The sequence below is a fragment of the Sus scrofa genome, chromosome 17 (assembly GCF_000003025.6).
Source record: "Sus scrofa isolate TJ Tabasco breed Duroc chromosome 17, Sscrofa11.1, whole genome shotgun sequence".
NCBI lineage: Eukaryota > Metazoa > Chordata > Mammalia > Artiodactyla > Suidae > Sus > Sus scrofa.
Window position 1 is genome coordinate 33,158,638 of NC_010459.5, and position 137,020 is coordinate 33,295,657.

The 137,020-nt window shown below is 47.1% G+C and overlaps 1 protein-coding gene across 1 annotated transcript; it reads right to left on the reverse strand.

Moving 5' to 3' along the window:
* Positions 33,264-77,428, reverse strand: TGM3 (transglutaminase 3). The gene is made up of 13 exons (XM_021077597.1): positions 77,248-77,428; positions 62,517-62,690; positions 61,924-62,166; positions 61,214-61,332; positions 59,193-59,321; positions 55,562-55,739; positions 55,319-55,454; positions 46,810-46,913; positions 44,944-45,189; positions 40,583-40,909; positions 37,940-38,097; positions 34,253-34,386; positions 33,264-33,898 (listed from the first exon to the last, which is right to left on the reverse strand). The coding sequence occupies exons 1-13, from the start codon at positions 77,405-77,407 to the stop codon at positions 33,751-33,753; spliced, it is 2,256 nt and encodes a 751-aa protein (XP_020933256.1). The 5' UTR covers positions 77,408-77,428; the 3' UTR covers positions 33,264-33,750.

Sequence of the window (137,020 nt, forward strand, 5' to 3'; positions counted from 1 at the left end):
CTTCCTATGCTGCTGTTGTGGCCCTAAAAAAGACAAAAAAAAAAAAAAAAAAAAAAAAAAGAAAACAAAGACAAAAAAAAGAGAAAGGGAATGTGTATATATGTATGACTGGGTCACTTTGCTGTATAGCAGAAATTGGTACAACATTGTTAATCAACTATATTTTAATAAAAAATAAAACTAGTTTAATTATTTTCCTGCTTGTAAAGATAAACTATACTCATGTAGAAAATCCAAGTAGCACAGAGAAACAAGAAAGCATACATGTGCATTGCTGCAAACATATGTAAATGAATTTACATAAATCCCATTGTACAGAGAAGCCGGTTTGTGACCTGCCTTTTTTTTGCTTAACTGCATACTACGCTCATTTTGTGCTCCCTTTTCAAATCACAGACTGTGGATATGTACTGTTAACAATAGTAGCATCTCAGGTGTGAATTTACATAATTTAGCTAAGCCTTCCCAAATCAATGGAAATTTAGGTCGTTTCCAGTATTTTTGTCTTTATAAAGAAATGTAATGCTATTTTTTTTTTTTTTGGTCATTTTTAGGGCCATACCTGCGGCATATGGAAGTTTCCAGGCTAGGGGTCGAATTGGGGCTGCAACTGCCAGCCTACACCACAGCCACAGCAACTGGGGATCCGAGTCGCGTCTGCAACCTACACCACGGCTCATGGCAACCCCGGATCCTTAACCCACTGATCAAGGTCAGGGATCGAAACTGCATCCTCATGGATACTAGTCGGGTTCGTTAACTGCTGAGCTACGATGGGAACTCCCTGTAGTGCTATTTTGGCCAGTATTTTTGTGTACTTCTTATTTCAGTCTCCTTGACTAAAGAAATCTGGAGGGCTTTGGCCTTTCCCGTCCTCATTCCTGCTCCCCAGCACCAAGCCCTAGATCTGGTGGACTTAGCACATCATGTTTAGTTGCCCTTTGGGTTGGGGGGGATATAGAAAAATAGGGGCCTCTCAATGGGCAGTGGAGGATCGGGTATGGGCTTTCTCCAGAAGGCAAAGCAGTAGAGGTCTGGGCAGGGCTCCTGCCTTTTGAGCAGTAATGGATTATTCACATGCTTAAGAACAGGAAAGTGGAGTTCCCGCTGTGGTGCGGTGGGTTAAGAATCTGACTGCAGGAGTTCCCATTGTGGCGCAGTGGTTAACGAATCCAACTAGGAACCATGAGGTTGCGAGTTCCGTCTCTGCCCTTGCTCAGTGGGTTAACGATCCGGCGTTGCTGTGAGCTGTGGTGTAGGTTGCAGACGCGGCTCGGATCCCGAGTTGCTGTGGCTCTGGCGTAGGCTGGTGGCTACAGCTCCGATTCGACCCCTAGCCTGGGAACCTCCATATGCTGTGGGAGCAGCCCAAGAAATAGCTAAAAAAACAAAAAAACAAAAAAACAAAAAAAAAGAATCTGACTGCAGCGGCTCTGTGGAGGTGTGGGTTTGATCCCTGGCCCGGCAGTGGGCTAAAGGGTTCTGGCATAGATCACAGCTGTGGCTTGGATTCAGTCTCTGGCCCAGAAACTTCCATATGCTGCAGGTATGGCCATTAAAGAAAAAAAAAAAAAAAAATATATATATATATATATATATATATATATATATGAGCAGGAGAATGTAAGCACCAAAAATAATTTTTAAAAAATTAAAAAAAAATCAAAGTGATTACCCTGGGAAAAATAAGAACTTTGTTGGATTTGTTTAATTTCAAATTTTAATTATAGGAATGGGGAGGGCAATGACTTTTTCAGGACTCAGAGTGTTGATCTGGCCCTGCCTCCGAGAGTGTCAGAGCAGAGCTGTGAATTCCTGAGAATGGTCTGTAGACTCCTTGGCCCCACCCCAGAACCCCTGAACCAGAATCTACATTGTAACAGTTCCCTGGGTGATTTGCATGCATATAAAAATTAGGGAAGCTCTATTCAGAGCAGCTGTTCTTGAAGGAAGGCCTAGGTCCCCAAGCCTCTTGTGGAGGTCTGTGAAAACTATTTTCATAATATTATTAAAGCTTTTTGGTGGCCTAGTTCACTCTCATTCTCTTATGAGTATACAGTAGAGTTTTCCAGATGCTACATGATATTGCAAAAAGTTGCAAAAAATTGAATGCAAAAGCAGATCCAAGAATACATCTTTCTATTTAGTTAAAGAGATGTGCAAAAAAAAGTAAAACAGTACTTTTACTAATATGATTTTTGTTTTAGAAATACAAATTTTTTTTCATAAATACATGTTATTTGTGTTAAGATGCAATGGGTTTTATTAGTTTTTTAAATGAGCTAATGAATAAACATTTTGGAAGTTTCTCAGCATAAAATTCCAAATTGGTAACTATCGAGAGAAATCTCCCACATAAGCAAGCATTCTTTGGAATCCTCAATAATTTTTAAGAGTATAAAGACATACAACTCAACAGAAAAAAAAAAAAAAACAAACGACCCAGTCGAAAAATGGGCAGAAGACCTAAAACGTCTATTTAGACATTTCTCCAAAGAAGACATATGGACGATCAACAGACACATGAAAAAATGCCCAGCATCACTAATTATTGGAGAAGTGCAAATCAAAGCTATAATGAGGTACCACCTCATACCAGCCAGAATAAGAATATCAGAATAAGAATAAGAATATACCAGTCAGAATGACTATCATTAATAAGACTACAAATAACAAATGCTGGAGATGGTGTGGAGAAAAGGGGAACCTTCCTACACTGTTGGTGGGAATGTAAATTGGTACAACCACTTTGGAAAACAGTATGGAGGCACCTCAGAAAACTGAAAATAGAATTACCATATGACCCAGCAATCCCACTCCTGGGCATACATTCAGACAAAAGATACATGCACTCCTATGTTCATTGCAGAACAATTCACAATAGCCAAGACATGGAAAAAACATAAATGTCCATTGACAAATGAATGGATTAGGAAGACGTGGCATATGTACACAATGAAATACTACTCAGCAATAGAAAAGGACAAAATAATTCCATTTGTAGCAACGTGGATGCACATGTTCACACTAAGTGAGGTAAGTCCGAAAGAGAAAAACAAATACCATATGATATCACTTAACGTGGAATCTAAAATATGGCACAGGTGAACCTATCTATAGAGCAGACTCACAGACAGGGAGAACAGACATGTGGTTGCCAAAGGGGAGGGGAGAGGGGGTGGGATGTACTGGGAGTTTGGGGTTCATAGATGAAAACTATTCCATTTAGAATGGGTAAGCAATGAGGTCCCGCTGCACAGCACAGGGAGCTTTATCCAATCACTTGTGATAGAATATGATAGAAGATAATATGAGAAAAAAATACATGACTGGGTCACTTTGCTGTACAGCAGAAATTGACAGACATTGTAAACCAACTATAATAAATTTTTTTGAAAAGGATTTCCTTTTGATTCTTTGGAAATGCCCTTAACCTATGGCGATCACAACAGTCCCATGATTATCTTGAAATAAATTGCTTTTTCAATAAAGAGTATAAAACGTTCCTGAGACCAAAATGTTTGAGAATTGCTGATCTAGAAATGATTATTCTCTAGGATTTCAGTTCTGTCCTTCAAGAGAAAACCACAAGCTGACCCAAATCATAGAGGAGGGGTCAGAGGTTGTGGCCTCAAGTAAGATGAGGTGATAGGCCAGAAGAATCCAGGGGCAGCTGTGCTCCGCATGGGGCAGCCCCCAGAGCCCTCTGGTGCTGAAAGCCCTTGTTTGAAGAGCCCTGTGGCCCCAGCAAACACAGGCAGGTGCTGCCCATGGGTGAATCCCAAAGGTTTGAGCAGCCAGCTGGAGATACGATGCCCGGTGTGCTTAGGACAGGAGTTGCCTACTTGTCTTGGGGACTGATCCTCATAGGACAATGAGTCAGAGGGACCCATCAGAGCTAGACCTGGGCTGGTCTGGTGACAGGCTGTCTCCTCCCCTCTCGGGGCTCCTGCCGACCCAGGCTATAAAACGGAAGACATTGCTGCTCCCCTCCCACCACTGGATGAGGTCACTGGGCAACTAATAAAAGACAGTGAAGCTCTAACTCATCACTATATCACCTCATCCTGAGAGTAATAACCACGGTGACATAGACAGCCAGAGGGAGGTGTTTGCCCCCAGCCAGAGGGCAAGTCTCTCTTCTACCATCATCAGCCAACCTTGTTATTGCCCCCTTTGTGTGGGCCAGAAGCTGCAGGGCAAGCCGGGGGGCCAGAGGTGGTCTTACCTGGCCCTCTGTGTCCAGGTGTTACCCTGTGCATCATCTGCCGATCTGTTTAACATCATCGGGACCTAAAAGATGCTATGATGATATATAGCATTCAGAGCTTACTGTGTTCTTACTTTGGGTGCTCATGGTCCACTATGCACTTATACATTCATTTTTCCTTCCAAATTCATTCAACAAATACTTCTTCATTCCCACCAAAGAGAAAATCACTGTGGCACCTACAGAGATGTCAGTGGTTGCTGTACTTTTTCTATCAATGTCTAGATTCTCTGCTTGCTTCCTATTGATTCACTCATACTGCCACGGGGACAGTGTTTTCAGAGTATTTTCAGATGAATCGTCTGTTGCCCTGGGACTCCCCACCCATGGAAGCCAAGGTGGAAGGGGACAAGGACCATGGGCTATTGTCCAGCATTGGCTGCCCGATTGGGTGTTCGGGTTCCTCTTTGTTTTGTCTCTTACAAGGCAATGATCTTTAAAGATAGGCTTTTCCAAAAAAGGGCTTAGTAAACCCTAAACTTCCATAAACTTCCATCAGCAGCCAGGCCTAATGGATTTGACCCTCAAGGTTACTAGAAACCAAGGCCAGGGTCTCTGGATGTACGATTTAAGGGCTGTCCTTTCCATCTGAGAAGGAAAGAAAGCCCACCTCTGCTGATTATGAGAGACGAGGGAGATCAAAGGAGGAGATGCAGGTTGATTTCTCCACCTGACCTCCCCTCTCTAGACCAAACTTCAGAGAGGCATGAAGGTGGGCAGAGAAGTGCTGGTTACTCCTACTTTCAGGGAAAAGGAAAAATTAGAAAGGTTTTTTGCCAACAAATTCCTGGTGGGAAAAGATCAGAACGGTAGTTGCCTTTGGAGGTAAATTGTGGACAGGGTCTATCTGGTAAACTGGGGAAGGGTCATGAAGGAACTTTCTGGTGTGATAGTTTGATTGGAATGGTTGATTGGGTCGTTGGTTGCACAGACATTTTTAAAATTTTCATTCATATACGCTTAAGATTTGTATATTTTGTTTTACATGAATTTAATATCCAAGAGCATAAAGCTGTAAGCAAATTTCAAACTCTAGTTAATAATAACCATGCTGAAGGATTTGGACAGAAGTATATCAATGTGTGCAATTTTTTTTTTTTTTTTTTGCTTTTTAGCGCTGCACCAACAGCATATGGAAGTTCCCAGGCCAGGGATTGAATCAAAGCTACAGCTGCCAGACTATGCCACAGTTAGAGCAATGCAGGATCTGAGCCGTGTCTGTGACCTACACCACAGCTCACAGCAATGCTGGATCCTTGACCCACTGAGCGAGGCCAGGAATTGAACCCATATCCTCATGGAGACTATGTAGTGATCTCAATCCTCTGAACCATACTGGGAACTCCCAAGACTTACCCTTAAAAGAAACTATTTTAGCAGACCCTAACTTACTAGGGTTTTATAAGAACCTAACTGATCTGGGCCAAGGGAAATACCCAACTTGAGCCCCCTGTCCACCCCTACCCCCAGCCACTCTGACCCACCCAAGAGGTGGGGGAGGGATTGAGAAGTGCTGGTGAAAGTCAGCCCAGAGATGCAGGCGGCTAAAAGCCCAAATCTAATCAAAGGATTCTAGAATGCCTCCCCTCACTGTCACCCTTACCACCACATCATTACAGGCCTATTTGCCAGAGCTCCTTTTCAACCGAAAAAAATCGCAAGGCATACTAAAATGCAAAAACACAGAGAAAACGTTATTACCTAGACTTAGATATGGCAAAGATGTTGGAATTATCAGACTGGGAATTTAAAATAACCATGATGTATAGGTTAAGGGCCCTAGCAAGAAAAAGCAGGCGACATGTAAGAACAGATTAGCAATGTAAGCAGAAGGATGGAAATCCTAAGAAAGATCAAAAAGAAATGTTAGAAACCCCAAAACAGGAATGAAGAATACCTTTGAAGGCTCATTACTAGACTGGACATGGCTGAGGGAAGACTCAGTGAGCTTGAGGTTGTGTCAATAGAAACTTCCAAAATGGAAAAGCAAAGACGAGAAAGAAGAGAAAAGAATATTCAAGAATTGTGGCACAACTACAAAAGGTGTAACGTAGGCATAATGGGAACATCAGAATACAAGAAAGAGGAAAAGGAACAGAAGAAATATTTGAACTAATAACGAATGAGAATTTCCCTGAAGTAAGGTCAGACACCTTACATATCTCCGTAGCTTGGAGAGCACAATAGGAAAAGTGAAGGGGCTGATGGAGCTCAGGAGGCTTAGGACTGAGAGCGAGCCTATGGAGAGCTAGAACTTCTCAACTGGAAGCACGTGGCTGGGACCACAGCCACCAGTCCTGGGAGCTGGTCTTATTCTCAGAAGACCAGGTGGGGTCAAGCACCCATCAACAGTCGACAGTCAAGGAGCAGATGAGATAAACCTCTCAATAACAGAGAACTCCTTTACGTAAGCCCCCACTCCAGGACCCCCAGATGCAGTCCTGGAGAGGAACAGGAAGAGAAGAAAGAGACCTGGGGGGCTGAGCATCCCTCTAGCAGGGGCTGAATCATCACTGTAGATCACAGGGCTGGAAGGGTTTAATGTACGATGGACCCAAGTTCAAAATTGTTCCTGGGACCCAGCAGGACCAAGGCTCATAATGATTAGATCAGTGATGGAAAATTTCAAAGCTGTATGTTCTTTACCCTTTTGAGAAATTATAGTAGCCGCCGTTTACTGTGTGCTTCCTGTGTGCCACTGCTCTAATCTGCTTCTTATGGATCATTTGGCACCATTCTTCAGAAGAGGAAACTGAGCTGCAGAAATGACACAAATTTCCCAGAGTCACAAAGTTGAATATTGGTGGAATCAGGATTTGAACCTGTGAAAACTGAATTTAGAGCCTATATTCTTCTTTTTATCTTTGTTTGCTTTTTGTTTTTTGGGTTTGTTTGTTTGTTTGTTTTGTTTCTTTAGGGCCACACCTGAAGCATACGGAGGTTCCCAGGCTAGGGGTTGAATCGGAACCGTAGCTTCTGGCCGACACCACAGCCACAGCAACACCAGATCTGAGCCCCGTCTGCAAGCGACACCACAGCTCACGGCAACACCGGATCCTTAACCCACTGAGCGAGGCCAGGGATCAAACCCGCGTCCTCATCGATGCTAGTCAGATTTGTTTCCACTGAGCCACAATGGGAACTCCCTATGTTCTTTAAAAAAAGTTTTTTTTTGAAATATAGTTGTTTTACAATGTTATGCTAATTTCTGCTGTACAGCAAAGTGACTCAGTTATACACACACACACACACACACACACACATATATATATATATATATATATATACATTCTTTTTCATATTCTTTTCTATTATGGTTTATCACAGGGTATTGAATACAGTTTCCCGTCCTACACAGATGGACCTTATTGTTTATGCACATTCTTATGTTCTTAACTATGGTGTTAGGCAGTGAATTAAATTTCCAGCATCACTACAATTCTCTTGTTTCTTTATTTCTTCAACAAAAAGCTGGTGCTATTTGTTGGGAAAGGAACAGGCATAGCTAGAATACAGCAGGAATACAAGGAGATGGCCATGCTCTTGCCTCTCTGGTCCAGTGACCACTGTTAACGATTCCCCACTTCTTCTTGCAACGAAGGCACTGAACCTGTCCTTGTGCCTATGCTGGGCAAGGCACTGGGAAAGGTTAAGGAGTTAGACCCACTCTTGCCAGCAGGTGTTATCTGGTTCAGAATCCTTCAACTCATTCATTCACTTAATCATGTACAAAAAGCTCCTTAACACCTGCTCCTGGCAAAGGGATAATAAAGGTCTGGGGTGGAGACAAAAATAAGAGTTCGCTGCAGCGCTCTTTACAATAGAGGACATGGAAGCCATCTAAACGTCCATCGACAGACGACTGGATAAAGAAGTGGTACATATACACATTAGAATGCATAAAAAAGAATGAAACGATGCCATTATTTCAGCAACATGGATGGATCTAGAGAGCATCATACTAAGTGGAGTAAGCCGGAAAGAGAAAGACAAATACCATATGATATTGCTTATATGTGGAATCTTAAAAAATATGATACAAATGAACTTATTTACAAAACAGCCTAATGGACACAGAAAACAAACTTACGGCATTACCAATGGGGACAAGGGAGAGAGATAAATTAGGAGTTTGGGATTCATAGAGACTCACTACTATATATAAAATAGACAACCAGAAAGGACCTATTGTATATATAACACAGGAAACTATACTCAATATTTTGTAATAAGCTATAAGGGAAAAGAATCTGAAAAAGTACATGTATACACACACTCACACACATATGTATATATATCAATGTATCGGTTATATCAATATAAGTGTATAACTGAATCGCTTTGCTGTATATCTGAAACGAACACATTGTAAATCAACAATACTTCAATTAAAAACATTTTTGAAAATGGGTGAGACACCGTCTCTAGTCTTAAAGAAACTCAATGTCTGTAAAAAAGAGAAAACGAGTACACAAAATCACTATAACACAGGGTAGAAATAAATGATCTCTAAAAAAATGCTTAAACAGAAAATGTGTTCGCTCAGACCAGAGCTTCATGGGAAACAGAATAAAAGTAATTTCGTTCTGCTGGGAAAATGATGTTCTCTCTGTGACTCCTGAGTGCTTTTTTAAAAATTTAATCTCGAATGGAGCCCGCTGGAAAAAAATACTCTCACACCCAATTTTCACAATTTCCTGTCCCAAAGCACTCTTCAAACTCTCAAGGGAGATGAAAAAGGAAGAAAAAGATGAAACAATCAGGAGGGAGACTCTTCTGGCTCTGCCTGTGTTCAGGCCGGCACACTCAGGATGGTTCTCAGGCCGGTCACTCCAGCAAGTCAGACGTGGAGTCTCCTCGCAGAACCTTATGGAGAACTTTGCAGAAGAGCGGTGTGAGAGGAGGGTTTCCAGGAAGGGATATGAGAGTGAATGAACCTATGCAGTCATTTCCGGAAACCCCGCTAAAAGGGTAGGAAGGAGTTTCTATGCAAAACCCATAAATGCACAAAGCAGGGAGGAGGTAATAGCAGTCAAACTTTGCAACCTGGCTGACAGAGAATGGCAAATTACTAGCAGATCTGGAAAAAAAAAAAAAAAGAAAACCCAAACCAAAAACCTATTTCTTTTTTGCGTTTTAGCGCTAGGGGTCAAATCAGAGCTGTTGGCCTATACCGCAGCCACAGCAACACGGGATCCGAGCCGCATCTGTGACCTACACCACAGCTCACGGCAAAGCAATGCCAGATACTTAACCCACTGAGCTGAGCCAGGGATGGAACCCGCATCCTCATGGATACTAGTCAGTTCGTTACCTCTGAGCCACAGTGGGAACTCCTGATAAAACTATTTGTAACCTGACAACAGAGAAAGCCATTGGGTAGACATCAACCCAGTAGTCATTGCAGGGGGTCCCAAAGCCTCTGCAACTGACACGCCAGACACCTCTGTAAATGCGGATTGGGGCAAAGGCTTACGGTAACGAAATAAGAATTGGCTGAAAGTCTGTTTATGAAGCAGGTAGCCCCAGAGCGCCTCCCCACTTCTGTGACTGAATGACTTCTTCCCTGGCCCAGGAAAGTCTGAGGCTTTCTTCTTTGTTTGTTTAGAATCCACATTTTTCTTGCCTTAAAAAAGAAACAAAATCCCATATAAGGTTTGACTACTTGGGGAGGCATTAGAATATTTCTGCTTGCTCTTTGTGGTAGTTTCTTTTTTCTTTTTTTTCTGCCACTTTCTGCATGTAGTCCATTTACATTATTAATATGTTTGGGCTTAAGTGGAACATTTTGCTTTTTCTTTTCTTTTTTAAAATTATAGTTGATTTACAGTGTTGTGCCAATTTCTGCTGTACAGCAATGTGACCCAGTCATACATATACATATATACACATTCTTTTTCTCATGCTACCTTCCATCGTGTTCTATCCCAAGGGATTGGCTATAGTTCCCTGTGCTGTGCAGCAGGACCTCATTGCTTATCCACTCTAAATGTAAAAGTTTGCATCTACTAGCCCCAAACTCTCAGTCCGTTCCGCTACCCCTCCCCACCCCCACCCCACCACCAGCAACCACAAGTCTTTGTTCTGTGTGTCTGTGAGTCTCTTTCTGGTCTGTAGATAGCTTTATGCCTTGCGGAAGCTCCACAGGGACTGGCACACAGCAAGTGTAGTTGAAGGCTGGGGTCCCTCACTAAAACTAGTGGCACTGAGGGGACGTTTCTATAGGGGATCACTGAGATGCTGGCCCACCCCACCTCTACCTTCTTCTCATACTTCCCACCTATGATGCGGGTGGCTGGGCGGAGACACCTCTCAGGAGGCTGACCAGCTCAAAACAAAGACCTAAACGTACTGAGCTGGAGTTTCCCCAGTGAAACAGCGCCAAACAGCCACCCTGCACAACAATGAGTCCACAAGCTCCACCTGCATCCAACCCCTCCAAAGCCCTAGGAGACTACAAATATGAACATGAAAATAAACATATTTTCTTTTTTTTCTCAGCCATACCTGCGGCATGTGGAAATTCCCAGGCCAGGGATTGCACCCTGACGCAGCGGCTACCCAAGCTGCTGCAGTGACATGCCAGATCCTTAACCTACTTCACTATAAGGGAACTCCAAAAATGAAAGTGAATGTGAACAAAGATGAAAATGAAAAATCTGAGTAAGTGCTAGAAAATAAAGTCGAAGACATTGCTCAGCAAGTAGTGTAAAAAGAAAAACAAGGAAGTAGGCACAAGAGGGAAAAAATAAGGACACTCAAAGGCAGTTCATGAGGTTAAATACCTGACCAATTGGAGTTTCAGAAAGAAAGAGATAGTGATGGAGAGAGAGAGGTTGAGATAAATTATCAGTAAAATATTTAAAGAAACCTTCTCAGGACACAGCTGTTCTAGGCTGAAAGGCCTCATTGAATGCTGAGTAGAATGGTTAATGGGCGAATAATCCAAGTCTTGTGAGGTTGCAGAATACCAGACACAAGGAAGATCTTACAAGCTTCCAGAAGAAAGCAATAGCTCACCTACAAAAACTTGGGAATGGAAGTGGCTTCAATTTTCTCAGTTAAAAACATTGGTATGTAACATTCCAAACTTTGGCAAATGCACCAAAGTCTTGATTTTTTTTAAATTAAGGTAAAACTCACATGCATAAAATTGATCATTTTAACAATTTTATATAGTACAATTCCATGGTGTTTGGTACATTCACGATGTTGTACAACTTTCACCACTATTTAGTTCCAGAACATTTTTGTCCTGTTGTTGCACCCCATTCCTTTTTATGGCCAAATAATATTCCACTGCATGGGTAGACCATATTTTGTTTATCTGTTCATCAAATGATGAATGTTACGTCACTTCTGCTTTGGGACTACGGTAAATATTGCTGATCTGAACATTCATGTACATGTTTTTGTTTGAACCAAAGTCTTTAAATCCAGTCATTTTATACTAAAAGTAAAACTTTAGAATATAGAAAATTCTGAGGGAAGGCGTTTCCGTCATGGCTCAGTGGTTAATGAAAAAATTATGACTTTATACATGTGAAGTAAAACTATCTCCAGAAAAAAATAAATTAAACAAAATGGAGGAGTTATGGTCGTGGCTCAGTGGTTAATGACTCTGACTAGTATCCATGAGGACATGGGTTCGATCCCAGGCCTTGCGCAGTGGGTTAAGGATCCAGTGTCACCGTGAGCTGTGGTGTAAGTCACAGACACATCTTGGATCTGGCATTGCTGTGGCTGTGGTGTAGGCTGGCAGCTACAGCTCTGATTCGACCCCTAGCCTGGGAACCTCCATATGCCATGGGTGTGGCCCTAAAAAGACAAAAGACCAAAAAAAAAAAAAAAAAAAACTGAGAGGGAAAATAATTTCCAGTTTTAGAATTCTCTACTCAGGGAAACCATAAGCCAAATGTGAGTGGAAAACAAAAACATTTTTAGGTATGTTTGTTCTCAAAAAGATTTAGCTCTAGGGCACTTTCTTGGCAAATTGCTAAAGGTATCCACCAATATTAAAGAGGGAGTAAGCTGGAGTTCCTGTCGTGGCTCAGTGTATTGAACCCAACTAGTATCCATGAGGACGTGGGTTCGATTCCTGGCCTTGCTCAGTGGGTTAAGGATCCGGCGTTGCTGTGAGCTCTGGTGTAGATCACAGATGCGGCTTGGATCTGAGTGCTGCTATGGCTGCGACATAGGCAGACGGCTGCAGCTCTGATTCAACCCCTAGCCTGGAAACTTAACATATGCCTTAGGTGCAGCCCTAAAAAGACCAAATAAATAAATAAATAAGTAAATAAAGAGGGAGTAAGCTAGGTAAGAAGAAAATACATGTGATACAGGAAACAAGAGCTCCAGCACAGAAGAGAGGCAAATTCCAGGATAAGCCAGAAGGGAAACCCCAGGACTCCAGCTGGCGTTAGGCATATGGAACAACCGGGCCCAGATACAGAGGTCAGAAGGTGCTGAGAAAAACTTCTTCAACCTGTTAAACTGGACAGAATATCTGTCATGTCTGAAACTCTGGAGAGCCTATTACCACAATTGGCAGAGTGTTTGGGTTTTGAAATTGTGAGGAATACAAAGAAAATGAAGAACATTCGAAGCTTAGACTTTAAATCATGAACTCCAGAGAAAACAGAAGCTTGTGCAGGAAAGGAAAAGAGAGCACGTGTTAACTAGAGAGCACAGGATAATCTACCCCAAATCATGATGTGACCTGGGAAGATGAGGTTGGAAGGCTGTACTCGGGTGTTAGTCATGGAAATTAAGAGGACTTAACCCTCATTTTCCATGGAGGGAAGTCACCAGATGGTTGTCCCTATATTTCTGAAAAATAAAGTGGCAGTGATTAAATTATTCAGAGCACAGTATTTGGAGACATGGATGCAAAATTTTAAAACCACAGTTAAAAAAGGGAAGTGTATTTGTTTTGTAATTCTGCATAATAAATTATCATAAACTTAGTGGCTTAAAACAACATCCATGAAAAACAGCTTGGCAGATCCTTACAGTTAAGGAGAAAATTACCATGTGACCTCACAATTTTACTCCTAGGAATATATTCAAAAGAATTGAAAAGAGATGCTCAGATAGGTACATTATTCATCAAGTTTATGGTGCCAGAATTTACAATGACAAAAGGGGAGGCAACCTAATTGTCCATCAGTGGATGAAGGATGAGCAAACTGTGGGTGGTGCACACAATGGAATATTATTCAGCCATGAAAAGGAATGGAATGTAGATAAACCTTGAAGACACTGTGGTTGCCAGGGGGCAGAGAAGAAGTGGGATGACAGGGAGTTTGGGGTTATTAGATGCAAACACTTATATTTAGAATGGATAAGCAATAATGTCCTACTGTACAGCACAGGGAACTATATCCAGTCTCTTGGGATAGAACATGATGGAAGATAGTCTGAGAAAAAGAGTGTGTCTATATGTGTGACTGGGTCACTTTGCTGTACAGCAGAAATTAACACAACACTGTAAATCAACTATACTCTATAATAAAAATAAAAAATTTTTAAAAAGTGTATTTAAAAAGTCATGCTGGATTTCCCCAATGGCTCAGTGGGTTAAGGATCCTGCATTGTCACTGCTGTGGTTCAGGTAACGGCTATGGTGTGGGTTTGATCCCTGGCCCAGGAAGATCTGCAGGCCATGGGCATGGCCAAAAAAAAAAAAAAAAAAAAGTCACGCTCACAGGAACAGAAAGTAGAAAAGTGGTTTTCAGGGGTTGGGGGTGGAGCAAATTGGGAGAGGCACGTCAAAGTGTACAAATTTTCAGCTATAAGACTCACAAGCTCTGAGGATCTAATATAAAACATGATGGCTATAATTGATAACCCTGTACTGTATTATTGAAATTTGCTAAGAATGCACAACTTAAATGTTCTCACCAGAAAAAGAGAGAGAGAGACAAATGTGTGAGGTGATGGATGTGTTAACTGGGTAGGGGGAATCCTTTCACAATGAATATGTTTATCAAATCACCACCATGTATGCTTTAAATATCTTGTACTATTATTTGTAATAATAAAGTTGAATTATTTATAATAACAAATTATAAATACAAAGAAAAAATAAACACAAAAATATTTTCAGTAAGAGCTGAAAAAAACTGTGTAAAGTTATAAATAGAAGTTCCTTTATTCCACTACCATTAAAGTTTTGCCTTCCATAAATCACCATAGTTACTTTTTATTTATTTATTTATTTATTTATTTTTTTGTCTTTTGTCTTTTGTTGTTGTTGTTGTTATTGTTGCTATTTCTTGGGCCGCTCCCGCGGCATATGGAGGTTCCCAGGCTAGGGGTCCAATCGGAGCTGTAGCCGCCGGCCTACGCCAGAGCCACAGCAACGCGGGATCCGAGCCGCATCTGCAACCTACACCACAGCTCACAGCAACGCCGGATCGTTAACCCACTGAGCAAGGGCAGGGACCGAACCCCCAACCTCATGGTTCCTAGCCGGATTCGTTAACCACTGCGCCACGACGGGAACTCCTACTTTTTATTTATTTATTTAACTTAAATTTTTTTTTTTACGCAATGAATTTTTTTACATTTATAGTTGTACAATGATCATCACAACCCAGTTTTATCGCATTTCCATCCCAAACGCCCAGCCCATCCTCCAACCCCCAACCTGTCTCCTTTGGTGACCAGAAGTTTTTCTAAGTCTGTAAGTCAGTATCTGTTCTGCAAAGAAGTTCACTGCGTCCTTTTTTTAGATTCCACATGTCAGTGATAGCACCTGACGTTGGTGTCTCACTGTCTGACTGACTTCACTTAGCATGATCATTTCTAGGTCCATCCATGTTGCTGCAAATGCTGTTATTTCTTTCCTTTTAATGGCTGAGTAATATTCCATTGTGTGTACCACATCGTCTTTATCCACTCCTCTGTCAATGGACATTTAGGTTTTCTCCACGTCTCGGTTATTGCATATGGTGCCGCAATGAACATTGGAGTACATGTATCTATTCGAGTTGTGGTTTTCTCTGGATAGATGCCCAGGAGTAGGATTGCTGGATAATTCTATTTGTAGTTTTTGGAGGAATCTCCGTGTTGTTATCCACAGTGGTTGTACCAATTTACATTCCCACAACAGTGGAATAGGGTTCCCTTTTCTCCACATCCTCTCCAGCATTTATTGTTTGTAGAATTTTGATGACGGCCATTCTGACCCATGTAAGGTGGTACTTCATAGTAGTTTTGATTTGCATTTCTCTAATTAGTGATGTTGAACATCTTTTCATGTGTTTTTTTGGCCATCTGTATGTCTTCTTTGCATAATTACCTTTTAAAACAGTGATTTTTGCTTCTTTTCTCTTCTAAACAGTTACCATGAGTGATCTCTTCCTTGCTGATGCCTTATTTATTTTTCTTTTTTGGCTGCCCGGTGGCATATGGAGTTCCTGGGCCAGAGATCAGATCTGAGTCCCAGACATGACCTAAGCCATGGCTGCGGCAGCGCCAGATCCTTAACCCAAGGATCAAACCTGCGTCCCAGCTCCCACGTTGCCACCCATCCTTCCATCCTTTTGCACCACAGCAGGAACTCCATGCCCATGACTTTGAATATCACTTATAGTTTGATGTCTTTCAAATCTCTATCCTGGGTTCCAGAAACTGATAACCAAAGTTTCCTAGAAACTACCCACCAGGTTATCCCTCAGGCATCAAAACACACATGTCCAAGATCAGTCTCTTCATCTCCCCTCAGTCTGGCCTCTCTTCCCAGCCTCTAACCCATCAAGAAGCCTGAGGCTCTCTTTCCTCTACTTCTGTTCCTCAATTCCCACTTCTAGTCACCATGGCCTTTTGTGTTCTTGTTTTATGTAAAGAATTTTAAATGTTGTATCAAGTCAATAGCACTGATCTTTTCCTTTGGGCTACCTCTTTCTGAGTCTAGATGGCTTCTTGGAGGTGAAGGGAGCAAGGCCACAGTGGTCAAGAAGCTCAGGATCTAGAGATGCTTAGGGTAGTGGTTGTCACCACACAGAGGAGCCCTGGCAAGTGTCAGGGAGGCATATCGGGGGCTGTGATGACGGGTGTCTTAGTTTTGATTTCCCTGAAAGCAGAACCTAAGTCAAGAGCTTGGGTGCCTAGAGTTGATTGGGGAGGTGATCCAAGGAGGCAGAAGTGAAGGAGCATTAAGAATGGTAAAGAGAAGAATGTCATTGGAGTGTGTTAATAAGTGGATATTCAGTTCATAAAACTGAAAGTCAGTGTCCCATTCCAAATTCATACGTCAAAATCCAAGTCCCTGATGTGATAATATTAGCGGTGGGGCCTCTGCGCAGGCTCCGCCTTCATGATTGGGGGGTTTAGTGTCCTTATAAAAGGGACCCCAGAGAGTTCACTCACTCTTTCCTCCATGTGAGGATGCAATGAGAAGACAGTACTCTGTATCGGGAAGCAGGCTCTTAGCAGAAACTCATTCTGATCTTTTGCTTCAGCCTCTAGTCCTGTGAGAAATGCACGTCTGTTGTTTATAAGCCATCCACTCCATGGCACGTTGTTGCAGCTGCCCAAACAGACTAAGGCCATTACGATGAACAACTGGGGCTTAATCCTGCTGGACACTCTCTGAAGAACTGTAGGGACTACACCTTCAACCCGTCCCTCCAAAAAGATGATAGAGCTGGGAGTCCAGGCTCTGCTGGTGGTGGGCCAGCTCCAGAGGTGTCAATGCCTCACATATCTGGAGTGTGCCTGCACACGGCTGAGCAGCCTTCTGAGACTCATCCGAACGCAGAGCCGAAGACTTGACCATGGCACACGCTTGCTGTGAGAGCCTGGCAATGGTGCACAGGACTCCACCCCGGCTATGCTGAGAGGAAGAGGTGGTCCATCATGAGAACCCACTACAAGAGGGCGTGAACTCAGCTTCTGGCCCCCATGCCCACCAAATCATAGAACTTCCCTGGTTATTTTGTATACATTTGTGTCCCATCAGTTGTTTGGCTTGAAGAAAGTGTTTTGGAGCTGAAATCATGTAAAAGACTATTCTTTTTTCAGTCTGATTTCAATTTCAGCTCTAGTAGGAGAATTTACTAAGTGTTCCCCTTTCCAATATGTGCATGAATGTTTAGTCCAGTTCCCTGTTAGGTGCCTGAAATTCTAGCATTAGAATCTCAATCAGTCCATTTGACTGAATCTATGTTAAGAGGCAAGAGCCCCTGAGAATAACCTCCCTGATTTACTCTCATGCAACTCAGTGTTACTGTGATTGCTGGGGTCTCCTAAAATGGTTTTTATGGGGGAGAAAGAACCTGAGACCCCAGACAAAGGGGAGACCTGGAGGAGAGCCCTCATAAGCTCAACTTGGAGGGTAAAAGTTGAAAGGCAGTTATCTCTGCTTCTTTATGGTATGGTAAGTGCTATGGAGGGGATGGTGACCAGCAGCAGTACAGCTACTCCCACCTGAGCCTCCCTGTGGGATTCTTGGCTGGTATCTTGCCTTGCTAGGTCTGTTTCCCCATCTATGAAATGAGAGTGGCCAGTAAAGGTAGGTGGGAATGTTGGCCTGGCCAAACTCCAAGTCTCTTCCAGCTGGGAACTATGGGGAATTGGGCAGTAGACCTATTGATAAAGGAAGCTTGTATTAGCTGGAGGCAACATTTATTAAGCAAAAATGCAGACCTAGTGTGGCCAGACTTTTCAAGAGACACAGCAAGCGTGAATGTTATGGTCAGTCTCTTGGTTTTTACATATCAGCAGTAAATCCAAACACCTTTAAAACAAAGTATAAGAAGATACATGTACCCCAATGTTCATTGCAGTACTATATAAAATAGCCATGGAAACAACCTAAATGTCCATCGACAGAGGAGTGGATCCAGAAGATGTGGTACATATACACAATGGAACATTACTCAGCCATCAAAAGGAAAGAAATAACAGCATTTGCAGCAACATGGATGGACCTAGAAATGATCATGCTAAGTGAAGTCAGTCAGACAGTGAGACACCAATGTCAGGTGCTGTCACTGACATGTGGAATCTAAAAAAAAGGACACAGTGAACTTCTTTGCCGAACAGATACTGACTTACAGTCTTAGAAAAACTTCTGGTCACCAAAGGAGACAGGTTGAGGGGTGGGGGGATGTGCTGAGTGTTTGGGATGGAAATGCGATAAAACTGGGTTGTGATGATCATTGTACAACTATAAATGTAATAAAATTCATTGAGTAATTAAAAAAAACAACACTGTATAGATCAAATTAAATCCTCCATTGGCTTGCTACAGTCACCAATGATTCTTAAATGTTAGTGTTCAGGAGAATCTTCTTGAGTGAAAGCAAATATACGTATTTCTTGGCTTCATCTACAAAGATCTTGAACCAGGAACATGCATTATGTTGTCTCTAGTGAAAGTTTTTGTCTTAAAAGCTATTTTGTCTGATATCAGTGTAGCCACTCTAACCTCTCTTGGTTACTCTTTGCATGGTATGTATTTTTCCATCCTTTTATTTTACACATGTTTATGTCTTCAAATAGACAGCAGGTAGTTTGGTCATTAAAAAAATACATTCTGAAAACTTCTGCCTTTTAATTGGAGAGTTTAACCCATTTACATTTGATGTAATTATCATTAAGACAGGATTTAGATTTGCCATTTTGCTGTTTGTTTTCTGTCTTCTGCCTTTGCGCCTCTATTTTTGTTTCAAATAGATATTTTCTAGTGTACTATTTTAATTTCCTTGTTGTTTCTTTCACTATACTTTTTAAGTTGTATTCTTAATGATTGCTCTGGGGTTGCAATTAGCATCTTAATGTTAAACAATCTAATTTGAATTAATTTTAACTTAACGTGAATTGCATATAGAAACTTTATTCCAATATAGTTCCATTTCCTCCCTAATCCTTCTTGTACTTATTATTATATAAATTATATCTTTATACATTATAAGTACACCAACATCATTTTATTATTGTTTTATAATGTTTCAAAATTGTTTATTTTTAAATAAATAATTACATATAGAAAAAATATACATAAAGTTTACCATTTTAGCTTGGTTGAAATGGAGCTGTAGCTGCCAGCCTATGCCTGAACCACAGCAACACGGGATCCGAGCCGTGTCTGAAACCTACACCACAGCTCATGGCAATGCCGGATCCTTAACCCACTGAGCAAGGCCAGGGATTGAACCCGCAACCTCATGGTTCAATTAGTTGGATTTGTTAACCACTGAGCCACGATGGGAACTCCCCATTTTAACTATTTTTAAGGGTACATTTCAGTGGATGTTAAGTTGGGTCCTTAGCATAGAAGGCAAGCCATAGCCAGGGGAAGAGAGTCTAACATAAAGGTATGAGGGCAAGTATTGTCAGAAGACAGAGTCAGTTCCTGCAGTAGTAACTGGGACAAGTGACAGGTGAGGCCAAGAGAATTTGGAGTGTCTGATATACATCCATGTTCTACCCCACTCTCTCTATGCCTCCCCCTCTCATGTTGGATTAATGCATCATTATAGCAAGCTCCCCACTCTTTAGGGTGCTAGTTCTCAATCTTGACGGCACATTGAAATCACCTCCTTTCCTGAGTCTGGCATTTGCCAGTTGCTAAATTCTGGAAGCTGGTTCTGGTCTAGGTCTCCCTCTGTTGGTGATGTTTAAAATTGCAGTGAGTTCCCCCCAGTTTCAGCATCCTCAATCTTTCCTTAACAGTCAGGCTGCAGCTCAGCATCTATCCCTACGATTCTCCAAAGAAGGAACTCTCTGCTCTCCTCTGCAAACCCTCAGAGCTCTGAGTTGAGCTTCAGCCTCGATCTCTCCTTGGTGCCACAGGCTCAGCCCTGATTAGACCACTTCTGACCCAAAAGGGAATCAAATCTTGCCTCCTTCAAAAATCCAATGACCTGCAGGCAGAGCAATTGTGTCCTCCCTGGTATTCTCAAAAGCTGGTGCTGTGGGGGTAGGGGTGGGATTCAAGGTAGGGAACTTCTTTGACTCAGACAAATGCCTGACCCTGGCAATAATCATTAAAGTTGACATTTTCTAAACACTAAACTCTCTGCCAACCACTGTTCTAAGTGCTCAACATATTTAACTCACTGATCATCACAATACTATGAGGTGGGTATTATTTTTATCTGCATTGTACAAATGAAGAAACTGAGGCTCAGAGAGTTTATGTGATTTGCCCAAAGTCATACAGTCAATTGAGAGACAGAGCCAGAATCCCCAAGCCGTCTGGTACAAGAAATACTATTCTTTACACTGTTTCTGTGGCCAGGTATTGTTAGCTACTTGGCATTCATTATCACATTTTGTTTTGCAGATGAGAAGTTGGGACTTAGAGAGGAGTAGGAAATGGATGTTGGCAGAATTCTTCAAGTGTGTTCAGTGGACTGCCTACACCAGATGCATCTGGATGCCAAAAAATGCGTTATGTCTCATGATTCTGAGCCAGCAATTTTGGAGGATGGGCTGTGAGAATCTGCAGTTTAGCAGTCACTCCAGTTGATACTGATTTACACAAAAGCTTGAAAAACTTTGCTGTTCTGCCCGCTCCACCCATTAGAACACATCCTACCAGTCACCATAGACAAAAATTAATTCAGCATGTAACTCCTTCCCTCCTATAGTGGTTAAAATGCTTTGATTGCATGTAACAAAATCTCTGACAATGGTGACTTAAATTCTAAAGAACTTTATTATTTATTTAACAAAATGTCCAGAGCTAGAAGGTCTCAAGACTGGGATAGTGGCTCAGCATTGCCATCAAGGACCTAGTTCTTTCAAACTTTCTGTTATGCTTATCCTTGACCATTCTCTCTTCTTCTTTACGCTTTTTGCTTCATAGTCAGAGGAAGGCTGCTGCAGGCCCAGATATCTGGTCCAAAGTTCCAAGTCCTTGTTGCAGCAAGAGGATAGTCACAGGACTTAGGCTTAGCCAAATTTGAATTGTCACCTGGAATTTTTGGAAACTGGTGAAAAGAAGCAGCAGAGACAATGGGGTCTCCATTCTGGGAGACAATGGTGATGATTCTTTTGGCCAAAACAGGCTATAGTGCCATATTATTCTCCGGTCAAGCATTGATGGCCTCAATCTATGGGTTAGTGATGCAAATTTTTATGGAGGTAAAATTAGCATGTGACATTATGTAAATTTCAGGTATATGACATTATGACTTGACCTCATTAAGGGATCATCACCAAAAAGCTTGTAACCATCTTTCACCATACACTTGACCCCTTCACCCATTTCACTCACTTCCCACTCCCCTTCTCCTCTGTAACCACCAATCTGTACTTTGTGTCTATGAGTTTGTTTTTGTTAATTTTTTATTTTTAAAGATGGGTGAAATCACACGGCTTTTGTCTTTCACATTCTCACTCATTCCACTTAATTCCTTCAAGGTCCATTCATGTTTTGCAAAAGGCAAGATTTCGTTCTTTTTTATGGCTGATTAGTATTCCATTGTGTATATATACCACGTCTTCTTTATCCATTCATCCTTCAGTGGACACTTAGGTTGTTTCCATGTAGTAAATAATGTTGCTACAAACATCAAATTAGTGTTTTTGTGTTCTTTGCATAAATATACCCAGAAGTGGAATGGTTGAATCGTATGGTCATTCTATTTGTTACTTTTTGAGAGATCTTTACACAGTTTTTCCATAGTAGCTGCTCTGATTTACATTCCCACCAACAGTGTGCAAAAATTCCCTTTTTTCCACATTCTCTCCAATGCTTGTTCTTGTCTTTTCCATGATAACCTTTCTATGTATGAAGTGATATCTTATTGTGGCTGTGATTTGGATTTCTCTAATAATTAATGGCTTTCATGTGTTAGGTGGCCACCAGCATGTCTTCTTTGGAAGACAGGTGGTAGCCTGCTAAGTTCTGTCTCTCTGCTTGTTTCAGTCCTCTGCGGCCCAGAAATACACCCCCCTCCCCGCCAGCTCCCAGCACCAGTTTTTCAAGCAGCATCCTCTGAGTATGGTGCATGCACCTTCTAGATCTGGTGGGTGGGGCAGGTGTAGATGAGAACGAGGAAGGGACAAACCCATCTGCTGGATCTGGCAGGGCAGGGGCTGTGCTGGATGCATGCTGGACTGGAGTCAGGCCACACTCTAGGTCTCATGGGGTGGAGGCTGTGGAGGGTGAGCACCCGTCTGGACAAGCAGTGCTAGTGAGGGATAGTGAGAGTGCCAAAAATGATGCCTGCTAGCACCGAGCTAACCAGGGAGAAGGAGAGTAAGAAAAAGGGCCCCCACCAGCACCTCTGTCCCTGGAGAGATTGCCAACAGACCCTTGCCCTCCAATATACATCCTAGGACTAGTCAGCGAATCTGCCTCATACATGGTGCTTCTCAAGCTACTGCCTGTGTGTCAGGATTGGGGGTGAGCGAGTCTATGCACAAGCCCTTCCAGAGTGGAGTCTCGGTTTCCTACCACCCTCTAGCTCTCCCAGACATAAACCTCCCTGGACCTCAAAGCCAGTCATTTGGGGCCGGGGGGGGGGCCTCACTTTTCTGGGGCAGGTCCCACAGGCTGAGGTGCCCAATGGGGGGGGGCTGAACTCTTTGCTTCTCAGAGAGGGGCTCTGTGATTGTGACATCCCTCCTGCTTGTGGATCGCCACACTGGGGGTGGGGGTGGTGTCCTGGAAAGACTGCATCTCTGCCTCTCTTACCCATCTGGATGGGCCTTTTGGGGGTCTTTTGTTATGGAAGAGCTGTTCTCCAGGTCTTTTCTGAGAAAACTGTTCTACGTGTAGTTGCCGCTTCGGTGTGTCCGTGGAGGAGGTGAGCTCAGGCTCTTCCTATGTCACGATCTTGAACCTGTTCCCTGTGATGCAGTTTTGACGGTGATGCTGGCTGGGTGGCTGCCCTTTGCTTCTGCTCATTTTCTAGCCCTGGTCCTCCATCTGCTCCACTTAGTTTGAGTTCCCTTCCCTGTGTCCTTTCAATATTTTCCCCTCTCCTTGATCCAGGGTTGGGGTGCTTTGCTTGCAGACAGGTCCACCTTGCTTGGTTCCTTCAGGTCTGAGATGAAACACCTCCTCAGAGAGACCCCCCCCCGGCCACAGGGGAAGTGGCCTATCATGCCCGGGACAATACCTGTGTTTCACAAACTGTTAGTATTTTATTCATTCATTTACCTGCTTCTGCCTGGCTCCTCATTAGGATGTAAACTGCATGAAACTCTGGACCATTGTGTTCTCACGTGTGCAGCACAGTGCCTGACACAGGTAGGTGTTTACGATGGCTGTAATCAAACAGATGCTTAGCTGACTGGTGGATGTGGGGATGGTCAGAGAGGTTGTTTTAGGGTGAGCTGACCTGCGAGGAACCAGATGGGCAGATAAGCCCTTTAGCTCAGGTCACATTCCTTCCTCCGGAGTCACCTTGAGTCTCCAAGTTCTCGTCCTCTGTGATGACCAGGCATGTTGTTGACCACAAGAGAGTATCATGAAGAGAAAACCCTACTCTTTTTTTTTCAGGGCCACACCTGTGGCATATGGAAGTTCCCATCCTAGGGCTGAATTGGAGCTGTAGCCACCAGCCTATACCACAGCTCACAGCAATGCTGGCTCCTTAACCCACTGAGCGAGGCCAAGGATCAAACCCACATCCTCATGGATACTGGTTGAGTTCATTACTGCTGAGCCACAATAGAAACTCCCAGAGAAAACCCTGTTCTTGTCTTTTTGCCTTTTCTAGGGCCGCTCCCATGGCAAATGCAGGTTCCCAGGCTAGGGGTCAAATCGGAGCTGTAGCCGCTGGCCTATGCCAGAGCCACAGCAACGTGGGATCCGAGCCGCGTCTATGACCTACACCACAGCTCACGGCAACGCCAGATCCTTAACCCACTGAGCGAGGCCAGGAATCGAACCTGCAACCTCATGGTTCCTAGACGGATTCGTTAACCACTGAGCCATGACGGGAACTCGGAGAAGACCCTATTCTTAAACCACAAGGATTGTTCCTACCCTGGGTGGGAGTGCCTACCTTCCCAACAAACAGGCACCAGCCAAGTACAATAATTAGATAATATTTAGATAAAAGGCTGTAACTGGCTTAATGCCTGGGCAAATGCCTACTTAGACATTGATAACTATGGAAATAATAGAGACATATTAATGACACTGGGAAATCATTCATCAGGCTGACATGCTTGCTCTAGTTACTACTGATGCATAACAAATTAGCTCCAAACTCCGTGGTGTAAAACATCCATTTATTGTTCTTATGAGTGAGGATTTCAGACGGTGGGGATGCTGTGCCTTTGTGCCATGCTGTCCCGGGTCTTGGCTTGACAGGTCACCAGCTAGACCTTAAAACTTCTTTTCCCTCTGAAACCTGTTCCTCCTTTCAGGACCAGTGTGGAACTCTGAAAACCCAGGACATCAACCAAAGCCCAAGATGCTTTGCGGGCTTCGGCCAGGGTCCCAGCACGGGAGCAAGGAGGTTAGACACAGAGAGGTAGCCACTGGGGGTTCAGAGTGAGCCTGGAGGGGACGTCAAGAGTTTTCCATCTTCAGGTCCTCCAGGGCTCACCTGATGGAGGAAGCACAAGAGAGCTGGGCTCTCTGAGACCTGGAATCACTGAATTGCTCAGGCTAATAGATGGTGTCAGTTACTCACCTCCTTTCTTCACATCCCACGTCTAATCCCTTGAGATGCCTGGCGAGTTCTGCCTTCTGCGACACTTCTCAGCCCACCACCCATGGCCACCATCCATGCAGTAGCATGCAGGACTAATGGAATTGCTGAGTTAACACTCCAATTTCATGGCAGTTTTGCAGATCACAAGCAACTATGCTGTGCAATAATTCAACGTGTTGAACTTATGCAGTGTAACTGAACATATATATTATACCATGGAATCAATACATCATCTTTGTGTACATTTGCCCATGTTTCTACCTTGTAGATTGCTAACTATGGACAGATAAATAAATGATTGCCATAAAGGGCTGTAGGGGGTCATGAAGGTCTGTGAAGGCGAGTTTGAGAGCAAATCATGGAGGGAACTTGCTCTCAGCCCGTTTCCCCAACTGCGGCAAGGCAGGCAAATAATGTTCATCTTTGAAGGTTGCAGGGAGGAGAAATGACGCAATGGCAGGGGAGCCCCGACTACAGGGTAGGCTCCAGCAGATGCTGGTTGAATTTAGCTGTTTGAGGTTGGCTTCTGAGGCAGCTGTGATTAAGGCTGGGAGGAGGAGTGGCCTGGAGCCAAAGGCAGGGCAGGCGAAGAGGCTGCTTCTGGGAGGAGGGACTCTGAACTTCCCTGCTGATGGCACTTTCTCAGCATAGGAAGGAGAGAGCCAGTAACTGGGTAGTTCAGAGAAGTAATCTGGGAGGAGCCATCCAGGAATGCTTCTCCAGGGCTGGGTGCCATGGCAGAGACACTCTTCCTGGAGTTTCTGCATCTTTCACCTCCCTGTCTCTTTGTAAACCTGTGATGGCATTTATCACTGGATACCTTTGCAGAATTTGTGTAGGTGGCACAGCATGACAGAGAGGTTAGCACTAGAGCCATTCTACCTGGGTACCAGCGCTGCCATTTACTCACTCTCCTGTGACCTAATTAACTCTTGACATCTCGGTGCCATCATCAGTAAAATAAAGATAACATTTGTCCTTTCCTCAAAGGATTGCTGGAAAGCTTAAGTAAACAAGCACCTATAAAATGATTAGAACAGGTTTCTGGCTTCCAGTCTGGCGTGTAAGAAGCGTGGACGTTGCCACTCTGTGCTAACACTAAGTCAAAATCTGAACCAAGTGAAAAATCAACAACTCTTCTTAGATGCATAAGGCAAGAGAGGTCACAAGGCAAACGGCTGCCCAGCCTAGAGAGACAGGTGAACAGGGGGAACCCCAACTTATAGAAGCAGAAACCCACGAACAGCAGCATTTGTGGGCACGAGTGCCGAGGTAGGAAAGCCTTAAAGTGTCTTAAGGCGACAGCCTCGAAGAGGCTAAGAAGCTAAGTTTTTTTTTTTTTTACTTTGTTTAAAGATTAATTTAAAAAACTCATCTTAAACAAGGCCATTTTATAGGATTACTCTAAAGACAGTGGCTGTTTATGGAGGCTCAGTGTGTAACATGTTTAAGAGTTAAAAACTCCAGGAGGACCCCGTCTTGGAGGGTCTGCAACACTTCCCTCCAGAAGGCACTTTTTCTCCAGGATCAGAGAAAAATCCTCTCATGTGTCAGGCAGGGGAAGGGGAAAAGGACCAGTTTTAAATACATCTGAGCTTTCTGTTCTTCTTCTCTTTCTTTGTTTTTGTTTGTTTGTTTGTTTGTTTTTTGCCTTTTCTAGAAAGGGCCATTCCTATGGCATATGGAGGTTCCCAGGCTAGGGATCTAATTGGAGCTGTAGCTGCCAGCCTACACCATACCTCATGGCAACACCAGATCCTTAACCCATCGAGCAAGGCCAGGGATTGAACCCGCAAACTCATGGTTCCTAGTCGGATTTGTTAACCACTGAGCCACGAAATCCTTTCTGTTCTTCTTAACAAGGTCTTCTCTCAGGAGAAATTATCTAATCATAGCCCAACTGGCCTGGAAGAAATACCCAAGTTCAGCTTCCCTAGCCTTCCACGTGGGAGAAGGGAAACCAGCTCTGGCACATTCTAACCTTGGTGTCCTACCTATGGCAGAGGAGAAAGGATTGGAAGACGTGTGTAAAGTTCATATGACAGAGGGACAGCCTCACTGAAGAGCAGACTTAATCATAAGACTAGAGAATGCACCCCCCCCAACACACCTTTCCCCCATGTTACTAAAGATTTACTTACAGCAGTACATTTCACCCAGTGTGTCATGTTTGGCTATAAAGAAAAAATTACAAGACATGCTAAAAGACAAAAGACACATTGAAAGAGGGAGAGCAAGCATTGGAATCAGTCTCAGGTATAGCAGGGATGCAGGCATTATCACACCAGGAACTTAAAACAGCTATGATTAATGTGCTAAGGACTTCAATGGATAAGGTGGACAGCATGCAAGAACAGACAGGCAGGAGTTCCTGTTGTGGCTCAGCGGTTAACGAATCCAACTAGGAACCATGAGGTTGCAGGTTCGATCCCTGGCCTTGCTCAGTGGGTTAAGGATCTGGCATTGCCCTGAGCTGTGGTGTAGGTTGCAGATGTGGCTCGGATCCCACGTTGCTGTGGCCCTGGTGTAGGCCGGTGGCTACAGCTCCGATTGGACCCTAGCCTGGGAACCTCCATATGTCACGGGAGCAGCCCTAGAAATGGCAAAAAGACAAAAAAAAAAAAAAAAAAAAAGATGGGTAATATAAGCAGAGGCATAGAAATCCTAAGAGCCAAAAAGAAATGCTAGACATTAAAAAAAAAAAAAAAAAAAAAAGTAGCAGAAATGAAGAACGCTTTTGATGGGCTTATTAGTAGACTGGGCATGGCTAAGGAGAGAGTCTCTGAGCTTGAGCTAGCTCAAGCTCCAAACCTGAAAAGCAAAGAGAAAAAAGACTGGGAAAAAAAAAAGTAGAACAGAACATGCAAGAATTGCGGGGCGACTACAAAAAGTGTACCATCTATGGCGTTCCCGTCGTGGCGCAGTGGTTAACAAATCCGACTAGGAACCATGAGGTTGCGGGTTCGGTCCCTGCCCTTGCTCAGTGGGTTAAGGATCCAGCGTTGCCGTGAGCTGTGGTGTAGGTTGCAGACGCGGCTCGGATCCCGAGTTGCTGTGGCTCTGGCGTAGGCCGGTGGCTACAGCTCCAATTCAACCCCTAGCCTGGGAACCTCCATATGCCACGGGAGCAGCCCAAGAAATAGCAACAACAACAACAACAAAAAAGACAAAAGACAAAAAAAAAAAAAGAAAGAAAGAAAAAGAGAGAGGACACAAGTTACTAATATCAGAAATTAAAGTGAGGACGTCGTTACAGATCCCATGGGCATATAAAAGATAATAAAGGAATATTATGAATAACTCTATGTCCACAAATTTTATAATCTAGATGAAATGGACCAATTCCTCAAAGACACAATTTGCCAAAACTCACAGAAGAATCTGAAAAGGTCTATATCTATCACATTTCTATGAAATAAATTGAATCAATATTGAATAATCTTACAAAATAAAAAGTGCCAGCCCAGGTGGTTTACTAGTGCATTCTACCAAACATTTAAGGGAGAAAAATACCATTTTTCTACAATCTTTAGAGAAGCCTAGAGACTACTTCCTAGTACTTTTCTATGAGGCCAGTATTGCCCTAATACCAAAACCAGGCAAAGACATTATAGGAAAAAAACACTACAGACTAATATCTCTTGTGAACATAGATACAAAAATCCTCAACAGAATATCAGCAATATGAATCCCACATTGTGTAAAAAGAATTATGTACCATAACCAAGCGGAATTTATCCTAGGTAGGAACTGTTGCTTCTACATTAAAAAAAAAAAATTAGTGTAAGCCATTACACTGATAGGCTAAAGAAGGAAAACCATATGATCATATCAATAGATGCAGAAAAGGCATTTGACAATGAGACACTAAATTCAAACCTTCAGTAAACCAGGAATAGAGGGGAACTTCCTCAACTTGACAAAGAACATCTACAAAAAGCCTATAGCTAGCATCAAACTAGAAGCTCTCCTACTAAGAACAAGCATCCCCCAAAGATATCCCCCCTCACCACTCCTTTTCAATATTGTACTGCAAGTCCAAGCTAATGCAACAAGAAAAGGAAACAGAAGGTATTCGGATTGAGAAGGAGGAAATAAAGTTGTCTTTTTTTGTGTGTGTTTTTTTGCCATTTCTAGGACTGCTCCTGCAGCCTGTGGAGGTTCCCAGGCTAGGGGTCTAATCAGAGCTGTAGCCACCAGCCTATGCCAGAGCCACAGCAACGCAGGATCTGAGCTGCATCTGCAACCTACACCACAGCTCACGGCAACGCCGGATCCTTAACCCACTGAGCAAGGCCAGGGATCGAACCCGCAACCTCATGGTTCCTAGTCAGACTCGTTAATCACTGAACCACAATGGGAACTCCGAAATAAAGTTGTCTTTGTTCACCAATGACGTTATCATCTATGCCGAAATCTGAAATAATCAGCAGCAGGAACAGCAACAGCACACTTCTGGAACTGAGAAGCAGTATAGCAAGGTTGCAGGATTTAAGGTTAATACCCCCCCAAAAAATCAATCATCTTCTTACATATTGTTAATGAAAAGCGGAATTTCAAATAAAAAAAAAATAACATCAGTAGCATCACCTCCCCAAAATGAAATGAATGTAATTCTGAGAAACTTTGTACAACATCTATACAAGGAAAACTACAAAACTCTAACAAGTAAGATAATGGACGTGAAACATAGAGCACAGAATCTGGCACCTAATAGCCGCTCAATAAATTAAAAAAAAAATACTTAGAACAGTGACTAACAGATTTTACACTCTTAATAAATGTTAAATGCTACCATTTTTAAAGTTCTTCCACTTTAGTAATCACATTCTTTCATTCACTCATTTATCTACAATTTCATTCACTTCTTTGGTCTTTAGTAAATATTTATGGATCTGGGAGTTCGCTTCGCGGCACAGCGGTTAACGAACCCCACTAGGTTTCATGAAGATACGAGTTTGATCTCCGACTTTGCTGAGGGGGTTAAGGATCCAGCATTGCTGTGAGCTGTGGTGTAGGTCGTAGACGTGGATCGGATCCCGCGTTGCTGTGGCTGTGCTGTAGGCTGGCGGCTGGTTTCAATTCGATCCCTAGCCTGGGAACTTCCAGATGCTGAGAGTGAGGCCCTAAAAAAAAAAGAAAAAAAAGAAGAAAATCTATGGATGCTTACTCTGTACCAGGCACCGTTCAGAGTGGAGGATGTGCAGGGCTCAAGGAAACCTAGCTCTTGTCAGTGACAAATACAGTCTAAGATGGGCAGAGGGATTTACATAAACCCAGATGGCTTTTAACCAGAGTGGTCTGAAAAGCTGTGCACAGGGAAGGGAGTCGTAGAGGAAGGACCCACCAACGGTGCTTGGGATGCAGCAGGGTGGGAGGGATATGGAGAAAATTTCTCAGAAGAGGAAACATTTTCCTGGAGAGTGAATACATGTGTGCATGAAATGGAGACTAATGTATCCGTCACTGCGTGACAAACCACAGGGAAACACAGTGACAAAACACCCACGCATTTGGTAGCGGGTTAAGCTGCTGGTTTCTGCGGGTCTTCACTCCAAATTCAATTTCTTTATGTGAAATTGATACAGTAGCTAGATAGAGGGAATATCTACTTTTCTAGAATAAATTTTGATAGTTGGTGACTTTCAAGAAATTCATTTCCTCTAAGTAGCGGGATTTATTGGCCACAATTGTTCATACTATTCCTTTATTTCCCTTAAATAGCTGCAGGTTCTCTCATTCCTGATACTTGTAATTTGTGTACTGTTTACTTTTTCCCGGCCTGGCTAGAGATAGGCTAGTGTGATTCATTTCAAAGAACCCACTTTCATTTCATTGGCCAATGGGATGTTTGCAAAAGTGAAAGGCACAATTTCAACTTTCAACATTCAGACTGTCCCTTTGGTGGGAAAGAGAGGGCGCATCCATTTGCCTTTTCTTCCTTCCTGCTGGATGGCCTGCGGGTGTTTGCCTTGAGCTGGAACAACCATCTGGAACCAGCAGGTGGAAGCTACGTGTGGAGGTATGGCAGAGTCACAAGACAAGGAAGCTTGCGTCCCTAAACTGCTTTTCTTGGCTCTTCTATGGGAGAAATTCTGCCCATTCTGTTTAGGACTTTGGCAGTTTGTTTCCCTGTTATGAAGCTGAGCATACATCTTAACCAACAGAGCAAGGCCACCTAGCTCTGGGGATCCGCCAGCAGGCCCCCTGGGCCTCACACTTTGCTAGGACCTCTCACTTCAATTCTATCAGAAATAAGTGTGGTGCTGCGGCCTCTGCCTGCTCTTCCTTTTTTTTTCAGAGCTAAAATCCTTCAGACCCCAAACTGAGTGGAGGGGTGTTTAGATACAGTTCTCTCCAGACACTTGTGCTTGGGGTTGGTTAGAAACTCCACAGGTATTTTGTTTGTTTGTTTGTTTGTTTGTTTAAACAGCTCCACCTGTGGTAAATAAAAGTTCTCTGGCTATCAGGGTGGAATTAGAGCTGCAGTTGAGGCCGTATCCACAGCCGCAGCAACACTGCGTCTGTAGCCTATGCCACAGCTTGTGGCAATGCTAGATACTTAACGCACTGAGCAAGGCCAGGGATTGAACCTGCATCCTCATGGAGACTACACTGGGTCCTTAACCCACTGAGCCACCATGGGAACTCAGAAACTCCACGTGGATTTTGAATGTCACACCTTAGGAGACTTCTTCGAGGACAGAAATGCAAAGGCAAGGTTTTGAGACTCTCTGGACAGAGCCTGGCACCAAGCAGGCACTCAGGAAATGCTTGCTGGTGAGGCTGCTCCTGGAGGGAATTAGGTCTGGGGCAGGTCTCCTGTGGATGGGAGGAAATAGAAACCCCTGGATTGCTTTTTTTCTGATAGAAACCAGAGCAGAGGTCAGTCCATTTCACCCTGCCCCGCTGGGGACAGGTGCCCATCTCTGGGCAGAGTCAAGGGACACTTGAGAGCATGGCAAAGCTTCAAGGGGAGGGATGAACTTCTCATTGGGCAGCTGCGGGCCTGCCATCCTGGAGAGAGCAGAACTGGGCCCTGGTGAGAGCTTCTTGATCCTGGTGCTGACTGCCCACCTAAGACACTTGCAGGTGGGAAGCTGAGGCTGGAACAGCTTGAGATGCAGAAGCAGGAGAGGAGGCAGCTTGGGGGTGGGGGGCGAGGCCATGAAAGAGAACTGGGCTTCCGGCACAGTTAGAGGTAGGGGTGAACCTCCGGAGGTAGGGGTGAACCCCCAGAAACTGAGAGATAGGTTTCCCACATGGGGACATGCAGTGCAGAAAGCCTGCACTTTCTTCTAGCGGCACACAGGCTGCCATGGCTATTCTGCTTCTGCACCAGGGAAATTGACCTTTGTCATTTTTCTCCTAACTTCCTCTCTCCCTGCTCCAACTCTGATGGATCAAGTAAGGAGAGGAGGAAGGAAGAGGAGGGAGGGGGCAACGCCTCCTTCTGCAAACCTGGGTCAAGCCTGAGCTGAGCAGAGGCAGAAACTTGGAGCTGGTTGTGAGGTGGACGCTTCTCTTTACACTGGACTGGACTGGTTCCCCCTTTCTTTTTCTTTTCTCTTCCTTTTTTTTTTTTTTTTTAAGGGCTGCACCTGCACTATGTGGAAGTTCCCAGGCTAGGGGTCGAATTGGAGCTGCTGTTGATGCCTAGGCCACAGCCACATCAACACCAGATCCTTAACCTACTGAGAGAGGCCAGGGATCGAACCTACGTCCTCATGGATCCTTAACCCACTGAGCTACAGGGGGAACTCCTGGGCTCGTCCCTTAAATCTGAAGAGTGAGGCATGATCCCAAAATGGGATCATTCAGCCCAAGGGACAGGAAAGCTATGGGATCTGCTTGGGGCTATTTCCAGGGGCAAAGAGTGAGGCATTTTGAGAGTATGTGTGAAGGCAGAGAAGGTTCGGGTTGAGGTAGCGGTTTTGTGGCTGCAAGAAGAGGAGGTGGCCCAAGGAGGGGCAAGCCTGGCGTGAGCAGAGGCTGGGCTACCACCTGCACCTGCTCTGCCACTTTGCCATTCCAGAGTGGACTTTGACGCCCTTCTTGCTCTGATGCCTGTAGAAGGCCCTAGAAGAGTTCGCCTGGCCACAGAGAGAGTGCCTGAGGCCTGGCTGGGCGAGGCGCTCCCTCCCAAGGCAGCCAGTGTATCTTCGGACATCATCTTAGAGAGTTTTCCTGAACCGACCTGAAATGTCTCCCTAGTTTTGCACCACAGACGATCCCACTGCTTTCAGACGTTGAACTTGAGAGCACAGCCTCCCCAAGGCCATTCCTCCTCCAGGACATGGCCCGGCTCCCCCCTCTTTCTCCTCCTCCACCCCTGTAGGCGAAGCAGCAGTCATGTAGGGTCGGTGCGGTGTGATCATGCGCTACGTAACATTTATTTTGAGGGTGCGGATGTGAGTGCCACAGTGGAAGGTGCCCCCCCCACCTCTTCGGCAGCCTGAGGGAGGAGCAGGATTGTCCCAGCTGCAAGCTGGGGATCAGTCCAGGCCCCGTATCCATTTGGAGGGTCGCTGCGTCAGATGCCACTCTGTCCCCACAGTACTGAGGGGGTGAGGGCTGAGCGGGGCTGTGGGGCTCATAGAACGGGTAGCGTCAGCGAGAAGCTCGGGGAATGTGCAAAAATGATCAAATCACGGGCCAGGGTGGCGCTAGCCAGCCCTGCCTGGGAGTGAGGGAGGGGTGTGTGCTGGAGGCTGGAGGGCCGCGTCCGGGCCGCCTTGGGGGACGGAGTGGGTTTCCCAGGGTGGACAGCGTCGGCAGGGGGCTCACTCCACAGGTGAGCCCTGCCTGCTCTGCGTTCCCAAGTTTGTATGAGGCCACCTGGGCCCTTCACTCAGCCACGTCGATGGACAGCATGGACTTGATCGCAGGGAATTTGTTGCAGGAGAAGTCAGCGAGGAGCTGCTTGGTGCCGCTCCGGGTGGGCATGATCTCAAAACGCACTCGGGACCGCTCCTTGGGGCGCAGGGCTGGCACGCTGATGGGGAAGGAGCAGTCAGGGGGAGGCTCTGGTGGGGCTGGATGTGGGCGCCGCCCCTTCAGCTGCCTCAGGCTGCTGCCCTGGGTCACCGAGCCCCTCCAGCCCTGGGATCCCTCAGCAGAGGAAAGCGGGGTTCCATGTTCTCCCAAATATGAGGACCAGCCCCAAGCCCTGGTGACCTGGCCTTCCAGTGAGTTCAAGTTTGGTGAACCCTCAAACCAAATGCAATTGCGTATCCCCATGTGCAGATTCCTGGGCTGGAGGAGTTCTGTCTGCCCTGCCGGGGGCTCTGGGGAGGCCCCCTCTGCCCCCTCCCACCATCCCACACCGGCCCCTCAGCCTGGGACTCACTCGATCCTGAGGCTGCCCAGCAGCAGGCCGCTACCCTCCACCTTCAGCACGCAGTCCTTCACTGGCTCATCCAGCGGGTTGGCGAAGAGCATCTGCACATTCACGGGCTTCTTCACCCGGGCCTGGTCCAGCACCTGCAGGGAGAGGGATGGATGGAGTCAGGGCCTGGCTGCTCATCTCACCTGTCCTTGGTGAGAGCCGATGGGGCTGGGCAGGTGACTTGGTGATGGGGGAGATGTCACCGAGCACAAGGAAGGGAGGACTGCTTGTTTAGTCCTCCTAAGTGCCGGCGACATCCACACAGGGGTTCCTTGGAAATTGCCATCATCCCCATGCCCAACAGGGTACCCAGGCATAGAGCAAGAGGTGGCACAATGCAAGGCGGGGCATGCTTGACGTTCCTGCTGGGTTCACAGGCCCCACTTCCCAGGACTGCCCGGCTCCAGGAGCGCTGTCCTGAGGCTTGGAACATGTTTCACTCTACCTTAATCCCAGTACTTTCTTTGAACCTCCTCCTCCCAAGTCCTGCTTCTCCCCTTCCGGCCTGGAAGCCTCCTTCCTGCTCAGACCCCAGCCCCTCCGTCCGCCTGCTTCCTGCTCCTCCCGCCTCAATCCAGGCCACTCTCCTCTGATGACATCAGGTCTATCCATGTCCTTCTAAACTTTCTGGAACCCAAAGGTTCCCTGCGTGCCACGTGCGTTCTGCACAAGGTCCTTGATCAAGGGCTGGAGAAGCCTTGGTTTCTGGTCACAGAAGCAACCTGGCCTATTTGTTTGCTTGCAAGGGTTTGCTTCCAGGAAGCAGCCAAGACTGAGTAGATGTGTCATCTTCCTGGGCCTCGACTCCCTCCTCTGATAAAGAGGGCTGATCCCGCCCTGTGGCCCTCCCTGCAGGAGCAGGAAGCAAATGAGGTCATGGATGCAGAAGAAGGCCTTTGGAAATAGATACTGAAACTGAGTGGCTGGTGGATTTCTTTTCTTCTTTTGAGGATCCCTAGAAGTGGCTGCTTCTTGTTGCTTTGGTTTTTCTTTTCTTGCCACCAATTCTCACCACAACCTTTTTACAGCAATAGAGCTACAGTTCAGATTGATTCCATAAGCGGGGCCTTTCTGGTTGCAGAGTCTTTTGCTTTTCTTGCTCGGCCCTGCAATGCCTCCCAGGCACTGGTGCCTTAACTGAAACATGCAGAGACTGTGCTCTCTACCACAGTTTCCCCCATGGGACTCATTTCAGCGTATGGCATGACTTGCAGACTGAAGCACAGTGTAATGCCCCTGGGACACAAGGGGACATAAGTGGTGCCATACTTTTTGCCTGGATATTCAATTTGAGATTTTCATGTTTTGTTTACTCTCCGTTATTGCTGCGTACCTCCCTGTCCTATTGACCTAAATCTGTACATGCCCTCAAAGGAGAGAATACAAGCCACCAGAAACCTGGGTCCGAGTGTCAGTAGGTCATGGGCCAGCATGAAGGCCATCACCCCTCAGAACAAAGTTCAGGTTCTACAGTCCTCAAGGCCTACTCCCAATCATTGCCAGATAAGAGAATGGGATTTTTATCCACATTTTATCTTTTCGTTCAGATCACCCACGTGAGTTAGAAAATAAGCTGTGTGATGATTCATTCAATCAAGACCAGAGTGTCTGGTGTCTCCTAAGGCTGAAATAAAGGAGAGGTTGTGTCAAGATGCCCAAAAGAGGAAAGAGCAGATGCCTTTTAAGAAGATTAAATAAGAAAGTTTTCAATGGCCCATTTCCAGCCTGCGTGTGTTTTGATTTCCTTTCTAAAGCTGTTACCCTCTTGAAAGTCAAAGCTGACTTGATATGGAAATTTAAAAGATGGGGAGCAAAACTGTTGAAGAAAAGAGAGCACTGTAAGACCGTTTGAGGATGATGGGGGGAAACTAACTTCATTTAAACACTGATCATGTGAATGCAGGATGTTTTGTTTTGCAACCTCAGGAGCAGGAAACAACCTATCTCTCATTCTACAGGGACAGGGTGCATTTCTTGGAAACGCCCCGGGAGCAGGAGAGGATTCTACACTGAGGGGACAAGCGCGGGTTGACAGTGAGAGCTCCAGAGGAAAAAGAAGGCCAGCCTGGAGCCCAGAAGCCTATTCTAGTCCTGCCCTGGGGAGCAGGTTGTTTCTGTGATGGGCCCGGAACAGGGGCGGGGTCCCCCCTCTGGAGTTCACAGTCTGGTAGGAGACCCACAGCCCAACCGTTGCCCATGCAGGTGTAACTCCAACACAGACGAAGGCTGTGAAGTAGGAGACACAGGCCCTGGGGGTGGTTCGCTGGGGCCCTGGTGGGGGGACGGGGCTTCAACAAAGACTCCCCTGCTGTGTGGCTGCAGAGGTGTCCGGATGTCCTGGGAAGGGCCTGAGGTCTAGCCCTGGCTCTGGCAGTAACTGGCCACTTCTCAATAAGTGGCAGGGCCTGGATACAAGGTCTGAAGCCCTGCCCCTCTCTGCTTTCCTCCAGGCTGGCTGTCCGGGCGCCGGCTCCCTAGCCCCGGAGGTGGTGGACCATGTTCCATTCTGAAGCATTGTCCAGACTAACCAGGACAGTGGGAGAGTTTGATCACAGGCCAGTGGCACAGGAGTGGGTCCCCCTGCCCTCTGATATCAGGATCCCCTGAAGCTGGAGTTTCGCTTAGGGAGGCTGGGACCAGGGCAGCCACAAGTCCTCCAGAAATCTGGGGCTGGGGAGGCTGCTGGCATTGGGATGGAACGAGAAAAGGCAGCTGGGGCAGTAGATGGGAGAAGCCTGAGCCGGGAAGCTCCATGTGCGACCCCCTGGGAAGATCCCACCTTTGCTTCTCCATTCACCTGCCTGTCCCTGCCTGCCAGCCTCTCATGCTCAGACTTGTGCTGTCTGGCTCTGGCGGCCTCCACCCTGGTCTGGCAGGTGGGGAGGGGGAGGGACAGACTTAGAGTCAACACAAATACTTGCAACCCTGGGGGCTGAGAAAGGGACAGAGTGGCCTCAGGGATCTCCCACAGACCTGCAAGTCCCAGCGCCCCCATGCCTGGGCTCTTGGGAGCAGAGCCTGCAGCCAAGAGCAGAGATGAAGGCATTCTCACCCTCAGCCACTGTGGGGATGCTATGTGGCTATGGACGTGCCCCGATGCCCCAGGAAGGGCCTGAGGTCTAGCCCCGGCTCTGGCAGTAATGGGCGACGCCCTTCTCTCTGGACCTCCGTTTGCTTAAGTGTGAAACAGCAGGGAGTGGAAGCCTGAGACAAGGCTCCTTAGAGTCCACAATTCTGAAATCCTGGGGTCTAAAGATTTGCTCTACAAATGGGTCCGGGGGCTAGGCTTTGGCCTTCCTGTAGGCAGGGACCCACCCCTTGTGTCCCTCTGTGGTTCCCGAACCTGGCAGAGCCCAGGGTGCAGCAGATGTGCAGAGCGAGTGAGCTGAAGCGCCCCTCCAGCCACTCCTCTGCTGGCATCCCCACTGCATCCAGAGCTGCAGCCAAAGAAGCCACAGGGCAACGTGCCTGGGTATCTTGCCAGCCTGGGAGCAGGGACACTGTTTGGGGGAACCCTTGGCTGGTCCATTGGGCAGAAGCTGGACCGAAGGTGGGTCTGGTCCTCTGTCCCTATCAGCCGGGAAGGGCCTTCCTTGGGGTCTGGGAGCCTGGGTTGGCTGGGAAGACACCCCTTGAGCGCCCCTTTACCTCCAGGGTCAGGGTAGGGTTGTCCAGGATGACGTTTCTCTCCACCACCACCTCGGGCTCGTCGGTGACCTGGCACACAGCTGTGATCCGGATCATGTTGTCTGCTTTCAGGTACTTCTCATACTGAGCATATGCAATCTTTACAGGGTGCTGTATTTCTGGAAGGAGAAGCCAGGGAGCAGAGTGAGAGGGAGTGGAGTTGTTGGCTTCTGAAGCCTTAAGCACAGAGGCCAGGCTATGTCAGTGCCAGCTTGCCAGGAATATCTGGAGCCCAGGTTCGCCTGAGGCCTCCCTGGCCAGGCCCTGCGGGAAACACCCTCCTGCTCTGTGCCGGCTGCAGTGCCGGGGCTAGGAGAGACCAGGACTCCAGCTGGCTGGGCAGATTCCAGGAGAAGGGGCTCCTCACCGCAGAGGCTTCCTCCCCAGCCTGGAAAACATCAGAGGGCACGTTTCCTTCCGGGGTGGTGGTGGGGGGAAGAGCACGAGCATTCACTCATTGCCCGATGGTGAAAACAGTAATGACAACACAGTAATAACTAGCCAAGGAAGTCACGGGTTGGCTAAATGAGTGTTTGGCTCTTCCCAGGTCATCTAATAGCCTGGGATTCTATTGCAACAGCCTCTGAACCACCTCCCCAGCTCTGGTTGCTCCTGCTTCCAAGACACCCCTACACACACTGGTCAGACAAGCTTTAGAAGCACTTTTGCTCCCCCATGTCGTGTCATTCTTCTTCCATGCCACTTCACAAATCTTCCATGCCCGCCCCCCCAAAAAATCTGGTCTTGCAATGACCCCTCAGTCTAGTGTTGCATCCCTGAACCCATGTCATCTCTCCCTCAAAAGAACCCTCCCATGCTTCTCATTGTCCTTTTGACAAATTGGCTACCTCAGCCCCTCCAGGCTTTGACTCACCAGGTTCCCTCCGATGGAAAGGCCTTCCTTGGTTTTTCTCCCTTTACCCGGCTCCTCCCCAAGCTGCAAGGCTCCTCTCTGACTCTTGGGACGAGCAGCAGGGACGTCTCCTTCCTCTGGGTGCAGAGCCACCGACCCCCCTCCCTCATGCAGTCATGCTGGGTGGTCCAGGGGTGCCCTGGCTGCTGTTTGAGGTTAGGCTGTGAAGTGAGTTCTGCTTCTGCTTTCAGCACTAGAGGGATTTTCCCAGCCTGCTCCAAATGTGGAGATGACCGGCCCTTTCATCGGCTGGTCCCGTCCTCTTGGACAGTGAACTCTGAGGTTCAGAAAGGGAGGGGAGATCTTGACAGGGTCACCCAGAAAGTAGGTGATGACATCAGGCCACTTCCCCTGCCTCCTCCCCCTGCCCACTTTATTCTGCTGCCTCTTGCCAAAGTAGGGCCTTTTGGGAAACCATTTCTCTCACGTGAATTATTCTTGGCCTGCAAAGATAGCTCTTCCCTTGAGCTTTAAAGGTACATCACAGCCAGGCAGGTGCTTTTGGAGTTGGGGTGATTCCTACTAAATTCTGCCAGAAGACAGGTTGCCTGAGAGGATGCTGCCTTCTGACAGGTATAGTACCTCTCAATTTCCCAGCAGAAATCTTTCAAGATGGGTTGTATAATTAATCAGTTTTTATTAGTTTCTTATGTGAAGCAAACAGTCACCCCACCCTTGTTAATCTGCTTTGTGAGCCCGAACTTTTCATAACAGCTTGAAGGATTTTGCGAATGTGGGCACACCTGCATTCTAATCCTTCTGCAGCCCCAGCTTCCCTCTGCTCCACCTTGCTCTCTTCCTGTCTGCGCTAGGGAGCACGGAGGCGCAAGAAAACTCATCACTGTCGCTGGCAATCCAGAAACTCCACCCATCCACGGGCAGGTGCGGGGGAGCAGTGAGACTTTCAGAGCCTGTGGTCTGTGGCAGCCCTTCTAGGGTCAAACCTGGGGTGGGGGGGGGGGGAGGGGGCCTGGGGGAGGGGTGGCAGCAACACAGTCTAGAAAATGGGGCATTGGCAATGGATTTAGCATCAGGAAATCTAGGATCAAGACGCTGGCACTGCCACTCGCTACCTATGACACATGCTCCCTTAATCTCTCCAAGCCTCAGTGACTGCCTCTGTAAAAGGGAATACTGAACTCTGTCCTTTTAGAAGGTCAAATGTGATCAAATACAAGAGTATGTATGGAAGGGATAAATAACCAGGACCTTCTGTACAGCACAGAGAACTATATTCACTGTCCTATGATAAACCATAATGGAAAAGAATATTAAAAAAGAGTGCATGTGTGTGTGTGTAACTGGATCACTTTGCTATACAGCTGAAATTAACACAATGTTGCACCTCAACTACACTTCAATTAAAAAATAAACATTAAATGAAAAAACAGTATATAAGGAAGCATTCTCTGCCCCGGGGTAAAGAGCTATATACCTGCGGTGCATCTATTTCTTGCCAAAGCCTCCCACCTTCTTCTCCTAGGGCGTATGGGGATTTTGGTTGGCACCACCCTGCCTTGCATTGTTTATCATGGCAGCAACTCCCCAAACTTCCAAACGCAAGGCTTAACCACAGAGGCCACGTGCTGTTCCCACATCAGTTGAGTCAGTTCCAATAGGAACCCTCCGAACCCAAGAGAATTCCAGCTACCTTTGGTGCCGGTATCCCAGCAACCTACAGGATGAGTTACCTTCTTTAGGATCCAGAGATATGGTGATGGAGTCCTTCCACACCTCGTGTACGAGTGTGCCATTGTAGACGATGGTCCAGGCTGACATGTTCACTGTCACCGTCTTCTTATCATCCGTTAGGTTTTTGAGCATCAGGGCCAGGTTGACTTCTTTGCCCACGGCCAGTAGGCCCGTGACCTTGAACCTCCCAGAGATGCTGGGCTCCCGTTCCTCTCGTTCCTCTCGTTCATCTCTTGTGAAAGTTCTTGCCGATGTTGGGCCAAATGACAACCTGGGCTTAAGTTTCCCCAGAGCCTTTTCAAATGCTTGTCTTTCCTCCCTGGAACCTGTGTGTTGGGAAAAGAGAGAAGGGTCTCAAGGATATGGTGGCAACCTGGACAAAGTCCAGCATCCTGCCTGGAAAGAGGGCCTGGGACTAACACTGGTTCTGCTGCCTGCATGACGATTCTGATCCAGACGATTCTGTCTGGTTTCTTCAGGCCCCCATTTCATCCTCCAATGAGGCTCGTAGCTCAGCTCTTCCAATCAGCTCTAAATTTCCTAAATTTTCATGGAGCTGTAGGGAAAGCTGTATTAGCACCTGCAAACAATTGGCTTGAGATTTTGCTTAGGTTACTTAGCTTAGATTCCTTCCTTCCTTCCTTCCTTCCTTCCTTCTATAATAAAAGGTTCTTTGTGAGACTTAAAGAATAAACAGATAATTTAAAAATAACAAAAACTGAGCTGAAAAAAGTTAGAATGAGTTCCTAGGTGAAAAAAAGTCATGATTTAGAATTAACATCATGAAATTTTTTTTAAGGCACTTTGCCATGTTATTCTGCTTTGTTTCCAAAGTGCTCTGAGGAGGGAAGAGTGGAAATTTTGTCCCCATCAGTTGACAAGAACTCCCCGTGACTGGTTAGTTCCAGGTTATAACTGGTTTACATGGTGGAGAGAGTCCAGGTTTCAAAAACACAAAAGCCGAGCTACAGGATGGGTTTTCTGATTCTGCCTCAGGTTGGAGGTGCTGCTCATAGTAGCGTTATAAACAGCCCCCAGAGAATGGCCAAGATCATGGCCTTAAAAAATCATGGCTCTTGAGGTGCTAAGAGCAGAGGACCAGCTCTAAGCTTCTGAGCTAGGGTAGAGCACGCAGTTCACAGAAGGCTCCCTGCCTTGACCTGAAGAAAGCTCTGCTGTCAAGGAGAAGGTGTGGACCTTCCAGGAAACCAGACAGAGGTAGACAAAGAAGAATGACCATTCTACGCCCCTGCCCCCCAACTTCTCCAACCAACCTGTGAAATTTTAAGGCACCAGATGACTTATTATAAGCACTTTACAATTCAGTGAGGCCTTTCCCACAAATTACATGTAACAACTAGCAAAGACCCCAAGGCTAGCTCATCCAAGCCCATCAGTTAGAGCTAAGGCCCTAAGAGGAGAAGCGGCTGGTCCAAGGGACTGGTCATCTGGGAACTAGGGGCAGAAAGGGGGCCAGTCCCCAGAAGTCTAGAACCTGTAGGTTAAAGTTCCTCCCACACACCTACTAGAAAGGAGGCAGGCAGCCAAATTACCCGAGCTGATAGCTCCTGGTGGGCTGGGTTCCTTTTCGTGCCTTTCCATGCTCTAGCCAAGTTGTAAGTCCACACCCAGGATTGATGGCTGTGCTGGGAGCTGAGCCTCTGTGCCCAGAACCTCGAAGCAGGTGTGTTTGCACAATGAAGCTCAGAGCCTAGAAGCCTATATAGGTCACCTGCCCGGCTTACTCAAGACTAAGCTTCCTGCTGCTGTTTTCTCCCTTGGTGCTGTTGTTGCGCAAAAGCTTAGCAGCCCATTTTATGAGCTTTTCCTCCCTGGGGCCTTCAGACACAAGCTGGCATCATTAGGTAAGGAGAACTCAGCAACAACAGGCGGGGTGATCAGCCCTGCTGTCACATGGGGACTGGGCATCGCCAGGGGTCCTGTAGGGATTCCCCAGCCTCCCCCTCGCTCAGAAGGTTTGGCCGGGACAGCTAGAGCCCTCAAGAAGCAGAATCAAGGTACACCAGTCCGGTCAGGAACCCCAGGGAATCACAGAGCCGTGTGAGCAGTGCACTTCCAAAGTCCCTTTGGGAGGTCATTCCAATGAGGCAGCAGATGTTCAAGTTGATAAAATCACTGCTGTTAATAAATACTCCTCATGGTGCACCTGGCACCACCCTTGGCACCTGTTCACCAGCTCGGGTATATCCCACTGAAGACAGGCCTGGCTAGTCTCACTTCACAGGGGAGGAAATGAGGGATCAGAGATCCTAAGAATCTTGCTTGAATTTCCTTCTGGGCTTTCTAGGCTAGAAGTCGTCATACTAAGTGAAGTCAGTCAGACAGAGAAAGACAATCTCATATGAGACCACTAACAGGCAGAGTCTAATTAAAAACGATACAAAGGAACTTATGAAACAGAAACAGACTCAAAGATTTTGAAACCAAACTTACAGTTTCCAAAGGGGAAACACTGCGGAGGAGGGAGAATTAGGAGGCTGGGATTCATATAGCCACACTATTATACATAAATAAGTAAGCAACAAGAACTTACTGTATAGCGCAGGGAAATCTAGGCAATGCTGTGTAATAACCTATATGGGAAAGAATCTGCAAAGGAATGGGTCTATGTATACGTAGAACGGATTTACTTTGTTGTACACCTGAAACTAACACAGCTTTGTAAGTCAACCCTACTCCAATAAAATGTTTTGAAAAATTCTGCTTGAGGAGTTCCCATCATGGCGCAGTGGAAATCAATTCGACTAGGATCCATGAGGTGGTGGGTTTGATCCCGGGCCTCACTCAGTGGGTTAAGGATCCGGTGTTGCCGTGAGCTGTGGCGTAGGTTGCAGACGCGGCTCAGATCTGGCGTTGCTGTGGCTGTGGTGTAGGCTGACAGCTACAGCTCCAATTAGACCCCTAGCCTGGGAACCTCCAATGCCACGGGTGTGGACCTAAAAAAGGAGAAAAAAAAAAAAAAAAAAAAAAGGAAAAGAAAAATCCTGCTTGATGTCGCACAGTTATAATGGGTAGGACAGGAGTTCACCTCTTGCTTGGGGTTATCTGTTCCCCAGCCCCTGCCCTTGTTTGCACATTGTGACATTGCTGAGAGTGTTCATCCACGTGGCCTTTCCACCTAGTCTTAGAGCTCAGCCAGGGCGGGACCCGTCTGTAGGATGCTTCCTGCCTCCGGGAACCAGGCATGGGCAGGCACTCAGGGAGGTCTCAGTAGATGTTTATCGACTGAGAGAAGGGCCATCTGACCCCAACCGTGGGAATGGCTTGCAGAGGTGGACTGGGGCCAGTGGGGGCACCGACCTTATTACCCTAGAGTCATGCTTCAAAATGCCCACAAAGCCGGTCACCCACTTGGACTGGGAGTCAGGCCCAGTCTCCTGTGCTCAGCTTTCCTCTTCTGTGAATGGCAGCCAACAGCAGCAGCCAGCAGGGGCATGGAGCTGTGGGGTTTACTTTAGGGTGCATGTGGGTGCCTTCACGAGAGCTCGTTTCTGGATCCCTCAGAACCAACGTGAGTCAGCTGAAGCAATTATTTCAGAACATTTTAGAAAGGGCGAAATGTTGTTGCCATTAAGGGGCGACTGGCCTGCCAGACCAAGCATTAATTTGCTTTGGGCTATTTCTAAAAGTGAACATTGCCTTCAAATGTAAAACTTCTGTCGCCACGGAGAATCCTCAGGGAGGGAGGTCGCTGACTCTGAAAGCAACCTCCGAAATAGAGCAGCAAATGCGATCTGTGTTAAAGGTAGTCCCACAGCAACGAGCCTTCCAGGTGATGTCAGGGGGACCCACACTCATGGGGATGCTGAAGATTTCGGGGACTTGGGCATTGTCCTTATGGCATCGTCCCACCCCACCTGGCTTTTGGGGAGACCTCTGAAGTGCACAAAGCACAGGTCCATATCTTTGGAGACTTGATCCATTTCTTTCTCCAGGTGATGTTTCCTGTCTTTTGTTTCTTGGAGGCTAGGGGAGTCAGCTGCCTTAGAGGCCCTTGGGGGTCTCCTGTGGGGGGGATGTTTCTCCCTGTGATGTTTAACCACGGTGCTGTCACCCCAGCTACGCAATTGGCAAAGTGATGCAGCTGTAGATGAACTGGCCTGACAGCTGCCTGAGCCCTGTGGCAAACGTCTGCTGGCACCGCATCTGCCTGTGACAGTTCTGTCCCACTGGAAACAGTCTGGGGAGCTGGGCATTAGACGCCAGGGAGCAGCCCTACCATCCAGGCAGAACTGACTGAGAATGCGGGAGGAGTTTGAGCAATTTTTCCTTCTCTTCCCTCAAAGCTGTCTTCCCACTGCAAGCCCTGGGTGGCATAGCCCATCTGCGCCCCTCCTACCTTCTGGGTACTTGTACTTTTCCGTGACATCCATGCGAGAGTAGCTGCCCACCGCCTTGGTACTAATGTACCTGCCGATGCTGTGAGAATCTGTGGAAGTCCGCTTCTGGGCACCAGTTGAGGCATCGTAGATCCAGGTGATGCGGTCAGCATTGACCTCCGAAAAGATGAAGGGCAGGTCGAAGTCCAAGTTCACATCACCCTCTCGAATAGCGATAACGGAAGCAGGACCGCACTGGAACACCCCTGGTGGCCAGGGTGCAGAGGTTAGGGGCATGGCAAAGCCAGGCTCATCTGCAGCAGCACAGTCCAGGGTCTGCTCCCCTGGGGGGCCATCCACAACCACCCGACTCCCCTGCCTCTACCCCACCAAACTCCACCAACCCCGACAGTCTGCCCCCCTCATTTGGCACTCGGCAAGACCCTCCTGGGTCATTGTTATCTCCTGCAATGGCAAATAATTCTGCCCAAATCACTTGCCACCCCCCACCCCCCATTCCCGGAAGACTTCTCTGAATACCCAGTCCTAAGGGATCCCCTGTTTCTTCAGGTTCCCAAGCCTTTGCTATCATCCTCCCTTTTCTAGCATGGGTCGCTCGGGCAGATAGGCAGGTAGATGGGTACATGGAGAGACAGACAGAAAGATAAGCAGGTAGATACATGGATGGATATAGATGTAGACACAGAGAGAGTTTCATTCATGAAACACCCAGCTGAAAACAAGCAAGATGCAGCAGTATAGAAAGAAGAGTATTGGTCTATTTGTGTGTACAAAACAAATAAAAAGACAGCAACTTTCAACCACTTTTTTTTTTTTTTTTTTACCATGACCTCTAGAAATAAGTAGATTTTATATCATGGCACATATATGATCCTGAAACGAAGGTTCCACGGACGGTCCTTATTCTTACTGTGTCCAGCGCGCCCTGACACTTTCTCTCCCTTTCCTTTTCTCTACCCTTTTCCATGCTATTCTATTTCGTTTCTTAAAACAATGGTCACACCCCATTAATCTGCTTTTATAGCCACTAATGGGTTGCAGTAAAAAGTCTCAACAGTGGCCTAGAAAAAATCTGGAGGCTTACCCAACACCCCCCTTCCCCAGCCTCAATCTAACATTCATGGCTTCTGATTGAGATGCTGCAGCTGGGGCCGGGGGTAAGACTTCCTTTTCATTGCAAGTCCTTTTAGAATGGTTTGAAAAAAATGTTAACCATGTCACATATTACTTTTATAGTTTTTTTTTTTTTTTTAAGTTTGAATGGAACAATTGAAAATGAAGGTAACAGACAATGCTCTGGAGGTTGGGGGTGGGGAGAGGACATCTTCCCAGAGAGCTTGAGACCCAACCTCTGATGGGAGAGAGGCCAGAGATGAGAGCAGAAGCCGTGGGAGCACAGGGACAGGGGCGGGCTGCCTGTGCGAGGAGAGCTTGGCCTGGCAGGGGACACGTATGAAGGTGAGAGAGGTGCTGCCAGCCATGATCGTGGAGGCCTTGGGCTGAGCTGGGGAATTTGGACTGAGTCCCAAGGCGACACGAAGCCAAAAGATTTCTATGCTGGGGGCGGGTAGGCTCCCGGAGGTGGTGCGAGAGAATTGCTGTTGGCAAGGCAGGGCTCCTTTCCTTTGCTGCCAGGCATGTGCAGGGCCTGCTCAGCAGCTGTGTGGGTGCATGAGTGGCACTCATTTAAAGAGCAGCCTAGGCCAAGCAAAATTAGGAGGGAAATCTACTTTGAAGATATTTTTTTGTTGAAAAGACTCAGATGCCTTTTCTGTGCTGCTGTCCACCACTGTAAAGAACTGAGAGATCAGGATTTATAACCAAATCCAGAGAAGGGGGCCATCAGCAGGCCAACAGGGGCTTACCTTCGCTCTCCTCCTGGGGGGTGGCATCCAGAACCTGCCATCCACTGTAAGAAGAGCCCAGGTCATTCCGCACAAACCAGGCTTCATTCCAGACGTGGAAATTCCTGCAGACAGAACCAGAGACTGAAGAGCATACCCAAGACCACACAGCAGAAGGATGGCAAAGTACCACACCTCTGATCTGACAGTGCAGTACCCTGCTACTCACCAAGCAAGTTTACTGTGTGTCAGGCATTGTGTTAGACCTTGGCAAGCACTGTCTTGCTCAAATTCTCAGAGCACTGTAAAATGGGTACTAATTTTATGCCCATCTCATAAAGGGGGAAACAGGCTCAGAGAAATTAAGCAGCTAGTACAGGCAGAGTCAAAGCTTTGGACCCAGGTATACCTAACTCCAAAACCCAAGACCCTGACTATGTTCCCCTGCCTTTCTGAGGATTAGAACAGATCTGGGTTAGAGCCAGCAATGCAGCAAGCAAACTCACAGAGCTTTCTCTGGTGCATCCTGTTGGAGAACACTACTCTATTTCAGGCGGGATGAAAATGAATGGGGCTGCAGCAAGAGTGACAGGTCTGGTTAAGAGCCACAAAGCACCTGGACTGAGGTACGGATTGAGGAATGACATATACCATATCCTAAAATGTTCTTCATTAATGACAGCTCTTTGTCTCCCAAACGGTATGTCTCAGTCATTGGTTCTCTCCCACACCTGGTAGAGCCAGTTAGCCAAAGCTTTATTCATACTTGATTCTGCCTGAGGCTACTCTTCTCCTCTCCACTCCCACAATAACTACATGAACATTGGCTTTGTCAGTTTGGGGTCTAAATTAGAAGAAAATGTAAGTTTGATATAAATTCCAGTTCTGTCCAATTTGAAAAAAAAATGCTTTTTATGCTCATGAGACAGAGAAGAGTTTTAAGCAGAGGACCAACTTCAGAATGATAAACCTGGCTAGGTGAAGATAATAAATTTGCAAGATACAACCTATAAAGATACAAACTATGGTTCTGTTTCCAGTATGGAGGAATAAGCTCATAACAGGCCATCACTTCTGCATAAAACAATAAACTGGAAAAAATACAAAAGGCAACTATCTGAGAGTGAACAGAGCAGGAGGATTTTGGAAAGGAGTCAAAACTTTGAGGAAGGGGCCAGCATGGGACAAGTTGCATTTTAGTGACTTTGCCCCTAAGGACAGGCTGCAGTTGGGGTAAAGTGCAGGACAGTAAAAACTCCAATAGACAGCCTAAGGAGATAAACAAATCCTGGGGTCACTAGAGAGTGAAGGGGAAGTCTTGGAAAGGAAAGAGTCAGAAAGGGGAACCTGGATTTATATATAAACTCTTCCCAAGCTTCTAGGTGACCCCTGAACTGGGCATAAATGAAACAGACCAAAAAGAGTCCAGCTAAAAATAAACGGAATGGACTGAAACTTGAGTTCCAACCACCACAGGTGAGAGAGTTTGCAGTTAGAGTCTACGCAAGTAGATTACCAAGACAAAATGCAGAATCAAGATGTCCAGGATACAATCCCAAATTACTCAACATACAAAGAAACAGAAAAAATGTGGCTTATCTTCAAAGCAAAAGACAATTAACAAGGACTAACCTTTAGATAACCCAGATGTTTGAATTAATTGGATAAGGGCTTTAAAACAGCTATTTTGGCTATGCTCAATGAAGTAAAAGAAAACATGCTCATGACAAATAAAAAGAGGGGAACTCTTAGCAGCAAAGTGGAAAATATGAAAAAAAAAAAAAAAAGAACCCAATGGAAAAGTCTAACTAGAAAAAAGACAAATATCTCAAAATAAGTAATTCAATGTATGGCTTACTAGCAGAATAGGGATAACAGAGGAAAGAGTCAGTAAGCTTGAAGACAGATCAGTAGAAATTATCCATTTGAAGAAAAGAGAGAAAAAAAGACTGAAAAAATCAATAGAGTAGGAAAAATATACGCAACATGTCTATTAGTCAGAGATTTACTACAATGAATATTATGAAGTATGTACAAATCATTAATTCACAGAAGAAGAATTCAAACATGCCAATAAGGGACAATGAGTAGGCAACTCATAAGCAATACAAATGATCATGGAACACATAAAAACAGTTTTAACCTCACCATCATTAAAAGACAATTAAAATGACAAATAACTATCATTATGCCTCTTAGACTGACAAAGATGAAAGCAGAGGATGATACACATTGTTGTGTGGTACTCATTTTCAGGTGCAGGAAAACAAGCACTGTCATACACCACTGGTGGGAGTTTAAGCTGGTATGGCAATTGGGCAATGAGTATGAAAAACCTTTAAAAATCTACATACCCACTGAGTCAGTAGTTCCACTTCTAGGGATTTCTCCTATTAAAAAAAACCTCACAGTGCTCATAGCTATATATGGAAAGATGTTCACGGAAGCATGGTTTGTAATAGCAAAATAATGGAGGACAAGTTTATCAATGAGGAACTTGTTGGATAAATTGTGGCACAGCCATGCAACAGAATATTGTGCAGCTGTCCAAAAGAATGAGCAAAATCAATCTAGCACTACCATGGAAAGATGTCTAAGTTGTACCACCAAGTATGAGAAACAGTTTATAAAATAGTGAGTATATGTATAAGCTTATAAAAATACATACTAATATGATGAGCCTATTTGGAGTTAGAAAATTATACATAAAAAAGCAGGGAAAGTTTGTCCTCCATAATTCTATTATCTTAGATAACCACAGTTTAGAGAATGGTTTGGTGTATATGCTATGCATATAGACAGATTTTGGTGCATATGAACTAAACTTTACATTATTTATTTCTGCAATGTTTTCATTTTCTAAAATGAAAAAAATTTTTTTAGGGCCGCACGCATGGCATATGGAGGTTCCCAGGCTAGGGGTCGAATCAGAGCTACAGCTGTAGAATTCATCTAGAAAGCAGCACTGTGGGAAGACGATCCCAGAAGAGTGAAAGGGGCAAGAGAAGATGCGAAAGCAGGAAGAAAACCAAGTTTTATGTTCACTCTATTCCTAGCAGAGAACCCTAGGAGAAGGGCATGTTGGTTTAAAAAAAAAAAAAAAAAAAACTTGTTTGTAAGACAGGAATTTAAGGCTACACAGGTGACAAGTACATCCTGCTCCGCTCCCTCACTTGGAAGCCAGCACTTGCTCATGCTTTCTTGGGAGATGAGTGCCTCTCAAATGCCCCAGGGCGCCATCAGGGACCCTCTGGTTTGTTTCTGCTTGGGGGCCACGCTCTGTCCCGCCTCCCAACTTTGGGCTGTCTTGAGGGTTTCAGGAGTAGAACTTAGGAAAAGCACAGACTTAGGGCATTTATTAAACGATGTGCCTGTCTCCCTCCACTCAAATCGATTCTAAATGCCGAAGTTTATAAACTGCTGTCCCTAGAGACAGCAACTGAATCACGCCTACCTTGGGATTCGTAGGGTCAGGGAACCCTCTCTCAAAAGCAACCCCAAATCCCTGCCCCTTCCCCTGGGAAAAGCCTATTTGTCCTTTCAAATGCAGTTCAGACACTACCTCCTTCCACAAATCTTTTCCTAACATGCTCGGAGAGGGCCAGTCTTAGCTCTGGGCTGTCTCTGAATCTTGCACGTGATCTAGTGCCTTGACGTCAGCTCCATAGTCACCCAGATTCTTGGGCATCTGTGATTCCCACTAGCATCTCACTCCTGGAGCCTGGTGTCCAGTGCAGGGTCTGGCACACAGTACACACATCATGCTCGCTGAATTGAATCGTGCTCGACCTTGGGGGCCTCTCTGGCAGCCTTGGTTTCCTCGCTGTGGGTCTGAGCAAGTGGCTCCAGTGACGGCGGGGGCTGGCTAAGTATTAGTGGAGGTTGGAGGTCATGGAGAGTTTGCCTCAGGAGCCAGGGCTCGGGCAGGGCTGTGGGTTCTGACCAACTCCACCTCCCTGACCCCAGGCCTGGGCAGTCTCCCCCTGCCTTCCACCTTGGGGCGCTATGAAGCCTGTAATAGAGTCAGATCTGTGACGGGAGACTGGAGAATCAAATCAAATGAAATAAGAAAGCAAGCCAGAAATGTCAAGATAAAGATACCTTTGGAATTCCCTGGTAGCCTGGAGGTTGAGGATTTGGTGGTGTCATGGCTGTGGCTTGGATTTGATCCCTGGTCTGGGAACGTCCTAGGGCTGCAGGCACAGTCAAAAATAAACAAATAAAAATAACCTTGGCCAAACGGGTCCAAACCATTTGGTTGCAGGCCTCAGAGACTCCCTTTATTTATTTATTCTTTTTACGGCCGCACCTGCGGCAGATGGAAGTTCCCAGGCCAGGGGTGGAATCCGAGCGGCAGTTGCAGGCCTGCGCCACAGCCGTGGCAACCCCAGATCCGAGCTGCATCTGCCACCTATGCTGCAGCTTGTGGCAATGCTGGATCCCTTCTCCACTGAGTGAGGCCAGAGATCTAACTTGCATCCTCACAGAGACAATGTCAGGTCCTTAACCTGCTGAGCCACAGCGGGGATTCTGAACCCTCCTTTATAGTGACACAGAAGGGAACCATATTAAAGAAGCTTCCCCCCAAATTGTCCTTTCACTTGTCACTTGTCCTGACCAGTGAAAACTTCAGAGCCTTGTGCCTTTTAAGTCAAACCACTGGCCTGAGCAGAATGGCTTAGAAGATAATATAGCCCCCTGGATGCTGTAATATGCAAAAAGAAAGATCTGGAAGAAGCTGCTGAGGTCCCCTGCCCTAGCCCTTCATTTTACAGTTGGGAAATTGAGGTACAAACAAGTTAAGGAACTTCTGTAAAGTTAGACACTTACTCAGAGGACCCACACATCACCAGCTGTTTGCCTCCACTTCTCTCTGGGTCTCTGTTTTCTCATTTATGAAATGAGCAGGTCTCTTTCTAAAACCCCTTCCCGTCCGAATGTTTTTTGACTTGGGAGAGTCCTTTTGACAAAGACCTGTGTCCACCCCCTGTTTGGATGCAAATTCAGTTTGACTTTGGGCAAATCATGTCTCTGAGCCCCTGAGACGGCGCCTGGTCTTCAAGAGAAGTGGCATTTGCTGCCCAAATGCGGACCTAAGAACCCAGCTTTTCCACCTGGTTGGTGGCCAGCCACCCCTCTCTGGAAAAATCTCAAGGTAAGCTGTCAGATTTATCAAACATCGGTCAAGAGGAAGGAGAACACTCCTTGCATCTCTGGGGCTTCATGGTTTACAAAGCTGCCTGGGTTCAGATCCCAGCTCTGCCATTTTCTTGCTATCTACCCTTGGATGAATGAGTCTGCGTCTCAGTTTCTTCGACTGTCAAATGGGGGTGACCATAATTGTGCCTACTTTTTTTGTTTTTTTTTTTCATGTAACTGTCTTTATTGAAATATAGTTGATTTACAGTGTTGTGCCAAATTCTGCAGTACAGATAGTCATCCAGTCATACATACATATACATTCTTTTTTTCTCATACCTTCGTCCATCGTGGTCTATCCCAAGAGACTGGATGTAGTTCCCAGTGCTTTCTATAGGACCTCATTGCTTATTCATTCTAAATGTAATAGTTTGCATCTACCAACCCCAAACTCCCTGGCCATCCCACCATTGCTTCTGACGAGTACAATGCAAGCACTAAGAACAGTATCTGGCACACAACAGTTGCTCAGCAAAAGTATTTGTTGTTGCTGTTATTATTAATAAACACTTCCAGGTGCTTAATCTCACTTGATGCTTACGTTCTATAACTTTAGGCAAATCTAGACAAGGTTCGAAACGCTTTTAACCTTTGCAACATACAAAGATTCCGATCGAAGGATTTCTGTCCAAACCCAAACCTGCCCTTTTAATAACAAGTTAGTAATTGCTCTCCAGGCAGAAAATGCCTCCCTGCCTGATGGGAACCATGTCAATGGGATGAGATAGCTCCCTTGGGAGGGGGAGCTCTCACACAAAAAGTGGGGTGAGCCACAGCTGCAGAGAATCAAAAAAATTAAAGAGTCTTGGGTGAACATCTAGCACCAGGCCAGCTTTTGTGTTTCACTGATGGGGACCAGAAAGATGAGATGGCTTACTGCACATTCTAGAGCCAGATGGTAGTGGGGCTGGAACCAGGGCTCAGGAGACCCTGCCCTCACGCCATCTGGCTGGTAGGGGTGGAGTGGGGAGGGTCCCTCAGCTCCCACTGCTTTCTGAGAAGGGCTCAGAACAGACTGGTGTGGGGTAGGATGAGGGGTGATGAGACTCCCAAGAGAGATTGGAACTTTAGGGCCTGACACCCTGCAACGAGGCCAATAGAAATGACAACGGAGACACCCTGGAATGGTCCATGGGCCCATACTTGCCCCACGGTGACATATTTGGAATGATTTATGAAGCTAGTGTGGGTGGTGGCCTGAACCAGTGACCAAGAGGTCTCAGTTCTAATCCCCAATTCAGCTTCAAGGCCCCACCTTTCTGCTCCCAGAAAGTCTCCCTTGATGGCTTTCTGCCTGAGATCCCGCCGTGCTGACCATCTGAATCACACAGCTGGTGTACTGCACACCATCCCACGTCAACCAAGAGCCTCTACTCATGGCTTCCCCGCTTCCTGTCCCCTAACAGCACCAGAGATGCTCTCAGTGGAGGGACTCAGTCTTAAGCTTTCTGGTCTCTCCACCATGCCTAGTGTGCAGGATGCTCACAGAAGGATGACACCAAAAGGGACCATCCCCTTCCCCAAATCAGTCATCTTGTTGGACCAAGCATCTCCTTTTGTGAAGAAAACCAAGGTCAGGAATGGCACTGCCCGCAACGATCAGAACAGCGTGCAATGGGATTCTGGATGTAACGACCAAGGAAAAATCCAGGGAGAGGAAAAGACATTCATTTATGAGAAGCTGGGAAAGAAAACCCCACTGTAAATAGCAGTGTCACGAGAAAGAGTGCTGCGTATGCACAGATTAAGAAGGAACATCCTAAAATAAGCTTTCTCTCCCCCATTAAACCCTAGAATCCATGTGACCTTGGGTGAATTACATTTTGCCTCCCTTCCTTCAGAGGGGAGGGGATGCTTACAGTACTTTCAGTACTTAATGCCACTGCTGATGCAAGGCTGTGGTTTATTTAACAGCTTTCTCTGTTAATTGGAATATTCCTTTGACTTTATTCTATTAGGTATCCTATGCACATTTCAGTAAAGTTGGATTTACTTATTCTGGGAATAACAACTAATAAAGTTTTTTGTAGATATAGACTACCTCAAAGTTGAACATCTGGCATCTGTTATCAGTTATCTAGCCATGTACATGCATGTCTGTGCATGTGAGTGGTTGCATGTATCCTTTTTATTTATTTATTTATTTATTTATTTATTTATTTATTGTCTTTTTGCCCTTTCTAGGGCTGCTCCCTTGACATATGGAGATTCCCAGGCTAGGGGTCCAATCGGAGCCGTAGCTGCCGGTCTACGCCACAGCCACAGCAACGCAGGATCCGAGCTGTGTCTGCAACCTACACTACAGCTCACAGCAATGCCAGATCCTTAACCCACTGAGCAGGGGCAGGGATCGAACCCGCAACCTCATGGTTCCTAGTCAGATTTGTTAACCACTGAGCCATGACGGGAACTCCGTGTATCCTTTAAAATGGATTAAAACAATGGATTATTGACATATGTGTGAAGTACTGTATATATATATATATATATATATACACAGTACTTATATATATATAGTACTGAAAATAATTATGTCTGTATCTGTATACACACATCGATATCTGGTAATAACTTGGCATATGGTGTAATTTTAAACAGCTGTAATGATATCTATGTTACATATCTATAACAGCTGGACAAAATTATAGATATATGTCTAAGTTACAGATAACCTACTTCCAGGTGGAAGCTATTACACATAACACACCTCTGTGTGTGGATAGATACATGTGCACATGGTATATTTATGGTTAGAAATATGCCCAATTACCTACAAAGCTTCTTATTTTCAGTGGGAATCTAGAATAAGCTAATATTTTATTCTACCTTCCAAGATACATAGAAAGCATATATGCATAAGAGAAAATGTGTCGCTTTTCTTTAAGAAAGCCCAAAAGTCATATGGGTGGCCTGAAATGACATACATGTGTATTTATTACTAGAAAAGCAATAGTTTCAATGTTTATCTTCTAAAGTAGCATATAGTCGAATGGGCGCTCTAAATTCAGGGTGGTTTCCCAGAGCCCAGAAAACATTTATCTTTCTCTGGTACCAGAACCTTTATCCAGCTCTAGGAGATAAAGTGAACCAACAGAATCTGCAGAACTCTGAGAAGAGTTGTTTTGGGGCTTGCTAAATTCTTGCTAGATTCGGCGTTTCCATTCTACACTTGACCTTAGCCAAAAGCCCAAGAAGTGATGCCATTTCCATTCCTGACCATGTGTGGACACGTTATTTGCCTCCCCACTCCTGTTTGGGGGTGACTCACGGGGCTGGGGAGAGCTGGGGGGAAGCCGCTCAGATGTGATGCTCGGAAAGCTCAGACACTCACCATACGCTGTCACTGCCTTTGTCCAAGGGCCGTCCCGTGGCGTCGTAGTACACGTCCACGCTGAGGTTTTGGTCTGTGTCATGAGCCGAGTTGAAGTTGGTGATCACTCGGGAAGGAATCCCAAAGCACCGCAGCACTGCAAGTCAGGGGCAGTCTGAGGACTCGGGGTGCCGTGCGGGTGGCACCTCAGGGCAGCCCACTGCTAGCCAGCCACCCAGCAAAGGCACCTCACACATGGAATACCTGTGTTGAGGACCCCCGCGAAGACCCAGCACTGGCCGTATCGGACGGGCCTGAAGCCAGATCTCTGCCACTGCTTAAGGATCTCCACGCTGCCGTTCCAGTTTCTTGGGTCCAGGCCACCCGCGTAGTTACCGCTCCAGTTCCCAGAAACCACACCGCTGTCATCGTTGCCATTGATCTGGGCAGGAAGAAAACCCCAAAGGAATCAGCATGGAGAGGGACATGCAGAGTTAGGGGACAAGCTAGGGAGCTAAGGAAGGAAGTCAGGGAGCCTCTGTCAAGCGGATTTTCCGTGTCTTCCTGGGTGATTTGGGTGATAATTGTGCTACTGATCCTCAGGGCTATTAAGCAGTTTATGCATTTAAAAGTGCTTTCCTTATCAGGCCATGTTTGATTTTCCCTAACTTGTGTATCATTTCCCCCACTCACAGGGAAGACTGAGGCTCCAGCTTGTCAATGGCGAGAAAGGGACAGAAAACCACCTGCAGACAATTTCTGGCCAGAACTCACGGGCTGCTGCCAACGCCTGGCCTGGGGGTGCATGGTGTGAATCTCTCCTGGTCGTCTAAAAGGGTCATGTTAGAACTTTAGCAACTAACTTCTTCTTGGAAAGAATAAAGATGGACTATTGGCTTTCCATTCATTGATGCCATTCACTCAACCTCAGGCCTGATTCTTGTGTAAGTAACACAACCCTGATGCAGTGTGGAAAGAGCACTGGACTAGGAATCAAGAGACTGAGTTCCATTATGTTTTAGAGACTAATACTGAAATATTTATGGATAAAATAATGTAATGCCTGGGATTTATCCAATCATCTGTGGAGGAAGGGACAGAGATGAAACAAGACTGGCCTCGAGTGAACGGATAATTGCCGAAACCAGTGACGGGTACATAGGAATTCATTTTGCTTTTTCTTCTACTTTTGTGAAGGTCTGAATTTTTCCATAATAAAAAATTAAAAGAGAAAGAGGGAGAAAACTCTAGTCTCAAGCCCAGCCTGGCCACTTGGCAGCTGGGTGATGGCAGGAAAGTCCATTCACCACCCTCGGACTCAGTTTTATTTTTTTAATTTTATGGCCACACCCACATGGCGTATGGAATTTCCCAGGCCATGGACTGAATTGGAACTGTAGCTGTGACCTACACTGCAGCTGTGGCAATGTTGGATCCTTTAATCCACTGCTCCAGAGTGGGATCGAACCCACACCTCTGCAGCAACCTGAGCAGCTGCAGTCTGGTCCTTAACCCACTGTGCCACAGTGGGAACTCCTGGGCCTTAGTTCTTCACATTGCAATACAGGTAAACTTAGAAACAAGTCTGCCCTCAGCTCTCTTCCAGCAACCAAGTTTGCAGAGTTTATGAAACTTTGACTAGCCTTTATCCCAACCGTGCAGTTCAAACGGCTCCCTCTCGCTGGGGGACCCCAAGCTTCATGGCCTGTGAGAACGCCCAGTTTGGAAGTTGAAGGATCCTTGCCCAGGACAGGCTCACCCAGCCTCCAGGGCTCCTCCCCGCTCCATGTAGTGGGTGGGCCCCGCACCCCCTCCAGGGTGGCCGCGGCTGTGATCACACCATCAGGCAAGATGGGGCTCCCTCCAGACTGAAGATTACACGGCCCACCTGCATCTCCTGAGTCGCAGGGGTGCCAGCCTCCACCGTGGGAATCAGCAGGATCATCTCTGACTGAAAGCAGAGCCTTTCAAAGCCCCATACAGGCCATAATTAGCTCAAGGCCCAGCCCAGCCAGGAGGGCTGGGAGGGAGAAGGTAGGCACAGTGAGGAGCCTGGCTCTGAGATCAAGTGCTTTGTCTGGAGGGCCCAGTGAGTCAGCCGCTGCTGGAGCCGGGGGCTCCCCCACCCTCTCCTGCTGAGGAGCCTCAGCTGCCCAAGTCACCTTGAACGCCAGCTTCCCTTAACCTTGGCCTGGGCTTCAATCGCACCTATCCCAGGCCACTTGGTTTTCAAGGTCCGGCCCGGGCCCCACTCCCTCTCAGCCCTGGTTCCCGCCATCTCCCCAGCGCCTCCAACATTCCCTGGGCCTCCCCACACCTGCCCTGCTTGGTTCAGCTGAAGACTCTTCTCCAAGAGAAAGCCCTCTCTGATTACACCCAGGAGTCTATCACACAGTTGGAAGGTTGTTCAAATTTCTAATCATATAACTCCCTCGTTAGTTTGGATGTTCTCCAACTCAAAAGTAGAGACTGGAAATTCCTAGTCCGTTAATTACGAAAAAAAAAAAAAAAAAAAAAGAGTTCCCATTGTGGCTCAGTGGTTAACGAACCCGGCTAGCATCCATGAGGATGCGGGTTCGAACCCTGGCCTCACTCAGTGGGTTAAGGATCTGGCGTTGCTGTGAGCTGTGGTGTGGGTTGCAGACACGACTCAGATCCCACGTTGCTGTGGCTGTGACATAGGCTGGCAGCTACAGCTCCAAATGGACCCCTAGTCTGGGAACCTCCATATGCTGCAGGTACAGCCTTAAAGGACAAAAAAAAAAAAAAAAAAAAAAAAAAAGTAAAGACGCTTCCGAGGGAGTTCCCTGATGGCACAGCAGATTAATGATCTGGCATTGTCACTGGTATGGCCCAGGTTTAGTCCCTGGCCTGGGAATGTCTGCCTGCGGTAGGCAGAGCCAGAAAAGAAAAAAAAAAAAAAAAAAAAAAAAAAAGAAAGAAAAGATGTTTCTCAGTATTTAGTTTCAGATGGTTAAAGGTCAAGAACGCTCCGACTTCTAGCTTTTTAATTTGCAACTTTTGAGAGGTTATCCTTTGTCTGGATACTTTCTGATGGAGGCCTTTCCCCACACTGAGTACAGAACAGTAATTTCTCCAGCATCCCGCTTCTGTGTGTGGCTGTGTGTCTGTGGCTGTGTGCGTGCCTGCGTGTGTGCACGTCCATGTGGGCTTGGGGAGGCAGGCACAGGTTCTCACGTGGAGGGAGTGGGTGAGTGAAAGAGGCCACGGGCAGGCAGGTGGAGCCTTGTTCTGGCCAGACTCCCAGACTGTGGCTGTGAGCGCACCATGTCAGCTCCCTGGCTTCGGTCTCCCCATCTAGACAACAACCGTGTTGGCCTCTGCCCTCCCCGCTGACACTGTGCTGTGGAGAGGGTGAGTCAAAGCACAGGAGGTCCACACTGCAGGCTTGCTCCGGAAACTACCCCTGGCCCAGGAGCCCCAGGGATGGAGCAAAGTCTTAGCTCTGCACCGTTCCAGCCACCCAAATATCAAATCCAGTGTCATCGGAGGGAGGTCTCACAAAAGGGCTTTGGAGCCAGGCAGCCTGGGTCCAGTTCTCCCTCTGCCACGTCCTTACTGAGTGTCTCAGACAAGTTCTTTAACTTGGAGGCGTGTCATACTCTATGTATGTGAAATGGGGCTAGTGATAGCCACCATATGTATTTTTTTTTTTTTTTAGCTGTGCCCACAGCATGCAGAAGTTCCCAGGCCAGGGATCGAACCTGCGCCACAGCAGTGGCAACACCGGCTCCATAACCTGCTGTGCCGCCGAGGAACTCCCACCAACTGTATTTTGTGAGACCTCAAGTAACAAGACGAGAGGTTGTGCCTACCCCATGGCTGGGTTTGTTATACACTAACAACTATTTATGATGGTTTTCTCGTCACTCACCATGGCACTCAGCACGCGGCCAACATATGTGGGGTCATTCCTGCGGGCCACATCGGTGGCAGGGTCACGGCGGAAATTCAGACTGTTATCCAGGACTGAGAGGCAGATGTTCAGAATGCCTTCTTCAAACTGTTCAAGAGGCGACAAAGACAAGACAAGTGGGGTCAGTTAATGAAGGGTTTGGGAGCTCTGCCGGTGAGAACCAGGGGCGCCGCCCACGTCCTTCCACTCTGTGGCCTCCAGAATTGAGAGATTCTGAGGAGCAGCCCCACCTGACCTTTAACCCTGCAAACTCATCCAGAGCGCTCACAGCAAGCCCCTGTGCTGAGGCCCCTAAAGTGGACGGGACGCCCTCGCTGTTATGAACTTGAGAGTGAGTCTGTCTGGCCTCTTTTTTTTTTAATTTAAAAATTTTTAAAAATGTATGGCCTGTATATGCTGCAGTCAGATTCTTCTTCTTCTTCTTCTTTTTTTTTTTTTTTGGTTTTTTCTAGGGCTGCACCCATGGCATATGGATGTTCCCAGGATAGGGGTCTAACCCACCTATGCCACAGCCATAGCAGCGTGGGATCCAAGCCATGTCTGCGACCTACACCACAGCTCATGGCAATGCCAGATCCTTAACCCACTGAGTGAGGCCAGGGATCGAACCTGCAACCTTATGGTTCCTAGTCGGATTTGTTAACCACTGAGCCACGATGGCAACTCCTGCAGTTGGATTCTTAACCCACTGCACCATGGTGGGAACTGCAATTTCTCCATCTTTATAACAGGGAATCAGGCTGAGCTCATCTCAAAGTTCCCATCTAGCTCTGACATTGACCTTGAACATATTATTTAGACTTTTGTGGGAACTAAAGATAAAAATATCCACTAAAACCAGAATTTGAAGCTGCTTTCACAAAGTAAGACATATTTTTGTCACTGCTTCTCAAATGGAGGCCAGGCTCTTTCTTGCCTTAGGGTCTTTGCATGTGCTGTTCCTTCTACCTTCAATGCTTTTCCCTAAAATATCTGTCCAGCTCCCTTTCCTCCTTCAGGTTTTTGTTGAAAAGGTCCTTCCTAAGAGAGTCTTGCTCAGATCATGCCTTCAAAAATAGCTTCCCTCCTGGGAGTTCCCTGATGGCTCAGTGGGGTAAGGATCTCAGCTTGCCACTGCTATGGCTTGGGTGGTTGCTGTGCCACAGATTTGATCCCTGGCCCTGGAACTTCTGCATTTGGCAGGCCTGGCCAAAAACAGTAACGACAACAAAAATAGCTTCCCTCTGCCCCTGGGTGCATTCTACGCTCTTACCCTCCCCTGTCACACTCCTTTTTCTTGCTTTTTTTTTTTTTTTTTTTCTTTCCAAGGAACTTTGACACAGAGCCCGGCATACAAAACCCAGCATAAAAAATATATAGCAGATGTGCCCTGGCTGACTACAGGATGGGGTCTGAGATGGGCAAAGCCTGCACCTGCCCACCCCCTCCTGGGCATCCAGGGCACTCCACCCAAGGTACTTCATGGTAAAGTCTTCACTTGTCTGCAGGAAAAAAGAAAAGGTAGAGGGAATCCCTGATGGTTCTTTTTAGGCTGAGCCAACCCGGGAACTCTGGACTCATATGTCCTAGTAATGAGGAGCCTGTGAAAGCCTGAATGCACACACCAAGGAAGCTTCACCACATTCTTCTGTGGAATGAGTAACAGAAGCCACATTATTGTCCCAAGTGTCTACTGGGCCTTATCCTCATTGGTGTATCATGGCATCAATAACACTTCATTGCATCACCTTAGTTATGTGTCTGTTTTTCCCACCAGAGTGTGACCTCCTCAAAGACAGGGAATTCACCTTGTACATCCCCCCTATCCATCAGGTATAGCTTGAGGCCTGGCACATAGTAGGCTTTCAATAAGTGTCCTCGGAATGGTTGGATGACTAGAAGGAAGGCAAATGGACAGATCTGGGAACCCACATTTATCTGTGGAGCCAGCCGCTGAGCTTCTTGGGTGGTATTACTCTCAGCCTTTATGACCCTTTTACCTGTCCGTAGTTCCAGCCAATCATGCCAATTCGATTTGAGCTTCCCACAAAGATGATGCCGGCGTCTTCCTGAACATACTCCTCTCTCTCAGCTTGGTTATTCATAAAGACAACATCGGCTATTTGACACAAAAAGCAGGTATCGGGGATTAGAATCCTGTAGAGGACTATAGAGACTGGTCCTCCTCTCGCTCCTGAATACTGGCCTGGAAGCTGGAGCAAGCTATACCTGCAACCCTTTCCCCAACTTCCACAGAGGAGTGAAGTCTTAGGCTGTAATGTTTCCAACTCATATTGTGTGAACCATGAGCTTGAAAAAGAAGCTAGGGTGACCTGAGAATCTGAAAACGAGACCCCCAAGGATGAAACGCTTGCTTCTTTGCAGAAGCTATCTCCAAGCTGCAGAATTGTATTGTGGTCATTACAACATGCTATACAGTTTGAAAAAGCTCATGAGATCCCTGACCCAGAAATAGCAGGGTCTCCACTTAATGGTGAAGAATCGGAGTCTCAGAAGGGGAAAGTGACTGCCTTATGTGGCTGGTTAAGCAGAGGAGCTCGGATGCAAACCCGTGGTTTCTGACATCTAATGTCTGTGCTCTGTCCATATCCCACAGTCAAACTTCAGCCCATGAAAACCATTCCCCCCATCTCCACTCCATGAGCTTCACTTAGCTGATGGCCGGGAGTGGGGGTGTTTGGGTACCTACCTTGCAACCAGGGGTTGAAGAGCAGTATGAATGTCCCAAGTTTCAGAGTGGAGTCCTTGCCCTGGGAGGAGATCCGAATGCTCAGCTCATACCTTCCGATGGGCGCACTGGCTGGACTGAGGATGGAGATGGCCAGAACGTTGTCCCTTCTGGACAGAAGTTGTGCACTCCAGCCGCTGCTTCTTGTCTCATTGGAGAGTGGAAACACAGCCTTCGTCTTGGCCGACTCTGAGGCGGAAGGCCCTGTAAAAGAAGACAGAGGACAATGGAAGCCAAGTAGTGTTGGCCAGAGGGTGGGGAGACATCAGATTCCAACATAACTGCAGGGGCCCTTTGGGAGGCATCCTACAAGGAAGCATCGTGTTACGGAGCTGAAAGCAGCTGGAGAGACCATGGAGGGGAAGACTCTGATGCTCAGGCTCAGAGATAGGCAGAAACTTGCCCAAGCTCACACCAAGTCAATGATCGAGCTGGGTTAGAGCCCCGAGCCCAGTGACCCGAAGACCACCAGTGTCACACCGCTAGGGGGCACCACCTCAAAGTCTAAGCAAATGTGTGTTGGGGGATGGGGTGGGGCAGCTGTGAGCAGGTACCTGTGGAGACGGTGAAGGTCAGACCATCTGCAGAACCAAGACTTTGGTTCAGGGTCAATGAGAACTTGAAGAGCTGGCCTCTCCGCAAGATGAGCTCCTTGCTGTAGAACCTGTCTGTGTGATGTGCCTGCCGGTTGGAGGCCGTCTGCCAGTCGATACTCTGGAGTTTGAAAGCTATGAGACAGAAAAGAGGACTTGAGGTCCTGGGAGGCAGGGGACAGTGGTGTGGGGTAAAAGGTGTCAGTTACCAATGAGACAGCTTTTGGACAGGGCTCTCCAGGGAAGCATCTCCTGGGAAGAATCACATGAAAATGTAAAGAACTGGGGAGCTCCCACTGTGGCTCAGTGGTTATGAATCTGACTAATATCCACGAGGACGCGGGTTTGATCCCTGGCCTCGCTTAGTGGGTTAAGGATCCAGTGTTGCTATGAGCTGTGGTGTAGTTAGAAGACTCGGCTCCGATCTGGTGTTGGTGTGGCTGTGGTGTAGGCGGGTGGCTACAGCTCCAATTGGACCCCTAGCCTGGGAACCTCCTTATGCTGCAAGTGTGGCCCTGCAAAGACACACACACATACAAAATGACCTTGACCAAGCGTAACAACCATTTCACAAGCTGTTCCCATTCTGCCTTTTCAGGCGGCTGAACCTCTGCACACACTGTTCCAATGTCCCCCTCCACCTGGCCAGCTGTCACTCAGCCTTCAAGGAAGTGGCTTCCCCCCAAAACTGCCAGGAGAACCAAATAACCAGAGCACCCCTGTCCTGTCCGTTTTATCCTTATTCCTTTGTGGATGGGGCTCATGTAGAATGGCCTGGAAGCTGCTTCTCCTAAATAAACCATCCTGGTTTGGCTTCCTTGCTTTTTCCCTTTGCGTCTTGCCAGACACCAGATGCCTTCTGTCACTCCAAAACCTGGCAAAGGTTTCCCCATGTCATCAGTACTTTGTATGTGCAACACCTCAGTGTTGGCCTGGGCCTCTGATGCTGGCAGGAGACCGTGACTCCAAGAAGCATTTCTAGGCCTGAAGCTTCTTTCAAAGGCTTGCTGGCAAGTGTGGTCTAAGGCTCTGATATCTCTGGAAGATATGGTATATATATATATATACACAATGGAATACTACTCAGCCATAAAAAGGACAAAACATCTGTAGCAATATGGATGCAACTAATGATTCTCATCCTAAATGAAGTAAGTCAGAGAGAGAACGACAAATACCATACAATATCACTTATATGTGGAATCTAAAATATAATATGATCCTATCTACAAAACAGAAGTAGATCGGGAACATGGAGAGCAGATTTGTGTTTGTGGGGCGTTGGGGGAGAAGGAGAGGGAGTGGGATGGATGGGGAGTTTGGGGTTGGGGATGCAAACTATTACATTTAGAAAGGATAAGCAATGGAGTCCTGCTGTACAGCACAGGGAACGATATCCAATTTCTTGGGTTAGAACATGATGGAAGATAGTATGAAAAAAAAGAAAAGAACGTACATGTATGCATGACTGGGTCATCTTGCTGTACAACAGAAATTGAAGGAACATTGTAAATCAACTATACTTTAATTAAAACATTTTTAATAAGAGACCCTGAGGACAATTAGCTCAAAATCCACCCTCTAATCTGTCCCCTGCTTGTGGAGATGAGGGGGATGAGAGAGAAGGATTATGAGAAAAACCATGAGATGTGAGGTGTTTAGCCAATTTAAATCTGTTGAGCTATTTGATTCCTTTGAATTACGTCTGAGATGTTCCTGTACCCACTCTTCTGCAAAGGAACTGGTCTCTGTCTTTACGATGGGGTCACGGCTATGATGGGGGTGGGGTGGCCCATCCCAGCACCAGCTGCAAAACCTGTTTGGATGTGTCTGTCTCTCATCCTCAGAATGTGCCTTCTTGATCTTTAGATTCTGATGCCTAGCACATTACTTGAGTGTTTTTTTTTTTTTTTTTTTGTCTTTTTAGGGCCATACCTGCGGCATATGGAGGTCCCCAGGCTAGCAGTGGAATCGGAGCTGTAGCTGTGGCCTATGCCACAGCCACAGCAATGGGAGATCTCAGCTGCATCTGCAACCTGCACCACAGTCCATGGCAATGCCAGATCCTTAACCCACTGAGCGAGGCCGTGGATTGAACCTGCGTCCTCATGGATGCTAGTCAGATTCATTTCCACTGAGCCATGATGGGAACTCCTGCTTGACTGTATTAGGACAATTAGATAAACAAATAAGGGAACAAGTGAACAAATGAGCATAAAACTAATTTCATGCAGTGACCATCATGACTACAGCTCAAAATTTAGTCCATAAGGAAAGGTGACTATGGGATCTTCATTCGGTAAACGTAGAGCGAGTACCTATTATTTGTAGGACACTATAGAAAGCACAATGCTGGGGGTGTGAAAATGTATGAAAAGAAGTTTTAATCCTCAAAGAGCTTCAGTGGTGTGTAATACAACACAAATCAGAATGAATGATAGGATGACATAAATCCAATCTCCCCCCAAAAAGGTGTCTAGGAGATACAAGCAAGAATCACTTTCAGGGAGTTCCCGTCGTGGCTCAGTGGTTGATGAAACCGACTAGGAACCATGAGGATGCAGGTTTGATCCCTGGCCTCGCTCAGTGGGTTAAGGATCTGACCTTGCTGTGAGATGTGGTGTAGGTCGAAGACTCAACTCGGATCCCACGTTGCTGTGGCTGTGTCATAGGCTGGCGGCTACAGCTCCGATTCAACCCCTAGCCTGGGAACCTCCATATGCGATGGGTGCGGCCCTAAAAAGAGAGAAAAAAAAAAAAAAAGAATCACTTTCAGCAGGTTGGGGTATGGGGGGGGATTGGCTAGGGATTTGGGATAGAAATGCTCTAAAATTGGGTTGTGATGCTTGTTATACAACTATAACTGTAATAAAATTAATTGAGTTTAAAAATTTTAAAAAATATATTAACTACCAAAAAAGGAAAGAAACATGTAGCAATTCAAAAAAAAAAAAAAAAAAAAAAAAGAATCACTGTGAGGGAAGAGAGAATTTTTTTCAGATGCCAGTGGAGCAGCCTGCATTCCAGACACCAGGCAGGGAGGCCCAAGGCCCAGGAGCATGGGTATCCTATTTGGCTAGAGCAGAGGTGATGCACAGAGGAGAAGGGGGAGGCTGAAGGGGTGCAGCTCCAGGGTGGGCCTGGGACTGGGGGCTCCCCGCAAGCAGCTCGGGCGAAGGGCAGAGGCTCCTCAGAAACACACCGTGGAGTGAGGACCGTGGAGTGAGGTGCAGACTCTCCGGGGTGAGGAGCTGCTGCTGAAGAGGGGACTCAGGAGTGATCTTGTCACTTGCTTTGAGTCCCTCATTCACACATCCACTCATTCACTCCTTCACTGAACAAATAGCTCTTGGAGGAGTAAATTACTAGGTTTTCATGCAAACTCAGGGGAACTAAAACATTCACGCAGTCACCATGTATCTACTGAGTGAAGGGCAGGGCAAAGCGAGGGAAGATGGGACAGAAAGAGGGAGGAAAGAAGATGACGTTTCCTGGGCGTGAATGCTGAGTGGCGACAGCTCAGATCTTAGAAACTTCCTGGCAAACGCCGAGGTCTACACAACTGGCAGAGAGCGGGCTCGCTGGCTGCTAGGACTTTCTAGGGCAACGTCCCCCACCTTTTAACCCCCGGCCTCTTACCAACTGCTCTGGCTGCCTTCTGTGCATCCCCACCGCTGGGATTCCAAAGAGCTTTACTCACTGTCTTGTTTTATTTTATTTTTAAAAAATTTATTTTTTTTGTCTTTTTAGGGCTGCTCCTGCGGCATATGGAGGTTCCCAGGCTAGGGATCGAATCGGAACTGTAGCTGCCAGCCTACACCACAGCCACCTCAACGCGGGATCCGAGCCACGTCTGCGACCTACACCATAGCTCACAGCAAGGCCAGATCCTTAACCCACTGAGTGAGGCCAGGGATCAAACCCACATCCTCATGATGGGGTGCAAGTCTGGTTCGTCAACCTCTGAGTCGAGATGGGAACTCCTTGCTGTCTCGTTTTAGAGAAAAGAAGAGCCCTTAGGCACGTGTGGTTTGAGGTCACGAAAATCTTCCTGGAGATTCCCCCCTGCAAAAGCCGAAGGATGAGGGCCTTCTCCCCTGGTGAACCTCACGATTTTGGACCATGAGCTCTTTTTTTTTTTTTTTTTTTGCTTTTTAGGGCTGCACCTGAGGCATGCGGAGGTTCCCAAGCTAGGAATCAGAGCTGTAGCCGCTGGCCTACGCCACAGCCTCAGCAATGAAGGATCCGAGCTGCGTCTGTGACCTACATCACAGCTCACAGCAACGCCAGATCCTTAACCCATTGAGCGAGGCCAGGGATCCAACCTGAAACCTCACAGTTCCTAGTCGGATTTGTTTCCGCTGCACCACAACGGGAACTCCGACCATGAGATCTTTGAGAGCAGAAAGTGTGTCTCCCAGACAGCCCTCTGCCAAGCACAGGGTAAGGAAAGGGGGGCAGCTGGGATTCCCGCCTACAGCTGGCTTCTGCCTTCCTTCCAACAGGCCCACATCCCTCTTTGCTGTGCCAAGGGTTATGCACCCTTTGCTCTAGCTGTGTCAACAGCAGAGGCGTCTCCACAGATAAGAAGTGTTGGCAAAGCTGTGGCGAAAAGGGAAGGCTTGCACACTCTTGGTGGGATTGTAAATTGGTGCAGCCGCTCTGGAAAACAGTTATGGAGATTCCTCGAAAACTAAAAACAGAACTACCATATTGGTCCAGCAATCCCACTCCCGGGTATCTATCCAAAGAATACAAAAATACTAATTCAAAGAGGTGCATGTAACCCAATGTTCATGGCAGTATTATTTACAAGAGCCAAGATGTGGAAGCAACCTAAGGGTCCGTCAACAGATGAGTGGATAAAGAAGATGTGATATGCGTGATATGAAGGATAAAGATACACACATTGTGGAACACCACTCAGCCATAAAAAGAATGAAATTTTACCATTTGCAACAACATGGTTGGAGCTGGAGGGTATTTTGCTTAGTGAAATAAGTCAGACAGAAGAAGACAAATACTGTATGTTACCACTGATGTGCGGAATCTTTTAAAAATGAAACGAGGAGTTCCCATTGTGGCGCAGTGGTTAACAAATCCGACTAGGAACCATGAGGTTGCGGGTTCGATCCCTGCCCTTGCTCAGTGGGTTAACGATCCGGCGTTGCCGTGAGCTGTGGTGTAGGTTGCAGACGCGGCTCGGATCCCGCGTTGCGGTGGCTCTGGCGTAGGCCGGTGGCTACAGCTCTGATTCGACCCCTAGCCTGGGAATCTCCATATGCCGCAGGAGTGGCCCAAAAAATGGCAAAAAGACAAAAAAAAAAAAAAAAAAATGAAACGAATGAGTTAATATTTTAAAAAATAGAAACAGACTTAGGACAAATTAGTGGTTACTGGTGGGGTGAGGGAAGGGCCAGATAGGGGTAGAGGATTAAGAGGTAGAAACTTCTGTGTATAAAGTGAATAAGTTACAAGAATAGGCTGTACAGCACAGGAAATGCGGCCAATATTTTATAATAACTTTAAATGGAGTATAATCTAGAAAAATATTGAATCACTATATTATACATTTGAAACTAATGTAATATCATCAATCAACAATACTGCAATTTTTAAAAAGGGATTTGCAAGTTCCTGGTGTGGTGCAGTGGGTTAAGAATCCAGCATTGCCACAGCTGTGGCTCAAGATTTGATCCCTGGCCCGGGGATTTCCATATGTCAAGGGTGCAGCCAAATAAATAAATAAATAAATAAATAAATAAATAGCATTTTTAAAGGGATTTGCATGGAAAAAAGACGAATCAACATGCAAAAATATATGTAGTCAGGTTTGCTTTTAAGCCTATGTAAGTAGGCTTAAAATAACGTAATTCTAACTACAAAAAGAAAAAAATGAATAGAGGTGTCTCCCTTTCATCCCAGAACCCAGTGGCTTGTCCGTAGGGAAGATGACAATGGAAAGCCTGAGCTGCAGGATGCCTTGGCTGCAGAGACACTGAAAGGAGATGAAGGGCCCTTTGCAGGCAGTAGGTGAGATCCTGGGATCTCTTCTCTGCCTCTCTAAGCCTGGGTACCGGCACAAAGGAGTCTTGCTTCTTGCCGGGGTGCCCTGAGACATGCAAGGTTTCTCTGAGCAGGAGGGTGAGGAAAAGCAGGACTCACCTTTGTCATCCGTCTCCTGTTGGTCAACTGCTGTTAACAGTAAACAGAGCACCTTGCACATATCATTGATGAAATCCTTGCAGAAGATGGAAACTGACAGTCAAAGACATAAATGTCTTCTTTATCGTACTTAGGGATCAGCAGAGCCAGGATGCTGACCTGCTATACCTGTTGCCATGGTCTCCTGTGCTCCACGTGGAAGGGGGACCAGGCAGGACTTTCAGTCCAGAAGGCACCAGGGTGATAAGTCCTCCCTGTGCATCGCCCACCCTTTTGGCATTTGCATCCTGACACAGAGGAGGGTGAGCACCCGGAAGGAGAAAAGGTGCTTGGAGGGGCATTCTGCGTGGGAGGGGAGAAGAAAGGGAGCAAACTTTTGTCCCCGAAGGGAACGGCAGGTGGAGCGCATGCTCACAAAGCCACTTTCCCCTTATGCTGGCTGCTTCCCTCAGTCCTTGCCCCATGGCTAAACCCTAGGATTGGCTCAGCCAGCCCCAAATCGAGGATCTGATGATTCTGTCTCTGGATTATCCAGGGACTTTTGTTCACTCACCCACCACCCCTTCACCTAGCACTAATCACAGTCCCCTCTGCCAGAGTGTGTTCTGGAAAGGAAAGGGCAGGGGCTGGGGTGGGGCCCAAGCACCCGAGTTCACAACATCACAGATGTTTAACGATCCCTGGGGCTGTTTTCTGCACGTGCCTGGATGAAGGGCAGGGATGAAAGGAGAGTGGCTTCACCCCCAAAACTGACTTATCAAACACAGACTCTTGAAAAGCATCATAAGGAGAAGAATTTCAGCCTTAGAGACCCAGCATCTCCCCACATCCTTTTCTGGCTGTGAGCACAGGGATATCTCTGGACTCTCACTCCAGTGCTCATCCTCCAATCCCACGCCACCTCTTTTAGTCATTGCTTAAGTCCACTGTCAGGCCGGTGGCAATTTCCCCAATTTCTTTTTCCTGAGAGTATCAGGGACACCAGCAGCCCTGAAGCAGTAGTGACTGCTCAGTGTCTATCCCAATATTCACTTCCTCTTCTTTCTTGGTAATGAAATCCCCTATATTAATGGGGTTCACATTTTCCAGGCTTCCCTGCAGCTGGGGGTCCTGTGAATTGAGTTCTGGTCAATGACTTGTAGGTATAAATTACATGTATTAACTTCTAGGAAACTTCTTTTTTTAAAATTTGAGGTAAAATTCACCATTTAAACCATTTTAAAGCATATAATTCAGTGGCATTTAGTATACTGACAATACTGTGCAACCCTCACCACTATCCAGTTCCAGAACTTTTTCATTGGACTCAAAAGAAACCCCTTACCCACTAGCAGTCACTCCCTAGGTCCTCTTAACTGCAGCTCCTGGCGACCACTAAACAACTTTCTGTTCCCACACATTTGCCTATTCTGGCCATTTTATATCAATGGAATCACACATATATGTAGTCTTTGAATCTGGTTTTTCACCTGGCATGATCTTTTCAAGTTTCCTCCTTGCGGTAGCATTTATCAGTAGTTCATTCCTTTTTTAATGGCTTTTTTATGGCTGAATAATATTCCACTAATATATCATATATTGATATACTGTATTCCATTCATTCTTTCATCAATTGAGGGACATTTGGGTTGCTTCTACCTTTTGGCTCTTGTGAGCAATACTGCTTATGAATGTTCATTTGCAAGTATTTGTTTGAATACCTGTTTTCAATTCTCCCAAGAAAACCTCTTTTTCAAAACAGTTGGCAAACACCCTTAGCCTTACTTCTGTCTTCCTCCACTTGGTGCCCAGGGGCTAGATGCAATGTGGACATATCTCTAGACCATGCATGCCCTTGGGATCGCAGAGTGGGGGCCTCACAGAGCCCTGGGGGCAGGTGTAGCTGCCCTACCCACCAGAACTACCTACATTGTGTAAGGAAGATGTAAATTTCTGTCTTGTTTATTGCTATTTGGGGTTCACTGTCATTCAGAGTCAAACCTAATTACATATAATTGATAACGTGACCTCTCTCTTATTCTGTGGTCCACCTTTGGCAGGGGTAACATAACAAGTACGAAACAGAGAGTTCCCTTTGTAGCTCAGCAGTTAACAAACCCGATTAGGATCCATGAGGATTCGGATTTGATTCCTGGCCTTACTCAGTGGGTTAAGGATCTGGCCTTGCCATGAGCTGTGGTGTAGGTGGCAGACACGGCTCAGATCCCGAGTTGCTGTGGTTGTGATGTAGGCCGGCAGCTACAGCTCCTATTAGACCCCTAGCCTGGGAACCTCCATATGCCTCGGGTGTGGCCCTAAAGTAAAGGGGAAAAAAAAGAGAAAAAAGAAGTAAAGAACAGGCTCCAGACTGTGAAGGGGGGCTCTCTAGTCACCAGGCTCCATCCTGATCAGCTGGCTTTGAAATCGAGTCACCTGCAGCAGACAAGGAGGATGATGTGTTTGCAGGTGTGGACTCAGGTTTTCACCTCCTGCTCCTGGGAGGACCACAGGGAGCTGCTGGCAGGTGCCTGTCCCGACAAGGTGATACTCCGGGGCTGCCTCTCCCCTGGCTGCCCAGACCCTATTCTCTGGGTCTGGGTATCTTCTCTAGACAAAGGGGTTTTTTTTTTTTTGGCTTTTTAGGGCTGAACCTGCAGCATATGGGAGTTCCCAGGCTAGCTGTGGAATCAGAGCTAAAGCTTTCAGTCACAGACACAGAAACTCAGGATCCAAGCCGAATCTACAACCTACCACTCAATGCCAGATCCTTAACCCACTGAGTGAGGCCAGGGAGCAAACCGGCAACCTCATGGTTCCTAGTCAGATTCGTTTCCACTGCACCACAGTGGGAACTCCACAAATATACATATTTTTAATCTTACAGATTTCCAGAGTTAATTAGGGCTGATAGATGTATTAAAAATCTTCTAGCCAAGTGTCCTTTGTTTTCCCGTTTTTTTGGCCACCCTGAGGCATGTGGAGTTCCCAGGCCAGTGATCAGATCCAAGCTGCAGGTGCAAGCTAAGCCACGGCTTCAGCAACACTGGATATTTAACCCTCTATGCTGGACATGGGATCGAACCTACGTCCCAGCACTCCCAAAATGCCGCCGATCCTATCTTGCCACAGCGGGAACACCAACTAAGTGCCTTCAAGCTTTTTGTTAGAGACCGCATTAAAAAATACATTTTATGCATTGCTTACACACATAGGCCTGTCACCAATGCAAAGTTTCACAAATCAATCCTAACCCTTACCATGTACAACGAACTGATATTTTCGACCTTCTTTTAAAAAATTTTTCAGTCCACAAAACTGATTTCACCACTTGCTAATGGGTGTCAACTGGTAGCTTGAAAAACAGTGATATAATCCAATATGCCCATAGGATAGGTAAGAAACCCGAGACCTGGGAAAGGGGAAGCCATCAGCTGAGGTCACAGGGTAGTTTAGAAGCAGAACTTGGCCCAGAAACCAGGTCTTAGATCCTGGTCGCTGAGGGGCTGTGAGTCTTGGGGCACCGGGATGTCTTTGGGTCCTGGCTGAGCCCCCACTGGCTCCAGGAGAATCGCTGGTTTCCTTTTAGCCCTCACCATTCCTCTTTTTCTCTCTCGCTGGCAACATGTCCCTTCACCTTTCCCCCACATTCAGGCATTTTCAAGCCCTGGGGGCAGCATAAGCATTACAATGTCTTGGCAGCCTGGCCGTGGGGAAGATGGGGGTTCCCTGGGCCGTTGGGTGAGGTGCTGGTGGGGCTCCTGGGATGAAGGGGCATGAGACTGGTGGTTTGAGCAGCCTTGGGCAGGGTCTCAGCATCTCTATAGAAGAGCATCCTTCCTTGAAGGGCTGCTGGTAGGATCCCGCCTGTATCCCCCACTAGAACCTGGGAAGGGTACAAATGCCACCAGCAACACAGGCTACAGGAGGGTTTGAGCTTTTCTACAGGCTGCCTTTGAGGACCTCAGGGGTGCAGACTCAATGCTGAGCTTTTTGCCGGCCCATGGCCTTTCGTGGTTACACACAAACCCCCAATGAGGTCATTCCCATTTCACGGAGGAGGGATTGGACTGTCCAGTCAGGCGACATCACTTGTTGAATATCACAAGCTCAGGCAGAGCCTGGCCCAAGCCGGGACTGGAAGCCAGCGTTGCCTGGCCACATGCGACTCCATGCTGCCACCCTGCAGGCAGCCTAGGTTGGTGGTGGGCAGCGACCCGGGCGCAGTTCCAGGAAGCTGCCAGAAAGGGCTGCCCTCAGCCTCCTCCCTGCCTCGACATTATACGGTCAGCATGAAGGAGAGGGAGGAAGAAGGATTCCTCGGTCCCCTCCACCTCCAGAGAGAGGTTAGAATCTCTGAGACTCGGGCTCGCACGAGGATCCCCTGGAGGTGGCGTTAGCCTGAGCCCCGTTGCCGGCCAAGAAATCAGCATGTCCTTGGGGACAGTGTTGCTTTTTTTTCCCATTAAACTCTCCTGGTGATTCTAATACGGAGCCTGGACAGAATCACCACCTCCAGCCTACATGGCATTTACACTTAGCAAAGTTCCTTTTTTTTTTTTTTTTTAAATGAAGCTTTTTGATGCAAATTATCTCTCCAAACCACAAGGCTGCGCTGGGAGGGAGGCCCCCGGAGCAATCAGTCTCCTGGTTACAAAGGGGGAAGATGGGCTGAGAGAGAGGAAGCAGATGGCTTCTGAACCCCTTGCAGCCCCAAGCGGAGACCTGGGCCCGTTCCCTCCACTCCTAAGCCACAAGGGAAAGCGTTTCCTGACTTCAGCTCACGCCCCAGGCCGGCATGTGGGCCCTGGGGAGGAGCGATTGCCCCATCTGTGGAGGGTGGCCCAGCCAGGTGGAGGCCCAGCCGAGAAGTTATGTGCGGTAAACAGAGCAGCCCAGACACAAGCTCGGGGCCGGGGGCGCGGTGGTTGGAAACGGAGGCAGAGCTGCAGGTGTTCCAGCTCCAAGGGAAAGTGCTCTGTGCAGGCGCACAGCCCAGGATGGCCAGGGTCCCCTGCATGTGGGGCAGAGGCCACAGGAGCTATGCCCAGAAGCAAAGTTGTTGGGAGAATGCTCTCCATCCCATCAGGACACAGAGATAGCGATAGTCCCCGAGAGAGATTCTTCCTGCAGGCAGAGGTCTGCTGTGTCTGTTTTTTTTTTTTTTTTTTTTTTTTTTTTGAGATCTCACATACCCTTGGGAGTTCCCATCATGGCACAGAAGAATGAGTCTGACTAGGAACCATGAGGTTGCGGGTTTGATCCCTGGCCTCGATCTGTGGGTTAAGGATCGGGTGTTGCCGTGAGCTGTGGTGTAGGTGGCAGACGCGGCTCGGATCCTGCATTGCTGTGGCTGTGGTATAGGCTGGTGGCTACAGCTCTGATTGGACCCCTAGCCTGGGAACCTCCATATGCTGTGGGTACAGCCCTTAAAAAAAAAAAAAAAAAAGATCTCACGCACCCTTTACCCAGATACCCTCATGGTCAAACCTTGTAAAAACTATGGTACAACATCGCCACGAGGATACTGGCATTGAAACAGTCAAGACACAGAGAATCCATCACCTCTGGGATCCCTCTTCTTGCCCTTTTATAGCCACACCATTTCCCTCCCACCTCTACTCGCCTTATAGCCACTCAAGCTCTTTTCCGTGTCTAAAATTCTGTCCTTACAAAAATGTGATGTAACTGGAAGCATACAACACAGGATCTTTTTGGATTGGCATTTTTCACTCGCCATCATTGCCTAGCAGTTCAACCAGGTTGTTTCGCATTATCAATATTTTGTTCCTTTCAATTGCATCCCGTGGTGTGTATAACAGTTTGTTCCTGGTACCACATGGATGTACTATAGTTGATTTAATAACTCACCCACTGGAGGCTTTTTTTTTTTTTTCAATTTGTGGGCTCTTATGAATAAAGCTGCCATGATCTTTACATACAGATTTTGAACATTGGTTTTCACTTCTCTGGATAAATTTCCAGGAGTGAGATGACTGAGTCATATGTATGCATCCAGGTTTGAACCCTGAGGACTGCACCTCCGACCAGGGCCTCCGAGAGGCTTTGAGGCTGGAATAATGCTACCTCTCCATGTTGGGCCCACTGTCTGTGTCCACAGCCGGCATCCCTGTCCATGGTAGGCTCTGGCTTCCGGGGGCAGCAGGCAGAGGATGCTGGCCCACTCTGTGCAAAATGCCACCAGGCCTCCCCAACCATCACCATCCCCACTCCCTGCTGTCTCCACCAGCAGGCAGATAGCTGAACCCCATTGATTCCTACAAAAACCTCAGACTGGGAACTCAGACCGGCACACCTGTCACCCTGAGAGTCCCTGGGTCACAGGTGCCCATCCACCCACATTTCTCTCCCCGTTCCTTCTGCTCAGAACAAACCGCACCCCAAACGACTTCTGCCCAAGTCCAACTCATTGTCCACACCACGTTCCACTGGGTTCCGAGGTCTCCTCCATCCCCAACTGTGGCCAAGACTCATCTCCTGCTCAGGGCCCCCAGCACTTGATGGATTTGTAATGCAGCCTGATGACAATCCACCTGGCAGGCCACTTGCCTGTGAACTGGTGGCAGCAAGTATGGGCAGGCTGTGAGCCCACCGAGGGCACAGACCCCACCTTGCTGACTGCTGCGCTCCCACTGCGCTTCCTGCCTCCTCGTCTGGGGGTCCAGTAAGCGAACTCATTCATCCAGGGCATGTTTACTGAGCACTGCCCAGCCGAGTGGCCAGGACGGGCTAAGAGCTGCAGGTGCGACAACTTCAAAGGAGTGATGGCATTCCGCTGTCTGTCTTCTGCCTTTTTATTTTTGTATTTATTTTTTCATTTTTTTGCTCTTTAGGGCCACACCCGTGGCATATGAAGTTCTGAGGCTAGGGGTCGAATCGGAGCCACAGCTGCCGGCCTACACCACAGCCACGGCAATGTGGGATCCAAGCCGTGTCTGTGACCTACCCCGAAGCTCACGGCAATGCTGGATCCTTAACCCACTGAACAAGGCCAGGGATCAAACCTGCGTCCTCATGGATACTAGTAGTGTTCCTTACCGCTGAGCCACGTCAGGAACTCCTCCTCTGACTTTTTAAAAATTGATTTTCTCTGAACTGACCATTGTCCACATTCTGCTGTGACCTTAGGACACCTGAATGATGTATAAGTTGCGATCAGAGAGCTCAGTGTCTCTCTGTGAGTCACAGGCACTGACACCCTGGGCCCCTTAGGGTGTCACGCAGGGCTCTCAGCGGGTGGCTGCCGTGGGTGCACTTGCCCCAGGTGTGAGCCCCTGCTGAACCCATCACCCTCTGTCCTGGGCTTCTTTTCATGGCCAGAGAGCAGTCAGTACTGGGAGGAGCCTGAAAGCCTCTCTCTGTCAAGCCCTTCATCTTGAACGGGGAGCCGAGGCTCAGCCGTAGAAGCAGGTAACAGTTCCAAGGAGACACCAGGTTCTGTGCTGCTTTCCTGTGTCACAGATGTTACTCACTCATGGATGAGCTCAGCTCTGGTAGCAGGACGCAGCGGAAAGGGTGCCGCTGGACCCTGGTCTGGGCTCTGCTATCCACTTTCTGTGGGACCCTCCAGAGGGAGGGAGATGGCCTGCGTGACAGCTGACATCCCCTTGCTGAAGTCTACAGGGTGCAAAGCCCCTGTTCCTAGCAACCCAGCAGCCCTGCATGTTCACAGGAGGAAGTGGGTGGGGACCAAGGATGGTCCCATTTTTGCTGCCACCCGTCCTGCGCTTTGCTCTGAAACCACCAGCATTTGCCTTTTGCGTTGTGCTCAGCAATTTCTTGGGCAAACCTTCGCGGGGCCCTAACTGCCATTCACAATATTTTACTGGTTTGACTCACACCTTGTTTGGGTTTGGCGTTGCTGCCAACCCACTAGGCTGAGCACCCACGACAGGCCATAATTAGCCTGCCGCTTAGCAGGGGCGTCTAACCAGAGCCAGAGAACACGTGCTCCCCAGCGGGTCTTTTTCTTCTTCACCCCTTCCCTGTTCCTCCTCACACCTGCTCTTTCTGCTTCTGGAGATTTCAGCTCATCAAGTGGCTTTCAAAGAGCCTGCCCGCGTGTTTCCGGACGTGTGGTTTACTTAGCAGTGTTCCAGTGCTGATGGCTTCTTTTAAATCAGTTTACACGCTGTCACTCCCTCCCTCCCTCCCAGCTCTGAGATGTGCTTTTCTTTGGCTATATTACTGACAGCTGGCAAACTGTATTGAGAGGCATAGGGAGTCGGGGCCAGCTGAGCTGAACAGGCAAAGCTTGTCCATCTGCCTAAGGGAACATGACCTCCTGCTGCACGGAAGACCCTGCCCAATAATCAAGACTCCATCGCAAAGGTGCTCTCCCTTTGAAACCACACTAGAGGGACTAAGTAGCTGCTGAAAAAGAGGCGCCTCCAAAGAGAATCCTAAAATACCAAGCTCTAGCCTTCAGAGCCCCCAAGGCAGCTGTCCTGAGCTGGACCCTGTGGCCTCTCAGATGGCCCAGGGCCTGGGCGCCCAGCAGGAACTGGCAACGAAGATGCCATGCACTCACCAGACATGTTTCGCCTTCCTCTGCCTCCTCTCTGGGCTCGTCCCGGAATGGCACGGATGGTGTGGGGTGAAGGGCTGCTGGGATCTCCTTGCCATTTATAGAAGCCTCTCCTACACACCCCAATTAGAATTCTAATGAAGTGGGCGAGGCACCAGGTCATTCCTGTACTGCCTGTAAACGTTTCACTTACGACATACTTGTCACCCAATGGATGGTCATCCTGCTTGTGCAAGACCAGCTTGGGGAGAAGAGGGGAGATAAGAAAGAAACGCAGAGTTTGCTTTTATGACTTTTTTTTGAAAGATGAATTTCCTGGATTATGGGGTTTAGGAAATGATGTCATGCTTTTCCTGAAGTAACTTTTCTAGAAATGATGCTGTGACATGCCCTGGGGGTCAACGAAATGTCTCGGGAGAACCCAGAGCAGAAACTGCCTGGTTCTTTCTCACCAGCCACACAGGCTGGTGGTCGCCACCAGCATGAGGGGTGGGAGAGGCTCCTCATGGCTCACTTGTCGGGGTATATGATTTGGGGTTGGAAGCAGTCAGCTCCGATGCTGGCTGGGTCCTGGGCCATCACTGAACCTCAAAGCCTTGTCTGATGACCAGGGGGATGTATGCCCACCCTTCTCGACTCACCAAGTGGGGGCACCGTCCAATGAGGTCATGTAAATGCAGAGTGTATGGACATCCGTGCACCAGAATGGGTTAAAGCAGATGTCACCTGGAATCAAATGTTAGTTTGGTTCCAGACTGGGGGGTGGGGTGGGGAGTGTTCTTTTCAAGGCAGTGGGGACAGTCACTCAGCCTGTACTTGGGACATGGTTTTGTTCTACTTCTGCCATGTGCCATTGTAACATGGGGGGATAAGTCACAGGCTCTCTCTGAGCCCAGCTTCTACATTGGTTAACAAAGGAGGCGGAGACACTCGGCATTTTTGGTTTCCTTGTTTGTTATTTTTATTTTTATTTATTTATTTATTTTTGCTTTTTAGGGTCGCTCCTGCGGCATATGGAAGTTCCCAGGCTAGGGGTCCAATGGAGCTGTAGACGCCGGCCTCCGCCAGAGCCACAGCAACGCCAGATCCGAGCTGCATCTGCAACCTACACCACAGCTCATGGCAATGCCGGATCCTTAACCCACTGAGCAAGGCCAGGGATTGAACCCGCAACCTCATGGTTCCTAGTCGGATTTGTCTTCACTGCACCACGACAAGAACTCCATTTTTTTTGTTTGTTTGTTTTAAAGGGATATATTTTTTCAAAAGATCCGTTGTGGATATTTGAGTCTCCAGGTTTCCTCTGATAAACAAAGGCATTTCAAAAATGATAATGCCTCAAAGGTTCATGACAGACCAGGAATTTCTCAAGGCTTCTCCCAGAGCTGGAGTGGGAACGGGGACCTAGCGCCACCACGGCACGATTCATTAGGGAGAGGGTGACAACACTGGATCTTGACAAAGGCGGGTGGGAAACGAGGAATCCGCTTCTCCTCTGTCCTTTGTACATTTGAGGACCTCTGTCACCCCACAGCTCTCCCCGCCCTGAGACGATCTGGTCACCTGCGTCCCCACCTCTCACTCTCTGAAGGTCCAGGCTGCGTATTAGTCACATCCTCCCAGAACCAAGCATGGGCTTGTCACCTGACAGGAGCACACATCGTCATGAATGAGTGGATCAAGCAGCCAATGTAAAGATGGAATTAATAACCATCAATGTAGAGCCCATTGTGGGCAGGCACCCGCTAAACGCATCACCCGTATTGCCGTTTCCTGTCTTCAGATCGGTCCTATGACAGACATAGGGACCACTACTTTTGCTGTCTCACGGGAGGGAGAAATGAGTCACGTCTGCAACCCCAACAGAGCCTGTTCACTTAACCTGGAGGTCGCTGCCGAGTCAGGTGGGACCCCAGGCTTCCCCAGGCCTCTAGCAGCTCTGCACCTGTGCCCCGCAGAATGTTGGCTCTGGCCGCTGACGCAGAAGAGAGCAGAGCATAGAGCGGTGATGGGGAGGAGTGCCCGATGGGCAGGTGGGCATGTGGTGTGGTCCTGGCCCCTGCGTGGCCCTGGCTGTGGCTCTGGGTGAGGCCCTTATTGTGTTGGGTCAGTCCTGCCAGAGACCCTGAGAACAGTGTGAGGGAGCCGATGAGCAGATGTGAAGTGCTGCACACGCCCTCGAGTGTGGGATAAAGAGATGGCGGAGGATGCGGCTTATCACCATCACTGTTGCTGTTGGCCTGGGAGCCAAGGATTGGCTTTCACTGCTTTCAGTGAGCTGGCAGGGCAACCTGCTGGGATGACGGGGTGGGGAGGTGCTGCCCTTGGAGATCTCTGAGGTCACATAGACTTGGGACCAAACTCTGGCTCTGCCATCGCCTCACGTCTCAGAGTCTGCAAAGCTGAGACAGAGTTGCTATGAAGACCGAAAGAGGGCGTGGATGTAAGTGCTCCTGTCCTTCTGCAGGCAAACTCAGTGTGTAACAGGTTAGTGTCCATGCTCTTAGTATTCCTCACTGCCCTTAAAGCACCCTGCCAGCCCCAGGGACCCACAAGTATGGACAGTGGTGCCTGCCCACTGACCCCCTGGTCTCCCTTTGAAAGGATCTGTAGTGATCAGGCTTGATTGACTCCAGGGTGGTGTGGTAGAAAGATGCCCAAGTGGGATTCAGAAGATCCCGACTGAAAGCCGGCCTCTGAGGCTCGCCTGCTGTGTGCTTTTGGCAGAATTGGTTTCCTTCTCTGAGCCTGTTTCCTCGTCAGCCTACCCATACATCTCCCAGCGCTGCTGTGAGGTGCAAAACCCTGAAGTCGTAGATATGACTCTCCCCTGTAGACAGGGTGGTGCTGGCTGCCCTCCTGCCCTGTCTGCCACTCGGGCGGGCTCCCTGGAGCCTGCTAACTGGCCAGCATCAGGGCCTTGCCTCCTTGCCCTGAGCTGACTTCGGTTAGCTGCTGAAGGATTGCACCATGGCCTCAGCCCCAGCCTGCAGGCGGGCTGTAATTTGCATGCCGTGTCACAATTTCAGCCAAATGATTTTTAATTCACAGGCGGAGCCACTGAGCTACACGCAGGATGAAATTCCTGCTTGGCCACCCTCTCTGCACCTGGACTCCAGTTAGAATGAATATGCAAATAGAGGCTTTTTCAAAAAGGGAGACGCTAATTGATCATTTGCCATTTTTCTCCCTCTAATTAAAGGATTTAGGGTTGCTGAAGGTTTCGCAACATGCGTAAAGGCACAGAATCTTCTGAGAAATCATCAGCCCAGCCTTTCCTCGGTCCCTTTTTCGGATACATTTCTCCTGAAAACTTCAGGGCTCTGTGCTGGGGAGTTCACACTCTCAAAGCAGCACATGCACGGACCAGAGCGCTCTGGTTGTAATGTTCATTTCTGGGATGATTCTGTTTAAGACACATTTCCCCTTATTATTTTTTAAGTAATTTTTTTGTTAAAGTATAGTTGATTTCCCATGTTGTGCCAATTTCCCATTTCATGGGAGCTCCAGAGGGCAGGAGTTTAGTCCGTATCCATCCCCAGTGCAGCACTCTGCCCAGGGCATGCTGTGGGATCTCAGTAACTGTGGTTTAAAGTGTGGTTTAAATCCTCAATAGGAGTTCCCGCCATGGTGCAGTGGGTTAAGAATCTAACTGCAGCAGCTCGGGTTGCTGTGGAAGTGTAAGTTCCATCCCTGGCCCAGGAACTTCCATATGGGTGCAGCCATTTAAAAAAAAGAAAAAGAAAAAAAAAAGTGCATTGAAAGGACCAGGAGGTCTTTCTCATTCGAACTGAGAATCCGTCTCCCTCCGTCCTCACTGCTTCTCCCCAGCCCTCACAGATCCCACACGAGCCCACGTATCCTCTTCATTGACAATGATCACATTCGCCCCCCGAGTCTGCCACACCCCCCCTTCCCTCCCACAAGTCCGTTCTTCTCTGGGCTAAACGTCAGATGCTCCCACCGTTCCTGGCGAGTCATGGTGGGGGGGCCTCTCATCTTCTTGGTGAGATCGTGTTACCCTTCTCTTCCAAAACCTTCAATGGCTCCCCATGGCCCATCACAGCCCACATCCCTTCGTCTGGCCTTCAAGACCCTTGGGTAGGTTCAACCTCATTCTAATTTTTTTCTTCCTCTCTGACACAAACGCTCCTATTCAGCAAAACCTCTCTAGTCATTTTTCCTGGAACTGCACATAACCGTCCCTGCCTCTGCACCTGCTGATAAGATGCCCCTGCCCCGTACACCTTCCCTATTGCTTCTTGGTCCGGGTCTCATCACTACCAAGGGCCAAAGCAAGTGCCTTCCCTCCTCCTGATCCTTCTGTGTGTGGTGGAAAGAGAGCTGGTGATGAAACAGGCAAACCTAGGTTTACGCCTCAGACGCACATCCTAACTTCTCATGAGCACATGTTTGTGTCATCCCCAGGACTTGGGCACCTCTCTTCCCCGCTCTGAGCCGAAGGTTTCTCCTCTGAGAAATAGGGATAATGATACCAGCACTACTCACCCTCCAGGGCATTCTGAGGAGTCGTGTGAGGACACGTGTAAAGCCTTTTGTAAATGACAAGGTGCATTGGCTTCTCTTGGTCGGAGCCTTTAGAGCACTCAGTCTGAGCCTCTGTGTTCCGCATCAGGCGCCTCACAACACACGATCTGAATCTGTTAGTGAGGTTTCTTCAGGAGGGGAGTGTGTGAGTGCGTCCTGACACCAGGCTCTGTGCAAGGAGTCTTGCGCCTGTTGAGTGTTAAGTCTCACGATAATCCTCCAAGAGATAGTGTGATTCCATTTTATTTATTTATATTGTCTTTTTAGGGCCGCACCCACGGCACAGGGATGTTCCCAGGCTAGGGGTTGAATGGGAGCTGTAGTTAGCAGCCTACACCACAGCCACAGCAATGCTGGATCCTTAACCCACTGAGCAAGGCCAGGGATTGAACCCACATCCTCATGGATACGAGTTGGGTTGTTAACCACTGAGCCACAATGAACTGAGCCAATGGAACTCCTGATTCCATTTTATAAATAAGAAACCAGAGGCTTAAAGAAGCTAGGGAACTTGACAAGGGTCGCAGCTAATAAGTAGCAAAGCAGAATCCCAGGTTTGGGGGATAGCAGAGGCCTGTCTATGCAGTCCCGTTTCTGACGAAGCCCAGGTCAGTGACAACTGGGTCTCTCTGGATCTTCATTCAAGAAACGATTGTTACTGATACTGCCTATGAGAGGTCCCTGGTGGCTCCGTGGGTTAGGAATCTGACATTGTCACTGCTGTGGCTGTGGTTCGATCCCTGGCCCGGAACTTCTGTATGCTATGGGTGCAGCCAAAAAACAGAAAAGAAGAAACTGATATTGGCGATGATGGTGTGAGTAACTCAGGGCTGAACAGAAGGCAAGGCCCCACCAAGACTAATATCAAAGCCTGGACTTTAATATGTTTATGCCCCAATTCTCCACTCCTACTCAAGCAAAGAAATAAAGCAAAATCTTGAAGGGACAGTAGGCAAAAAAGTCTGTCACAACTCCTGTAATGCCTGTCTGAAGCGGGGGGAGGGTCAGGATTAGAGACACCTAGGACTCAGGAAATAGGGAACAGCCAAAGTTTTTTGTTTTTGTTTTTTTTTTTTTTAATGGTCACACCAGAGCATATGGAGGTTCCCAGGCTAGGGGTTGAATCAGAGCTGCGGCTGCCGGCCTACATCATAGCCACAGCCACATAGGATCGAGCTGCATCTGCGACCTACACAGCAGTTTGTGGCAACACTGGATCCTTAATCCACTGATCGAGGCCCAGGCTCAAGCCCACATTCTCAGAGTCAATTTACCCGTTGAACCACAATGGGGAACTCCTGAACATTTCTTCAAAGACGGAAACTGATAAGAGCTAAAAAGAGGGGCAAGAGTGGTGGCTACTGATACAGAGATAAAGAAGAGTTCCTTTTCCCTCCGTTTAAAAAAATTTATTTAGAAGTCCCATCGAACTCAGTGGAAATGAATCTGACTAGCATGCATGAGGATGCAGGTTTGATCCCTGGCCTCACTCAGTGGGTTAAGGATCCGACGTGGCCGTGAGCTGTGGTGTAGGTCACAGACATGTATTGGATCTGACATTGCTGTGGCTGTGGTGTAGGCCAGTGGCTACAGCTCTGATTCAACCCCTGCCTGGGAACCTCATATGCCAAGGTGTGCCCTAAAAAGACAAAATAAAGAAATTTATTTTGGAGTTTCCGTCATGGCTCAGTGGTTAATGAATCTGACTAGGAACCATGAGGTTGTGGGTTCAATCCCTGGCCTCGCTCAGTGGGTTAAGGATCTGGCGTTGCTGTGAGCTGTGGTGTAGGTCACAGATGCTATTTGGATCCCGTATTGCTCTGGCTAAGGCGTAGGCGGTGGCTACAGCTTCGATTAGACCCCTAGCCTGGGAATCTCCATATGCTGCGGGAGCAGCCCTAGAAAAGACAAAAAAAAAAAAAAAAAAAAAAAAAAAAAGAAAGAAAGAAATTTATTTCATTGAACTCTAGTTGATTTATAATGTGTTAATCTCTGCTGTACAGCAAAGTGATTCAGTTATACATATATATATTTTTTTCTTTTCTATCTTTTTAGGGCTGCAGCATACAGAGTTTCACAGGCTAGGGATCAAATCAGAGCTATAGCTGCCAGCCAATGCCACAGACACCACAACGCAGGATCTGAACCATGTCTGCAACCTACACCACAGCTCACGGCAATGCCAGATCCTTAACCCACTGAGCAAGGCCAGGGATCGAACCTGCATCATTGTGGATACTAGTCAGATTCATTTTTGCTGCGCCACAATGGGAACTCCCAATATATACATTCTTTTTCATATTCTCTTCCATTGCGGTTTATCACAGTGTATGAAATATAGTTGTCTGTTCTGTAAGTAGGACCTTGTTGTTTATCCATTCTCTATAGAATAGTCTGCATCTGCTAATCCCAAACTCCCAATCCTTCCTCCCCTACCGCTTCTCTCTCGGCAGCCACAAATCTGTTCTCTAAGTCTGTGAGTCTATTTCTGTTTTGTAGGTAAGTTCATTAGTGCCATAGTGTAGAGTCCACACATAAGTGATATCATATAGTATTTGTCTTTCTCTGTCTGACTTGCTTCACGTGGTACAATAATCTCTAGCTCCATCCATGTTGCTGCAAATGGCATTATTGCATTCTCTTGTATGGCTGGGTAGTATTCCATTGTGTATAGAGGTACCACATCTAAAGAAGAGTTACTCATGGAGGAGGTGGTGGGAAAAGATCAGAGAGGGTCATTCCAGGAAGGGGAGGGCAGTCCTGGGAAAAGGCCACCGAGGAGTTTATGGGGCGCACACAGCAGGAGGGCAGTGGGAAAGGGGTGGGAGGCTGGCTCCGCCCTGAAACAGGATGAGGATGCTGATCCTGGGACTCAAGGAAGGTAGCCCCACCCGGCACGTGTCTGAGGCCTCTTAGCGGAAGGATTGGTTCATTCTGTACCTCAGTATGTGTCAAGCCGTCACTCAACCATCTGTGAGCGTGCGGCTGGAAAACCACATGCAAGAGAGGAAACCACAGCGCACCATCTGTGGCTCCAGAGCCATGACCCAGAAGGCTGGAGGTTTGCACAACTGCATGGGCACCCAGAGTGCGCCAAGGAGGAGGAAGGACAGAGGGCAGGCGTCCCAGGTTGTGTAAATTCTCGGAGAGGAAGCAGCCCAGAAAGGTCATCCAGCCCAACCCCTGCCTTTTACAGGTGGGAGACCCGAGGCCTTCGGAGAAATGATTTGCCTAAGGTCACGGAGCTCAGACTCTTCTGGGGACGCCGAGCCGGAAAAGCAGTGAAGAGTCATCTGTCCAACTTTGCCCATCAGCAAGCGCACCTCGGCCCCAGGAGCCGGAACTAGACTGCGGCTTCCCCTCCACCACGCCCTGCTCTTTCTGCAGCCACTTTAGTCCCCTCCTTTCCTTCAGGTGAGAAACGCATCTTAGAAAGGCCTCAGGGGTTGGGCCTGCAAGATTAGGGAAGTATTTTTCCGTCTTATCAGTAGCAGCAAATAGTGTTAACATTGTTCAATATTGGTACAATGATCACAAGATTTGCTTTTTTTTTTTTGTCTTCTGTTTTTTCAGGGCTGCACCCACAGCATACAGAGGTTCCCAGGCTAGGGGTCAAATTGGAGCTACAGCTGCCGACCTTCACCACAGCCACAGCTACAGCTACAACCACGACAGATCTGAGCCGCGTCTGACCTCCTCCACGGCTCATGGCAATGCCGGATCCTTCACCCACTGAGAGAGGCCAGGGATCAAACCTGCGTCCTCATAGATGCTAGTCCAATTCATTTCTGCTGAGCCACGATGAGAACTCCAAAGTGGCTTTTATATTGACCATCTCTCCAGATCCTTACCCGGCTTCTAGGAAGCAGGACGGAGCACAACCGCCACAGTACAGGGGAGAGAACGAAGGCCCCGATGGCCTGTGGGTCTTGTCAGAAGACAGACTCAAATCTAAAACTTCGGATTCCAAATTTCCTCCTCCTCCTTCTCCACTTCCCGTCAGGTGCTCATCATAAATAGGTTTCAGAAAAAAAAGATGTTCAGAGTCACCCACATGCCGATGCTTTACAGGAACTTGTATGTGTCGTGTTTTGCTTTATTTTTGTCATCAGAGAGGGAGTCACAAGTCCCTTGGGTGTAAATGTGATTTGTGAAGACATCTGAAGCTTTGGCAAGAGGCGAAGGGCTGTCCAGAGGAGTGTGAGGTGCGGAAGGCCTGGGCTGGGCTGGGCTGGGAGCGGAGAGCCTCAGGGCCCCTCTTTGGCCCCAGCCCTGCCCCTCCCTGATAGGCAGGCTCAGCATGAGGCTTCTCTCTCAGGACCTATTTCCCCAGCCTCCAAAGTGACAAGAGAATTGACACAGGCCCTGCCTCTAACCCGGGCCCTTCCCTTGGTGCCTGAAGCATCAACAGACCTTCCACTGAGGCCTCAGAAAGGAAAAAAGATTAGAAGGAAGCAGCAAAGATTTTTCTGGATTCCAGTCATTCATCCACCTCCCCTTTATCACGTCCGCCTTGGGCGAGTCTCTCCCAGACATCCTGGGAAATTCCAAAATGGACACGTTTCACAGAAGGGGGATTGGTACCCAAACCTGCAAAAGTACCCACCTACAGATGCATACAACACAATAATCCGTAGTATTTGTTAATAAGAGGAAATATTTTGAAAAAAATGGAAATGTTGTTAATAGGACCTTTACTAAATTACGGCAGATCCACATATTATGCAGGTATTGAAAGGCTGATGTAGGAGTTCCTGCCATGGCTCAGTGGAAACGAATCTGATTGGCAACCATGAGGACACAGGTTCAAACCTGGCCTCGATCAGCAGGTTAAGGATCCAGCGTTGCCATGAGCTGTGGTGTGGGTTGCAGACGTGGCTCAGATCTGGTGTTGCTGTGGCTGGGGCGTAGGCCAGCAGCTGTAGCTCGGATTTGGCCCCTAGCCTGGGAACCTCCATATGCTGTGGGTGTGGCCCTAAAGAGACAAAAATAAATAAATAAATAAAATGAAATAATAAAAAAATAAAAAGGATGATGTAGGTACACATGCATTTGACATCGCAAGATGTCACGTATTCAGTAAAAAAAAAATTACGTGTATGAATGAGCATATTTAAATAAATTATTTGAGTATGATACATATATACATACGCGCTCTGAGAAGAAAATCTTGTATGTCTAGTACATAGGAAACTACATATGAGAATGTGAATCGTGGTCTATGGGGTCTGACTGAAAGATGATCTTGATATTGTATGCATGCAATTCTATATTCTCTCCATTATTATAAATCATATGACATATTTTTATCATCAGACACAACAAATTTCCATTTTTAAGATATGTGATCACTGATGTTAAAGATATATAATAACTAAAAGTAGATTTTATGGATAGGATGATCCAATTTTCATTCACCTATAAAGGTAGGATTTTTTTTTCTTTTTTTTTTTAGGGCCGCACCTGTGACATACAGAAGTTTCCAGGCTAAGGGTTGAATTGGAGCTGCAGCTCCCCGCCTACACCACAGCCGCAGCAACGTGAGATCTGAGCGGCCTCTGTGACCTACACTGTAGCTTGGAGCCAGGCCGGATCCTTCAACCACGGTAGGGATGACATTTGAGCCATGCCTGAAATCCACATCCTCAAGGATATTAGTCAGGTTCTTAACCTGCTGAGCCACAACAGGAACGCCAAAAGTAGGCATTTTAAATGTAGGGAATTTTTTGTAAGTGAGGCAGAGCTGATGTGCTATGTTGTCTAAGTTACAGGTGTCTAAGATGGTGATTCACAATCTTTACATGTTATACTCCATGTATAGCTATTATAAAATATTGCTTCTATTCCCCGAGTTGTACAACACATCCTTACAGCTTATTTCATACCTAATAATTAGTACCTCTAATCCCCTACCCTTTGAATGCCCCTTCCCACTGGCATCCACTGCTTTGTTCTCTATATCTGTGAGTGTGCTTCTTTTTTGTTATTAAATGTAGGAATTTGGACGCCTAGAATGTTGTATACGAAAATGTAAATGGTTTGTCTTCCCTGATTTTGTTTTGCTGTATTGTCGGCTGTTTAGAATGAGTGTGCAAAAATTAGTAACAAGAAAATAAAATTATATAAATGATAAAGGTATCTGTCGAATAGAATCCCTGCCTCTAAAGCTTCGATGGTCTAAAAGAGGAGATGAAGGCGTTCCTGCTGTGGCACAGCCGGTGAAGGATCCGCTGTTGTCTCTGAAGGGGCTTGAGTTGACACTGAAGCATGGGCTCCATCTCTGGCCCAGCACAGGGGGTTAAAAATCCAGTGTTGCTGCAGCTCTGGCGTAGGTTGCAGCTGCAGCTCAGATTTGATCCCTGGCCTGGGAATTTCCATAGGCCGCAGTTGCAGCCAAAAATATAAAAATAAAAGAGGAGATGAGAAAGGGACACATGCATAAACAATGCAGCAGGATTCTGCAAGCTCACCTGCTGTAAGAGGAAAGCAATCAAAATGGAAAAGGGCTCAAGAAAAGAGTCATGGTAGGGACGACATTTGAGCCATGCCTGAACAGGTAGATACAAACAAACAAAAATTGGAGGGGAGGGCACTCCCAGCAGAGAAAAGGCGGGTGGGGGGGAAGCACACTGAAGAGGCTTGAACACACACCACCCACCCTGCATGCTCCTGCCATTCCCACCCAACCATCATGCTTAGTCATCAAGCTCGTCCACACCTCTTCAAACAAGGCAGCTCTGAATGAGTGCAAAGGGTGCTTTTTCCATTCTGGTTTGATCTTGTTATATCCTGGGTGAGGGACATAAAAATGGATTCAGCACTAGATGACTTAATGAGTCAATTATTTTACAGTTTGTGTTGTTGGTTCTTGGCTGGATTTGATTGGTAATTTTGATCTTCGCCAAATGCATACTGTAGTTTCTTTAAATCTCAAGGACAAATGGGGATTTTACGGACATCAGATTTCGGTCTTAGTTTCAGGCAACTATAAAGAAGGCTATAAAAACAGAATGAGACTCACAGACATAGACAACAGACTTGTGGTTGCCAAGGGGGAGGGACTGGGAGTTTGGAGTTAGTAGATGCAAACTGTTACATTTAGAATAAACAACAAAGTCCTATTACATAGAACTGGGAACTATACCCAATCTCCTGGGATAGACCTTGATGGAAAATAGCATACAAAGAAAGTATGTGTATCAGAGTTCCCGTCATGGCTCAGTGGTTAGCGAATCCGACTAGGAACCATGAGGTTGTGGGTTCGATCCCTGGCCTTGCTCAGTGGGTTAAGGATCCAGCGTTGCCGTGAGCTGTGGTGTAGGTCGCAGATGTGTCTCGGATCCCGAGTTGCTGTGGCTCTGGCGGCTACAGCTCCGATTAGACCCCTAGCCTGGGAACCTCCATATGTCACGGGAGCAGCCCTAGAAATGGCAAAAAGACAAAAAAAAAAAGACAAAAAAAAAAGAAAGTATATGTATAACTGAGTCACTTTGCTGTACAGCAGAAATTGGCACAACATAGAAAATCAACTATACTTTAATTTAAAAAAAGGAAACACATAAATTGCAGAGCACTAAGGCTTGTTTTGGCATAAATGAACACTTCATAGCAAAGAAGTTAAGGACTTTAAACCGGAAGAGTGTCTTGCAGTCAATTCGAGAACCTTCTCTCCTGGAAGGGTCAGGACCCTAGCAAGTTCAGGGAATGGCTCTGTTGACTGCTGTGGAGCATAAAGTACTGGAAATTCCAAATAAGACTGCTTTCAGAAAGAGAAGTGACAATGTTCTAAAGACGTGTGCACGGGGACCATGAGAGGAAATGAAATTTCAAGTAAATTACAACACAGGGCCAACTAAAGTATTTCCTAGCCACTGTCTGCTTCCAACAGCCCAGACACTTCACCTGCTCTTTAGCTTTTGCCCTGTGGCAATGCAGCCAGGATGGTTTCCTTTGGCTCAGAGTCTCAGTCCTTAATGATGACATGTGGGTACCATTTGAGCACGAGATCCGATACCTGGAGGCATAAGTGCTTAATCCTGGCTCTGTCATGAAGTCACTCAGAGACCTTGGGAATGAGGAGTTTGGGGTCCATCAGCAGATGTCAGCCTTTGCTTCGGCCCCGTTATCGTCACACGTTCTACCCACTCTCGTCCAAAACGCCTCTTTGGAGACAGTGATTGTCAACAAGCATGGCCCCTTCTCTGACCTTCATGGCAACACCGAGTGGCAGGTACAGAGATTTCCTATATACCCTCTGCCCTGACACGTGGAGCGCCTCCCACGCTGTTAACCCTCCATTCTTTGAATCAAATGAAGTTTGCATGTGTCACACCCCAACTCTTAAGGTTTCAGAGTCTAGATTGAAATTGTCTTCAAAAGCACATTGAAAAATAGGGACACACACAACGCTACTTGCATAAACTTGTTTTGCTTATATAATAACTTGAAAAGATTTAAAAGAAGATGCTCACAAGGGTTCTTCTCTGTGGAAGAGACCTATGAGTCTGGTAGTGAAGGAAACAAAGGGCCTGACTTTTTACTGTACACTCATTGAATTTGTTTACCGAATGCATATTACGTGAGAAATTTCAACTGACTGCATATAAAAGAGACCTGAGAAATGGCGACTTAAGCAAACAAAAGGGTTTTATTTTTCTTAGTAAATGAGAAGTCTGGGGTGGGCTGTCCAGAGCTGCTTGCTCTGTTATTCGGGACCCAGGCTCCCTGTCCTCCTGTCCTGGATTCGTGGCCTGCATCAGGCTAAAAGCTCACAGGTGCCTGGATTGTGACTCAGGCCCAACCCCTGTGTTTCAGGCAAGAAGGTGAAAGAGCAAAGAGACTTGCCTGCTGATTACGACCCCTTGCCAGAGCTCCCCTGGCAATCTTCCTCAGCTTACTTCTGCTCACATCTCATTGCTCAGAACTTGTGTGGCTCTGCCTCTTCTGGCTGCAAGGGAGGCAGGGAAACAGAGTTTTCTTATTGGACATATTGTCACCTCGTGTGAAACTGGGGTTCTGTTAGTAAGAATGGGGAGAGTGGATACAGGCTTTGTAATCACTAGCATCTGTCACACATGTATTGTTTTTCTAAAAATTAAGCCTTTGTTGGGACTTCCCATCATGGCTCTGTGGAAATGAATCCGACTAGTGTCCATGAGGTTGCGGGTTTGATCCCTGGCCTCGCTCAGTGGGTTAAGGATCTGGTGTTGCCGTGAGCTGTGGTGTAGGTGGCAGACGTGGCTCGGATCCAGCATTGCGGTGACTGTGGTGTAGGCCAGTGGTTACAGCTCCGATTCGAACCCTAGCCTGGGAGCCTCCATATGCCTCAAGTGTGGCCCTAAAAAGACAAACCAATAAATAAATAAAATTCAGCCTTTGTCTTTTTAGATCAGTTTTGGGTTCATGGCAATATTGAGGGAAAGGTACCAAGATATCCCATATACCCTCTGCCCTGCTATTAATATCCCCCACCAGAGGGTACATTTATTGCAGTCGATGAATCTACATGGACACATCACAATTACTGAAAGTCCATAGTTTACATGAGGGTTCACTCTTGGTATCACGGAGTCATTGGATTTGGAAAAATATATGATGACCTGTACCCATCATTATGGCACCACATAAAATAACTTCACTGCCCTGAAAGTGCTCTGTGCTCTGCCCATTCACTCCTGCCCTCCCCAGTCCCTGACAACCACTGCTCTTTTTATTGTCTCCAGAGTTTTGTCATTTCCAGAATGTCATGTAGTTAGAATCACGCAGTGTGTAACCTTTTCAGATTACCTTCGTAATTAGGTCCGTAATTAGATTGGATTCGTAAGAGGCACTGAAAGGGCCTCCATATCTTTTCATAACTTCATAGCTGACGTCCTCTTATCACTGAATAACATCCCGTTTTCTTCATGTCCCACAGTTTACTTATCCCATCTTCTGAATCACCATCTTGATTGGTTCCAAGATGTAACTATGAAGAAAGCTGCTGTGAAACATCCGTGCCCTGGGTCTTGCGTGGACATAAGGCTTCAGTCCCTTATGGTAAGAGTATGTTTAGGTTTGCCAGAAATTGCAAAACTATCTTCCGATGTGGCTGTGACATCTTGCATTCCTGTCAACAATGAATAAGTGTTTCTGTGGCTCCACATCCTTGCCAGCATTTGGTGTCATCAGTCTAGACTTGGGTGATTCTGGTAGATGTGTAGTGGTAATATATTATCTTAAAATATATATTTTAATATATATTTATCATATCATATATGCATATAGACATATACGTATGTGTATGTGTATTGATATATACATATATACATACGTGTGTGTGTGTGTGTGTGTATCAAAAAAGCCTCGAAAGAAGAGGAGAAAACAGTCTCAGTTTGAGAAGTGGCTGTGACTGGTGGAGTGGGGAGCTTCATGGACTCCTCCCAAGCAAAACAACCACTCAACTGGTGAGAATTATTTGAAAATCATTTAAAGTCTCTGGAAATTGTTCTAAAGCTATACAGCAAATGCACCTACTTAAGAAAAATCTACTAAATCTCAGGGGAACAGCAAGAGCCTGCAGCATCGGAGTCATTTCCCCCTCTGGCCCTCCCCATCTGGGTGTGACGAAAGCCCCCTCCAGGTGGGGGCTCTTCCTCCACCGCCCACTCCTCTGTGCTATGGAAGAGCTGGTCCTCGAGCTGGGAGGGTCCAGACCTGAGAGATATGGAGTCTCCTGCTTTTGGGTTTTGTTTTGTTTGGAAGAGCAGAGCCTTTATTTATTTATTTTTTTCCGCTGTACAGTACGGGGACCAAGTTACACATACATGTATACATAGCTTTTCCTCCCGTTGTTGTGTTGCGATGTAAGTATCTAGACATAGTTCTCAATGCTACACAGCAGGATCTCATTGCAAATCCATTCCAAGAGCAATAAATAGATTGCGTCCGTTAACCCCAAGCTCCCTTCCACGTCCTCCCTCTCCCCCGGGGCAGCCACAAGTCTATTCTCCAAGTCCATGATTTTCTTTTCTGTGGAGATGTTCATTTGTGCTGGATATTAGATTCCAGTTATAAGTGATATCATATGGTGTTTGTCTTCCCCTTTCTGACTTATTTCACTCAGTATGAGAGCCTCTAGTTCCATCCATGTTGCTGCAAATGGCGTTCTTTTTTATGGCTGAGTAGCAGCAAAAAAAGCCAACCACCCAATGGAAAAATGGGCAAAAGACCTGAATAGACCATTCTCCAAGGAAGATATACAGATGGCCAACAAGCACATGAAAAAATGCTCAACATCCCTGATTATTAGAGAATGCAAATCGAAACTACCACGAGATACCAACTCACACCAGTCAGAATGGCCATCATCAATAAGTCCACAAATAACAAGTGCTGGAGGGGCTGTGGAGAAAAGGGAACCCTCCTGCACTGTTGGTGGGAATGTAAGCTGGTACAGCCACTATGGAGAACAGTTTGGAGATACCTAAGAAAACTATACATAGAACTTCCATATGACCCCGCAATCCCACTCTTGGGCATCTACCCGGACAAAACTTTCCTTAAAAAAGACACATGCAGAGTTCCCGTCATGGCGCAGTGGAAACAAATCCAACTAGGAACCATGAGGTTGCAGATACGATCCCTGGCCTTGCTCAGTGGGTTGAGGATCCGGCGTTGCCACGAGCTGTGGTGTGGGTCACAGACGCGGCTCGGATCCTGCATTACTGTAGTTCTGGCCTTGGCCAGTGGCTACAGCTCCGATTAGAGCCCTAGCCTGGGAATCTGCATATACCGTGGGAGTGGCCCTAGGGGGGGAAAAAAAGGCAAAGAAAGACACATGCACCTGCATGTTCATTGCAGCACTATTCACAATAGCCAAGACATGGAAACAACCCAAATGTCCATCCACAGACGATTGGATTAGGTAGAGCCTATTTTTCAGAACTGCTTTGGATCTCCTAGCTCTGCAGAGCTCCGCTTCCCCATTATGACAGAAAGCAAGGACCAAGAATCGAGAGGGCACAGTTTAGGTACATACTGTTCTCTTGAGCAAATCACTTCCCCTCTCTGAATTTACACTTCCCCCAGAGAAAAAAAAAAGAAAATTAGGAAACAGGAAGACAACACAGGACTGTCCCCAAGACTCAGGAGCCATGACCTGATTCTGCAGCCCGACAGCCTTCCCCTCCTGAATTCTGCTCCCTCACCTCCCATAAGTAACACGCTATGTCTCTGTCTCTGTCTGTCTCATGTCCATTAAAATGTTTAGCCCCATAAAGCTCTGGAGGACATAGTGGCCTGTGCTGCTGATGAGGATTTGGCCTGGGTGGTTCAGCGTCTAATACCTGACTTTATCAAAAGCCTTAAAGCAAAACAATATTCTTTTTTTTTTTTTTTTTTTTTTTGTCTTTTTGCCATTTCTTGGGTCGTTCCCACGGCACATGGAGGTTCCCAGGCTAGGGGTCGAATTGGGGCTGCAGCCACCAGCCTACGCCAGACCCACAGCAATGCAGGATCTGAGCTGCGTCTGTGACCTACACCACAGCTCACGGCAACGCCGGATCCTCAACCCACTGAGCAAGGGCAGGGACCGAACCCGCAACCTCATGGTTCCTAGTCGGATTCGTTAACCACTGCGCCACGACGGGAACTCCAAAAGCAATATTCTGATGGGAGCGCAAGGTGCTGTATCTGGGCAGAAACTGGGGTAAGCAGGCATTTCCTACGGAAAGGGAAACTTTGGAACAAGAAGGGTGGGGCTAAAGTAGACCTACGAGTTCCATGGGACCGAAGTAAGTTTGCGTCCTCTCATCTCTCCCTTTCTTCCCTGCTCTCCTTCCTCTTGGGAGAGGAAGGGAAAGAAGGAGAAAAGACCCCCGGTGTCTGGCATCTGGTTCCACCCAGTGTCCCACCCTCTGCCACGCACAGGCCGTGTTCATGGCTTTGGCCATGTCTATACACCCGCTCTACTGTTATTGACCTAGTTTCTTTCTTTCAATCAACTCTCTTTTCTTTTTTTCTTTAACGAACATACCCACTTTAGCCTCCTCCCAATCACTGTCACCTATAGAAGGATTTGGTGTGTTAATTCTTTTTCTCTTTTGTCTTTTTAGGGCCGTTCCTGCGGCAGAGGCAAGTTCCCAGGCTAGGGGTCGAATCAGAGCTACAGCTGCTGGCCACAGCCACACCGGATCCAAGTCACATCTTGCGGCAATGCCAGATCCTTAGCTCCCTGAGCGAGGCCAGGGATCGAACCTGGATTCTCATGGACACTGTGTCAGGTTCTTAACCCATTGAGCCATAACAGGAACGCCTTCATTATTTTTCAAGTGTGTCTTTAAATAAACAGATGACTATTAGAATTTTAAAATATGTGTCCCCACGTCAGAGTTCCGCGTGCCACCCTTCAGGATGCATCACAATTAGCTCATTCGGTCTTTGCAACGACTCGATGAGGTAAGGCTGACACATGAGGAAACTAAGGATCAGAGGGGTTAGTGATTTGCTCAAGGTCCTGAAAGACAAAGGTAGAGTAAGACTTGAAGTCACTTCATTTCTAAGGTACCTGCTCTTTCTCCTAACACTGCCCTACCCTGGGCAAGGAAGAGGAAAAGAATTCACAGAAGGCTATTAACTCTGATTGGCCTGCAGAGTCCGATGCATTGGATCCAGCCAGTTTGCTCTGTCCCTAGGAGGAGTCAAGCCCCATGGCCCATTCTGGCCTCCCTGGAGGATTCCTGAGTCCCTCCACCACCACCAAGCCCTGTGTCTGACACAAACCTGGTGCTCGATTTGTGTTTGTCAAGGGGTGGCTTTGCTCCAAGGCAGGTCCCATCACGGCTGTCCTGGTGCCAAAGCTCCTCGAGGCCACCCTGACCTGCCCACTTTGCTGCCATCACTTACATCACTGCTTTTGCTTCCGCTTCCCGGCCAGGCCAACTGGCTAAGGCTTCTCCCTCAAGGTGGGACTTGGGTCGGTTTTGTTATTTTAAGCAGCGGATGTATGACAGTGAGCATTTATTCCAGAATAATTGGGAAGCAGGCCTCATCTCCTGAATAGTTCGCAAGCATTCCTCGTCATCTCTTTCCACCGACACCATCTGATTGCCTCACAGAGGGAGGACCCCCTTGCTTGGCCAAGAAGGGCAGATTCTCTGCCCCTTCCCCTTGGTCCCGCTGGGGTTCAGTCCTTCTAGGAAACAGAGAACACGGTCAGGGTCATGCGTGAACTCAGACTCAGCTTACCCTCTGCTACCTCCTCTGTCTTGCCAGAGGCTGCCTTGGGGTTTGGGGGACGAGGGGGTGAGAGGTGGAAGAAGAGCGTCAGGAGAAATGGGGCGAAGGAACTAACATTTATTACGGACCTGCTATGTGCCAAACACTGTGCTGGATACTCCTCCGTATCTGTCATCTCACCGAATATGCTCAGCAACCTTCCGCCTTCACAGTAGGTGTTATCATGCTCATTTTACAGGTGAGGAGATCCAAGTCTGGGAACTTAAGTAACTTATTTCAGGTCATGAAGTTACCAAAAGGCAGATCAGAGTCAAACCCAGGTCTGCCTGATTCCAAAGTCCCTGGTTTCTCACTGCATCAGAGTCCCTCATCTCTGGATGAGCTACAAGGTCATACAATTGGCCTCGGTCAGGGAGCGGGGGAGGAGGCCAGACGATTTAGGAGAACGTCAGGAGTTCCCGTCATGGTGCAGTGGTTAACGGATCCGACTAGGAACCATGAGGTTGCGGGTTCGATCCCTGGCCTTGCTCAGTGGGTTAAGGATCCGGCATTGCCGTGAGCTGTGGTGTATGTTGCAGACGTGGCTCAGATCACGCATTGCTGTGGCTCTGGCGTAGGCTGGCGGCTACAGCTCCGATTCGACCCCTAGCCTGGGAACCTCCATATGCCGTGGGAGCGGCCCAAGAAATGGCAAAAAAAAAGAAGTTTAAATAAAACTAAAAGGATGGCTTTACTCTGGGACTTCTCAGAGTCTTTCATATTCTAATGTGGACATGAGTCTCCCAGAGGGAGCTGCCATGTACCATATTGTCCAAATTACCAATTATGTTCCTGCAAAATATCCAAGAATCCAGCGTTTTCAGAACTTTTGGGAAAACATTTATCTCATCAGACTCCTTCATTTTAAGCATAAAAAGGGGATGCAACTAGAGATTCTCATACTAAGTGAAGTAAGTCAAAAAGAGAAAGACAAATACCATATGGTAGCACTTATATGTGGAATCTAAAATATGATACAAATGAACCTATATACAGAACAGAAACAGACTCACAGACACAGAGAACAGACTAGTGGTTGCCAGAGGGGATGGGGGAAGAGGAGAGAGGGGAGGGAATGGGATGGACTGAGGGTTTGGGATTAGTAGGTGCAAATTATTACACTTAGAATGGATAAGTAATGAGGTCTTACTGTACAGCACAGGGAGCTATGTACAATCTCTCAAGATAGAACGTGATAGAAGACAGTATAAGAAAAAGAATGTGGAGTTCCCGTCGTGGCGCAGTGGTTAACGAATCCGACTAGGAACCATGAGGTTGCGGGTTCAATCCCTGGCCTTGCTCAGTGGGTTAAGGATCCGGTGTTGCCATGAGCTATGGTGTAGCTCACAGACACGGCTCGGATCTTGCGTTGCTGTGGCTCTGGCGTAGGCTGGCGGTTACAGCTCCAATTCGACCCCTAGCCTGGGAACCTCCATATGCCGCTGGAGCGGCCCAAGAAATGGCAAAAAGACAAAAAAAAAAAAAAAAAAGAAAAAGAAAAAGAATGTATATATATGTCTGGCTGGGTCACTATTCTCTACAGCGGAAATTGACACAATATTGTAAGTCAACTGTATTTTTTTTTAACTCAATGAATTTTATTATGTTTATAGTCGTACAACCATCATCACAACCTATACTTTAATTGGAAAGAAAGGAAAGAAAAAAAGAAAAAAGAAGCAGGAGATTTGTCCAAGTAAAGTGATAAGCTGAAGCAGACAGCACCAAGCACCCCACCACCTCACTCCTGTTCTGCCGTCCAGTCTCGGGGGGAGGCTCTGCCTGTTTGTTCCATTGTTAGGAACAAGGTAAATACCCAACACATGCCAAGCAGAGGCATAAACATGATACAGCAGAGAGGCAGCCAGGTGGCCCTGTGGTGATGGCACTGGTGACCCTGTGGCAGCCCGAAGACTGCCCTTGCACCAGGCTCAGAGGGCAGAGGGAAGGCTTCTTTGGAGACGGAGCAGGTCAAAGGGATGGGCTCCCACGAGGTGCCGTGGCCCACGTCCACCGTGGACAGGCGGGCTGCCTTGGGACCCCCAGTGCCATCCTCAAAACCCTTCCTCCTCTCATGACATTAAAAGAAGCCATTAGCAGAGAACGAGATGCTGTATTAATTCTGCTAAGCGTGGTTGAAATCCCTCTGCCACGTAGGCGAAACATTCCTGGCCTGACCACAGAACAATCATGGAAAGTCAGAGCTGGAAAAGAGAGCTGATGACGAATCAGGCTCCACACAGGGAGAGGGAGGCCTGGAGGCTGAGGTCGTGTGTGTCAGCCCACACGTCGTGTGCGGTGTGATACTTAACTGCTCGAGGTGAGCAATCAAAATGCAGTGTTTATAAGCCCACATCCCGTGGGTGAGGGCGGGTGAAGGAAGCGGAGCGACCGTGTCCAGCGCCTCCTGCCACAGAACCTTCGAGGTGGGGCCTAGAAAAAACAGGACTGGCTGCTCCAGACTCCAGGAGGTGATAATGGGTGCTCCTCAGCCTCTGCCTCTGCGGCACCGCGTGCCCTTGGCGAGGGGCACTCGCTTCCCATCTCTGGGCCTGTTTCCTCACCTCCAAGAAGGAGGAGGCTGGGTTTGTGGTGTTTACCTGTGGATGGTCCATGGAAGGGAACGTCATGTCAAGGTCAAAACGAGGCTGGCACCCTGTGGCCTCTCACCGCCCCTGCTCGATGGCCTCACCCTTTTAATCCCTGGCCGTTTACGAGGCACGTCTTCTCTCTCAAGGTTATAGAACCCGTGTTGGAGAGACTCAAGGCCCAGGATGGGCAGGCTGGGCTGCTGGCAGAGTATAAATTAAATTACAACTCACTTGCCAGGGCAAGAGTGGGCCTGATGGGGCTGCTGGCTGAGCTGTAGGAGGGCGGGCCAGCCTTCGCCGAGGGGCCCACAGCCACCGGCACAGGCCAGGACCAGGCCCTGGTCCCTGTGAGGCGGAGGTATTGCTGTGGTGCTGCCTGTTGCCATGAAAACACAGAACCGTTGCAGGCTGTAGCCTAGTTCTCCAGCTCCCAGCCCTGAGCTCAGAGACCATCCCTCCATCCTACACCCTCGCCCTTCTCAGTGGGCATTTTTCTGAGGTCACCCATAGCTAACTGTCCTAGAGGCAATGCCCCCTGCACTTCAGACTATCTCTGGAGTCCAGCTTTAATTCTGAAATTTGGCCAGGAGGATGGCCATGATGACAGTGGGTCTGGAAACCCAATTCCTCCTGGGATATTTGGGGGACTACCCTCGGGCTGGAGATACTTGGTGTGAAGACGTTTGGCTGCGTGAGACAGAAGCATCGTGATTCCAGTCTTTAGCAGTTGATGGGCCGTCACATTAAAGAGGAATTAGTTTTGCTTGGAATGAGCTCCAACCCAGATGTACCCAGGCGGCAGGTTTGGCTCAAGGTAAAGTCAACACTTTCCAGAACTCAGATCAAGAGAACCAGTGATTCAGAGGTCAATGGATTTGTCCATCACTCAAGGAGAGTGGAGGCTCAGTGACCGGAACAGAACCTCTTTAGAGACCGTTGTGGGCAGAGCAGCCACAGTCAAGGAGGTTACACTAGATGGACAGTGTGAATTCTAGAAAATTCTTGAGAAGAAGAGGCTTGTGGGATTTCCCTGATGGCTCCTGGGGTTAAGGATTTGGCACTCTCACTGCAGTGGCTTGGGTTCCAGCCCCAGTCTGGGAACATCACATGCGCCGAGTGCACACACCCCCCCCCCCGCAAAAGAAAAGAGGTTTAGCTTTTTTTTTTTTTTTTTTTTTGTCTTTTTAGGGCCACTCCTGCGTGGCATATGGAGGTTCCCAGGCTAGGGGTCGAATCGGAGCTGTAGCCACCGGCCTACACCAGAGCTACAGCAACGCGGGATCTAAGTTGCGTCTGCGACCTACACCACAGCTCACGGCAATGCCGGATCCTTAACCCACTGAACACGGCCAGGGATAGAACCCACAACCTCATGGTTCCTAGTCAGATTCATTTCCGCTGCGCCATGATGGAAACTCCAGGTTTTTGTTTTTGTTTTGTTTTTTTAATTTCTTTTTTTTTTGTCTTTTTAGGACCGCACCTGAAGCATATGGAGGTTCCCAGGCTAGGGGTCGAATTGGAGCTGTATCCGCGGCCTACACCACAGCCACAGCAATGCCGTATCTGAGCCACATCTGTGACCTACACCGCAGCTCATGGCTACACGGATCCTTAACCCACTGAGCGAGGCCAGGGATTGAACCTGCATCCTCATGGATACTATGTTGGGTTCTTGACCCGCTGAGCCACAATGGGAAGTCTGATGATTAGTTGTTTAGGCAGAGGCTATCCAGTGGTGCCCGAATCCTTCCTGAAGGAAAACATTTCTCCAAACACCTCTGGATTTGTAGAAATCACATCCTTTCCTTCACCGCGACCGTCACTCGTCCTTTGGGGCTTAATAATAAACACCTGGAGTTGTGAACTTCTTTTAAGATTTCTCTCTTTGCTCTTGAAATTCCTGGAGCATAAGTAAGCACCGTTTTCTCTGTTGAAACATCTGTCCCATAAACTGGAATTTCAGTATCAGGTGATGCTTGGGGAGTTTTAAGTGGGTGTGTGTGTATGTGTATTTTTCCCACCTTCTTTGCCAAGCTGACATTATTTTACACTTGTGATGGATGGCTCATGGATTAATTCCTCTGCTTTGGTTTCTTGATGAGATGATTAGAAATTTGGCTGCCGTTCACTGCCGTCTTCACTCTGCCTTAGGCTGTTTGGGAAGCAGAATGCCAATTTGATCTTTTTACTGCTCCTCCAGACGGTGTGAATAATGATTTAATTTACAGAAATGTAAGAGATCAGGAATGAGTAGAGAGACCTGAGATAGCCTCGGATCCTGTCTGAGGGAAGCAGGTCAGGGAAAGTATGTTTCCCCCCAGATATTCCATGGTGCCGGTTCAGAAACCAGATCTCAGGGGGGAACTCGTGTAGAAACAAAATCAGACGTGAACTCAGAAAACAAGGGCTTTGGTCTTGGGGTCCCAACTCTTTGGATCTCAGTTTTGTTTTGTCTTGTTTTTCTAGGGCTGCACCCGAGGCATGTGGAAGTTCCCAGGCTAGGGGTTCAATCACAGCTGTAGCTGCCGGCCTATGCCACAGCCGCAGCAATGCCAGATCCATGCTGGGTCTGTGACCTACACCACAGCTCATGGCAACGCCAAATCCTTAACCCACTGAGTGGGGCCTGGGGTCAAACCCACATCCTCATGGAGACGAGTCAGGTTTGTTACTGCTCAGCCACAACGGGAACTCCTGGATCTCAGTTTTCTCCTTTGTAAAATGGATATTTATTTATTCATTCCCTCAACAGAGCACGGTATGCAAGAAATAATAACTCTGCTTGTGGAACCACTACATGTATGAATCGGTTGAGGTATGTCTGAAAAAGCTTCATAAATCCTAAAGTGCACTGGCAAGAGAAGGAGTTGTTACATATAAGATGGGATCTAGACTATTCTTTTCTTCCCGATAAAGCCCATTATGGTTTAGTTCTAGAGAAGCGTTTCTTAGCAAAGATTCTATATCTTTTGTGGCTGAGACCACTGGAAATAGAGTAGACAAAAACAGCTATTACCCTTCCTACCATCCTGTCCGAAGCCAACACATTTATGAGAGACCAGATGCCAACCTCCTTATAGGCTTGGGTTCTCTGCAGTTAGCGGAAAGTCTGCTTAACTGCTGGGATGGCTCTAGACACACGGTCTTCTCAGAAGCTCCTTACACGCCCTGAGGTGTATAAGGCGATAGAAATAGGACCACTTTTCTGTCTGGGGAAGCTTAGGAAGACAGCGAGAGGTAGTGTGGATAAACAAAAACACAAGAAAACCCCGTCACTCGTAGAGACGTCTTTGTCATTCACTGTGGGTCTCACTCTCTTTATCTTCACCATGAGCGGCTGGGATGCTCTGATGAGACAATGCTGCAAAGCCGCTTGCAAAGTTAAAAGGCCAGGTACCAAGGACGAGTTTTTTTGTACTTACCCCCTGAACTTGCCTTAGTCATTGGGGCGCCTGCCTGTCCCCGTGCCTCCTGATTACCCATGCCAGGCCGGGCAGCAAGCACAAGCAATGGTATCTGATGTTCTGATCATTACCTACTTAATAAGTTTCTAACACTTCTAAGAGTCATCCTCTTTCTTTCTAAATACCTGTATAGAATCATTCTCCCAACAGAGAAGTTGAACACTGATTTCACCGGAGAGCCCAGTTGCCTGGCTGATGCCACCCCATCACCAGGAAGCATAGCTCTTTCTCTTTTTTGTTTAAGCAGCAGTCATTCTAAGTCACGGCCACCTACGAATTAATGGATGTGACTTTATCTCCAAGTCTCGATGACAATACTGATAGTCCCAGTACCACTCCTGCAACACCTCCTAGACACCTTCCCACAGTTAGACCTACTGATAGATTACTTAGCATTTAGAAAGCACTTGGTGTCACAAAGGAATTTATGACTTGTTTTTTTATATATATATATTTTAATTTTATGATGATTTTTATTTTCCATTATAGCTGGTTTAGAGTGTTCTGTCAATTTTCTACTCTACAACAAGGTGAACCAGTCCTTTTTACTCACATTATCATGCTCCATCGTAAGTACCTGGATATAGCTCCCAGTGCTCTACAGCAGGATCTCATTGCTTATCCATTCCAAAGGCAATAGTTTGCATCTATTAACTGCAAATTCCCAATCCATCCCACTCCTTCCCCCTCCCCTTTGGCAACCACAAGTCTGTTCTTTGTGTTTAGGATTTTTCTCTTCTGTGGAAAGGTTCATTCGTGCCATATATTAGATTCCAGATATAAGTGATATCATACGGTATTTTTCTTTCTCTTTCTGACTTACTTCACTTCTCTAGTTCCATCCATGTTGCTGCAAATGGCATTATTTGTTCTTTTTTGTGGCTGAGTAGTATTCCATTGTGTATATATACCACATCTTCTTCATCCAATCATCTGTCGATGGACATTTAGGTTGTTTCCATGTCTTGGCTATCGTGAATAGTGCTGCAATGACTATGCAGGTGCATGTGTCTTTTTCAAGGAAAGTTTTGTCCGGATAGGTGCCCAAGAGTGGGATTGCTGGGTCATATGGTAGCTCTATGTATTGTTTTTTAAGGTACCTCCATACTGTTTTCAACAGTGGTCGTACCAATGTACATTCCCACCAACAGTGCAGGAGGGTTCCCTTTTCTCCACACCCTCTCCAGCATTTGTTATTTGTGCTTATTTATGATGGCCATTCTGACTGGTGTGAGGTGGTACCTCATCGTAGTTTTGATTTGCATTTCTCTAGTGGTCAGTGATGTTGAGCCTTTTTTCATGGGCTTGTTGGCCACCTGTATATCCATCTATATGACTTGTTTTATTAGATCTTCCTTAGAACTTCCTTAAAACAATGGACCATAAGACACTGCTGAAGAAATGGGTCCTGGGAGACACCATCAACATGACAAATCACCATTTCCATGGGTAAGACCGATGTGATTAATTCCTCCAGTAAAATCCTATGGAGTCAATTAAGTTTTGACATTAATAATAAAAGGACTGTGAGGGCTCCATCAAACACAGTCAATAAAAGTGACTGGTACTGATGGCCTGTCCAAACTCTACCAGGAAGCTAATGTTTTCCAGATGCATTTTCCTCCAGCCGGTACAAACATTTCCCTCCTTCCTGTATGGGTATCTTAATTTTCTCAAAGGTGGAACAGGGACTCCGAGGGCCTGAGAAAAGCAATGACTTGCCCACAGACACTGAGCGAGCTGGCTGCACAACTGAGATTGCAGTGCTTGGCACAAAGCAGGTGCTAGATAATTAAATACTTGATAAATGAATGACCGAATGAACTCAAATCCAGTACTTGCTTCTCCGCCCTGACTCTGCTCTACAAGAAGCTATTTAGACTCCTGCCCTATTTTCTACCCTTCAGAAATGAGGTTACTGGAGTCCCCATTGTGGTGCAGTGGTTAACGAATCTGACTAGGAACCATGAGGTGGCGGGTTCGATCCCTGCCCTTGCTCAGTGGGTTAAGGATCCGGCGTTGCCGTGAGCTGTGGTGTAGGTTGCAGACGGGGCTCGGATCCCTTGTTGCTGTGGCTCTGGCGTAGGTGGGCAGCTACAGCTCTGATTCGACCCCTAGCCTGGAAACCTCCATATGCTGCGGGATCGGCCCAAGAAATAGCAAAAAGACAAAAAAAAAAAAAAAAAAAAAAAAAAAAAAAAGAAAAGAAGAAAATAAATGAAGTTACTTTCCTCAAACCTAAGTTCTAGTCCTCACTGTCCAATATGACAGTCACAAGTCACAAGTGACTCCTGAGCACGTGAAATATCCAAATAGATGGGCTATAAATGAATCTCAAATTTTGAAGGATTAGTGTGAAGAAATATTGTAAAATATCTCATTACTATTTTTTTTATATTTTTCGATTGCTAATGTTCAACAAATAATAGTTTAAATATACTTGGTTATATGTTATTAAAACCAATCACATTTGGAGTTTCTATTGTGGCTCAGCTGTAACAAACCCAGCTGGTATCCATGAGGATGTGGGTTCCTTCCCTGGCCTCACTCAGTGGGTTAAGGATCCAGCGTTGCCATGAGCTGCAGTGTAGGTTGCAGAAATGGCTCAAATCTGGTGTTGCTGTGGCATAGGCCAGCAGTCCAGCCATGATTGGACCCTTAGTCTGGCAACTTCTATATGCCTTGGGTGCCGTCCTAAAAAGACAAAAATCAATCACATTTATTTCTTTTCTAATGTTGCTACTAGAACTTTTTTAATTCCATGTATGGCTTTCCTTTGTGGCTTACATGATAGTTCTATTGGCAGTCAGGTCTACAGAAGCTTTAGAAAAAAGATTATATGGAGTTCATGCACACACACACACACACACACACACACACACACAGTGGGTTAAGGATCTGGTGTTGCCAAAGCTGTGGTGTAGGTCACAACTCTGGCTCAGATTCGGTCCCTGGCCTGGGAACTTCCATATGCTGCGAGTGCAGCCAAAAAGAAAAAAGAGAGAAAGAGAAAGAGAGAAAGAAAGAAGGAAAGAAAGAAAGAAAAAGAAAGAAAGGAAAGAAGGAAGGAAGAAAGAAAGGAAGAAAGAGAGAGAAAAAGAAAGAAGGGAAAAAGAATTATATGTTGGGGAGGATAAGTAAAATAGGTGAAAGAGATTAAGAGGTAAATCATTCCTGTTATAAAATTAGTAAATCACAGGGATATAATGTACAGCATAGGGAATATAGCCAACAGTATTGTAATAACTTTGTAGGGTGCGCGATGGTAACTTCTAGACCTATGGTGATTTTTTTTTTTTGGTCTGCACCCATGGCATGGACAGTTCCTGGGCCAAGGATGCAACCTGAGCCACAGCAGTGACAATGCCAAATCTTTAACCACTAGACCACCAGGGAGATCCATGGTGATTATTTTGTAATAGATGAAAATATCAGGAGTTCCCGTCGTGGCGCAGTGGTTAACGAATCCGACTAGGAACCATGAGGGCGGGTTCGGTCCCTGCCCTTGCTCAGTGGGTTAACGATCCAGCGTTGCCGTGAGCTGTGGTGTAGGTTGCAGACGCGGCTCGGATCCCGCGTTGCTGTGGCTCTGGCCTGGGCCAGTGGCTACAGCTCCGATTCGACCCCTAGCCTGGAAACCTCCATATGCCGCGGGAGCAGCCCAAGAAATAGCAAAAAGACAAAAAGACAAAAAGACAAAAAAAAAAAAAAAAAATCAAATCACTATGTTGTAAAAAAAAAAAAAGGAATAACAGCTTTTAAAATAAAAAATAAAAGAATTATATATGAATCGTTACTATTCAGTAAAATTTTCTTTGCAGGTTAGCTGAGAATCTAGAAAATAAAGGTAAGGGTAATAAATATTCTTTGCAATGAGAACAAAAAAATTCCTTTCTCTTAATCCTTTCCCTAAAGTTTTGATTGCAGTCTTTAACCACATGCCTGAACAGCTGGGAACCACTGAAGTATTGGTAGCCGACTGGGCAGCTGGCCAGCCAACCCCGAAAGCCAGGCATCTAATGAGAAGAACCACCATCCTAATTCCAAATGTCACAGCACAGAAGTCATTCTATAAACTGGAGAAGGATTTTTGGAGTATACGCTTGGTGAACAAGTTTTAATAACAACAATTGCCATAATAACTGACATTTATATAGCACTGTGCAATTTAGAGAGTACTTTCACATGTATCATCTCATTGGTTAACAGCCCCGTGATATGGGTGTTATTATGAGCCCATTTGATAGATACATAAAACTCAAAATGATTAAGAGGCTGACTCATAACCACACAAGTGGAAGGTGTGGTCAGTGTGATTGGAAACTCTGGCCTCTGAATACAGGGCATTAGCTGGTATCTTGAGGGTGCTCCAGAGTCTAGGGTGTGAGTTCCCACTGGCCTGAGGGCTCAGTGGCCCCAGTGTCCCTTTTCTGCAGTGCCTCTTTAGCATGGGTCAACAATGGAGGAAGAAAGGAAAGATTTAGGAAGTAGGGGAGGAGCAGAAACAAATCTGGCTAGCATCCATGAGGTTCGATCCCTGGCCTCACTCAGTGGGTTAAGGATCCGGCATTGCCGTGAGCTGTGGTGTAGGCCAGTGGCTACAGCTCTGATTTGACCCCTAGCCTGGGAATTTCTTTCTTTTTTCTTTTTTCTTTTTTTTTTTTTTTTTTTCCTTTTTAGGGCTGCACCCGAGGCATATGGAGGTTCCCATATGGAGGTTCCCAGGCTAGGGGTCAAATCAGAGCTACAGCTGCCAGCCACAGTCACAGCAACGTGGGGTCTGAGCCGTGTTTGTGACTTACACCAGAGCTCACGGCAGTGTGGAATTCTTAACCCACTGAGCAAGGCCAGGGATCGAACCTGCATCCTCATGGATCCTAGCTGGGTTTGTTAACCACTGAGCCATGACAGGAACTCCTAGCCTGGGAACTTCTGTATGCTGTAAGTACGGCCCTAAAAACAAACAAACAAACAAACACAAGAAGTAGGAGAGAAGAAAGAAATCCTGGTGAAGGAATACAACGTCTTGATGAGAACTTTCCCTAATGGCAGATGATAATCCCCACTGTAATTACCTGTTATGCCAATGCACACGGAAAAGGAAATTCTATTACCGTCAAAGCCTTACCGGCGAAAATCCTACTTCTTTATTACTTATTACTACCTCCATCCAAGAGATGAGGAAACTGAGGCTCAAAGGGATTAAGTCCAAAGTTAATTCCATCACACTAAGTTGGCTTATGCATCAATATACAAATCATACGCATTTTTATTATTGCCATTTATTTTTCTTTATGAATGATTCAATAATTATCTTGATTATTTTTATTCTGGTTTCTTTGGATTTACCAGTGTTCTTCCTCTGGCTCGTAAAATAGAACACTTTAGTTATTTTGGAAAAAACTTTATTTATTTATTTTTTGTGTTTTTTTTTTTTTTTTTAGGGCCACACCCATGGCATGTGGAAATTCCCAGGCTAGGGATCAAACTGGAGCTGCAGCTGCCGGCCTATGCCACAGCCACAGCAATGTGGGATCCGAGCCATGTCGCCAACCCACACCACAGCTCATGGCAACACCAGATCCTTAACCCACTAAGCAAGGCTGGGGAATCAAACTTGTGTCTTCATGGGTATAGGTTGGGTTTATAACCTGCTAAGCCACAATGGGAACTCCCAATCTTTGTTTTCTAATAAATTACTTAAGGTTATGAATTTTCCTCCAAGTGCCACTTTTGTTGTGTCCATGTGTTTTGATTCCTTCCATGTGGGTGAGAAATCAAAACCCATTTCATTAATGCTATTTCATTAATGCTTTCATACTTTTCAGCTCGGAGTATTTATCATTTTCACTGGCTTTCCTCGTTAACATGGATTATCTAGACGTATGTTTTTACTTTCCAAAAATAGTATCTGCTTTTTTCAAATAGGTAACATACACACATGGCACAAAATTAAAGAGATATGAAAAAGTATGCAGTGAAAAGTTTCTCAAAAGTTACATCTGTGTGATTCCATTATGATGTATAACAGAAAAGGCAAAACTATAGGGACAAAAACAGATCGGTGGTTGTCAGGGGTGGAAGGGACTGGCTCTAAAGGGATGGGAGAAAACGTTGGGGGAATCATTTTAGATCTGCATTGTGGTGGTGGTTACATGACTGAATGCATTTATCAAAACCTAGAGAAACGTTTAAAAAAAGAAGGATGGATTGCATTGTGTGTCAATTACACCTTAACTTCCAAAAAAAAAAAAAAAAATTAGTCTCCCTCCCCTCTCCGGAATTAAATGGTAGTTTTCCCATTCATCTAAAATGGGCAGCTGTGGCTTTTCTCCTCATACTAGAGCAACCTGTATTTTAGTTACAGGGAAATTTCTAAAACTATCTAATTTTTTAAAAAGCTGATCAGCAAAATGGTATTCAGAACTAGGACACATCCTTCACCAAGCTCCACATGCTACTGTGATTCACTGTTCATAAGCTGTCTTGTACACACAGACCCCCACGCCTGGGATCTACTCTATGTGTTGGAATCTCCTAGGACTTCTTAGAAATCTTAGGGAGCTCTACCAAAGTACAGTACGTACCTCTCTAGGTCACTGCTTAAAACACAATGAAAAAGATGAAGCTGGCATTATGCTTAAGCCCTGGGCATCATCAGCTCTGCTATGACCAGAGTTAAGAAATCATCAGAGAAGCTTGCTAAGATGATATGATTATAATTATCCAGAGCCAAACTCAAACAATCTCATTGTCATTCATATTGCTGGGCTGTGATAGCCAAACAAGCGGGATTAAACAGGGAGTGGGTGAGACACGGCAGCAGCCTCGTAATCCCGCCGGTGGTGAAAGAAAGCCCTGCATTAGGAGGACTGTTTATTAACATAGTCTTCGGCTTAATCCAGAACGTGTTTAAAGATGCCACAGCCCTTGCTTCGTCATTAGGCACACAAGGTCGATGGAGAGGACAATCTCTCTAAACCTTGGTTTCCTCCTCGATAAAGTTGAGAAAATTCCACCCATTTCACATGGTCTTAGAGAGACCAAGGGGGACAATGGATAGAGGACGAGCACCAGAGAAGGTTCCTGGTGATCCCTGTGCTTGTCAAGTGAGGACCTCTGATGGTCCTGTTGTAATGATGAGGGTGGCCTCCCGTCCGAGTCCCTTGAAGGTCAGGAGACCCAAAGAAACAATCAGTCTGTGAACCTCCCGACCAGCATCACAGCAACACCAAATGAAATGATAGATGGATTAGGGCTTTGGACCTTACAAAACACTGTCATGACATCAATGCCTCCCTTACATATCCACACATACCTTTCTACCTGGGTGATTCAAACTGGTCCTTCAAAAATCATCTCAAGCACCAGCTCCTCCAGGAAGTCTTCCTGGAATGCCTTGCTTGAGCTTTAATGCCCTTCATCTGGGCTCTCAGAGCCTCTTACACGATTGCATCCTTGCTTGTCTATCACCTCCTCTGATCTGGAGGCTAATGGTCCAATCCTTATCTGTTCTGTTTGCCTATCGAGGAAGGTACAGCGCCTGGCAGAGGGAGCATGTGTGTCTGTTGACAGATCCTTACTGATGAAACTGAAGGTGTTATTTAGAAGAAAGCACTTCTTCCTATCTGACGAGGGGCTACTTTCACCAAATTTCCCCCCATCTGTCTCTCTCTTTTTCTTTTTTCTTTTGTCTTCTCATGGCCACACCTGCGGCATTTGGAAGTTCCCAGGCTAGGGGTGGAATCTGAGCTGCAGCTGCAGACCTACACCACAGCCACACCAACACTGGATCTGAGCCACATGTGCAACCAACGCCTCAGCGTGGACAACACCAGATCCTTAATCCACCGAGCGAGGCCCAGGATCGAACCCACATCCTCATGGGTACTAGTTGGGTTCTTAACCTGCTGAGCCACAACGGGAACTCCTCTTCCCCCATCTCTTGACCAGATATAGTCTCGCTTTACTCTGAACAAGTCAGGAGTATTTCCTGTCTTCTTTTCTCATGGGATTTGTAGCAAGTCCTTCATGCTCTGAGCCTGATGAGAGCAGCAGTACTCAGCGCTGCTGTCATGGGAGCAGAGAGATGGGAGATGCTTTGAGGGATCGAGGGAGAGGAGCAATTGAGAGAAAGGTTGGAACTCTTGCTTCTTTCCCCTAAGGACCCTTTGTCGGTGGCACCAGGAACCCATTTTAGAGGCTGATGGAGGGCTGATTCTCAGCCACGTGTTCCCTTCCCTCCCTGCTCCAGAATGCCTGCATCTCCTCAGGGCTGCCTTCTCTTCTTCGGAAGCCCCTGACCTTCTTGCTGGCTTCCTGTGGGTGACACAGCATCCTCTAGGACAGCAGCTCTCAATCCTCATTACACACTCATCTCTGGAGACTGTTGGAAGAGTCCTCTCTGCAGCCCCACGTGCATGCTGCCTTGATCAGCGTGCCATGGGTCTGCTCATGCCCCCACTTACAGGGGTCACGGCCGGGCGCCCTTTGAAGGAGGATATAAACATGTCATTTAGAAAGTCAAACTAAGTGGTCTCCAGCACACGCCTAGCCTACAATCCTACATGTTTAAGCATGTGCCCTGCCTCCTGGACATGTAGACTCTTACAAGTAGATATTGAAATGGCTGTCAGAGGTCACCTGGCCCAGCCCATTGGTTCTTAGATTGGGAAACTGAGGCCCCAGTCATTCTCAGATTGGGAAACTGAGGCCCCATTCATTCTTAGATTGGGAAACTGAAGCCCAGAGAAGGTATGTGATGTGGCAGGACTAGAACCTGAACTCAGGTCTCCAAAATCCACATTAGTGATTCTTTCTGGATCCAGGCTGCCTTTTGGGAGAGCAAATAACTCTCTGCACCAGGGAGTTGGGGGTGTGGGTGGGGAGGTTTTTAAATGTCCTTTTCTTTTCTTTTCTTTTCTTTTCTTTTCTTTTCTTTTCTTTTCTTTTCTTTTCTTTTCTTTTCTTTTCTTTCTTTCTTTCTTTTCTTTTCTTTTCTTTCCTTTCCTTTCCTTTCCTTTTCTTTCCTATTCTTTTCTTTTCTTTTCTTTTCTTATTATAGCCCCACTTGCAGCATATGGAAGTTCCCGGACTAGGGGCCAAATCAGAGCTACAGCTACCGGCCTACACCACAGTCACAGCAACGCCGAACCTGAGCTGCATCTGTGACCTAGGCCACAGCTTGCAGCAATGCTGGATCCTTAACCCACTGAGCAAGTCCAAGAATCGGACCAGCGCCCTCACGGATCCTAGTCAGGTTCTTAACCCGCTGAGCCACAACAGGAACTCCTTAACATGTCTTTCATGTAAACTGCAGAAGCTGACATGTCACAGGTACTTTAGTCAAAGCTGTCCATAGCCATCAGCCAGACAATCTTGAACAGGAAAACTCTGAAATCAAGAGAATTAATAGAATTAGGAAGTCATCAAACAGGAATGAGGGATGGTAGAGCCCCAGCTCTACCATTTGTAATCTGATTGACTTTGGACAAATTGCTTCTTTGAACCTCAGGTCCCTGAGTCGTGAGTGACACAGCAACAACCTGATTCGTGAGTGACACAGCAGCATCGGTGCTGCCCAGGACAAACTCAGAGCCAGGCCAGATTCCTCTGTCCCTTGAACCCATCAAGCATCTGTCCTGCCGATTCCTACCCTGCTTTCTTTTTTTTTTTTTTTTTTTTTTTTTTGTCTTTTTTGCTATTTCTTGGGCCTCTCCCACGGCATATGGAGGTTCCCAGGCTAGGGGTTGAATCGGAGCTGTAGCCACCGGCCTACGCCAGAGCCACAGCAACGCGGGATCCGAGCCACGTCTGCAACCTACACCACAGCTCATGGCAATGCCGGATCGTTAACCCACTGAGCGAGGGCAGGGACCGAACCTGCAACCTCATGGTTCCTAGTCGGATTCGTTAACCACTGCGCCACGACGGGAACTCCTGCTTTCTTGAACGCTTCCACTTCTCTCCTTCCCCCGCACGTCCTAGTTCAGGCTGCTGCTCTTGCTGCTGTGGGTCAGCTGCTGCTCTAGCTGACCTCGCTTCTAGTCAAGGCTTCTTCAGAACAGGGACATCTCATGCTTTCCTCTCACTATTAAATGCTTCCCACCAATCTCAGGATGAATTCAGACTTCTTACCAAGCCCTCCAGAGTCTGCGGTCTGCCTACCTCTCTGGTCTTGTTTCTCATCTTCCCAACCCACCACCTTCACCTGCATATCTGGTCACTCAAGGTCCTTTCAGTTCCTCCAGAAAGCCCCCCCCCCTGCCTTCCCCAGCTCTGAGGCAAGACCCATCTAAGTGCTACCACAGAACCTTGAGCTGCTTCTACTATAACCAAAGAATGCACCATGATGGCCCTTTACCTGACTATCCCCCACAGCAAGTGCCAGAGGAGAGACAATTGTAATCTTTTTTTTTTTTTCTCCAAGGGCTGCACCCATGGCATATGGAGGTTCCCAGGCTAGGGGTCTAATTGGAGTTATAGCCCCTGGCCTACACCACAGCCACAGCAACGTCAGATCTGAGCCACGTCTGCAACCCTCACCACAGCCCATGGCAGTGGCTGATCCTTAACCCACTGAGTGAGGCCAGGGATCGAACCTGCATCCTCACGGATACTGGTCAGATTCGTATCCGCTGAGCCACGATGGAAACTCCTTGATCTGCTTTTACAATATTAAACACTGGAAAGGGAAATGGACAACCCAACAGAGAAAAGAGAAAAGGACGTGAACAAATTTCTCATAAAAGAGGATATCCAAGTGGCAAAAAAAGGATGTAAAAAAGTGCTGAATTTCATGAGTCATCAGGAAACACAAATTAAAACCACAACGTAATACCACCCCACACGCCAGAATGGCTCAAAAGAAAAGGATGGATAACAGCAAATGTTAACACAGATGTGCCTCGATGGGAATGCTCACGCATTGCTCGTGGGTGTGTGAAACAGAACAACTTCTTTGGAATAACGTTTGGCGGCATGGAGGCAAAGGAACATATTCCTACCCAACGAGTCAGCACACCCACTCCCAGATATATACCCTCCAAAACAGCCTTCGTGGGTTCACCAGAGGTATATCCTAGAACGTGTTTGGCAACGACTGGAAAGAACCTAGATTTCCATCAGCATCGGAATGGATCAACACATTGTTCCTTTACACAAAAAGAATATTACCCAACAATTAAAAAGAACACCCTATGGGCAACCTCACAAATGAATTTCACATACATCATAAGTAAAAAAAAAAAAAAAAAAAAAAAAAAGCTGGACGTGTTCCCTTCATGTCAAGTTCAAGAACAGATAAAACAAATGATGGTGTAATTGGATGTCACAATAGTGGTGACCCCTGGGGAGATGGATTAATGCGGGAAGAGGACGCAAGTGGGGCTTTGGGGAAGTCTGGTCATTTTTTTTCTTGATTTGGGTGGTGGTTAGACAGATGTGTTCACTCCGTGAAAATTATGATTTGGTTCACATTGCTGGATGACAGTAAGTCTGGGAACTTAGATTTGGGGAAAGTGTCCATCATTCCCTAAAGAAAAAGAGCGGCTCACACGGCTAGACTGTTGGTAGGAACCGGGTGGTTTATACCCTCCTTCTGGGAGCCTGGAGGTGGGGCACATGTGAGAGGCAGAGGGGCCTCGGTGACAAGAAGCCCTGGGCTCCTGGGCTCCCGCAAGCTTCCCTGGTAGGCAGGATTTCATTCTTGTTGTCACGACTCATTGTCCGAAGAATTACGTGAGTCCTACGTGACGCCACTGGGAGAGGCCTCTGGGAGCTCAGGCCTGGTCGCCTCTGGGCTCCCCCGACTCACCTGATCCCTTTGCTGATTTTGCTGTGTCTTTTCACTGTATTAAATCTTTTATTTTTCCTTTGTACAGCCACACCCTTAGCCTATGGAAGTTCTCAGGCTAGGGGTCAAATCGGAGCTGCAGCTGCCGGCCTGAGCCACATCTGAGCCACGTCTGCAACCTACACCACAGCTTGCAGCAGCGCCAGATCCTTAACCCACTGAACAAGGCCAGGGATCAAACCCATATCCTCACGGACACTGTGTCGGTTCTAAACCTAAGGAGTCACAGCGGGAACTTTAGGACCAGATAATTCTTTCTGCGGGGAGCTGGCCAGGAGGTTGCTGATACTCAGGTTCACTGTTAACCATGTGAATTTGCTGCTTGGGATTTGAGTAAATTTGCAATGAGAAAAAGGGGAAGGCGGAATTTTGTAAATGGCTTTGTATTTCGTGGCTATGGTAGCTGGCCGTATGGTAAATATTGAAGAAAAGTGTTAGCCTTGGAGTTCCCGTCGTGGCTCAGTGGTTGGTGAATCCAACCAGCATTCCTGAGGACGCGTGTTCAATCCCTGGCCTCACTCAGTGGGCCAGGGATCCAGCGTTGCTGTGAGCTGCAGTGTAGGTTGTAGACACTGGATCCCGTGGTGCTATGGCTGTGGTGTAGACCAGCAGCCTTAGCTCTGATTAGACCCCTAGCCTGGGAACCTCCATATGCTGCAGTTGTGGCCCTAAAAAGACAACAGATGAAAAAAATAGAAGTGTTAGCCTTGTAATGTCATAAATGCTGAGGGGGAGCATCCCAATTGGGAAACTGCCAAAAAAAAAAAGAAGACTTAATGAAATACAACTCTCTTGCTTTTGGGTTTTTGTCTTTTTTTTTTTTTTTTTTTTTTTTTTTTCCTTTTTACTGCCTCTCCTGTGACATATGGAAGTTCCCAGGCCAGGGGTCGGATCAGAGCAGCAGCTGAGGCCTTCACCACAGCCATGACAACACTGGATTCGAGATGCATCTGCCCTGCTGCTTGTGGCAACACAGGACCCTTAGCCCACTGAGTGAGGCCCAGGGGTCGAACCCACATCCTCACAGAGACAACGTCAGGTCCTTAACCCACTGAGCCACAATGGAAACGCCTCTCTTGCTTGTTTGCCACCGATGAGTAGATTAGAATTGAAAGTCTTTAGATATTAAGCAGAAGAAGGCGCCATACGGGTGAGCTGCACTATGATTTTGCCTATTGGACTCCCTGCTGGGACCGAACCAGGTCCATTTGCCTGACGCCCTGCAAACAGAATGCTGAGGCGCCGAGGTTTGCAGCAGGGAAAGGATTGACTCACATGGCGGCCAAGCAAGGAGCTGGGAGAACAAGCCCCAAATCTGCCTCCCTGCAGGGGAGGGGCTGGGGTGCTCATGGGATAAAGCGGCAGGGTGGTCTGAGGGGTGGGGAGAGGTGGCGGGAGGCCAGAAAAAGCCGAATAATTGGTGTTCCGCGTATCTGCACCATGGGAAACAGGTTCAGAAAACCGCGGTGTTGGCGTGATCTGAGGGTGGCGTTTGGGGCCCTCTGCCATGAAAAGGTCATTCACTGGATGCTCACACAGGCCCAGCTGAATCATCAGTGGTCTCTACTGGTTTGAACTGGGCAACACTAGCTCCATGTCCTGAAAAACAACGTAAGCAACCAGTTCCATAGTGACCCGTCAGAGGTGTTATCTGGGGCAGTTAAAGGAGTCCTGTGATATATTATCTAAGTTACACAAAACTTGAAGGGGATGCATTAGTGAAAACAATCAAAGCGAGCTTAGTCAGGGAAGGCGGGTTACGGGATGTTATTTATTAAGGAAGTTACAGTTTAAGGGATCTAACTGAAGGTTGCCCTCGGTTTCCCTGGGCAAAGGCAATTGACACGAAAAGAGAGGCACTTGCCAGCAAAAAACGCATTTCGGATTTTTTAAAAAGCAGTTTTCAGAGTTCTCATCATGGCTCGGTAGAAGCGATTCTGACTAGTATCCATGACGACGCAGGTTCGATCCCCAGGGGCCTTGCTCAGTGGGTTAAGGATCTGGTGTTGCCTTGAGCTGTGGTGTAGGTCACAGACGCGCTCGGATCCTGTGTTGCTGTGGCTGTGGCTGTGACATAGGCCGGCGGCTACAGCTCTAATTCAACCCCTAGCCTGGGAACCTCCATATGCCTCGGGTGGGGCCCTAAAAAGGCAAAAAATAAAAACTAAACTAAATTAAAAAGGAGTTTTAGTAGCTAAGGCCCTCCTGTAAATCATATCAAGATCTTGTAAACTTGATCCTAACAAGCGGATGATTTGCCCACCTGCTGTGCATATTTTTGAGTGGGTTGGCTTGGACTCTAAGAATAAGACAAAATTGCTTAGGAAAGCCTTGGTTGTCACTGAGCTTGAAATCCAGCCCTTTGGCCCTCCAGAATCAACCTTTTCTGCTGCCCAAGAAATGCCACTGGCCTCCTAAATTCACCAATCCTCACTGCGTGAGCCTGACTCTGAGCTAATAACTGATACTCTCTGCTCTGGGTAGCATCAGCTGAAGCTGTACTGAACTGAAAGCCAGACCCAGGCTCTGGGACCTCTGGGACCTGTGCAGACAAAGGGGCTTAAACAAGGAGCATGTCACGGAATCTGGCTGGACGGTCTGGGTCTCATACAAGTGCCTACAAGAAAGAGCTTAGATTCCTTTTTGCGGGGGCGGGGGTTGCGGGGGGGAGGCTAGTTTCTAGGCTAGAAGTCAGATTGGAGCTACAGCTGCGGGCCTATGCCACAGCCACAGCAAAGCCAGATCTGAGCCTTGTTTTCATCCTATGCCACAGCTCACTGCAACACCAGGTCCCTGACCCACCGAGTCAGGCCAGGGATCGAACCCACATCCTCATGGATACTCCTAGTCGGATTCATTTCCGATGCACCACAACGGGAACTCCCTAGGTCGCATAGAAGTGTCCACAGGAAAGGGCCTAGGTTCTGATGGGACCATCTGAAACGGAGCTCCTGACAGGCTCCAGACTCTGATACAGAGATCAATGGCATCCTAATTTGAGATGCCTGCTGGCAGCTGCCAGATGGGGGAGGGCGCACCCCAGGGCCTGAAACCCCTCAGCCCTCTCCTGACAGGTGGGACTCTTAGCCTCTCGTCTTTCAGAGATGCCTTGCTGCCGTTCCCAGGTTAGCTCAGCTCACAATAAGCAGATGCAGAAGTAGATGCACCAGAGGCCCGGCTCCCCTCCCCTCTCTCCCGGGCCCACACCTTGGGAGGCAGTTTGATGATCAAACGTAGCTGAGGCTGCTTGAAGGCTAAAAGTCAAGGTAGGAAGTTATGTAAGCCCATTCTGAAAGTTGTGGAAGATTCTAGATTTATTCCTGACCTGTTTGCAAATAGGATTATGTTTCTGGTTCAGGTGTCTGAGAGTGTTTTTCTAGGAGTTCCCCTTGTGGCTCAGCAGGTCAAGAACCTGACAGAGTGTCCATGAGGATGCAGGTTCAATCCCTGGCCTTGGTCAGTGGGGTTACAGATCTGGCATTGTTGCAAGCTGTGGTATAGACCAGCAGCTGTAGCTCTGATTCAACCCCTAGCCCAGGAACTTCCATATGCCACAGGTACTGCCATAAAAAAGGAAAAAATTTTTTTCTGTAAGAGTGTTTTGTCCGTCTTGCATACAACCCTTCCGGGTGAAGGGTTTGGATGACAGTAAGGGGTGATTTTAACATGCAGTTATAATTTCTAAATGGGACTCCCTGCATTTGAAACACCAGAGGATAAGCAAAACCCCAGCACCCGGGGAGCTCAGGAAAGCACTGGTGTTCTGTTTTTCAGAGCTGTCCCTGGAAGCTCCCTTTCTTCCTAAAGGAAAACTCCCTGAGCTGCCTAAGTGGCTGGAAGCTTTCAGCTCACACTGAGCCTTGGTCACACCTGACAGCGCTGAGCCAGGATGCCAGGGGTGGCCCGGGTCCTACACTTCCTGAGAGACCACCTGCAGATGCTGTCTGCTCTCGGGGCGTCCACTCACGGGGCGTGTGAGTTGGTGTCACAGAGGAGTCAGGTGTTGGTAACTGCCAGCCACAGGCAGTCCCCCTGAATCCAAGAACTTGAACTGGAGGCCTTTGGAGGAAGCCCCATGATAAGGCGCCACTCCAGAGACCCTGTGACCCTGCATAGCCTGCCCAGTGGCTGTCCTGTTTGGGGTGCCCAGCGGTCATCAGCTCTGGTTTCCAGAGCTTCCATGGCTTCCACCTGGGGTCCCTGGGAAGCCTTGGGGTCAGCTTCAACTTTCTGTGGAGTGCCGATGCCTCAGACCAGGAAAAAAGGCTCAGACTACAACTCCAGGAAAAAGCCACCTGGATTGCTAAAGCAGGCCTTTACCATCACTGGGCTTTTTTTAACCAGCAACATCCAGAACCTCTAAAAGGTCGGACTAGATTTCCCTTGGTAGCACAGTGGTTAACGAATCCGACTAGGAACCATGAGGTTGTGGGTTCGATCCCTGGCCTTGCTCAGTGGGTTAAGGATCCGGCATTGCTGTAAGCTGTGGTGTAGGTCGCAGACGCAGCTCGGACCCCGCGTTGCTGTGGCTCTGGCGTAGGCCGGTGGCTATAGCTCTGATTCGACCCCTAGCCTGGGAACCTCCACATGCCGCGGGAGCGGTCCTAGAAATGGCAAAAAGACAATAATAACAATAATAATAACAATAATAATAAAAGGTTAGACTGAGGCCAGTGCTACAGGGTGGTCTCACCCTGCTGCATGGGCTTCGAGTGAGAATAATTTTGCTGCAAAGACGCCTTGGCTAAGGACTGTGCAGTAAAGAGCGCGCGTAGCAGGTCTGAGACTGTTTCAGAAAGACTAATACCCCTGGCACCAGGGAATGCGGTTTTCACGGGCTCTCAGAAGTCCCAAGATGCTGAATGGCTCGCTGGGCTGAGCTATTTGTACAAATAACGTGGTTTGTGCTGAATATCCTCTTTCCTTCTGGAAGCCTGGCATTTGGGAGCCTGCCAGGCAGAGGGGACGTACATGATTTTACCCCCATAAAATCCTGGACCCCTAGGCTCAGAGGAGCTCCCCCTGGTCACATCTCTCATGTGTTATCACAATTTGTTGCTGGAGGAATTAAGGACATCTACTGGGAGAGAGTCTGTTAACAGTGCTGAAATCGCGAGCCTGGTTTCCTCTAGACTCTGCCCCAGGTACCTCTTCCCTTTACTGATCTCACATTGTGACCCTGTCACTGTAACAAATCCCAGCTGTGGGTTCTCCTAATAGAGCACAGAGCCTGGGAGTGGTCTTAGGGACACCTACACTGTATGGATAAAGGACGGGGGCGGGGGTTAAAGAGATTTATAAGAAGGGTGAAGAGAGCTTACTACAAGAAGACATGGAAAAGGAAGGAGACAGGAAAAGAGGCAGGAATCAACACGGTGGTGGGATTGAACTTGTGGCTCCTGGAGCTGCCATCCCCCATATAGGCTCAAGGGCTCACAAAACCGTCCAGAGGACAGCTCTCAGATGACCCCAGCATGATAGCACGACTGCCCCAGGCTTGGAATGACCAACCCCCGCCCCCCGCCCACTCCACTGGAAACTTGAATAATAATTTGTTTCCACGGGAAACAGGATAATAAGCCTTAACAGGAGGTGCAGGTGTACAGGGTTCGAGGCCCTCTGTCCCATTCGTTGACCTTTTGCCACCGCCCTGTGAGGCAGCCTGGATGGGGATTACGACCGCTCCTCATTCACAGAGCATGCAAAGGCCCCCTGCTCCTCGAGTCAAAATTAATTGTCCCATCCATTGGTACCTCTTTGGTAAAACTCGCCATGATCTTCCCCATATGCCAGTTCTCTGGGCACCTCTGCCTGTTCTATTAGACTTTGATGCCCTTGCTCAGGCCTGATCGGACCTTTTTCTCTTGTCTCTTTTGGAGGATGGTGGGGAGACTCATCTTTTCTCGTAACAAATTCACTGTGGGCAAATAATGAAAATACGATGAAAATTGCGTGTACCCCCGATTTTAGTCATCTCTGTGTTCCATCCAGACCCAAGGATAATCTGGCCCACGGGAGGTGTCCAATCTCCAATTCATTGATCTGTTGTCAGCAAAAGGACTGTTGGAGGATTAAATGCGATTAGGCTTGGTACCTACCAGGCATTCTCTCGATGATCTGTTGAGTATCGTCGTTTTTATTGCTGTTAACATGTTGAAATAGGAGGAAGAAGGATCACAAACTTTGGCTGGTACAACTGGTCTAGCAGGTCACTGGCAAAGCCAGCCTCAAAAAGGTCTCTTCCCCCAAGAGACCACACAAATAAAATATGAGGTCAGCTGCTTCCTCCCCTGAGATGAGGCAGCACCTAGTAGAATCAACCATCTCGCCCAGGTGTAAAGCTTCTTCTCAGCATCCGTTTCACTGCCTACCTGTGACTCACTCCGACGTGGAGACAGGGTAGGAATGGCGGAGTCTGTCATCACAACTCATGAATGAATGTCTGGGGCAAGGACAAAGAAGACTAATGGGGTGGGGAAGGGCAATTAAAAACTCCAGTGAAGAAACTGAGGAAGGACCAGAAACAAGCAATGGTGAGAGGTGAGACACGCTGACTTGAAATCACAAGGCACGATGGTACCTCAGTTGCCTCTTTAAAAATGCCAGTGTGTGCAGTTCCTACTGTGGTGCAGTGGGTTAAGAATCCGACTGCAAAAGCTCCCCCTTGGCTCAGCGGAAACATATCTGACTAGCATCCACGAGGATGCAGGTTCAATCCCTGGACTCAGTCAGTGGGTTAAGGATCTGGCGTTGCTGTGAGCTGTCGTGTAGGTCACAGACATGGCTCAGATCCTACGTGGCCTTGGCTGTGGTGTAGGCCAGTGGCTGCAGCTCCGATTCAACCCCTAGCCTGGGAACCTCCATATGCCACAGGTGAGGCCCTAAAAAGACAAAATAGGAAAAAAAGAATCCGACTGCAGAAACTTGGGTCAATGCAGAGGTGCAGGTTTGATATTTGGCCCATCACAGTGGGTTAAAGGATCCAGAGTTGCCACTGCTGTGGCTTGGGTTCAATCCTAGGCCCAGAAACTTCCATATGCCATGGGTGCAGCCATTAAAAAAAAAAAAAAAGGAGTTCCCGTCGTGGCGCAGTGGTTAACGAATCCAACTAGGAACCATGAGGTGGCGGGTTCGGTCCCTGCCCTTGCTCAGTGGGTTAACGATCCGGCGTTGCCGTGAGCTGTGGTGTAGGTTGCAGACGCGGCTCGGATCCCGCGTTGCTGTGGCTCTGGCGAAGGCTGGCGGCTACAGCTCCGATTCGACCCCTAGCCTGGGAATCTCCATATGCCGCGGGAGTGGCCCAAAGAAATAGCAAAAAGACAAAAAAAAAAAAAAAAAGTCAATACATGGGGTCAAACTGCAGTAGACAGAACATAGGAGAAAGAAAGGTGTCGAGTTCCCATTGTGGCTCAGCAGTAATGAACCTGACTAGAATCCATGAGGAGGTGGGTTCAATCCCTGACCTCACTCAGTGGGTTAAGGATCCAGAGTTTCCATGAGCTGTGGTGTAGGTTGCAGACATGGCTCGGATACAGTGTTGCTGTGACTGTGGTATAGGCCAGTAGCTACAGCTCCAGTTATCCCCTAGCCTGGGAACCTCCACATGCCACAAGTGCAGCCATAAAAAGACAAAAGAAAAGAAAAGAAAAAAGCTGTAACAATAACCAGAAAAAGCAAAGGTCAGGGCACAGGGAAGTAGCCCCAAGATTACCTAGTCTAGTGGTTTTCCTGCAGCTACAGGGGTCTTCAGAGATGCTCCAGAAATTGTGAAGTAAAGTGTTTCTTGCCAAGAAGATGTCTTGATGCTTGAGGAATCTTTTCAAGCTTTTTTTTTTTTTTTTTTTTTGGTCCTTTTAAGGCCACACCCATGGCATGTGGAAGTTTCCAGGCTACAGGTTGAATTGGAGCTGTAGCTGCCTGCCTACAACACAGCCACAGCAACGCTCCATCCAAGCTGTCTGTGACCTACACCACCGGTTATGCAGGATTCTTAACCCGTTAAGTGAGGCCAGGGATCCAACCCCGAGTCCTCATGGATACTAGTTGGATTCATTACCACTGAGCCACAATGGGAACTCCCTGGAATCTTTTCAAGCTTTTAATCTGTTTTTATTCCAGGGCTAAAGACCTAAAAATTAATGGTATATGCAGGGCCTATCTCTTATAGATAGATGAAGACAATTAACTTGTTCTGAAAAACACAAGGGCAGACCTGGGTCTTCCGCCCATAAGCCTTTTTTTCTTTTTTTAATATTTCAGTAGCATTAATGATCTTTCCCCCTGTTTTTTTGGAAAAGTGGCTCCGCATTTTCATTCAGCACTGGGGACCCAGCCCTGCTCGTCTCCATCCTCTCCTTTCCATTGCTATTACCAGTATCTCTCTTACCCAGGCCTTTACAGGAGCCTTCCAGCGGGCCTCCACCATCATATTCATTGACATATAGTTGATTTGTAATGTTGTGATCAGAGTTCCCGTCGTGGCGCAGTGGTTAACGAATCTGACTAGGAACCATGAGGTTGCAGGTTCGATCCCTGGCCTTGCTCTGTGGGTAAAGGATCTGGCGTTGCCGTGAGCTGTGGTGTAGTTGCAGACGTAGCTCAGATCTGGCGTTGCTGTGGCTCTGGTGTAGGCTGGCGGCTACAGCTCCGATTCGACCCCTAGCCTGGGAACCTCCACATGCCACGGGTGCAGCCCTAGAAAAGACAGAAAGACAAAAAAACAAAACAAACAAACAAAACACAATGTTGTGATTGTTTCTGCTGTACCACAAAGCGACTCGTTTTTACATGTACATGCAGCCACTCTCTTTCAGATCCTTTTCCCACTTAGGTGATCAGAACACTGGGTAGAGTGCTCTGTGCTCTACAGCAGGTCCCTGTTCAGTCATTCCATCCACCTCAGCGTGCATCTGTCCATCCAACCCCCCCAGTCCATCCCTCTCCCTCCCTCCTGTCCCCTTTGATAACCATAAGTTTTTCAAAGGCTCCGATTACTCTTGCTTCTGGACCAATGTGGGGATAAAGGGATACAATTGATAGCCACACTGGGGACCTGTTCCAGTTGACATGTGATGCCGGGTGTGGGCCTCTACCTGCCCCAAACCTGAAGGGAGTCTTCCTGAGAGCCCTCGTCCTGTCATCAGGAGGTGAGGTTCAGAAGGGCTTCAAGATTTGGAGACCAGAGGGCTCCCACTTCCTGAAACATGACCTCCCCAGATTGCTCGTGCCTGTTCACCCCAGATCTGACCTCTTCTCAGCTTTTAATCCATGCAGCTCTGGCCTGGTCTCTCTTTATTTTCTTCCCTCACCTGCCTGCCCCTCTTGGCTCGGGGGTGAGTGAGAGGGGCTGGACAGCTCCACTTCCTGTTTTCTTGGCTCTCTCTGGGCCTGGATAGGCTCTACCTCCTCTCAGTGCCCAAGGGTGGCAAATCCACCCCATTTAGAAGAGTCCTTGGAGTTCCCATTGTGGCTCAGTAGGTTATGAACCCAACTAGTATCCATGAGGATGCAGGTTTGATCCCTGGCCTTGCTCCGTGGGTGAAGGATCTGGCGTTGCTATGAGCTGAGGTGTAGGTTGCAGACACGGCTTGGATCCATGTTGGTGTGGCTGTGGCGTAGGCCAGGGGCTACAGCTCTGATTCAACCCCTGGCCTGGGGACTTCTGCATGCCGTAGGTGCAGCTCTGAAAAAGAAAGAAGAAGGAGGAGGAGGAGGAGGAGAAGAAGAAGAAGAAAGAAGTCCTTACAGAACTTCAAGACCATCTGATTCAACCCCCTAATTTTGCAGATGAAGAAACTCAGACCACGTCACACAATAAAACTAGGATTCAAATTCCTGCTTTCTGATCCAACGCCTGCACCCAACACCCTTTCAGTAACTATACCATCATTCTCCCTTTTAATTCCACTCAGTTTCAATCCACAGACGTTCATTCCTATGGAATGTCTCATATGTGCATTTTAGGAAAGGGAGGCGGTCCCTGGTGGTGTGGTAGGTTAAAGATCTGGTGTTGCCACTGCTGTGGCTCAGGTCGCTGCTGTGGTGTGGGTTTGAAGCCTGGCCCAGGAACTTTTGCATCCTATGGGTGCGCCTATCCACCCCCCTGCCCCCAAAAAATGAAAGAGAGAGAAAAAAGAAAGACACATGAGAAAGCTGCAAGGGGGCAAAGCTGTGAGGGACTCACGGGTCATCCTTAAAACACTTATGATGACGAAGAAAAGGCAAGACAAGAACTTAACCCATAGCAACATATGAGCGCTCTAAAACATTTCCTGGGTTATCCAAGCACAAAGGAAGTTTAAGATGCTTTGAAAAAGCCAACAGGGAAGAGGCAATATTTAAAATGGGTTAAATCGTTCAACACCCATCCCAGCTCTTTCTAGCTGACCCTTAGAGGCTAGCAAGCCAGAGACTCCCCCAACTCCATTGCAGTTGGGTGGCGGGCAAGGACACTCTTTTCCAACCAATGAGACATGATCAGGTTCCTCCTAGGAGGGTTTCCACCCCTTCTTCCTCGTTCTTCCTGCCTGGAACTTGGGTGATATTTAGAGCCACAACAGCTGTCACTAAGGCAGGTGGCATAGGGAAGATGAAAAGAGCTTGGTTCTGGAAGGCACTCGGGATGAAGCTGCTGTATCAGCCCTAGGCTGCCTCCCCCTGGGCTTCTTGTTGCACGAGATGCATTGATCCCTATGGGTTCAGCTGCGGCAGCAGAACCTCTTTGACACGAAGCTGGACCCAAACCTGAATGCTTCACAGGCCTTGGAAAAGTGATGGGAATTCGAAACAGTAGGGGCTGAGGATAAGAACGGCGTAAGCAAGCCAAGGATAAGAACAGCGAGCACTCCGGGAGGGGGAACGTGCAGCATGTTCTTGGCTAAGCCGGGATGGGCATAAAGGGAGATGAGAAGTTAAGAAAGGCAGGCTGGCACAGGCCACAGAACACGGATGTGGAAAGGATTGCTGAGAGAGGGAGCAGCGCTTTCTTGAGGAGCTGATGTTCGTTCCTTGGCACCGAAGCCCAGGTGCCTCCTCAATGAGTAGGCTGGGTGCTGGTGAGGAGCCTGGAGCGAGAGTGGGTGGCCTATTTTCTTCTAATCTGCAGCACAAGCCTTACATTCCTGTTTACTTAGTGCGTACACGGAACCTCAGGAACCGCAGTACCGCAAACGCACGCCCATCTGACCACACCGTTCTCATCACTTTCCATCCCACCGGCACTTGCCAGGCTGGCGAACCGCAGCCACAGCCCTCTGGCTTCTAAAGTGCACCTGCTCTGAGGGTGGTGCGTGTCGGCCACAAGCATCCTCAGCAAGAATGGTCAGAGAGGGAAGCAACGAGAAGACAGACATATGCAGACATAAACCTGATCTGGGGTCATTGGTGGGAAAATGGACGTGGAAAAGATATCCAATCTCAAAGGGTCCCAAACAGACTCAAGACCCCCAGGGAATAAATTCTCTCTCTCTCTCTCTCTCTCTTTTTTTTTTTTTTTTTTTGTCTTTTTTTTTCTTGTCTTTTTAGGGCTGCACACGCGGTTCATGGAGGTTGCCAGGCTAAGGATCCAATTGGAGCTACAGCTGCCAGCCTACACCACAGCCACAGCAACGTGGGATCCAAGCCTTGTCTGCAACCTACACTAGAGCTCACAGCAATGCCGGATCTTTAACCCACTGAGCAAAGCCAGGGATGGAACCCGAGTTCTCATGGATGCTAGTTGGGTTGGTTAACTGCTGAGCCACGACGGGAACTCTGAAACACAGAATAAATTCTTGTTTGTATGTGTTTCTCTAATTCAGACACTTGGGCCACAGGGTTAGTGTCATATGGTGGAAAAATACTGTTTCCAAGTAGATGGAAACTATTACATTTAGAAAGGATAAACAACAACGTCCTACTGTAGAGCACAGGAAACTATATCCAATCTACTGGGATATATAAGTATAACTGAGTTACTTTTCTGTACAGCAGAAATTGGCACAACATTGTAAATCAACTACACTTTAATCAAAAAAAAAAAGTCGTGGCACATAGTTGGTATCCAATGAAACTATGCTGATGACTGAAAAAAAGACTGCTTCCAATCTGCCTCCAACTATCTGTGTCAACTAAATTTTTTTTAATTTGAAAATGTTTAATTTTTTGAAATTATCATTCCCTAGAAATCAAACTCCCCACATATCCATTTATATACTGAGAGGTCTGGGCAGAAAAACCAATCACTCACCCTCCAAGTTCCCAGGGAAGCCAGCAGAGGGCGCCAGTCTCTCCACATCCAAGTCTCCAGGCCTTGTTCTGAGCCCCTTTGAGGGCAAGAGTCCGTTTTCTCTACAGTCAGGGCACAGAGCCGAGACACTGTCCATCTTACTGAAATCTTTCCTGAATGGATAAATTTTCTGCCTCAGCCGTTCTTTGGTAAAGGTTTTAGGAGAGAAGTACAGACGTTCTTCAGGCATGGGGTGGCAGATGGCAATTTAATGGCACCGTAATCTGGCATGCCCAAGCCCTGGGCCAGTTGGCTTGAGGAGAGAATAAGGCAGTTTTTCATCAACTATGTGTCATAGAACTAGTCCCACTAGATGCTGATAATGCCCTGAGAGAAACGTCCTCTGGTCAAAAATGTGAAGAAATTTGCTAACTTTACCTGGCCCTCTGCCCATCCCCCTGGGCATTAATTAGCTTAAAAGGCTCAGAGAAGCCCTATAGGACAGATCTGGTTAAAGTTGTGTCATCTGGAATTTCTCAGACTTATTTATCCTTGGAACCCGTTTTGGGAGGATACCTACGATCGTGAACATAATGGGAAAGACACCGGGTTAGTGGTTTCCACAGGGATGTCGTCACTCACAAACTGGACTGAGCAGGTGCAAGTCCCTCTTGAACAACACATCACTGGTTGCTGCATAAGCAAAGGCGCAGGACAGGGAAATGAGGACAGATAGAAGAATTCAGGATGAGGTTTATCATTACAATTGTCGCATCCTTCATTGAACATCTATTCAACACTAGCTGATTGTCTACCCTGCGTTAAACGCGGGGGAGAGAAGAGGAAGTCAGATAGGGTCCCCTTTCTCCATGAGAACACGGCCTAAAGGGAAGAGAAAGAAAGTACAGAATAGGGAGTTCCCACCGTGGCTCAGTGGTTAAAGAGTCCGACTAGGAACCCTGAGGTTGGCCTTGCTCAGTGGGTTAAGGATCTGGCGTTGCCGTGAGCTGTGGTATAGGTTGCAGACACGGCTCAGATCTGGCGTTGCTATGGCTGTGGTGTAGGCTGGCAGCAACAGCTCTGATTCAACCCCTAGCCTGGGAACTTCCATATGTCGCGGGAGCAGCCCAAGAAATGGCAAAAAAAGACCAAACAAAAAAAAAAACAAAACAAAAAAAAGAAAGTACAGAATAATGTGCCGGAAGCTAGGAAGAAAGACCTGGGAGAATTGTGGAAACGGGACCCTGCTTAATAAAAATAATAGGACTATTAATGACAATAGCTCTACATAGTGTTTCCTACATTACCAAGTACTATTCTAAGCACTTTACATACATAAACTCACTTAAACCTCACAATGATCTTACCAGATGATAAAAGGGTGTCTAGACTGTTCATGCAAAGAGTCTGCTTCATGCCGAGCACCCTTGTCCTTCTGGGAGCCTGGAGGTGGGGCACATGCGAGAGGCAGAGGGGCCTCGGTGACAAAAAGCCCTGGGCTCCTGGGCTCCGGCAAGCTTCCCTGGTAGGCAGGATTTCATTCTTGTTGTCACGACTCATTGTTGGAAGAATTACGTGAGTCCTGCATGACTCCACTGGGAGAGGCCTCTGGGAGCTCAGGCCTGGACGCCTCTGGGCTCCCCCCACGTACCTGATCCCTTTGCTGATTTTGCTGCGTATCTTTTCCCTGAAATAAATCTCAGCCACAAGTACAACTATATCCTGGGTCCCATGAGTCCTCCTGGCAAATCCAGGGGTGGTTGTGGGGACCCCGACACATCCCCCCCTCCCGTGAAGGCGACCTGGGAGGTACTCGAACACCTAAGTCTGCACGGCCTCCCTGTGCTCCTCGCCATCCTCCCAGCTCTCTGTCGTGATTCTAAAGGAAGACAGAACATAAAGTGTCCGTTTTTTCCTTTTAGGGCTGCACCTGCAGCATATGGAAGTTACCAGGCTAGGGGTCAAGTCGGAGCTGCAGCTGCTGGCCTATCACAGCCATAGCCATGGCCACAGCAATGCTGGATCCCAGCTGCATCTGTGACCTACGCTGCAGCTTGTGACAACACCGGAAACTTAACTCACTGCGTGAGGCCAGGGATCGAACCCACATCCTCATGGATACCAGTCAGATTCTTAACCCACTGAGCCACAACGGGAACTCCTAAATGTTTAGTTTTAAAAAGCTGGAGTTCCCAGTGTGGCACAGTGGGTTAAGGATTCGGCATTGCCACAGCCGTGGTGTAGACTGCAGCTGCAGCTCAGATTTAATCCCTGGCCTGGGAACTTCCATATGCTGAAGGTGTGTCCAAAATAAAAAAAATAAAGAGCTGAGAGCGTCTCAGAAAACATTATGGGGCAGGGAGATGTGCTCTCCAGCCCCACCTGTCCTGTGACTGCACCTGGGCATCAGCTGGGTAGCACCAGGCCTGGCAGCTGATCTCTGGGAGCCTAACTTTCGTGCGTGGCATGACCACATGCTCTCTGGTTTCTGGTCACTCTGGCAGCCTGTGATTCTGTGGTTGCTCCATGCTTGAATGGTCTGGGATTTTCCTGAGACAAAACCCAACAGAGAAACAAAAGCTGATGGTCACGAAGCCTATAAAAGGAGGTGCAGGGAAAATCTTCCACGCCCGGCCAGAACCCAAAGTAGCCCCAATTAACATGTGCTGAGCAAAGGGTGAGGCACCCTGGACCTCTGATCTTTATTCCTAAGGTCTGGAATGGGCACGTTCTCCCAGCCAGGCCCTGGCTCCAGGGGTCTCAGTCATCAAGGTGTGTCTCCGGGAGGAGCTGTCAGGACAGACAATGGCTCCTCGCACAGGCTCTGCTCTGCAACCTGCCAAGTGGGCAGTACTAAGGCCATGCCACTCTGAGTAGGAGTTCATGCTTCTCTGAGAAAGGAGAGTGGGGAGCTGGGTGTGAGGAGTTAGGCAAGAGGGTGGGGTGGATGGTCTTTTTGTGCTACAAGTCGTAGTTTTTGTTCCTGCCACACCTTAAAAGATATGAGCTGGGGTCAAAAAAAAAAAAAAAGAGAATTCCTGTGGTGGCGTGGCAGAAACGAAGCCAGCTAGTATCCATGAGAAGTCGGATTTGATCCCTGGCCTTGCTCAGTAGGTCGGGGATCTGGTGTTGCCATGAGCTGTGGTGTAGGTCACAGATGTGGCTCAGATCCTGAGCTGCTGTGGTTGTTGTGTGGGCCAGCAACTCTAGCTCTGATGTGACCCCTAGCCTAGGAACTCCCATATGCCACAGGTGTAGCCGTAAAAAGCAAAAAGTAAAATAAAATAAAAAATGAGGCCTGGCAAGCACTGTCAATTCCCTCCCACCCAAGGGACTTCCTTCCTTCCTAGAGCTTTTTTTTTTTTTTTTTTTTTTTTTTTTTCTGGCCACGCCTGTGGCATGAGAAATTCTCAGGCTGGGGATCAAACCCATGTCACAGTAGCAACCTGAGCACAACAGCGATAACACCAGATCCTTAACCCACTGAGCCACCAGGGAACTCCCTTCCCAGAGCTTTTCGTATTGGCAACACAGGCTTTTCATTCTTTCATTCTTCCTCCCAGGAAGACACAAAACAGCACCAGTTTTGAAAGTAACAACCTTACAACTACAGGTGGGAGAGTTTATGGGCTTGCAAAGGGCACAGAGCACTGCTAACACAAGCCCAGACCTGTACGTGAAAGTGGGGAACTGATCTTCTCTGAACTAGGAAGCCCATCCGAGTCTTTGTAAGATGTAACTATTTTTTTCTTTAGAGAATCCTTAGTCTTCATATCTGGGGATAGCCTTGCCTAAGCTGGGTTTTTCTTTTGGCCTTTTACTGAGAAATCTCTATTTTCTTCTTAGTTCCGCTCAGATTCTATTTCTCCCCAAATTAGAATATTCCCTCTATAGTCCATTACCTTGCAGAAACAACCAAGTTATAAATTAAGATCCAAAAGGGCTTGGTTTCAAATGCCACCTGTGGACTTTGGATGGGTTCCGTAATCTCTCTGGGCTGCGTTTTCCTCACCTGTAAAATAGGAGCAAATATAATAACCCATGTGATATGCTTAGCCTCGTGCCCTTGACCGAGCAAGCCTGGAGTCAAAGGTGGCTATTACATTATTTGTCATGGTAAAGGCTTTCTCCAAGTCTCCTTAAACTCAGGTTTTAGAGGCCCCCATGCAGACAAAAGTATTGACTCCCCCCACCCATTTTTCTCTCATCTTTTATTAACTCCCTGTTTGTTTTCTCTTTTCTTTTCCCCTTAAGGATTATTCTCTAAGGCATCAGAGTCCAGGGCCCTTTGACCCTGGGTTTAACAATCTTTTTTTTTTTTTCTTTTTTCTTTTTAGGGCCTCACCCACAGGATACGGAAGTTCCCAGGCTAGGGGTCCAATCGGAGCTACAGCTGCTGATCTACACCACAGCTCACAGCAACGCCAGATCCTTAACCCACTGAGCAAGGCCAGGGATTGAACCCGTGTCCTCATGGATGCTAGTTGGATTCGTTAAGCACTGAGCCACAATGGGAACTCCTAACAATCTTTATCTCAAAGACCCTCTCAGTACTTCCTCCTCCCTACTCTCAACATTAGCAGGTGTTTATAGCGAATGTTCCAGACTACGAGGAACATTTTCATGGCAGATAGGACACATTAAATTTTTCTTCAGTCAAGACATTAGGAGTTAATAATTAATTAGGGCTTCGAGAAAAAAAGTTTGATTCCTACTTTACCTTTGAGTTTCCTAAGACCTGTAACAAAGATATACTGTTGATAGAGATATCTAAATAATCACTTTTTTCCTTTCAAGAGCCACATGCATTCTAGATGCTTCTTTCCTCCTGAAGTTCTATTAATGTCCCACCCTTTCTGCCAGTGTAACAATGGCCGTACAGAATAATAATGGCACGTTGTCTAGTCGTGTGGATTTCTGGAGTCTGCAGGGAAAGCATGAGCATGAGACCCTACCATAGGCCTATAGCCAGAGTAGCTACAAGGAGAAGAAAAAGAGTATTTACAAATGAGATTCAAGATGCAGTATAGGTTTAGACTTCAGGGAAATGCAAATCAAACCATGATGAGATACGATCACACATGCCATTGTAGGATAGCTCTAATCAAAAAGATAATAAGGAGTGTTGGCAAGAGTGGAGAAACTGGAACTCTTATATAATGCTGGTGGAATGTAAAGTGATGCAGTTGCTTTGGACAACAGGCCGTTTCTTAAAAGGTTAAACATAGATGTACCACGTATATGATCCAGCAATTCCGCTCTTAGTCTACTTCCAAGAGAAATGAAAAACGTATGTCCACACAAAACTTGTACGTGAACATTCATAGCAGCATTATTCATAATAGCCAGAAACCCAGAAATAACCCAGCTGTTCCTGAACTCATGAATGGATGGATAAAATGTGGTGTGTCGGTAGAGTGGGATGCTATTCCGTAATAAAAATGAAGGACAGACAGAGGCTACAACATGGTAAAGCTTGATGATACTATGCTAAGTGAAAGAAGCCAGTCACGAAAGACCACATGTGATCGGATCCCTTTTATATGAACTATGCTGAACAGGCAAATCTGCAGAGACAGAAAGTAGATTAGTGTTTGCTTGGGGCTGAGGAGGGTTGGAGGGAAAAGGGAGTGACTCCCCATCGGTACAGGATTTCTTTAGGGCGTGATGAAAATGTTCTCAAATTGAGTGTGTTGAGCAACTCTGTGAAATTCTGAAGTATGAGCTGTACCCTTTAACTGGGTAACTTGTATGGCATGTCAATTACATCCCAATAAAACGGTTATACTATAAATAGATAAGTAAACAAATAAGCAGGGCAGGATCTTATCTTGATAATAAAGACTAAAGACTGAGGCTGAAAAGATAGTTCGAGTAACTATAAACCCCTAGGTGAACCTTACCGTCTGTGCAATAGGTGCTGTAAGGAAGGTACTCGAAGAAAAATCAAATTTTTGAAAACAGATAAAAGTGGATCTTCTAAAAAGATATGTTCATGTCACCTTCCCTTGGCTAATTTAAATTATTCTATAAGCCAGTCGGGAATGCTCCGGTTAGTAAACATGAGATAAAAGCTAAGCCTGTATTCAGTGCTACATGACAACCCGACCAAGTAAAGATGTCACTGGCCATCGTGTACCCCACGCCCTGCCAACAACTCCCAGGTTATTCGAAGCCCTTGCCCAGGTGTTGTTTGCAGTGTCTGATTTCGCACCTCTGTCTCTCACATGGCAACCCAATCGGCTTAACCATCTGCCACGGAGTCTCAGCTCACCTCTTACCAAGAGGAGCAAAAGTAAAACAGATGTGGTTCCTATATCCTGTAACAACCTAAAGTATAATAATATAATAACATACAGTATAAAAATAAAGACATTTATTTTGTAATACAATATAAATATAATAAATAAAGCCCTATTGACAATGGCAACAAGGAATTATAAAACGTGTGAGCCCTCCACAGAGGAACTATAAAATTGCAGTGAAGAACAAAAAACACCGGAATAGAAAAACAATATCCTTGGCAGTATCCGACTCGTATCCATGAGGACGTGGGTTCAATCCCTGGCTTCGCTCAGTGGGTAGGGGATGCAGCATTGCCATGAGCTGTGGTGTAGTTTGCAGACGCAGCTGGGATCCCACGTTGTTATAGCTGTGGTGTAGACTGGCGGCTGTAGCTCCGATTCGACCCCTAGCCTGGGAACCTCCATGTGCCTCAGGTGCGGCCCTGAAAAGAGGAAACAAACAAACAAACAATATTCCATGTACCACGATGGGAAGACTTGGTATTGAAAAGAAACCAATTCCCTCCAAATGATTCCAGTTAAATCAAATTTCCAGTGAAGTTTCTAGTGGCAGGAAAGGGTATGTGAGAATGTGTACCTGTGTGTGAACAAGAATCCAGATGTCAGAACTTCTAAACATGGAGTCTTGATTGGCAGGTACAGAGTAGTTAATTTGCAGCACGGGGCAGGGTTGGGAGGTAGTGTATTAATGATATGACTTCCAGAGTTCCCATTGTAGTGCGATGGGTTAAGAATCCAACTGCAGCGGCTCAGGTAACTGTGGAGGCGTGGGTTCAATCCTGGCCCAGCGCAGTGGGTTAAAGGATCTGGTGTTGCCACAGCTGCAGCTTAAATTCAATGCCTAGCCCAAGGACTTCCATATGCCATGGGTGCGGCCCTTAAAAAAAACAAAAACAAAAAGACTTCCCACAGCTTTGGGAATGAAAACTTGAGTAGAGAAGACACAATTCCCCTAATCCTGATCTCTGCCATCCTAGGGGAGCCTCAGAGAGAAGGTGGGTCATGAGGAACTGTGCGAACTTTCCATCAAGGTATCCTTGACCTGAGTTAAGTAACCTCTGGCCTTCACTGACGCCATGTCTGAATGTCTAATTTCTGCTGCCCCAGAAACTAACAGCACCTCTCACAACTCTCCATTTGCAAAATGCAAAGGTAGCCCTTGTTGCCGAAATACCAGCTGCCTCTGGTATTTGTACACAGAGGCAAATGGAAACGCACAGAGACAATTGGAGCAAAGAGAAAAAGGAGCTTTAATTGCCAGGCAAAGAGGGGAACACAGCAGGCTAGTGCCTCAAGGACTGCTCCTCCCTTGGAGGAAGTAATGGGGAGGCTGACCGTGCTTGAGGAGCCGGGCGGCCCCACATCATGGACATTGTCCTGCTTGGTGGGAGGTGAGGTCACTGGGAGTCAACGTCATCAACCTTCTGGGGTCTTCGGGCTCATGGGCAGCATAGAGCTGACTTCTTCCACTTGGTGGGGGCTTCGGCACCTGCCGAACAGCTCCAAGGACATGGCTCAGAATGTTATCTCTAGTCTTTGAAGAAGAACCAACCGAAGGTCCTTGACTTTGTTGAATGACAGGCTAAACTATGGGTATTCTGTCTTGCTTGACTCTTCTCCTTTCTCTCTGTATTTTCTTCCTCCTCTGAATAAATTGATTCTTTGGCTAAAGTTTTTTCTGTAGGTAAAAAGGCAGGTAGAGGACCTCCCGGCATCCTGCTCAGTTATAATCTCTCCTTTAATCTAGTCACAAAAATGAATTCCAAATAAATTAACCTTCTGATGTAACAATTGAGCCTCTAGGAATCTCACCCAGTGCAATGTTCATAAAAAGTACAGCCAGATGTATGTAAAGAATGTTCATTTGGGAGTTCTCTGATGGCCTAGCGGGTTGAGGCTCCTGCGTTCTCACCGCTGTGGCTCTGGTTGCTGCTGTGTGGCGTAGGTTCAATCCCTGGCCCAGGAATTCCCACATACTGCAAAAAAAAAAAAAAAAAAAAAAGAATGTTCATTTCAGCAAAGCTTGTATTGGCCAAAAGAGTAGAAAACAGCAGTCAGGATCATAGCTAAGAGAGGTTGAGGATTTACAATGAGTGCGGTTTTGCTTGACGTCGTTACACGAGGCTGACAGTTGACCTGTGCCACACTCCCACCAGAGAAGAGGTGTGATCAGTACCACAGTGGCACAGAAAGGTGGTCACAAAGCTGGTTAACTCTAGATAGCTGGCTCCAAAGCTCACTCTCTTAACCAGTACCCTTCACCGCCTCAATCCAAATGGTCCCTCTTCATTCACTCATTTGCTCATTCCAGAATCTTTACTGAGCACTACCATGTTCTAGACACTAGGCCAAGCATTGGAGACACAGTGCACAAAACACTGTAGACACAGCAGATAAAAGTAAGTGTAAGCTGGGAGTTCCCGTCATGGCTCAGCAGAAACGAATCTGACTAGCATCCATGAGGACGCAGGTTCGATCCCTGGCCTCACTCAGTGGGTTAAGGATCTGGCGTTGCTGTGAGCTGTGGTGTAGGTCACAGATGTGGTGTGGGTCACAGATGTGGCTCGGATCTGGCATGGCTGTGGCTGTGGCGTTGGCCAGAGGCTACAGTTCTGGTTTGACACCTAGCCTGGGAACCTCCATATGCCGCAGGTGTGGCCCCCCTCAAAAAAAAAGTAAGTGTAAACTCACTATCCTCACTGAGCTTACAGTCTAATGGGAGGACAAAGACGTACAAAAGCATGCATAGCTAGAAACTGTAATGAGGGCAAGAAAGGATGGATATAAAGTGTCTTGCTATGAGGCCATTTAATAGGTCACATGGGGAACCCAGGGTGTGGGGAAGGATTCCTGGAGGAAGTAAAAGCAGATCTGCGGGCTGATGGGGGCATAGGCCGGGGCAGGTAGGGGTGTGTGTGTACAGAGATCAACCTGTGAAATGATCCTGTGGCCAGAGGCAGTGTGGTGCGAACACTTATGCCAGGAACCATAAGAGCTATTTTTAGGGCCCTGGTTTCTGAGAGACCCACATATGTCACCCATTTTGCAACCTCCCAGATGGAGACTGCTGGAGCTTGGTGGGGTGGAGGGTGCCGGCAGTTTGGACCTTGTCTGGAGTATATGCCTCTAGGGTTTGGGAGGGAAGGAGGCACAGATGCTTCCAGTTGCTGGGCTGGGGCTCAGCGTTCTTTGCATGCAAATGGCACCTTTGGTGATACGCATCTGCATATGGAATGAGTCTCTTCTGGTCTAGAGGGAGGCCACTCCTTCTCCAGAAAGGGGGACAAATCCAGACGGGCACAAAGGACCAGAGAAACACTCAGTTTCCAAGGTGCTGTGCCATGGGCACAGCCGGGAGGACCTGGCTGCTTCCTGGGAGTCAGATACAATCATGCATCTGCTCTCCACTGGAAAACAAGTTTCCATAAACACTTAGCAGGGGTGAGGCACAGGCTTGCAGGCTGCGGGCAATAGAAAGAAATACTGTACTTGCATATCTCATAAGCTCAAAAATCCTTTTTGGAATAAGAAGCAGTATGAATAAATATCACAGCTAGAAAAAGCAAAGCATACACACATAAAAAGATCAAATTCTACACAAAATATATTGGGACTATAACCATATAAAACAAACCAACCCAAATCCCATAAATAGTAAAAGGACCGGGAAGAAATATTTTTTCAAAAGAGTGTAAATTATGTTTTGCCTCTCAGATGGGTAATTATGGAAGGGTTTTCCTACTTTTTTATATTTTCTAAAGTTCTAAGGTAAGCACAGACCACATTTTTGATGACGATAGTAAACTTTATTTAAATTCATTAATTAATGCATTCAATAGATGCTGATTGAGTGTCTCTTGCACTAGGCATGGTTCCAGGCACTGGGATTCGCTGGTGTGTGTTTGACATGCAGGGACCCGGCAGGGCAGTGTGGCTGAGGCAGAGGGAAGAAGGAAGGAAGGACATGGGGGGAGGAGACTGCAGAGAAGCAGGACCCCAGAGGCCCTTTAGAACATGAAGAAGACTTTGGATTTTATTCTAAATGGGTTTCAATAAAATGCTAAGCAAGAGTTAAATGCCCTGGCAGGGGAGTAAGCAAAGAGGATAAATCTAGAGAAATCCACACTAAGAGACATGCTCATTAAAATTTTAAAAGCTGAAGGGAAAGAAAACTTTGAATGCAGCCAGCGAGCACCAATGCATTACCTATAGGGGATCCTATAGGGGAACCTATAGGGGAAAAATGCAACCTATAGGGGAATACTGATATGAACGACAGGTTTCTCATATGAATCCTTAGAGGTCAGCTGGAAATTGCATCACATTTTTTCAAGTGCTAAAAGCTGTCAATGGTGAATTCTATGCCCAGCAAAAGTATTCTTCATGAATAAAGGGGAAATAAAGTCCTTCTCAGACAACGGAAAGCTAAGAGAATTTGATGCCAGCAAATCTACCCTAAATGGCTAAAGGATGATCTTGAAGTAGAAATGAAATGATAAGAGAAAGAATCTTGGAGCATGGCAGGAAAGAAGAAGGAAGGATGAATAAAACAG

What these genes read in the sequence shown, in the direction of transcription:
- TGM3 (XM_021077597.1), bottom strand. Translation starts at nt 77,407, where the DNA reads ATGACCTGGTGCCTCGCCCACTTCATTAGAATTCTAATTGGGGTGTGT. An exon ending in CTTCAACCCCTGGTTGCAAG is followed by an intron (nt 61,333 to 61,923) that starts GTAGGTACCCAA and finishes TGTGTCAAATAG; the next exon opens with CCGATGTTGTCTTTATGAAT. An exon ending in AAAGTACAAGTACCCAGAAG is followed by an intron (nt 40,910 to 44,943) that starts GTAGGAGGGGCG and finishes CCCAACACACAG; the next exon opens with GTTCCAGGGAGGAAAGACAA.